At 42.0% G+C, this 134,511-nt stretch overlaps 12 protein-coding genes and 1 long non-coding RNA gene across 14 annotated transcripts; 4 read left to right on the plus strand and 9 right to left on the minus strand.

The window, feature by feature from the left end:
- Nucleotides 1–5,529: 5,529 nt before the first annotated feature.
- LOC311035998 (protein disulfide-isomerase-like) lies at nucleotides 5,530–8,427 on the minus strand (the record flags this gene model as incomplete). The annotated part of the gene is made up of 2 exons (XM_084044524.1): nucleotides 5,530–5,726; nucleotides 6,972–8,427. The coding sequence occupies 2 exons, from the start codon at nucleotides 8,425–8,427 to the stop codon at nucleotides 5,530–5,532; spliced, it is 1,653 nt and encodes a 550-aa protein (XP_083900650.1).
- A 2,269-nt stretch (nucleotides 8,428–10,696) lies between these two features.
- Nucleotides 10,697–13,594, minus strand: LOC311035999 (protein disulfide-isomerase-like; the record flags this gene model as incomplete). The annotated part of the gene is made up of 2 exons (XM_084044525.1): nucleotides 10,697–10,893; nucleotides 12,139–13,594. 2 exons carry the CDS (start codon nucleotides 13,592–13,594, stop codon nucleotides 10,697–10,699), a joined length of 1,653 nt encoding a protein of 550 aa, XP_083900651.1.
- Nucleotides 13,595–15,863: 2,269 nt separating this feature from the next.
- On the minus strand, nucleotides 15,864–18,761 carry LOC311036000 (protein disulfide-isomerase-like; the record flags this gene model as incomplete). The annotated part of the gene is made up of 2 exons (XM_084044526.1): nucleotides 15,864–16,060; nucleotides 17,306–18,761. 2 exons carry the CDS (start codon nucleotides 18,759–18,761, stop codon nucleotides 15,864–15,866), a joined length of 1,653 nt encoding a protein of 550 aa, XP_083900652.1.
- Nucleotides 18,762–21,030: 2,269 nt separating this feature from the next.
- Nucleotides 21,031–23,928, minus strand: LOC311036001 (protein disulfide-isomerase-like; the record flags this gene model as incomplete). Its single annotated transcript, XM_084044527.1, has 2 exons — nucleotides 21,031–21,227; nucleotides 22,473–23,928. 2 exons carry the CDS (start codon nucleotides 23,926–23,928, stop codon nucleotides 21,031–21,033), a joined length of 1,653 nt encoding a protein of 550 aa, XP_083900653.1.
- A 9,486-nt stretch (nucleotides 23,929–33,414) lies between these two features.
- LOC311035899 (succinate dehydrogenase assembly factor 2, mitochondrial-like) lies at nucleotides 33,415–33,909 on the minus strand (the record flags this gene model as incomplete). The annotated part of the gene is made up of 1 exon (XM_084044381.1): nucleotides 33,415–33,909. One exon carries the CDS (start codon nucleotides 33,907–33,909, stop codon nucleotides 33,415–33,417), a length of 495 nt encoding a protein of 164 aa, XP_083900507.1.
- Nucleotides 33,910–34,267: 358 nt separating this feature from the next.
- On the plus strand, nucleotides 34,268–35,230 carry LOC311035858 (ubiquitin-like domain-containing CTD phosphatase 1; the record flags this gene model as incomplete). The annotated part of the gene is made up of 1 exon (XM_084044322.1): nucleotides 34,268–35,230. The coding sequence occupies one exon, from the start codon at nucleotides 34,268–34,270 to the stop codon at nucleotides 35,228–35,230; it is 963 nt and encodes a 320-aa protein (XP_083900448.1).
- A 5,246-nt stretch (nucleotides 35,231–40,476) lies between these two features.
- LOC311036002 (uncharacterized protein) lies at nucleotides 40,477–66,760 on the minus strand. Its single transcript, XM_084044528.1, has 19 exons — nucleotides 66,661–66,760; nucleotides 64,045–65,341; nucleotides 62,117–62,255; nucleotides 61,647–61,902; nucleotides 59,476–59,783; nucleotides 59,189–59,236; nucleotides 57,781–57,913; nucleotides 56,946–57,053; nucleotides 55,974–56,122; nucleotides 55,340–55,532; nucleotides 54,847–55,023; nucleotides 52,854–52,935; nucleotides 46,966–47,066; nucleotides 46,257–46,364; nucleotides 45,503–45,661; nucleotides 44,860–44,967; nucleotides 43,593–43,741; nucleotides 42,839–43,037; nucleotides 40,477–42,590 (listed from the first exon to the last, which is right to left on the minus strand). The coding sequence occupies exons 1-19, from the start codon at nucleotides 66,700–66,702 to the stop codon at nucleotides 42,405–42,407; spliced, it is 3,942 nt and encodes a 1,313-aa protein (XP_083900654.1). The 5' UTR covers nucleotides 66,703–66,760; the 3' UTR covers nucleotides 40,477–42,404.
- LOC311036645 (C-C chemokine receptor type 7-like) lies at nucleotides 47,865–52,618 on the minus strand. Of its 2 annotated transcripts, XM_084045484.1 has the most exons (4): nucleotides 52,409–52,618; nucleotides 50,418–50,813; nucleotides 49,625–50,300; nucleotides 47,865–47,987 (listed from the first exon to the last, which is right to left on the minus strand). In XM_084045484.1, exons 1-4 carry the CDS (start codon nucleotides 52,448–52,450, stop codon nucleotides 47,980–47,982), a joined length of 1,122 nt encoding a protein of 373 aa, XP_083901610.1. In that variant the 5' UTR covers nucleotides 52,451–52,618; the 3' UTR covers nucleotides 47,865–47,979. The 2 variants fall into 2 exon arrangements, with proteins under 2 accessions (XP_083901610.1, XP_083901609.1); XM_084045483.1 differs by having other exon boundaries at nucleotides 49,625–50,813.
- A 3,031-nt stretch (nucleotides 66,761–69,791) lies between the features above and the next one.
- On the plus strand, nucleotides 69,792–79,637 carry LOC311035746 (b(0,+)-type amino acid transporter 1; the record flags this gene model as incomplete). Its single annotated transcript, XM_084044150.1, has 6 exons — nucleotides 69,792–70,490; nucleotides 75,195–75,328; nucleotides 76,344–76,473; nucleotides 77,483–77,607; nucleotides 77,759–77,846; nucleotides 79,407–79,637. The coding sequence occupies 6 exons, from the start codon at nucleotides 69,792–69,794 to the stop codon at nucleotides 79,635–79,637; spliced, it is 1,407 nt and encodes a 468-aa protein (XP_083900276.1).
- An 844-nt stretch (nucleotides 79,638–80,481) lies between these two features.
- Nucleotides 80,482–91,953, minus strand: utp25 (UTP25 small subunit processor component). Its single transcript, XM_084044909.1, has 12 exons — nucleotides 91,791–91,953; nucleotides 91,065–91,104; nucleotides 90,265–90,445; nucleotides 89,731–89,964; nucleotides 89,403–89,491; nucleotides 88,455–88,847; nucleotides 87,949–88,165; nucleotides 86,962–87,164; nucleotides 86,102–86,284; nucleotides 83,900–84,009; nucleotides 83,091–83,336; nucleotides 80,482–81,704 (listed from the first exon to the last, which is right to left on the minus strand). The coding sequence occupies exons 1-12, from the start codon at nucleotides 91,889–91,891 to the stop codon at nucleotides 81,449–81,451; spliced, it is 2,253 nt and encodes a 750-aa protein (XP_083901035.1). The 5' UTR covers nucleotides 91,892–91,953; the 3' UTR covers nucleotides 80,482–81,448.
- Nucleotides 91,954–97,834: 5,881 nt separating this feature from the next.
- Nucleotides 97,835–99,071, minus strand: LOC311036308 (fasciculation and elongation protein zeta-2-like). The gene has a single exon (XM_084044926.1). It carries the CDS (start codon nucleotides 99,060–99,062, stop codon nucleotides 97,881–97,883), a length of 1,182 nt encoding a protein of 393 aa, XP_083901052.1. The 5' UTR covers nucleotides 99,063–99,071; the 3' UTR covers nucleotides 97,835–97,880.
- Nucleotides 99,072–108,930: 9,859 nt separating this feature from the next.
- LOC311036381 (uncharacterized protein) lies at nucleotides 108,931–112,719 on the plus strand. Its single transcript, XM_084045025.1, has 8 exons — nucleotides 108,931–109,299; nucleotides 109,383–109,455; nucleotides 109,614–109,815; nucleotides 110,004–110,056; nucleotides 110,303–110,448; nucleotides 110,559–110,623; nucleotides 111,720–111,805; nucleotides 112,256–112,719. The coding sequence occupies exons 5-8, from the start codon at nucleotides 110,380–110,382 to the stop codon at nucleotides 112,378–112,380; spliced, it is 345 nt and encodes a 114-aa protein (XP_083901151.1). The 5' UTR covers nucleotides 108,931–109,299; nucleotides 109,383–109,455; nucleotides 109,614–109,815; nucleotides 110,004–110,056; nucleotides 110,303–110,379; the 3' UTR covers nucleotides 112,381–112,719.
- A 4,404-nt stretch (nucleotides 112,720–117,123) lies between these two features.
- On the plus strand, nucleotides 117,124–121,435 carry LOC311036376. Its single transcript, XR_014599841.1, has 4 exons — nucleotides 117,124–117,231; nucleotides 117,562–117,612; nucleotides 118,371–118,437; nucleotides 119,126–121,435. It is a non-coding gene; the product is annotated as an uncharacterized lncRNA (long non-coding RNA).
- Nucleotides 121,436–134,511: the final 13,076 nt, after the last annotated feature.

A 134,511-nucleotide genomic window follows, 5' to 3' on the forward strand; every position in this document is an offset into this window, starting at 1 on the left:
TAGAGAGAGAATGGATGTGTATTACGTTATTTGTCAGCCTTAAGTATAGGGGCGATATTCATAGTAAATACACAAAAAGCTGTCTGGCGGAGTTAAGGCACAGTGGCCCTCATTTATCAACGCGGTGTAGCCCGAATAATGAACGTACGGCGATATCACCGCACCTTTCGGCATTTATCAATATATCCTGACGTGGGCTTCATCCTACTTTACGCTGAGATCTCACGTCTGGTCGAGACCAATTGTTGACGTTGGCTGCGCCCGTTTATTCCATTCTAGACCTGCGGAGCAGACGGTCTGACAGGCATCTGGACACATATATCCACTCCAAAATGTATATCTACACTAATAAATAATCCCTGTGAAAATATAACATTTTATAAAGTAATTTAAACAAACTGCTTTAACAGTCATTCGGTTAGGCTTGCAGATCTGCATGGCTGCGTTGGCTATTTGAAAATAGCAGATCTACAAGCTCACAACAGGTCCCATCACTACGCGTTGTGAGCTTGTAGATCTGCTATTTTCAGCGCAGCAGCGATTCTGCGAGATAATTTTCGGGAGCCCCGAGTCCCCGACATTCTTTTCATGGACAGTGAGGTCCAGAGAGAGAGAGAGAGAGAGAGAGAGAGAGAGAGAGAGAGAGAGAGAGAGAGATAACCACGATAACGCAATGGTGATTATGAACCACGTACCCAAACCCGTTAAAGGCTGCTTTTCCCAAGCTGAACTATACTATTGTTCAATGAAAAGCATTGTAATCCGATTAGTGGCCATTTTTTCATAATGTATTCGAGTGCAATACACCTACCAACCGATAGGGTCACTCTGTTAAAAGCATATGGCCACCGATCAGATTAAAATGCTTTTTATTGAACAATACGGATGATACAGGTACTTTTGAGAGCCCATATATACATGTAACCTCCGTCGCCATGGGATAAGCACTTTATCTTTGAAATATGAACGTTTATGTAGATGTACGGGTCATAAATGGAGAAAGTGCAAACACTAGGTTGAAGTTCATCCATGACGGTCGTGACAGTCGACCGTCGTGTATCCGTGGCTATTACTCCCTCTAACATTTCCCATGTTTTTAGCAGTGGTGGAAAAAGTACTCAAATTCTTTACTTAAGTAAAAGTACCAATACTGCAATATAGAAATACTCTTGTTACAAGTAAAAGTCCAGAATTCAAAATTTACTTGAGTAAAAGTACAAAAGTATTGGCATCAAAATGCACTTAAAGTACCAAAAGTAAAAGTACTAAATATTTGAAAATAGCAGATCTTCAAGCTCACAACGGGTCGCGATGCGAGGCGTTGTGAGCTTGTAGACCGGCTAGGTATAAAATAGGGTTAAAGTGGTTAATGTATGTTTCATTATATCATAATTTATATCTGAAAAGTAACTAGTAACTAAAGTTTTCAAATACATGTAGTGGAGTAAAAGTACAATAGTTGCCTCTGAGATGTAGTGGAGTAGTAGTAAAAGTATTGGAAATTGGAAATACTCAAGTAAAGTACAGATACCTCAAAATTGTACTTATAAGTACAGTACTTGAGTAAATGTACTTAGTTACTTTCCACCACTGGTTTTTAGTGTATTGAAATAATGTCATGCATATTTGTCCAGTGCATAGCCTACTGCAGGCCTTGTTGACTAGATTTAGAATAGATTTTTAAGCTCTTGCTCCTGAAATGATCGATTATTTTTTAAGGGGAAACGCCATCATTTAACATGCAAGTCAATGGGTGAGAAGGACATTGCCAGGCACAAGTGTAGGTAATTAATGTATTTGTGCAAGATGACCCTGCTACTGTATATAAAATGTGTATATTACTCGTTCATCATGGTTCATGTTCAAATAGCTCAATCCAAAATATAATGCTGTAGGCCTAAGTGTTAGGCTGTATTTACGCACCTGCTTAATTGTAATTAATGCTTAAATATAGTTATGACCGGTATTTTTTATCAGATGTCTGATACATTTGATTCATTCCGGACATTGGGACCAGCAGGTTACAATCCTATATCGTAACCCCTGGTATTGACCACATTGCTTAGCAGAGTTCAGTGATGCAAATGCATGTCAAGTTGATCAACAGATTGTATTATTCTCCAATGCAATAACAGTACTGAAATGAAGGCTATAAGGGCAATAATGGGAGCCCTTTCTTTTTTAAAGTAACTTCAAAGTTACTTTTCACAGTAACGCATTACTTTTTGGTGTAAGTAACTAGTAAAGTAACTGAGTTACTTTTACATGACAAGTAACTAGTAATGGTAACTAGTCACTGGTTTTCAGTAACTAGCACACCACTAGCACAACACTACAACGGTGTCTAACCGAGAGTTATACTTCTCCAGTACAACGGTGTCTAACCGAGAGTTATACTTCTCCAGTACAACGGTGTCTAACCGAGTTATACTTCTCCAGTACAACGGTGTCTAACCGAGAGTTATACTTCTCCAGTACAACGGTGTCTAACTGAGAGTTATACTTCTCCAGTACAACGGTGTCTAACTGAGAGTCCATGCAGATCACAGTTGACAAATATTATATATTATCGGAGCTATTATTAATGTTATCGGTTTTATCGTGATGACGTCATAATTCCTGATATCGAACCGATAATTATCGGGCCGATACTTATCGTGCACTAATAATTTTATCGCAAATTATTGTCTCCGCCAGGCCGAAGGCATGGCGAGAGAGTATGTTTTACCCCCTGTCCGTCCGTGTGTCTGTGTGTGTGTGTGTCCGTGTGTCTGTGAACAGCTAATCTCTGGCACCGTTGGCTTGATCGCAGTGAAACTGTGCACACACACTCCCTGGATGCCAGAGCAGAACCTCTGCCCCAAATTTTTCACATGGGCCTTTTATAGCGCCACCAGGAGGCTGATTTGTGCAAAAGACATTTTTGGACAGTACTCCTACAGATTTTATCCAAACATCACGCAAATCGGTGCACAGTATCTCTATAGTCATGTGATCAACACAGATCTGCCTGATTTTCCATATTCCATCCTGATTGGCTAAGGTTGGCTTCCAAAGTTTGCAGGATTGGTCCATTTTGAACTAAATGCCTCAAATCATGAACGCAGCTTGTGATTTATGTGAAATTTAACACGCATGTTCCCACTAGGCCGAGGAAGAAATGCCATTTGAAAATGTTCAAATCAGCCTCATGGTGGCGCTATAAAAGGCAGATTTGTGTTTTTAACTATCTGCACCGATCTGCGTGAAACTTTGCACACATACTCCCTAGAGGCCAAGGAAAAATATCTGCCCTGCATTTTTCACATTAGCCTTTTATAGCGCCACCAGGAGGCCGACTTATGTAAAACTTTTTTTTTTTTAGATTAAGCCTTCACATTTTTTCCAAATTTCACGCAAATCGGTACACATGATCTCTATAGTCATGTGATCAAGATGCATCTGTTTGATATTTCATATTCCATCGTGATTGGCTAACATTGACATCTAAAGTTTGCAGGAGTGGCCCGCTTTGAACAAAATGCCGCAAATCATGAACACAGCGTCCAATTGTGGTGGAACTTTGCACGCACATTTGCACTACGTTGAAGAACAAACGCCACCCTTTTAACATTGCCCTATTATAGCGCCACCAGGAGGCAGATGTTTCTTTTTTATATTACTTTTAATTTTGTCCAAACATGCAAATCAGTACACATGATCTCTATAGTCAAGTGATCAAGATGGATCTGTCAAATTTTTTATATTCCATCCTGATTGGCGAATTCCGAAAATTGCTGGCCCACAATAACCTACCTGACCTGGCGGAGACCTGTGCTCCGAGGAGCACTTTTTCTGGTTTTTATATTTTTCTCTGTTGTTGGTGACAACTCTAGTACGACGCCACGACGGCACGACGGTGTCATGAATGCGTCCTTTCACAATATTGTGCGTCAGCGACGCAGGACGCAGGCCTATGAGCATCTCTGCTCAGTGCGGCTGCAGAGTTCATGTGCAACATCGCATGGCTGTGGCTTTACAGTTTTCCTTCGCCGTGTCTGTAGGTCACCCCCAGGGACCCCCAAGGGTCTCCAGGGACCCCTAAGGGGGGGGGACGACCGCGGACCTCCTTTTTTTTTTTTTTTTTTTTTTTTCATCCCATGCTTTTGTACCCCCAAAACTATTTTCTTTTTTTTGGGGGGGGGGGGGGGGGGTCCTGCGCTGTCCATCATGACATCTATGTCATTCTTTCTTGTTTTAGGAGCACTGAAAACACTTGGTGTTATTTAGGTATTATTGATTATGGCATTTAATGTATTTTATTTACTTAGTATTCCATTCACTGTGTAATATAAACCTGGATATTTTGGTGTCTTTTGGAATACAAAATGTATAAATACCTGTGACTGAGGATGATGACATTTTACAATTTCAGTTCCAGAGAAAAAACATTCTTTATGAAAAACATTTATTTATGAAATTAGAAACCAAAATGTTATACATTTAAAAACAGTGAAAATAGCAGATCTACAAGCTCGCAATTTATAGTGATGCAATGCATTGTAAGCTTGTTGCCTACATTGGCTATTTTCATAGTTTTTGAAAATATCCGCTTGTGGCGATCCATTGCACAGCTTGTGGCAATTTCAATCAGGCTGGCTTTTGCCATAAAGCAAGAGAAATGGAGATATGGCTGTTTCCCTGCAGGAAATAAACAGTAAGCAAACAAGCTTTTATTTTATAAAATTAAGTCATTTCTGCTTCTCTCATTCACTCGCTGTGAAGGGACCATCCATAGGCTAGGTAAGAGCGCCATTTGGAGGAATAAAAAAAAAAAGGAGAAAAAAAAAGACGCGTTTCCTCTTCGTTGACAGGGTGAGCCTTGGCAGAATTCGACGCGCTAACACGTCCATGGCAGTCAAAGACTACTTTAATTGAAATGCCCACGCTGTGGTGTATGTCCGGGGTTGGCCAGCACACGATCATTCCACTTGCCTCCAAACTTGCCACATACTATTGATCAGTGCTCTGGCTAATAACTAGGCTTCTTTCCCCACCTTCAATGTACTTACATATTGTACAGTTAATATAAAACTAAAAATATAATAAAAATATAGTTAGTTAATAAAAATATAAAATTTTTTATTCAGGCACATTTTTGCCACTTTCTTTGGCCGCTAGGACCCCACCCCACTGTGCATGTGTGACATAGGCGCACAGCATGAGTGACATGGGCGCACACTGTTACCAAGGTTTCCGATGCTTAGCGGAAAACCACCTAATTTGGAGCACAATGCCAGCGTGAAATTGCCTTAAGGGAGGATGGGCATGCGGAAAAACCACATCGTCAAATCAGTCAGCCATATATGGCCATAAACGGGATAAGAAATTGCCTTACGGGAGGATGGGCAGGCAGACTAACCACATCGTCAAATCAGTCACCCATATATGGCCATAAACGGGACAAGGACTGACGGATAGAAATCTCCATATACGGCCATATCAGTTGGATCACTGGTGCAACGTAGATGTGAGGGCCGCGAAGCAGCCTTAACCTCTAGCATCGGGCCCTGAACCTCTAGCATCGGGCCCTGCCACAAGTTTGAACAGTGCGTTGTCCACCATCACAAGGGCCATAGCCTCTGAGCTGAGCATCCGGCTGTCTGTGAGGTCTGTGTTGTCCGTCATTCCATCGGTGCTGCCGGTGTCATCTGTGGTCTTCTGCTGAGAGCGCCTCTGTGTTGGTACTGCAGGGCGGGCATCTGAATGGCCTGGATGTCCAAACTGGAATCCACCAGTTTTCCCATTCTGAGGAATATTTCCTCCATGGTGGTTACAGAAGCTCCATAGCTGGCGAGGCGATGCCCAACTTCTCCCTGTTCACCTCCAGCTCAGCAAACAGCAACTCAAACCTGTCGGTGCTCTCCTTAGACAATATGTACGAGAGTTCCGCCCCATGTTGCTGTCCAGCGTGGCGTTAGGGACGTGCATGTAAATGAAAAATCATGGAATATTCTCTGTGACCTCCGTCCTCACGGTGATCGACTGGTTACACGCACGTAGTATTGGGGGAAAACAATATCCGCTTGCGGCGATCCATTGCACAGCTTGTGGCAATTTCAATCAGGCTGGCTTTTGCCATAAAGCAAGAGAAATGGCTGTTTCCCCGCAGGAAATAAACAGTAAGCAAACAAGCTTTTATTTTATAAACTTAAGTAATTTCTGCTTCTCTCATTCACTCGCTGTGAAGGGACCATCCATAGGCTAGGTAAGAGCGCCATTTGGAGGAATAAAAAAAAAAAGGAGAAAAAAAAAGGACGCGTTTCCTCTTCGTTGACAGGGTGAGCCCTGGCAGAATTCGACGCGCTAACACGCCATGGCAGTCAAAGACTACTTTAATTGAAATGCCCACGCTGTGGTGTATGTCCGGGGTTGGCCAGAACACGATCACTCCACTTGCCTCTGGGGGTATAATACCTAGGCTTCTGACCCCAACTTCAATGTACTTACATATGGTACAGTTAATATAAAACTAAATTATTTTTATTTAGGCAGACATTTTTAGACACTTGTTTTTGGCCGCTAGGACCCCACCCTACTGCGCATGTGTGACATAGGCTGCGCATGTGTGAAACAGGATGTTGTATTGAGGACAGAGACCTAGGCTGCGGCGGATCAGAGCCATATCGTGACAGATGTCATAACCGTTGATCGCAAACCTGAAGTTGATGGAAAAATAGTGCAATCCGACCCAAAACAATGAGGATGCCTGAGAACAGCAAAGGCAGGGCCATTTCCAACACAGTCACCAGGATCCGACGTTTCCACAGCTTCCAGTTTCCAATATGCTCTAGGGTACCAGCCGCAGAGGGAGGTCTCCGTTCTCAGGGCCATACAATATTTCTATGCAATATTGTGATGCTCTGGATGCCATTCATTCATTCCAAAACACTCAACTGCGTGACGGTCACACTCACATAAAAACTGCTCACATTCATTGTTAGCGCAGAAATTCTCCTGATCGGAGAACATCTTCCCATCGTCGCAGACTATCTTCTTACCGTGATCACAGTACCATTTGTAGTGTCGGGCCCAAGGGTCAAACCAGCACTTCATGTTGTCTACAAAGTGCTTCCAGCAGCGATCATGATTTCTGCAGCATTCGTCGAGAGGACAAACTGGCCTTCCATGGCCCCCGTCTCCACAGAAATTTCCATAGTCGACATACCAAACCGCATTGAGGCACGTGCTACAACAGAAATTGATCATGTTACTGAACTGGCCTATGCTCCGTTCATCGCGTCGGGTCATGTTGACCACTTCAGGAGAGATTTTGTCCAAGTCTTCGGGGATGTAACTGCTCGTGAGGTGGGGCTTGAGTTTGCCCTCGGTGAAGAGTGTGCAGAATTGGATGATGTTGTCAGTGGTGATGGCCTCGTTCTCTGGTTTGTACTGGTTTGTCATCTCATCTTCCAGGGTAATGAGACGGATGGCAGGGCAATTCTCCACCTTCACACCAAAGATCTGCATGATGTTCTTGTTGTCATTCATGTTAGTGTCCATGAAGACAAACATGATCTTGTCCTTGAAGCCTTCTGCTGCCTTCTTGAATTGGTCAATGTTGTGCCTAAAGTCAGTAGCAGCCTTGGACATGAACATAAAGATATGGGACTTGAATTCTTCACCGAAGATCTTAGTGACAGTCTGGACTGAGAACTCAGTAACCAGAGGCAGCTGGTTGGCCTTATCAAAGGCTAGGAGATTGGCTTCGGTAAGCTCCCCACCAAAGATGTTACGACCGTCATCGAACTTCTTGAAGAGGACCACGGAGTCTTTGGACACCTCAAACTTTGAGTACACTGCATCATCAGAGGTCATCCCAAATGGAATATCATCTACGGCTTCTGATCCTTTAATGAAGGCTTTAGAGTCCTCTGATTCAGAATCTTTGAAGAAGCCAATGACAGCCACCTCGTTTGCGATCATAGACGCAGGCATAGGTACTGCCTGCGTGACATCGGCCAGGGTGGAAACAGCTGGGCCTGTGCGATTCTTAAGCCACTTGACAATGTCATAAGCCTGCCTGCCATCCATGTGTGACTCCTTTTCTCCTCCCTTGAAGAACACGATGGTCGGGTATTTCCGGACTTCATACTCCTGGGCCAGCTCCGTCTCTCCTGTGGCGTCTACTTTACCAAGGCGAATAGCTGAACCCTCTGCCTTCAGCAAGCGGGCCGCCTTGGCATACTCCGGGGCCAGTTCTTTGCAGTGGCCACACCATGGGGCATAGAATTCTACTAGAATGTTGGGGTGAACTTTCAATGCCGCATCAAAGTTACTTTTTCTCAGCACCAGGACATTGTCTTCCTCTGTGATCAGGGCTGACCCACTGCTGGTCACAAGCAGCGAGCTGGCCATAAGCAGTGCATAGAGGACAAACTTAGACATGGTTAACAAGCCTTTCTTAAAGATCATGGAAACGAGCGTCTCTGCTTGAACTGAAAACCGTTATAAAGGTTCTTTCTAGTGCTACAATTGAACTTGGCTTCACTAAATCAAGTCCACTTCAGTGTGGCGTCGCCACGTTTATTTATACCCCCAAACTCTGTGGTCGGTGCATCACAGCCGTGCTCTAATTGGACAGAGATGTTGACATAATGATTGCCATATATGGTATGAGATCAAGTACTCCTATTTACAGCGTAACTGTGTAAGATGAGAGGTCTACATTGATGTATGACATACATCAAGGGCTAATGTACAGACTTTCCCGTGCACACTGCTATTAGGCCAAAAATCTTTGTGTGATAGGCACTTTATTTTTATATTTTTACATTAACCACTTGAACCCTCACATCCCTATTCTGGGAGGAACATTAGCTGAATATAGCCGATCTACAAGCTGTGAGCTTGTAGATTGGCTACTTTCGGCTAATAGGTTTGGTGTACAGGGAAAAAAGAGAAGACCAAGTACCGAGCCAAAGGTCAAGTTTACAAAGTATTGAGGGTTTAAGTCGTTAAATGTATGAAAACACACATTTAACATGAATACAATATGTAGTCCCTGCTCCAACTTTCTCTCAGCCAAGGGGTCCTTGGAAAACATTGAAGACCCCTGCTGTACAGGCTATAGTCTCATCAGCTCTATTCTTACTGTATGATTTAGCAGTGTTTCCCAGATTGGGTAACTGTAATTTCAGTTCCATAGAGTGGATTATTAATTTATTATATTAATGCCTATCTGCAACATAATTGAAACGGCGGGATTGGCCGCAGTTAGTTTGTCTCTGTACCAGATGGCACTCCCGTCTCATTTTCATATGTCAAGTTAGACTGCTATGCTACTGAATCATCTCCGTGTATTATAAAAGCCTTTCATGACTTTTTGTAATGCCAATCTGCGAAAAACAAAAACAAAGAAAAGAAAGACAAAATGAATTCTCTGTAAAGTGATGTTTTTTTTAGGAGCACTGAAAACACTTGGTGTTATTTAGGTATTATTGATTATGGCATTTAATGTATTTTATTTACTTAGTATTCCATTCACTGTGTAATATAAACCTGGATATTTTGGTGTCTTTTGGAATACAAAATGTATAAATACCTGTGACTGAGGATGATGACATTTTACAATTTCAGTTCCAGAGAAAAAACATTCTTTATGAAAAACATTTATTTATGAAATTAGAAACCAAAATGTTATACATTTAAAAACAGTGAAAATAGCAGATCTACAAGCTCGCAATTTATAGTGATGCAATGCATTGTAAGCTTGTTGCCTACATTGGCTATTTTCATAGTTTTTGAAAATATCCGCTTGTGGCGATCCATTGCACAGCTTGTGGCAATTTCAATCAGGCTGGCTTTTGCCATAAAGCAAGAGAAATGGAGATATGGCTGTTTCCCTGCAGGAAATAAACAGTAAGCAAACAAGCTTTTATTTTATAAAATTAAGTCATTTCTGCTTCTCTCATTCACTCGCTGTGAAGGGACCATCCATAGGCTAGGTAAGAGCGCCATTTGGAGGAATAAAAAAAAAAAGGAGAAAAAAAAGGACGCGTTTCCTCTTCGTTGACAGGGTGAGCCTTGGCAGAATTCGACGCGCTAACACGTCCATGGCAGTCAAAGACTACTTTAATTGAAATGCCCACGCTGTGGTGTATGTCCGGGGTTGGCCAGCACACGATCATTCCACTTGCCTCCAAACTTGCCACATACTATTGATCAGTGCTCTGGCTAATAACTAGGCTTCTTTCCCCACCTTCAATGTACTTACATATTGTACAGTTAATATAAAACTAAATTATTTTTATTCAGGCACATTTTTGCCACTTTCTTTGGCCGCTAGGACCCCACCCCACTGTGCATGTGTGACATAGGCGCACAGCATGAGTGACATGGGCGCACACTGTTACCAAGGTTTCCGATGCTTAGCGGAAAACCACCTAATTTGGAGCACAATGCCAGCATGAAATTGCCTTAAGGGAGGATGGGCATGCGGAAAAACCACATCGTCAAATCAGTCAGCCATATATGGCCATAAACGGGATAAGAAATTGCCTTACGGGAGGATGGGCAGGCAGACTAACCACATCGTCAAATCAGTCACCCATATATGGCCATAAACGGGACAAGGACTGACGGATAGAAATCTCCATATACGGCCATATCAGTTGGATCACTGGTGCAACGTAGATGTGAGGGCCGCGAAGCAGCCTTAACCTCTAGCATCGGGCCCTGAACCTCTAGCATCGGGCCCTGCCACAAGTTTGAACAGTGCGTTGTCCACCATCACAAGGGCCATAGCCTCTGAGCTGAGCATCCGGCTGTCTGTGAGGTCTGTGTTGTCCGTCATTCCATCGGTGCTGCCGGTGTCATCTGTGGTCTTCTGCTGAGAGCGCCTCTGTGTTGGTACTGCAGGGCGGGCATCTGAATGGCCTGGATGTCCAAACTGGAATCCACCAGTTTTCCCATTCTGAGGAATATTTCCTCCATGGTGGTTACAGAAGCTCCATAGCTGGCGAGGCGATGCCCAACTTCTCCCTGTTCACCTCCAGCTCAGCAAACAGCAACTCAAACCTGTCGGTGCTCTCCTTAGACAATATGTACGAGAGTTCCGCCCCATGTTGCTGTCCAGCGTGGCGTTAGGGACGTGCATGTAAATGAAAAATCATGGAATATTCTCTGTGACCTCCGTCCTCACGGTGATCGACTGGTTACACGCACGTAGTATTGGGGGAAAACAATATCCGCTTGCGGCGATCCATTGCACAGCTTGTGGCAATTTCAATCAGGCTGGCTTTTGCCATAAAGCAAGAGAAATGGCTGTTTCCCCGCAGGAAATAAACAGTAAGCAAACAAGCTTTTATTTTATAAACTTAAGTAATTTCTGCTTCTCTCATTCACTCGCTGTGAAGGGACCATCCATAGGCTAGGTAAGAGCGCCATTTGGAGGAATAAAAAAAAAAAGGAGAAAAAAAAAGGACGCGTTTCCTCTTCGTTGACAGGGTGAGCCCTGGCAGAATTCGACGCGCTAACACGCCATGGCAGTCAAAGACTACTTTAATTGAAATGCCCACGCTGTGGTGTATGTCCGGGGTTGGCCAGAACACGATCACTCCACTTGCCTCTGGGGGTATAATACCTAGGCTTCTGACCCCAACTTCAATGTACTTACATATGGTACAGTTAATATAAAACTAAATTATTTTTATTTAGGCAGACATTTTTAGACACTTGTTTTTGGCCGCTAGGACCCCACCCTACTGCGCATGTGTGACATAGGCTGCGCATGTGTGAAACAGGATGTTGTATTGAGGACAGAGACCTAGGCTGCGGCGGATCAGAGCCATATCGTGACAGATGTCATAACCGTTGATCGCAAACCTGAAGTTGATGGAAAAATAGTGCAATCCGACCCAAAACAATGAGGATGCCTGAGAACAGCAAAGGCAGGGCCATTTCCAACACAGTCACCAGGATCCGACGTTTCCACAGCTTCCAGTTTCCAATATGCTCTAGGGTACCAGCCGCAGAGGGAGGTCTCCGTTCTCAGGGCCATACAATATTTCTATGCAATATTGTGATGCTCTGGATGCCATTCATTCATTCCAAAACACTCAACTGCGTGACGGTCACACTCACATAAAAACTGCTCACATTCATTGTTAGCGCAGAAATTCTCCTGATCGGAGAACATCTTCCCATCGTCGCAGACTATCTTCTTACCGTGATCACAGTACCATTTGTAGTGTCGGGCCCAAGGGTCAAACCAGCACTTCATGTTGTCTACAAAGTGCTTCCAGCAGCGATCATGATTTCTGCAGCATTCGTCGAGAGGACAAACTGGCCTTCCATGGCCCCCGTCTCCACAGAAATTTCCATAGTCGACATACCAAACCGCATTGAGGCACGTGCTACAACAGAAATTGATCATGTTACTGAACTGGCCTATGCTCCGTTCATCGCGTCGGGTCATGTTGACCACTTCAGGAGAGATTTTGTCCAAGTCTTCGGGGATGTAACTGCTCGTGAGGTGGGGCTTGAGTTTGCCCTCGGTGAAGAGTGTGCAGAATTGGATGATGTTGTCAGTGGTGATGGCCTCGTTCTCTGGTTTGTACTGGTTTGTCATCTCATCTTCCAGGGTAATGAGACGGATGGCAGGGCAATTCTCCACCTTCACACCAAAGATCTGCATGATGTTCTTGTTGTCATTCATGTTAGTGTCCATGAAGACAAACATGATCTTGTCCTTGAAGCCTTCTGCTGCCTTCTTGAATTGGTCAATGTTGTGCCTAAAGTCAGTAGCAGCCTTGGACATGAACATAAAGATATGGGACTTGAATTCTTCACCGAAGATCTTAGTGACAGTCTGGACTGAGAACTCAGTAACCAGAGGCAGCTGGTTGGCCTTATCAAAGGCTAGGAGATTGGCTTCGGTAAGCTCCCCACCAAAGATGTTACGACCGTCATCGAACTTCTTGAAGAGGACCACGGAGTCTTTGGACACCTCAAACTTTGAGTACACTGCATCATCAGAGGTCATCCCAAATGGAATATCATCTACGGCTTCTGATCCTTTAATGAAGGCTTTAGAGTCCTCTGATTCAGAATCTTTGAAGAAGCCAATGACTGCCACCTCGTTTGCGATCATAGACGCAGGCATAGGTACTGCCTGCGTGACATCGGCCAGGGTGGAAACAGCTGGGCCTGTGCGATTCTTAAGCCACTTGACAATGTCATAAGCCTGCCTGCCATCCATGTGTGACTCCTTTTCTCCTCCCTTGAAGAACACGATGGTCGGGTATTTCCGGACTTCATACTCCTGGGCCAGCTCCGTCTCTCCTGTGGCGTCTACTTTACCAAGGCGAATAGCTGAACCCTCTGCCTTCAGCAAGCGGGCCGCCTTGGCATACTCCGGGGCCAGTTCTTTGCAGTGGCCACACCATGGGGCATAGAATTCTACTAGAATGTTGGGGTGAACTTTCAATGCCGCATCAAAGTTACTTTTTCTCAGCACCAGGACATTGTCTTCCTCTGTGATCAGGGCTGACCCACTGCTGGTCACAAGCAGCGAGCTGGCCATAAGCAGTGCATAGAGGACAAACTTAGACATGGTTAACAAGCCTTTCTTAAAGATCATGGAAACGAGCGTCTCTGCTTGAACTGAAAACCGTTATAAAGGTTCTTTCTAGTGCTACAATTGAACTTGGCTTCACTAAATCAAGTCCACTTCAGTGTGGCGTCGCCACGTTTATTTATACCCCCAAACTCTGTGGTCGGTGCATCACAGCCGTGCTCTAATTGGACAGAGATGTTGACATAATGATTGCCATATATGGTATGAGATCAAGTACTCCTATTTACAGCGTAACTGTGTAAGATGAGAGGTCTACATTGATGTATGACATACATCAAGGGCTAATGTACAGACTTTCCCGTGCACACTGCTATTAGGCCAAAAATCTTTGTGTGATAGGCACTTTATTTTTATATTTTTACATTAACCACTTGAACCCTCACATCCCTATTCTGGGAGGAACATTAGCTGAATATAGCCGATCTACAAGCTGTGAGCTTGTAGATTGGCTACTTTCGGCTAATAGGTTTGGTGTACAGGGAAAAAAGAGAAGACCAAGTACCGAGCCAAAGGTCAAGTTTACAAAGTATTGAGGGTTTAAGTCGTTAAATGTATGAAAACACACATTTAACATGAATACAATATGTAGTCCCTGCTCCAACTTTCTCTCAGCCAAGGGGTCCTTGGAAAACATTGAAGACCCCTGCTGTACAGGCTATAGTCTCATCAGCTCTATTCTTACTGTATGATTTAGCAGTGTTTCCCAGATTGGGTAACTGTAATTTCAGTTCCATAGAGTGGATTATTAATTTATTATATTAATGCCTATCTGCAACATAATTGAAACGGCGGGATTGGCCGCAGTTAGTTTGTCTCTGTACCAGATGGCACTCCCGTCTCATTTTCATATGTCAAGTTAGACTGCTATGCTACTGAATCATCTCCGTGTATTATAAAAGCCTTTCATGACTTTTTGTAATGCCAATCTGCGAAAAACAAAAACAAAGAAAAGAAAGACAAAATGAATTCTCTGTAAAGTGATGTTTTTTTTAGGAGCACTGAAAACACTTGGTGTTATTTAGGTATTATTGATTATGGCATTTAATGTATTTTATTTACTTAGTATTCCATTCACTGTGTAATATAAACCTGGATATTTTGGTGTCTTTTGGAATACAAAATGTATAAATACCTGTGACTGAGGATGATGACATTTTACAATTTCAGTTCCAGAGAAAAAACATTCTTTATGAAAAACATTTATTTATGAAATTAGAAACCAAAATGTTATACATTTAAAAACAGTGAAAATAGCAGATCTACAAGCTCGCAATTTATAGTGATGCAATGCATTGTAAGCTTGTTGCCTACATTGGCTATTTTCATAGTTTTTGAAAATATCCGCTTGTGGCGATCCATTGCACAGCTTGTGGCAATTTCAATCAGGCTGGCTTTTGCCATAAAGCAAGAGAAATGGAGATATGGCTGTTTCCCTGCAGGAAATAAACAGTAAGCAAACAAGCTTTTATTTTATAAAATTAAGTCATTTCTGCTTCTCTCATTCACTCGCTGTGAAGGGACCATCCATAGGCTAGGTAAGAGCGCCATTTGGAGGAATAAAAAAAAAAAGGAGAAAAAAAAGGACGCGTTTCCTCTTCGTTGACAGGGTGAGCCTTGGCAGAATTCGACGCGCTAACACGTCCATGGCAGTCAAAGACTACTTTAATTGAAATGCCCACGCTGTGGTGTATGTCCGGGGTTGGCCAGCACACGATCATTCCACTTGCCTCCAAACTTGCCACATACTATTGATCAGTGCTCTGGCTAATAACTAGGCTTCTTTCCCCACCTTCAATGTACTTACATATTGTACAGTTAATATAAAACTAAATTATTTTTATTCAGGCACATTTTTGCCACTTTCTTTGGCCGCTAGGACCCCACCCCACTGTGCATGTGTGACATAGGCGCACAGCATGAGTGACATGGGCGCACACTGTTACCAAGGTTTCCGATGCTTAGCGGAAAACCACCTAATTTGGAGCACAATGCCAGCGTGAAATTGCCTTAAGGGAGGATGGGCATGCGGAAAAACCACATCGTCAAATCAGTCAGCCATATATGGCCATAAACGGGATAAGAAATTGCCTTACGGGAGGATGGGCAGGCAGACTAACCACATCGTCAAATCAGTCACCCATATATGGCCATAAACGGGACAAGGACTGACGGATAGAAATCTCCATATACGGCCATATCAGTTGGATCACTGGTGCAACGTAGATGTGAGGGCCGCGAAGCAGCCTTAACCTCTAGCATCGGGCCCTGAACCTCTAGCATCGGGCCCTGCCACAAGTTTGAACAGTGCGTTGTCCACCATCACAAGGGCCATAGCCTCTGAGCTGAGCATCCGGCTGTCTGTGAGGTCTGTGTTGTCCGTCATTCCATCGGTGCTGCCGGTGTCATCTGTGGTCTTCTGCTGAGAGCGCCTCTGTGTTGGTACTGCAGGGCGGGCATCTGAATGGCCTGGATGTCCAAACTGGAATCCACCAGTTTTCCCATTCTGAGGAATATTTCCTCCATGGTGGTTACAGAAGCTCCATAGCTGGCGAGGCGATGCCCAACTTCTCCCTGTTCACCTCCAGCTCAGCAAACAGCAACTCAAACCTGTCGGTGCTCTCCTTAGACAATATGTACGAGAGTTCCGCCCCATGTTGCTGTCCAGCGTGGCGTTAGGGACGTGCATGTAAATGAAAAATCATGGAATATTCTCTGTGACCTCCGTCCTCACGGTGATCGACTGGTTACACGCACGTAGTATTGGGGGAAAACAATATCCGCTTGCGGCGATCCATTGCACAGCTTGTGGCAATTTCAATCAGGCTGGCTTTTGCCATAAAGCAAGAGAAATGGCTGTTTCCCCGCAGGAAATAAACAGTAAGCAAACAAGCTTTTATTTTATAAACTTAAGTAATTTCTGCTTCTCTCATTCACTCGCTGTGAAGGGACCATCCATAGGCTAGGTAAGAGCGCCATTTGGAGGAATAAAAAAAAAAAGGAGAAAAAAAAAGGACGCGTTTCCTCTTCGTTGACAGGGTGAGCCCTGGCAGAATTCGACGCGCTAACACGCCATGGCAGTCAAAGACTACTTTAATTGAAATGCCCACGCTGTGGTGTATGTCCGGGGTTGGCCAGAACACGATCACTCCACTTGCCTCTGGGGGTATAATACCTAGGCTTCTGACCCCAACTTCAATGTACTTACATATGGTACAGTTAATATAAAACTAAATTATTTTTATTTAGGCAGACATTTTTAGACACTTGTTTTTGGCCGCTAGGACCCCACCCTACTGCGCATGTGTGACATAGGCTGCGCATGTGTGAAACAGGATGTTGTATTGAGGACAGAGACCTAGGCTGCGGCGGATCAGAGCCATATCGTGACAGATGTCATAACCGTTGATCGCAAACCTGAAGTTGATGGAAAAATAGTGCAATCCGACCCAAAACAATGAGGATGCCTGAGAACAGCAAAGGCAGGGCCATTTCCAACACAGTCATCAGGATCCGACGTTTCCACAGCTTCCAGTTTCCAATATGCTCTAGGGTACCAGCCGCAGAGGGAGGTCTCCGTTCTCAGGGCCATACAATATTTCTATGCAATATTGTGATGCTCTGGATGCCATTCATTCATTCCAAAACACTCAACTGCGTGACGGTCACACTCACATAAAAACTGCTCACATTCATTGTTAGCGCAGAAATTCTCCTGATCGGAGAACATCTTCCCATCGTCGCAGACTATCTTCTTACCGTGATCACAGTACCATTTGTAGTGTCGGGCCCAAGGGTCAAACCAGCACTTCATGTTGTCTACAAAGTGCTTCCAGCAGCGATCATGATTTCTGCAGCATTCGTCGAGAGGACAAACTGGCCTTCCATGGCCCCCGTCTCCACAGAAATTTCCATAGTCGACATACCAAACCGCATTGAGGCACGTGCTACAACAGAAATTGATCATGTTACTGAACTGGCCTATGCTCCGTTCATCGCGTCGGGTCATGTTGACCACTTCAGGAGAGATTTTGTCCAAGTCTTCGGGGATGTAACTGCTCGTGAGGTGGGGCTTGAGTTTGCCCTCGGTGAAGAGTGTGCAGAATTGGATGATGTTGTCAGTGGTGATGGCCTCGTTCTCTGGTTTGTACTGGTTTGTCATCTCATCTTCCAGGGTAATGAGACGGATGGCAGGGCAATTCTCCACCTTCACACCAAAGATCTGCATGATGTTCTTGTTGTCATTCATGTTAGTGTCCATGAAGACAAACATGATCTTGTCCTTGAAGCCTTCTGCTGCCTTCTTGAATTGGTCAATGTTGTGCCTAAAGTCAGTAGCAGCCTTGGACATGAACATAAAGATATGGGACTTGAATTCTTCACCGAAGATCTTAGTGACAGTCTGGACTGAGAACTCAGTAACCAGAGGCAGCTGGTTGGCCTTATCAAAGGCTAGGAGATTGGCTTCGGTAAGCTCCCCACCAAAGATGTTACGACCGTCATCGAACTTCTTGAAGAGGACCACGGAGTCTTTGGACACCTCAAACTTTGAGTACACTGCATCATCAGAGGTCATCCCAAATGGAATATCATCTACGGCTTCTGATCCTTTAATGAAGGCTTTAGAGTCCTCTGATTCAGAATCTTTGAAGAAGCCAATGACAGCCACCTCGTTTGCGATCATAGACGCAGGCATAGGTACTGCCTGCGTGACATCGGCCAGGGTGGAAACAGCTGGGCCTGTGCGATTCTTAAGCCACTTGACAATGTCATAAGCCTGCCTGCCATCCATGTGTGACTCCTTTTCTCCTCCCTTGAAGAACACGATGGTCGGGTATTTCCGGACTTCATACTCCTGGGCCAGCTCCGTCTCTCCTGTGGCGTCTACTTTACCAAGGCGAATAGCTGAACCCTCTGCCTTCAGCAAGCGGGCCGCCTTGGCATACTCCGGGGCCAGTTCTTTGCAGTGGCCACACCATGGGGCATAGAATTCTACTAGAATGTTGGGGTGAACTTTCAATGCCGCATCAAAGTTACTTTTTCTCAGCACCAGGACATTGTCTTCCTCTGTGATCAGGGCTGACCCACTGCTGGTCACAAGCAGCGAGCTGGCCATAAGCAGTGCATAGAGGACAAACTTAGACATGGTTAACAAGCCTTTCTTAAAGATCATGGAAACGAGCGTCTCTGCTTGAACTGAAAACCGTTATAAAGGTTCTTTCTAGTGCTACAATTGAACTTGGCTTCACTAAATCAAGTCCACTTCAGTGTGGCGTCGCCACGTTTATTTATACCCCCAAACTCTGTGGTCGGTGCATCACAGCCGTGCTCTAATTGGACAGAGATGTTGACATAATGATTGCCATATATGGTATGAGATCAAGTACTCCTATTTACAGCGTAACTGTGTAAGATGAGAGGTCTACATTGATGTATGACATACATCAAGGGCTAATGTACAGACTTTCCCGTGCACACTGCTATTAGGCCAAAAATCTTTGTGTGATAGGCACTTTATTTTTATATTTTTACATTAACCACTTGAACCCTCACATCCCTATTCTGGGAGGAACATTAGCTGAATATAGCCGATCTACAAGCTGTGAGCTTGTAGATTGGCTACTTTCGGCTAATAGGTTTGGTGTACAGGGAAAAAAGAGAAGACCAAGTACCGAGCCAAAGGTCAAGTTTACAAAGTATTGAGGGTTTAAGTCGTTAAATGTATGAAAACACACATTTAACATGAATACAATATGTAGTCCCTGCTCCAACTTTCTCTCAGCCAAGGGGTCCTTGGAAAACATTGAAGACCCCTGCTGTACAGGCTATAGTCTCATCAGCTCTATTCTTACTGTATGATTTAGCAGTGTTTCCCAGATTGGGTAACTGTAATTTCAGTTCCATAGAGTGGATTATTAATTTATTATATTAATGCCTATCTGCAACATAATTGAAACGGCGGGATTGGCCGCAGTTAGTTTGTCTCTGTACCAGATGGCACTCCCGTCTCATTTTCATATGTCAAGTTAGACTGCTATGCTACTGAATCATCTCCGTGTATTATAAAAGCCTTTCATGACTTTTTGTAATGCCAATCTGCGAAAAACAAAAACAAAGAAAAGAAAGACAAAATGAATTCTCTGTAAAGTGATGTTTTTTTTAGGAGCACTGAAAACACTTGGTGTTATTTAGGTATTATTGATTATGGCATTTAATGTATTTTATTTACTTAGTATTCCATTCACTGTGTAATATAAACCTGGATATTTTGGTGTCTTTTGGAATACAAAATGTATAAATACCTGTGACTGAGGATGATGACATTTTACAATTTCAGTTCCAGAGAAAAAACATTCTTTATGAAAAACATTTATTTATGAAATTAGAAACCAAAATGTTATACATTTAAAAACAGTGAAAATAGCAGATCTACAAGCTCGCAATTTATAGTGATGCAATGCATTGTAAGCTTGTTGCCTACATTGGCTATTTTCATAGTTTTTGAAAATATCCGCTTGTGGCGATCCATTGCACAGCTTGTGGCAATTTCAATCAGGCTGGCTTTTGCCATAAAGCAAGAGAAATGGAGATATGGCTGTTTCCCTGCAGGAAATAAACAGTAAGCAAACAAGCTTTTATTTTATAAAATTAAGTCATTTCTGCTTCTCTCATTCACTCGCTGTGAAGGGACCATCCATAGGCTAGGTAAGAGCGCCATTTGGAGGAATAAAAAAAAAAAGGAGAAAAAAAAGGACGCGTTTCCTCTTCGTTGACAGGGTGAGCCTTGGCAGAATTCGACGCGCTAACACGTCCATGGCAGTCAAAGACTACTTTAATTGAAATGCCCACGCTGTGGTGTATGTCCGGGGTTGGCCAGCACACGATCATTCCACTTGCCTCCAAACTTGCCACATACTATTGATCAGTGCTCTGGCTAATAACTAGGCTTCTTTCCCCACCTTCAATGTACTTACATATTGTACAGTTAATATAAAACTAAATTATTTTTATTCAGGCACATTTTTGCCACTTTCTTTGGCCGCTAGGACCCCACCCCACTGTGCATGTGTGACATAGGCGCACAGCATGAGTGACATGGGCGCACACTGTTACCAAGGTTTCCGATGCTTAGCGGAAAACCACCTAATTTGGAGCACAATGCCAGCGTGAAATTGCCTTAAGGGAGGATGGGCATGCGGAAAAACCACATCGTCAAATCAGTCAGCCATATATGGCCATAAACGGGATAAGAAATTGCCTTACGGGAGGATGGGCAGGCAGACTAACCACATCGTCAAATCAGTCACCCATATATGGCCATAAACGGGACAAGGACTGACGGATAGAAATCTCCATATACGGCCATATCAGTTGGATCACTGGTGCAACGTAGATGTGAGGGCCGCGAAGCAGCCTTAACCTCTAGCATCGGGCCCTGAACCTCTAGCATCGGGCCCTGCCACAAGTTTGAACAGTGCGTTGTCCACCATCACAAGGGCCATAGCCTCTGAGCTGAGCATCCGGCTGTCTGTGAGGTCTGTGTTGTCCGTCATTCCATCGGTGCTGCCGGTGTCATCTGTGGTCTTCTGCTGAGAGCGCCTCTGTGTTGGTACTGCAGGGCGGGCATCTGAATGGCCTGGATGTCCAAACTGGAATCCACCAGTTTTCCCATTCTGAGGAATATTTCCTCCATGGTGGTTACAGAAGCTCCATAGCTGGCGAGGCGATGCCCAACTTCTCCCTGTTCACCTCCAGCTCAGCAAACAGCAACTCAAACCTGTCGGTGCTCTCCTTAGACAATATGTACGAGAGTTCCGCCCCATGTTGCTGTCCAGCGTGGCGTTAGGGACGTGCATGTAAATGAAAAATCATGGAATATTCTCTGTGACCTCCGTCCTCACGGTGATCGACTGGTTACACGCACGTAGTATTGGGGGAAAACAATATCCGCTTGCGGCGATCCATTGCACAGCTTGTGGCAATTTCAATCAGGCTGGCTTTTGCCATAAAGCAAGAGAAATGGCTGTTTCCCCGCAGGAAATAAACAGTAAGCAAACAAGCTTTTATTTTATAAACTTAAGTAATTTCTGCTTCTCTCATTCACTCGCTGTGAAGGGACCATCCATAGGCTAGGTAAGAGCGCCATTTGGAGGAATAAAAAAAAAAAGGAGAAAAAAAAAGGACGCGTTTCCTCTTCGTTGACAGGGTGAGCCCTGGCAGAATTCGACGCGCTAACACGCCATGGCAGTCAAAGACTACTTTAATTGAAATGCCCACGCTGTGGTGTATGTCCGGGGTTGGCCAGAACACGATCACTCCACTTGCCTCTGGGGGTATAATACCTAGGCTTCTGACCCCAACTTCAATGTACTTACATATGGTACAGTTAATATAAAACTAAATTATTTTTATTTAGGCAGACATTTTTAGACACTTGTTTTTGGCCGCTAGGACCCCACCCTACTGCGCATGTGTGACATAGGCTGCGCATGTGTGAAACAGGATGTTGTATTGAGGACAGAGACCTAGGCTGCGGCGGATCAGAGCCATATCGTGACAGATGTCATAACCGTTGATCGCAAACCTGAAGTTGATGGAAAAATAGTGCAATCCGACCCAAAACAATGAGGATGCCTGAGAACAGCAAAGGCAGGGCCATTTCCAACACAGTCACCAGGATCCGACGTTTCCACAGCTTCCAGTTTCCAATATGCTCTAGGGTACCAGCCGCAGAGGGAGGTCTCCGTTCTCAGGGCCATACAATATTTCTATGCAATATTGTGATGCTCTGGATGCCATTCATTCATTCCAAAACACTCAACTGCGTGACGGTCACACTCACATAAAAACTGCTCACATTCATTGTTAGCGCAGAAATTCTCCTGATCGGAGAACATCTTCCCATCGTCGCAGACTATCTTCTTACCGTGATCACAGTACCATTTGTAGTGTCGGGCCCAAGGGTCAAACCAGCACTTCATGTTGTCTACAAAGTGCTTCCAGCAGCGATCATGATTTCTGCAGCATTCGTCGAGAGGACAAACTGGCCTTCCATGGCCCCCGTCTCCACAGAAATTTCCATAGTCGACATACCAAACCGCATTGAGGCACGTGCTACAACAGAAATTGATCATGTTACTGAACTGGCCTATGCTCCGTTCATCGCGTCGGGTCATGTTGACCACTTCAGGAGAGATTTTGTCCAAGTCTTCGGGGATGTAACTGCTCGTGAGGTGGGGCTTGAGTTTGCCCTCGGTGAAGAGTGTGCAGAATTGGATGATGTTGTCAGTGGTGATGGCCTCGTTCTCTGGTTTGTACTGGTTTGTCATCTCATCTTCCAGGGTAATGAGACGGATGGCAGGGCAATTCTCCACCTTCACACCAAAGATCTGCATGATGTTCTTGTTGTCATTCATGTTAGTGTCCATGAAGACAAACATGATCTTGTCCTTGAAGCCTTCTGCTGCCTTCTTGAATTGGTCAATGTTGTGCCTAAAGTCAGTAGCAGCCTTGGACATGAACATAAAGATATGGGACTTGAATTCTTCACCGAAGATCTTAGTGACAGTCTGGACTGAGAACTCAGTAACCAGAGGCAGCTGGTTGGCCTTATCAAAGGCTAGGAGATTGGCTTCGGTAAGCTCCCCACCAAAGATGTTACGACCGTCATCGAACTTCTTGAAGAGGACCACGGAGTCTTTGGACACCTCAAACTTTGAGTACACTGCATCATCAGAGGTCATCCCAAATGGAATATCATCTACGGCTTCTGATCCTTTAATGAAGGCTTTAGAGTCCTCTGATTCAGAATCTTTGAAGAAGCCAATGACTGCCACCTCGTTTGCGATCATAGACGCAGGCATAGGTACTGCCTGCGTGACATCGGCCAGGGTGGAAACAGCTGGGCCTGTGCGATTCTTAAGCCACTTGACAATGTCATAAGCCTGCCTGCCATCCATGTGTGACTCCTTTTCTCCTCCCTTGAAGAACACGATGGTCGGGTATTTCCGGACTTCATACTCCTGGGCCAGCTCCGTCTCTCCTGTGGCGTCTACTTTACCAAGGCGAATAGCTGAACCCTCTGCCTTCAGCAAGCGGGCCGCCTTGGCATACTCCGGGGCCAGTTCTTTGCAGTGGCCACACCATGGGGCATAGAATTCTACTAGAATGTTGGGGTGAACTTTCAATGCCGCATCAAAGTTACTTTTTCTCAGCACCAGGACATTGTCTTCCTCTGTGATCAGGGCTGACCCACTGCTGGTCACAAGCAGCGAGCTGGCCATAAGCAGTGCATAGAGGACAAACTTAGACATGGTTAACAAGCCTTTCTTAAAGATCATGGAAACGAGCGTCTCTGCTTGAACTGAAAACCGTTATAAAGGTTCTTTCTAGAGCTACAATTGAACTTGGCTTCACTAAATCAAGTCCACTTCAGTGTGGCGTCGCCACGTTTATTTATACCCCCAAACTCTGTGGTCGGTGCATCACAGCCGTGCTCTAATTGGACAGAGATGTTGACATAATGATTGCCATATATGGTATGAGATCAAGTACTCCTATTTACAGCGTAACTGTGTAAGATGAGAGGTCTACATTGATGTATGACATACATCAAGGGCTAATGTACAGACTTTCCCGTGCACACTGCTATTAGGCCAAAAATCTTTGTGTGATAGGCACTTTATTTTTATATTTTTACATTAACCACTTGAACCCTCACATCCCTATTCTGGGAGGAACATTAGCTGAATATAGCCGATCTACAAGCTGTGAGCTTGTAGATTGGCTACTTTCGGCTAATAGGTTTGGTGTACAGGGAAAAAAGAGAAGACCAAGTACCGAGCCAAAGGTCAAGTTTACAAAGTATTGAGGGTTTAAGTCGTTAAATGTATGAAAACACACATTTAACATGAATCCAATATGTAGTCCCTGCTCCACCTTTCTCTCAGCCAAGGGGTCCTTGGAAAACATTGAAGACCCCTGCTGTACAGGCTATAGTCTCATCAGCTCTACTCTTACTGTATGATTTAGCAGTGTTTCCCAGATTGGGTAACTGTAATTTCAGTGCCATAGAGTGGATTATTAATTTATTATATTAATGCCTATCTGCAACATAATTGAAACGGCGGGATTGGCCGCAGTTAGTTTGTCTCTGTACCAGATGGCACTCCTGTCTCATTTTCATATGTCAAGTTAGACTGCTATGCTACTGAATCATCTCCGTGTATTATAAAAGCCTTTCATGACTTTTTGTAATGCCAATCTGCGAAAAACAAAAACAAAGAAAAGAAAGACAAAATGAATTCTCTGTAAAGTGATGGTTTTTTTAGGAGCACTGAAAACACTTGGTGTTATTTAGGTATTATTGATTATGGCATTTAATGTATTTTATTTACTTAGTATTCCATTCACTGTGTAATATAAACCTGGATATGTTGGTGTCTTTTGGAATACAAAATGTATAAATACCTGTGACTGAGGATGATGACATTTTACAATTTCAGTTCCAGAGAAAAAACATTCTTTATGAAAAACATTTATTTATGAAATTAGAAACCAAAATGTTATACATTTAATAACAGTGAAAATAGCAGATCTACAAGCTTGCAATTTATGGTGATGCAATGCATTGTAAGCTTGTTGCCTACATTGGCTATTTTCATAGTTTTTGAAATGGGGCTTAAAGGACGACTTCACCCATTTTCATCTTCATATAATTGGTCCTCACTAATAGTCATGATAAAATGGTAAAACAAAAAAAATGTACTTGATCTGTGTCTCATAAGAGAGCTGTGGACACTTCAGAAACCCTACAGTGACATCATTTGGCAGATTTATTTTTTCAAGCAAGATTTCGAATGAATTTAGATTTGTATTAACGTGAGAACAATGCATGGCTTCCATTATAGCATGCTAACCTTCAGAAACAGAAATAGAAAGCCTGCAGTTTCTATTAGCTTGGATTCCCCATCGATGATGTCACTGGTAGGCGGTTTCTAAATTGTCCACAGCCCTCCGCTGAGACACAGATCGAGTAGACAAAAATTGTACCATATTAATAAGGATTAGTGAGAAATTATTTATTAAGAAGATAGGTTGAAAATGGGTGAATTCTTCCTTTAAGTGATGTAGCCTATTTTTGCCAGACCCAGAGGGTCAGCCTACATGAGGCTTTGTCTGTCCCTCTTTCGTCCCTCTTTTCTCCATATATGGCATAAATCTTTTCTCCATATATGGCATAAATGGGAAGACAGATACACAGACAGATAGTAATTCAACCACTAGGGGTCTGTTAGTACCAGGTCTCCTGGTTCTCCTGGTCCACCAAGCTAACATTGGTCAAGCTTCACATGACACGTGACAATATGTTGAAAGGGTGTGCTTTGATTGGCTAGCGAGACGCATGATGAAATAGAGGCCTATAAATAGGTGTGTCACTTCAAAAGATCATTTATATCTTTTGAAGTGAGGTAAGACAGGATTAATCCGGAACAGTAGGCCTACTGGCGGAGACCTGTGCTCCGAGGAGCACATTTTCTAGTATAGAAATGTGGCGTCTCAATTAAGTCTCCAGCTGAAACGTTTGGAAACCCCTGCCCTAGGATGTTCCCTGAAGTTTTCTTTTCCACTTTGAATCCTCGTTCTTGTTAAATTTCAGCACAGTCAGCCGAGTGAGTAGTAGTAGCAGATTCAAGTTGGGTCGGTGTTCCATACTGTAGCTTTGGAAAGACTGTGCTGTGTTACTGTGTCGGTTTCTTTAGCAAAGGACCAGTGATGCTCAACCCTTTTCATTTGGAGGACCCCCAGTTTGATGTGCATTAGGTATGTACCCCCATTATTACCTCTGGGACCCCAATCTACACTACAATCTTCAGTGCTTATTTTACTCAAGCTAATTTGACATCACTGCAGTTGCATGTACATCGTGGATATTGATGAGATTGCCCATATTTGGCCTAGAACTGAGGATGGATATAGGGCATAGCTGTGGCAGTGGCCATTTTTGGTGCCACAGATAGAAAACCCATTTAATTTTCCCATAGAGATTTACAAAAGTATTGATATAAATTATTAAATATTTAATTATATGATATACTATATCTAATAAATACATTTTTTGTGGCCACAGAATCAGAATCAGATGTGTTATGGTCATGATTCACCAGGAGGAGCCTGGATGGCTTGGTTCCAGGCTTAAAATAATGTATATAAATATTTTCGGAAATCTCTATGGGAAAAATGATTTTTTTATCTGTGACACCACAAAATGGCCGCCACTGCTATGCCCTATAAAGGGCCAAAGTAATGTCTTTACGCCAGTAAAGTAATTGTAATACTTGATTTTCAGGCCGAATATAGTTTAGTAGGTGGTCTCCAAATATGGGTGTTACTTTTGTGATACCCACCCATTATCCACCCACAAGGCAATTTTATTAATGGATGGATATGTGCAGATTTTCATAAGGAATCAGGATGGCTGTGATCCATGTTTGTTGATATCAGGTTGCTATCACTCAAAGAACTTATAGGGCAGTATGAGAACATGGGCCTCCATATTTGGGCAAGACTGACCCGAAACTCCATAATTGGTCATGGCTGACAATGGCTGAGTGTCAAGGCAAGCCAGCTTAAAACTGGAATGCACAGCAGTATCGACCACAGACCTCCATCTTCCGTCACCTTTCACTGCACACCAGAGTAACTGTTGAGCTTTTATGAACCTTCACTGAACGGTTGTGGCCTGGCTGGTTTGAAAGATAAACCTTGTAACCACTATTCTACTGGCACTCACACACAACACAAGTTCCTGGATTGTACAGGTCAGGCAGACATCATTGGCGGTTAAGTTCCTTGCCCCCTTCAACTGGCAGTTCCCAGTCAACTGGTTTGTATAAGGACAAATCTTCCGGCCTAAACAGAACTCCTACACTGACCTCATCACTGGCCATGTATAGCAGCAGCTTTGAGGAAGGAGGGAGGGAATTCTCTTCACAGGCCATGTATGGCGGTAGTTTTATCCATGGACTGCTTCCACTCCTAGGAGTGACGTCCCAGCCTACACTGTCCCCATCACAGGTCATGAATAGTACCGAAAGCTTTGGCGATAAACCGCCGGTCCTGGAAGGAGTAGTGAGGCCCCCCCAGTCTACAATACTGTCCTCATCACAGGAGGCCATCTATAGCGGCAGCATTGACAATGAACAGCCACCGCTTCTGGAAGAAGGAGACAGGTTCCAGTCTACATTGTTCTCTTCACAGGCCATGTACAGTGGCACCTTTGATGAACCGCTGTCGCTCCTAGAAGGACCGATGTCCCAGTATACACTATCCTCAACAGAGGACATCTATAGCGGCAGCTTTGACGCGAGGTCCCAGTCTTCCCAGACTCCTCAGGTCTTCTCCTGTTCTGAGTGTGCGTATGCCTTCACGTCTCAGCTCTTCCTCCAGAAACACATGAAGAGGAGCCACAACCTCTATTGCCCGGTAATTAACAAACACCAACCTGTCCACACTGAAGAGAAAAAACCTTTCTACTGTAAACAGTGTAACAAGACTTTCAGACTGTCAAGTCACCTGAAGAACCACCAGCGGCTTCACACTGGAGAAAAACCTTTCAAATGTAAACATTGTGACAAGAGTTTCACTGAGATAGGTGGACTGAGGAGACACCAGCGGGTCCACACTGGAGAGAAACCATTCCAGTGTAAGCGGTGTGACAAGGGTTTCAATGATTTAGGTAATATGAAGAGACATCAACTAATCCATACTGGAGAAAAACCTTTCCACTGTAAACAGTGTGGCAAGAGTTTCAACGGCTCATCTAACCTCAAGAAACACCAGCGCCTCCACACTGGTGAAAAACCTTTCCACTGTCAACAGTGTAACAAGGGTTTCAATGAATTGGCTCACATGAAGAGACATCAGCGTCTCCACACTGGAGACAAGTCTTCTTTGTAGTTCTGTATGTATACACTTTAGGTATTTAAGTAATCCCCTTTGCCTTTACTGTTTGCAGCACCTTTGTTGTGTTATGGCCAAAGAGATTTGGGGTCTTGTCTGTGAGTCCTGTCTGTGGGGATAAATCTTGCGAACCACTGGACCGATCAGCGCCAAATGTGTTCGACCCTGTCTGTTTGTTTGTCAGGGTTGGACCTGATAATCCAATTCTTGTGCACGTTGCCATGGAAGTACCATTTTTTTTTCACATGATGTATATCATGTACAGTAACATAATGTTCGATGTGAGATTGTGATGCGACGCAAGAGTGCGGAACTCCTGGATTGCTTACCCTCCCCATCCTCTCTATATTATACTATAATTTATGGAATCTCTGTGTATCTGTCACACAGAATTTGTCCTGGGTATAACTCGTACATCATTCGACTGTTCAGTCCCAAACTTGGCCTGTGTGTCTCACATGTGCAGAGGTGTGCAGAGCTAAGCGGTAATCCAGACGACCAACGGTTTCCGAAATAATCCAAAGAATCACGAATATCTGTATCTGTGTTTGGGAGATTGAATTCTTCGGCTTCTCTGATTGGCCAACCCAAACCATCAGCTTCGTGGACTGGCAAAGTAATAAGTCAAAGTAAGTGGCTGATTGGCTAGCCTGACCCATCTGTTAAACCGATGTCTTCGCCAAATTGGTCAATCGTCCCATATAAGGGATAGTGCTGGTATCCTCATACATGGGCACTGATGTCCATATGGACGCTAACGTGAAGCTGGTAATGGTGTCAATCCACTGTGTTGCCTATTCAGCATCAATATGATTGGTATCTCTGTATGTGGTTGAGAGTATGTTTGTGACCCGGATTTGGGGTTGGCTAAATATGGAGTCCTAGGTAGATATGTCATACTCATAGATGACTGATGCGACAGACTTGCCCAAATATGGAGCTCCACATATTGAGTGGAATGTGAGATTAGAGGCCAGTCTAAACACTGATGTACCAATTTTGGAGAGGGCATCTCCATATACAGTATGGTCAAGTCTTTCATTAGCATAAAGGGACACACGCTGTGTACTGCATGAAGTACTATATGACAGGGTCTCTGTTCATCTATCTATTTGTCTGTTTCTAACTGTCTGTCTCTCTGTCTCCAGAGCTGATCTTGCAAACTGCTGGACCGATCGGCACCACACTTTGTTTTATATTTGAAATATTTAACTTTGATTTTACTAGGGCAATGCCCGCGCATGCCCCTCTGGTTATGTAATACCTGTCGGTGTACTAAGTGCAGTACCCATTATCAGAGTACTTCGACGCAGGTACTATAACATAATATTGATCAGGAGATATATGGGGATCTCCATATATGGGCATAAAATGACACACACAGATACAGTACCCATGTTGTTGTTTTTTGCTATTTTAGTTGTCTAGTATGTCCAAATTGCATGAATGCATTTATTGATTTTAGTTGTATGTTTCCTCCAAACACATGACACTCTGTTTACACACATTTGCACTCAAAGGACCACAATAGAAATAAGCTCTCAAGCTTTTTTGTGTTTCATCCTTTTGACAGATATGTCAATGATGATGTAAATACATTTTAGTCAAAAATAAATAAATAAAAATCAATCAATCAAAAAAAAAAAAACATGCCCCTCCGGTTATGCAATAATATCCCGTTATACAATACCCATTTTCAGTATACCCATTGTTAGAGAACTTATATAGGGATGTCCCGATCCGATCACGTGATCGGGGATCGGGGCCGATCACGTCATTTTCAAAAGATCGGAATCGGCAAACAAAGATCGGGGATCGGGAATAAAAAATAAATAAAAAAATATTCATATTTTTAAAAAATATGTTATTAATAAAATATTTGTATTATTGTATTTAACGTTCTTAAAGTCATCATTAACAGCGTCATATGGAGAAGTGTTCTCCCTCGGTAAAACACCTCGTAATGAGAAGTCTCTCTCGTCTCTGTCTGTAAACGTGTTGTAGCTGCAGGCTGAGCTCTCCAGCCCTCCCCTCTCCACACACGCGCGCGTGCACACACACACACACACACACACACACACACACACACACACACACACACACACACGGTGGCCCCGTGGCGTTCATAGAGGGAGACGCACACAGGAGGAGTAGCGCTGGTCGTCAACGTTTTAAAACATCTTGGATAGACCACTGGAATAATAACTGATCATCTTACATCTCAAATAGTCTACTACTAACCTTTGTTGCTGTTGTCATCTCAAATTGACCAGCCAAACTAAAATCCACCATTTTAGAGAGTTGCTCCAACTTCCTTGGATTAGATAAGAGTGATCAGATGCGATGCGTTTTCAACACAAATGCGCATATTATTGCCAGTCAGCTGTGTAGCTGGTTAATGATGGCTCGTTGAGGCTGTATGCGCATTTGACCACATAGCAATCAACATCACTAATTAATGTCAGCTGTGTGTGTGTGTGTGTGTGTGTGTGTGTGTGTGTGTGTGTGTGTGTGTGTGTGTGTGTGTGTGTGTGTGTGTGTGTGTGTGTGTGTGTGTGTGTGTGTGTGTGTGTGTGTTTTATAATGTCCAACTGAATGTTTTCTGTAGTGTAGATCAGGGGTCTTCAACGTTTTCAGGCCAAGGACCCCCTAGCTGAGAGAGAGATGAAGCAGGGACCCCCTACTCTATATTGTATATAATTGTGTTTCAGATAAACCTTTGCTGCTCTTTTTTCCCACTACACACCTACTGTATAACTCTTTGCCAAAAATAGCCGATCTACAAGCTCACAATGCCTCGCAGCGCGAGGCGTTGTGAGCTTGTAGATCTGCTATTTTTGGCTAAAGTTCTCCTCAGAAAAGCGATGCTAGGGTTCAAGTGGTTAATGTAAAAACAAATAATCATATCACACAAAGATTTGGGGGACCCCCTGTAGTAACTCTGAGGACCCCCCCAGACCCCCTGTTGAAGACCCCTGGTGTAGATATCAAGTAATTCCCTGTAGAGCAGGGGTCTTCAACAGGGGGTCGGGGACCCCTAGGGGGTTCTCAGAGTTACTACAGGGGGGTCTCCAAATCTTTGCGTGATAGGACCTTTTTATTTTATTTACATTAACCACATGAACCCTAATATCCCTATATTCTGAGGGGAACTTTAGAAGAGGTAGAGGGGAAAAGAGCAGACCAAGTACAGAGCCTAGGCTCAACTTTACTAAGTACTGAGAGTTTGACATGTCTGATAAATACACTGATGACAGTGCTGTTAAACAAGTCTATAGAGCTATCTATAAAATCTATGAAAAGGTTTAATCTGCAACACAAATGTTATACAATATGTATTGGGGGTCCCTGCTTCATCTCTCCCTTAGCTAAGGGGTCCTTGACCTAAAAAACCTTGGGGACCCCTGCTGTAGTAATCAGAGTAGACCCTCTCCCTCACGCTAAACTCAAATGACTTCTAAGTTCCACTTCTCACCAAAATGACAACTTTATTTTCCATCCTGAATGACAAGTCTAATATTATTATTGTATTTTGGCTATGTGCGATTAACTGCAAGCCAATGTTCAGAGATTCAGTATTTGTCTTCATTTCTTTAATTAACATTTATTTTGTTGGCAATAATTCAACTGTCAGCCAGTGTTTTGAGACTTATTGTCTTTTATTGCTACAAAATAAATGATAAAAATAAATTCTACTTGCATAAATTACAATATATATTTTTTTAAATGAAAAGATCGGATCGGGAAAGATCGGGATCGGCAAATACTAAAAATCAAAAGATCGGGATCGGATCGGGAGCAAAAAAACGTGATCGGGACATCCTTAAGTGGTACCCATTGTCATAGAAACCAGTCTGATGTCAGTACTATCTCCTTAAATGGGCATAAAAGAAGGGCGCTCGGTGGTGTGGGTTCGAAATCCATCGTGGTCCTTCCGCTTTGACGAGTGTCTACACAAACACAATTGGCCTGTCTTCGGGGGAGGGAAGCCAGGTGGCTAGGGTGATAATTGTCACTGCACTAACTCCTACTAGGAGTTGGACTCCTCACTGCTAGGTGAGTCAGTAGTGACAAGACAGAAATTGGCATAACATCTGAAGAAGTTTTAATAAGAAAAAGGGCATTTAAGGGACAGACAGATTGACAGATTTGTAGATTTATAGATATATATTTCTGCATAACCACTGATCTGACCAACTTCCCATTGGAGTCGGCACTGTGCTCCTTCACATTAAGTCCCAGATCCATATTGGAGCCATGCTGTGGCTAGAGATCCACAAAATGCCCTATTTTTATTCATTTAGAATAATAATAATGGTATATAATTATATTAATAATGGAGGTCGGTAGCGGTCAGATCAGGCTAAAACCATGCCCAGATATGGAGTCATACATAATAGATGTATGTCATAGATGAAATATGGAGTTGCACCCATCCACTGCTTTGTGAGATTACCCCCAGACACAGGCTGTGTCTGAAATCACTCCCTACTATATTGTGCACTATATCCGGACCCCCAGTATATCAAGGACCCCAGTTTACTATGCATTAGGGCCCCATAACATTACCAGTCATTTAGCTGGGGGCTCCTGAACCCCACCTTGAGAACCACTGGACTATAATGTAGTGCAGTATAGTGATTACGCCATGCGATGTGGACTCATTATATGAGTCCACATATAATGAGTCCATATGATATATGATTATATGAGGCGATGGCCACTTGTTAAGCTCTACCAGTCCCATAATGCATTGCTCTGGTTCCGTTGAAAGGGAAAGAAACGGCGGTGCCTGTCGTAGAAGAACGAGAGCGTGGGAGAACTTGTGGGACAACCTGTCACTGGCTTTCCTTGTCCAGGTACTCTAGGTTGGGGGCATCCAATCTCTGTTCCTGGTTCCTGTTCTTTGTGAACTCCTTCAGCAGATCCATGACCTCTCCTTGGTAAACTTCAGGAGTGGTTTGGGCCTCTGTGGCCCAGTAGTAGATGTCCCAGTCATTGCTAGGCTCATTGATCAACCTATCATATTGCAGCAGCTGGGTCTCTGTCATTGTGTTCAAGTAGCGTTCTGCGAAAAGGCTGAGCAGAATGCAATTCTCCAACATGCCCCTCTTGCGACTCTCATAGAGCAAGCGTCGTCTCTTGATGTCAATGAGCTCTCCTTTCTTTTCCTCCCATGGGGGAAAAGGGACCTCGAACAGGTCAACCTGGTTGCCCCTGGGTGTCTCTCCACAATAACCATGAGCTGGCATCATCCTCTCAGTCATTGTTGGCCTCCATGGTGCCCGACATACCACTTTCACAAACCTTTTGGCTAAGAGAGACGACAGCATCTTAAATGTCTCTAGTATTTGTTGCCGCGCCGCATTTCTCCCCTTATTCGTATAAGATTGGTGACATCATTGCTGATGTCACTGCTTATGACACTGGACCAAACCAACCGAAGGGAATTTCATGTGGGGATATCTGTGTTCTTTGTTTAGTTTAGTTATTGGTCGACGAAATGTTCATCTACAGGAGAGATCTTTTAGTTTAATTCATCTTTTACTAGATTTTCCACAGTTTTTCTTGGTTGCTTGTGGGGGTGTGTGTGGTTGTCAACCCTGCTTGCGTGCACATAACTAACTGCAACCAGGGGTGTGTGCGTGTGTGAGTGGAGTGGTTGTGATTCACAGGCTTTTACCAGCAGCCATGTCTGTATCGATGATCATTAAGTGGTGTGGTCAGGAGTATTCCATCAGCTCTCTGTCAGAGGAGGACACCGTCATGGATCTCAAACAGTCCATTAAAACCATGACTGGAGTGCTGCCCGAGAGACAGAAGCTGCTGGGACTAAAGGTCCACGGGAAGCCAGTGGAGGATGAGGTGAAGCTGGGCTCCCTGAAGCTGAAGCCCAACACCAAGATCATGATGATGGGAACCAGAGAGGAGAGCCTTGAAGATGTTTTAGCCCCACCGCCGGAGGACACAGACACGGTGGTGGTGAATGATTTTGATATTGAGGAGGAGGTCATTGAAGTAGAGCAGAGAGAGGAGAACCTGGCTAAAGTCGCACGCAGAGTGAAGGACTACAAGGTGGATGAGATGAACCCACCCAGAGAGGGCAAGAGACTGCTGGTACTGGATATAGACTACACACTGTTCGATCACAAGTCATGCGCAGAGACGGGCCAGGAGCTGATGAGGCCGTTCCTCCATGAGTTTCTGACCTCTGCCTACGAGGACTATGACATAGTCATCTGGTCTGCCACAAGTACGAAGTACATTGATGTCAAAATGAAGGAGCTGGGAGTGACAGGCAACCCCAACTACAAGATCACGTTCATGCTGGACAGTGCGGCCATGATCACTGTACACACTCCAAAGAAAGGGGTAGTGGACGTGAAACCTCTGGGGGTGATCTGGGGTAAGTATGGCGAGTTCTACAGCAGGAAGAACACTATCATGTTTGACGATATCAGACGCAACTTCCTCATGAACCCACAGAACGGCCTGAAGATCCGTCCCTTTATGAAGGCTCATACGAACAGAGAGAAGGACAGGGAGTTGTTTAACCTGGCCCAATACCTCAAAGAGATAGCCAAACTGGACGACTTCACTGGTCTCAACCACAAACACTGGGAGAGGTTTTTGTCTAAGAAGCACCATCATTAAGGGAAGATTATTTGAATATTTTGATTAGGCTGTAACTGGGCTGTGTCGTTTAACAATTTGGAAAACAGAGTTGTCTTCTAGCCCCGGCGTAACGCACAGGCTTTAGGGGCTGCAGACCAGAGCAGGCGGGGGAGGGGGACCAAACACCTGCTCAAACAAAAAAAACATCTGTGCTGAAATGAATCAGCAGCACCCCTCACCTACTGATGAAGCTTTCAGACAAACAGCCTTCGACCGTCCGGCCTGGCGGAGATGCCAGAAAAGTTTGGCATCATCTTTTTTTTAACTAGATTTTTGTTTTGTTCGTTTTTGTCGCTGCACCCTTGGCAACATGCCTGGCTGTGACAAGTCTACATGATCTTTTTTACCCCCATATCTGTACAACAACTTCCTCCTTACTGACTGATTGGTGGCTATCGCTGAGATGGGGGCCGCTCCTCAGCGGGGGGAGGGGGAGGGAGTCTGTTTCTTTGGCCTGGGGCCCACTTGTGGGGCCTCTAGCCATCCCGTGTGGCAGGATGCTGCACTGGCCTCTATGGGGCTGTGTGAACTCCTCTGGAGCCACTGCTGCCTGGGCGAAGGACCGGCTGCTGAGAAGGCTCACTACTAGGGATGCACAGTACCAGTGCCTCCCCATCCTTCACTTTGCAGCATCTATCTAGGCAGGGAGACCAGCAGATTTCTTCTGACAGGCGCCAGGGTGTACTCTTACTCATAATTATTGACTTTATTAAACTAGATGTTTCTGGGCTTTCCTTGCTGCCTGGGGTGAGGGTACAGGCTGGCTTGTAGCAGTGCAGCCTGTGTGGGGTTACATGGCGCCTTTCCAACGTTAACGAACCCTATACCTATTCTAACCCTCACCCTAACCCTAACCGCACGCGGAAGCCACTAGTCGGAGTGGCGAGATGTCGGCATGGAAGGCGGTTACCCCTGTGTGGGAGGAATGTTTTCCATTGAGAGTCATTTTTTAGCAAACAGGTCCTTCCTTAGATCATTGACATTTTCGATGTCAGTTGTCTTGGCATACAGAACACAGGTGTATCTTTCCAGCAATGCAAAAGTGTTTGATTCCTGGCTAAGCAGCTGAAAAGGATCAGCTGTCATAGCAATGAAGGTGTTTGTCACTTCTGGAAATGATTTCCATGCAGCCCAGTCTGTCTTTTTGCCTTTTCCCTGGAACTGTGAAGTTGTATCACAGCCTGTGAATGAGTGGAATCCGGGTAGAGCCAAACTCATGTTCTTCCCCAGCTTTTTGGAAATAGTGTTGATGCATATTTCCTGGACTTTTCCCCACATACCAAAAGCAACCCAGATGCCTATATTTGGGTAGTCTTTGGTAAACAGACCAACAAGGATCACTTTGATATCCGTATCCACTGTTCGAATTACGACTGTTTGTGCACCCTTTTCTAGAGCATCTTTCAGATGGATGCACACTCTTGTGTCTGCTTCCTCATGGTCACACTCTGACATTGGTGCTAGAGGACCTGATGAAAGCACATGCCTACCTTTAGTTACATATACTTGCTTCCCTAGGTTCGAACGTGGTGGCATTAACCTTCTCAGCTAGCATTTCAAAGAGAGGTAGGGCGTGGGCATTAGCAGCACCATCAATAATCTTTGCATCAACAGACGATGGTACTGGTGGGTAAGTATCAGTAGCTATTAGACCCAACAAATCAGATTTCTGAGATGGCAAATTGAGTCTACCGTCTTTGGACAGGGCTGGAGGATAAATATTATTCTCATGAGAGAAGAACTCATCCAGGTTGCCATCTCTAAACTTACTTAAAGTTGACTGAAGAGGTTACAGTCACTTTTCAAAGCTGAAAGTTTTGCTTTCTCCTTGGATCTTGGCTTTTCTTTTGCATTCTTGAAAAGAGGAAGGTTATTCCTCTTAATACTCTGGTGAATGGGTGTTTTCCCATCAACAATGACTTCCTATCTGATACTGGGTTGTGCCCAACATCTCAATGGTACGCATGCAGTGTATGTTCATTTGCACAGTTGCGACTCGAGTGTCCAATACAAGCAACTCTTGACATGTATCCAGAAATGGATTGCCCATGATTGAGATTGTGTTGCACAAGTTTGAAACATAGAGGTTACATCTGAATGCATGTACTGTGATTCAAAATCAACAAGAAGTCTAGCCTGCTCTGGTCCTGCTACCATCATCCATCGCCGAAAGGCGGTGGGGTTTTCTAGACTGTTAGGCCAATGGCACCTCCTGTACCTTTTACCAACTCATTATTTTGTTCATGGGCTTGATCAATCGGCATGCATGAGAACCTATTTTTTGTTGGAATGGAATAATGTTGTTACATAAATTGTTGGCTGCAATGATTTAAAAAACAAATAAAGCAGTGGTCCACGCTACCTGTGAACACTGGCATGAGTAACAAAAACATGAACAGACCCTCCCCCACACAACCCCCTACTTCCCTTCCCCAAGGGTCAGTCTACATTAAGTCCAGTGTCTTATGTTACAACATCTATCTATATATACAATTTGAATCCTGCGCCATGTCGGTTGTCCGTATGCGACGCCAGTGTGACGGTGTGACGTAATCTGACATCACGATGACAACGCCAGTGTGACGTAATCTCACGACAGCATGACATCACATGACATCACATCCTACCTATAAATTCTAGGATGCCATCAGATCGCACCAGTTCGACGGCTTCCATAGTGATAAATAGTAATAATCTATACAAGGAACTCTCTCCACCACAAGAACTCTCTCCACCACAATGACGACAACTTCACCAAAGCCACAACGGCTGGAGATACAACGCCAGACATGGCGCACTGCAAAGTGAACGACGCGTCACGCTAGACGTTCGGGCCGCGTAGCGGCCCGAACTTCTAGTATATATACAATTTGAATCCTGCGCCATGTCGGTTGTCAGTATGTTTGTCAGTATGTTGTATGTACGTTGCATCACTCCGAATATGGACACAACGCCAGTGTGACGTAATCTCACGACAGCATGACATCACGCATGACATCACATCCTACCTATAAATTCTAGGATGCCGTCAGATCGCACCAGTTCGACGGCTTCCATAGTGGGTTTTGGTCATTGGAGAGGTGATGCACGTCACCTCTTTCTGAAGTGGGTACTTTCAAAGCCTGCCGTGGATTTAGGAGAGCACAAAACTCTCTCTCACACTGTGAGGTGCCTGTAAGGTGGCACTGCAAAGTGAACGACGCGTCACGCTAGACGTTCGGGCCGCATAGCGGCCCGAACTTCTAGTTTTTATACATTCCCAATATTACATCCAACTGTGGGCTTCTATCCCAACTGTAGAAATTAGTCAATTTTGGGGGCATTAAAACTAAGTTGTGCCCCACTAGAGGACTTGATCTCTGCATGGTCATATGATGTTTTCCCAATATATTATCTATAGATAATCATTCATAAAAGTTTGTAAATATTATTATTAACATTAACAATATATCACTCAGAAGGATTAATGTGCAATCTTTCAGAGTGCTGTTTAAGCCTATTTTGGGTGTTTAAAACATATTTAACACAATTTCATGGGAGGCTTTGGCCAAATCCTTTATAATTAGTCTATAACTATACTGTAAATGTAAAACCTACAATTAGCACATTAAGCCAAAATGTCAGAATTATATCACCACTTAGGAATCATGGGTCATTACTGGCGGCCATTTTGTATATTCCCTTTTTAAAAAGCATTTAATGGTCCGAATCTTTGGGCACCCCTTCTGAGATGGTGAGATACACGCTAAAGAATGTGAATGTATGAACCAAATTTGGTACTTGTATCCACCACGTAACGAGTTGGCCAGCTTAATTCCCCCTACTAATAAGTGCATGTTGAAAATCTAATCTCCATATATGTGTATTTAGTTTATTTTGTGTCTGACATCAGTGCATGTTGATCTCCATATATGTGCATTTGACGGGTGGACTTTGACTCCATACAGTATTATGTGCCGTGGGGCCTCCCACCCACTAGGCAATTTTATAGGATAAAAGGCGGTTAGAGTAACATACCATTACTGAATTATTTGGATGACTACTTTTACTTCTACTTGAGTCATTATCATTTTAAAGTAATACTTTGTTTACTTGAGGACAGTTCTTGGCTACTCTACCCACCTCTTCAAAACATGATAAACGGATAGTATAGATAATAATGAATACGTTTGAAAGAGTTCTTCCATTGCATTTAATTTATTAGACAATTTCATTTGCAGTTCCACAGTTACAATGAAACCATGTAGTGTGTATGGGGGTAATTTAGTGATTAATTATCATTAAATGTCATGAATATCAATGAAATTATATATCACCAGTTTACCTGTTTTTAATACAGATCAGTCTCATAAAATCTGAAGGATTTTGAATTCTTGGCTGAGGCAGGGTCATAGTAGCCTGGTAAACCCTCCCTCCGGAAATCTTATTTCCATTTGATTTCTGGAAGGAGTCTGGTCTGAAACGCCTTTCTGCAATAATCGCTGTGGGCTGGAGTTGGGCGGGAGTAATACCGTTGACTGACAACCCCTTCAACCAATGATCGTTTTCCCCTTCAGCCAATCAGCAGTTCATTTTGACGAGCTCCAGACTATGTGACGCAACGGGAATTTTGGGACGGCCATGCCGAAAATAGGTTGCCTTATTGGGATACATGCGTGTCACTCCCCGCCCCTGCCGGTTCTCTAAATTTATATTTTTAAATAGGCTCTGTCATGATTAATTGACCACATATATGAAGTTAAACAACTAAATTCTATCCAAACGATATGTTAATAGTAAATTCCGTGCCTCAAAAAAGAAGTTTGAGAGCGTTTTAAAACCGAAAGTAAGAAGTGAAGGCACTCGCACAAACAACAATGGCTGCCGTTCGTGTTTTGTCGGCGGCTCTCAGGCTGCACTCGGCTTCATTCGGGCTCACTCGAACTCGCCACCTGATTGGCCAACTGTCGCTGTCAATCACAGAACAATGAGCGACGACGCTGATAGGCTCGTCGGCTCGGCGAGCAGAGCGATTATTGGAGAAAGGCGTTTCAGACCAGACTCCTTCCAGAAATCAAATGGAAATGAGATTTCCGGAGGGAGGGTTTACCAGGCTAGGGTCATAGATCATCCAACAATATACAAAAGACAAACAAGATTTTATTTCTAATCAAGGAAGTTTATTAACTCAAAGGCATAAGCCATAGGAAATATTAATGTTCCAATACAGCCGTACAAGATGTAATTTCTGCTGTGGTCCCTGATTAGAACCTTTTGTGCTAAAAATGGTATACTAATTGTTGTGAGCTCCTAGACAGAAAGAGATAGAAAGAGGGGAAGGTAGGTGAGGGCTGAAAAGAAATAGAAACAGTAAAGATCCCTGTCAATAAGTTGATGAAAACAAGCCTAATACACATACAATCCTATTGCCGTTGCACATCAGATGATGGGAACAGACCTGTGATTGACAGGGGTCACTTCTCAAGTAGCTTTCTGGGGCTGTTGGCATTTGTCGCCTGCCTCACCGCCTGCCTGCCTGGCTTTCTTCACACTCCTTAAGTGCCAGCAACTCTTCACTGTTAACAACAGCCGTCTTTATGCTGGGTAGACCAACTTTTCTTCGACACTCCTCAAGTGCCAGCAAGTCTTCACTGTTAACAACAGCCGTCTTTTATTCTTCTTTAGAGTATATATTCTTCACGAAAGAGAATGTAGGTGATACTTTCTCTCTCGACTTTCCACTTTCCACTTTCAAACTTTCGACTTTCCACTTTCGACTTTCCACTTTCCACTGTCCACTTTCCACTTTCCACTTTCCACTGTCCACTTTCCACTGTTGTGTTGAAAGGCACAACTTTGATTCCTTTGCAGTAGTTGAACGCAATATTTAATGACTTGAAAATGTCAATGAATCTTGTAGCTCCCGTTCAAATTGAACAAAACAAAAATACACCTAACTGACACTAAGACAAGAAAAGGGGAGGATAACATAGATGAGACCAGACAAGACGAGACCTAGACTGGACTGGTATTGGTCACTAAGAGATGGTCTTTTATTCTCCATCCTAAATACCATGCGAAACTCAATCCTCTGCCTGTCATTGGCTCAAACACAGGAAGGTATGTTTAGAAAGAAAGGGGGGGAAGAAGAGAAATCTGAACCCACAACAACAACTAATTAACTCAACCTAAAGTTGATTCTCTTACAAGGATTTATTCATTATATTATCGATATTCTCCCATTGTAACTTAGTGTCACGCATCTGGTTCCTATTTAAAAATAATATTGGAAATATATTGGAAATATAATGAATAATGAATAATAACAATCAAATGATAATATAAATGTACCTTCATGCATAAGTGAAAATATGATAAACAGTTGTACTTAATCATACTTGAATGTTACAAATATAACAGCAAGCTTACACAGTAGGACACGTAATAACCACTTGTTTAATATGGATAATTAACTATGAACGTATGAAACAAACTCTGCCTCAATTCTTTGAGGAGTGCTTGAGGATCGATGATCTCAAGGTCATAGGTCGCAGGCCATTTGGTTGGAAGCAGAGCTCTCCCTGTGACAGCTAACTGTCACAGACTGCAAATTATGGCATTATTTCCAGTTAAATTTGTCCCAAGTTTGTGTCCTGATATCATGGTTCCATGTCAGCAACATTGTCAATCCTAGCCAGTGGGTCTAGGAAACTCTGTGTGTATGTCCGTGCACATCAGTATATCTGTGCGTGCATGTGTGTGTGCGTGCAGGGCACGTAGACTGCAGGATGTGTGTAAACAGAGCTGTTTGGGGCATTTGACCTCTGGGGTCAGCGGCTCCTTCTTCATGTGCTTGTAGAGTTGTGTTCATATGCATCAGCAAAAATGGAGATCCAGTTTGGATCGGTGAATGGTTTGATCATAGTGGAATATTCAATTGATAAACCCTCCCCCAAAGCTACTACAACCATATGACAGTTTGCTGTGAGTGGCCATTCCTTCATTATGAGTCCATTTGGTTGCATTTGTACATTCAGAGTTAAATCAACCACTTACAGTAAACCTCTGCATCCCTATTCTGGGGGAACATTTACCAAAAGTAGCCGATCTACAAGCTCACTTGTGAGCTTGTAGATCGGGTATTTGTGGCGAAGAGATTTGGTGTAGAGATAGATTACGGTGTAGAAATGAGTGAGCGCCATGCAACAGTTCGTCCCACATGAACAGTTTTGTTTGTCTTGGTGAGACACAGCCATCGTTGTGGTACTTCATAGCTAGTCCTCTCCTTGTCTGAGTCGTCAAAAGGAATATGCCAAGTGTTGTCTCCACTCTGTACTATGGTGTCATAACCAGGGATATTCTGAAACACACACACACACACACAGCAGGGAAGCAGACATTGTGGACGCAGTAAGTGTGATAATATAGTCTCTGTTCTTTCCTATTTACTGTATATACTCTACCTGAAATTGGACGTTCCTTCCCACTATGACCTATTCAGCAATTACCATATGTCCCCACAGCCATTTGAATGACAGTAAAGTGGCTCCATTTTTCGTTGTCTCCTACCTTCCGCTCCTCCCCTCCCCTCCTCTCCTCTCACCTCACCTGGAAACAGACCTTCCTGTTGGGTGTGATGCATCCGTCTACCACCAGCTGATGTCCTCTCTGCCATTTGAAGAACAGGTGTCTCGAGCTTCCGTCTGGTATGCACGCCTTGTGGGCCTTCATCAGGTCGCTGCTCAAGAACCGACAGTGGTTCCCAGAATGCAACGCGGCATACAGGAGGAAGGGGTCGTCCTCTGAACTGATAAAAGACAGTGATGGAGTGATGAGACGGGCAGGCGGATGGAGAGGCAAGTAGATGAATATACTGTATGCAGATTGAGGTTATTTTAAAGGGGTATTTCACTTTCAAACATGTTTGGGGTCATTTTAACGTCTACTCGGGATTTGGTGTCACCAGAACCAAGGACGTGTGTTTTCAATTAATCTAACATGGTTAAAATCGAGTTTGAAGTTACAATGACTTTGTATAGGAAGGGGGGGGGGGTGTCAAAATTCAGAGTAGACGTTAAAATGACCTAGAACATGTTTGAAAGTAAATTATCCCTTTAAGTACAGAGATACAGTAGGTGAGCAAGAAGATAGATATATCTACTGAATGGGTTAAAATTGTAATAAGGTTCACTGAGATACAACCACTGGTCCCCTCTTTTACAGAGGGGACCAGTGGTTGTATCTATCTCAAACATTGGCACCAGGAAAGGAGTATGTAGTGGCGTTTTTTTATTTAATGTTGCCGACTATGGAATCACCAATGATCATAATGTGTCTATTGTATATTCTCAGTGGGACTTACACGTTGTTGGTGAAGAAGCTGTGTGTCTTCTGCTGGATAAGGTTCATATCGTGTTGGTCCCAGGACATGGATGGCTCAAGCATGTGTTCCCTGCCCAGAACCAACACAACCTGACCCTGACGCTCCAACTCCGACACCACTGCTAACAGCTGGGGAACGGAGAGTGAGAGAGAGAGAGAGGTCACAGGTAGGGTAAAACAAATACATACAGTAAAATGTGATAAGAGCATGTCATTTTGAGAATGAAAACACGCAACGCCTATTTGAACAGGTCGTTCTTCTATTCATGAATGAATCTTGAAAGGTCAAAGGCATCGATTAGCTTTCTCTATCAGACCTGTGCTCACAGAGTGTATTCTTCTGTATTCACAGCACCAGCTGGTGGAAGTAACTTCTTATGTATATAGGCTACTGCATTTCAATTTACTGTAGGACAATTTAATAAAAGTGTTTATGTTTATGTATTGCCAAAGCAGACACAATAGACTCTGTGCATAACTGTAGTCCCAGGTTTCCAGATGGTGGCATATCTGTTTCATGTTCCAGTTAATATTTCCATTACTGTTTGTTTGGCTCAGCAGCATATTGGAACCGGAAACACACCTGACACCTACACAGTTCAAATTGGCTGCCGAGCCAATCAAATGTAGGTATGGGAAAATGAACCAGAACAGGAAACATGCGTGCCACCCTGTGGAGACTATTATTATGAAAAAGGATTATTTAATCTATTCGCCGCTCATCAGGTAGATGAATAGCTAGATATATTTATTAGACATAACTTTTTGTAACTAAAGGGCCACCTGGGTATGTGTCACAATGGTCAGGGCTCACATACTGAAATAAATGTAATGCTTACAGTATAAGACAAATGAATGGTCATTATTCTGCTTAAATGAAATGACTAGTCTAAAATTAAGGAAACACAGAAAACAGCTAAAACTTTGGGCATTTCAATCTCTAAGGCAAAAAAGTTGTTCACTTCATTATGCTTACAAATATGGCTGCAAAATGAATTGTTAATAGTTTAACTATTAGGGCAGCACCTCCGCGGCCCACTGGGAGGTGCTCTGAGGCCTATAACTGCTTTACCATGGGACTGTGAACCACTGCAATGCTATCCATACATCAAATCACTTTTTTTTGTAGATCAGTAACCAGCCTATCTCTAATATACAGTATGTGTGTATGTGGAACCTAATAGACGCCATCTATTAGCTTCCAATCACACTTCATGTATGTCTGTCTGTATGTCTGGCATTCTCACCGTCTCTGACTGCTTGCCTTTGGTTGTGATATTGGCCACATTCAGTCCATCTATGACCACGCTAAATGCGGGCTTCTGCTTCACAAAATCCTTGAACATATTAAACTCCTAGATAGAGAGACATACAGAGGGAGAAAGAGAGAGAAAATTATGGGAGGATGTGAAAACTATTAAAAGCAGCCTGACAAATTCTCAGATGTCAGAAGAAATCAGAACCCCTAATTAGAATGTGGAACAGTAGATTCAATTAATTAAATGAAAGTACCGCTTACGAATGGGAAGTCAATATGGTAGACACAGACTATTGGCTCACACAATTTTCAAATGTTACCGCTGAAACTCATCTCCCGCCTTCCACCCACCTTCAGTTTTGCTTTCGCTGTTGTGTAAATTAGTACTACTGGAAACCAAAATGTGTGTGTGTGTGTGTGTGTGTGTGTGTGTGTGTGTGTGTGTGTGTGTGTGTGTGTGTGTGTGTGTGTGTGTGTGTGTGTGTGTGTGTGTGTGTGTGTGTGTGTGTGTGCGCGTGTGTTTGTACCTCGGGTGTAGTCTTCTTGAAGACATCTTTTTCTTTCGTGTGTGTGTGTGTGTGTGTGTGTGTGTGTGTGTGTGTGTGTGTGTGTGTGTGCGCGTGTGTTTGTACCTCGGGTGTAGTCTTCTTGAAGACATCTTTTTCTTGGACGATGTTAGTCATTACTACGTCTTTCAGTCGTTGGTACTCCTCAGTAGTAAGTTGAATGGACTCTAGCACAGACCCACAACTTCTGCACACGCCACTAAATCCACACAGAATTAAAATGAACTACAAAATTGTGCTCCTCTGAGCACAGGTCTCTGCCAGACTGGGTTGTCTAGCCAGGACCCGCAAACTTTAGTCATAACCACTTGGAATGGGATCTAAGAAATCAAACTTGTACATCTTGATCACATGACCACAGAGATAATGTGTACCGATTTGTGTTAGTTTAGTGTGTGTGTGTGTGTGTGTGTGTGTGTAACCATGGTTAATATGTTTCATATACTAATACTGTGTATTGACAATATGTCTTAGGCCAGGCCCAAAGACACATTTTGCAAACAATATTTGCAAACAATATTTCAAAGTTGTTCACTTCATTATGCTTACAAATATGGCTGCAAAATGAATTGTTAATAGTTTAACTATTAGGGCAGCACCTCCGCGGCCCACTGGGAGGTGCTCTGAGGCCTATAACTGCTTTACCATGGGACTGTGAACCACTGCAATGCTATCCATACATCAAATCACTTTTTTTTGTAGATCAGTAACCAGCCTATCTCTAATATACAGTATGTGTGTATGTGGAACCTAATAGACGCCATCTATTAGCTTCCAATCACACTTCATGTATGTCTGTCTGTATGTCTGGCATTCTCACCGTCTCTGACTGCTTGCCTTTGGTTGTGATATTGGCCACATTCAGTCCATCTATGACCACGCTAAATGCGGGCTTCTGCTTCACAAAATCCTTGAACATATTAAACTCCTAGATAGAGAGACATACAGAGGGAGAAAGAGAGAGAAAATTATGGGAGGATGTGAAAACTATTAAAAGCAGCCTGACAAATTCTCAGATGTCAGAAGAAATCAGAACCCCTAATTAGAATGTGGAACAGTAGATTCAATTAATTAAATGAAAGTACCGCTTACGAATGGGAAGTCAATATGGTAGACACAGACTATTGGCTCACACAATTTTCAAATGTTACCGCTGAAACTCATCTCCCGCCTTCCACCCACCTTCAGTTTTGCTTTCGCTGTTGTGTAAATTAGTACTACTGGAAACCAAAATGTGTGTGTGTGTGTGTGTGTGTGTGTGTGTGTGTGTGTGTGTGTGTGTGTGTGTGTGTGTGTGTGTGTGTGTGTGTGTGTGTGTGTGTGTGTGTGTGTGTGTGTGTGTGTGTGTGTGTGTGTGTGTGTGTGTGTGTGTGTGTGTGTGTGTGTGTGTGTGCGCGCGTGTGTTTGTACCTCGGGTGTAGTCTTCTTGAAGACATCTTTTTCTTTCGTGTGTGTGTGTGTGTGTGTGTGTGTGTGTGTGTGTGTGTGTGTGTGTGTGTGTGTGTGTGTGTGTGCGCGTGTGTTTGTACCTCGGGTGTAGTCTTCTTGAAGACATCTTTTTCTTGGACGATGTTAGTCATTACTACGTCTTTCAGTCGTTGGTACTCCTCAGTAGTAAGTTGAATGGACTCTAGCACAGACCCACAACTTCTGCACACGCCACTAAATCCACACAGAATTAAAATGAACTACAAAATTGTGCTCCTCTGAGCACAGGTCTCTGCCAGACTGGGTTGTCTAGCCAGGACCCGCAAACTTTAGTCATAACCACTTGGAATGGGATCTAAGAAATCAAACTTGTACATCTTGATCACATGACCACAGAGATAATGTGTACCGATTTGTGTTAGTTTAGGACAAAATCTGTAGGAGTAGTAGCAAATGGCAGAAAATGTAATCTGGCACAAATGGCCGGGCCTATATGTTGCTTCATGATCCAAGGAATCCAGGGGAAAAGATATTGATTGTACGACCTATGGATCAAGAGTTATAGGCCAAAACATGAAGTGGGCACACAAGAGTGTGTGTGTGTGTGTGTGTGTAACCATGGTTAATATGTTTCATATACTAATACTGTGTATTGACAATATGTCTTAGGCCAGGCCCAAAGACACATTTTGCAAACAATATTTGCAAACAATATTTCAAAGTTGTTCACTTCATTATGCTTACAAATATGGCTGCAAAATGAATTGTTAATAGTTTAACTATTAGGGCAGCACCTCCGCGGCCCACTGGGAGGTGCTCTGAGGCCTATAACTGCTTTACCATGGGACTGTGAACCACTGCAATGCTATCCATACATCAAATCACTTTTTTTTGTAGATCAGTAACCAGCCTATCTCTAATATACAGTATGTGTGTATGTGGAACCTAATAGACGCCATCTATTAGCTTCCAATCACACTTCATGTATGTCTGTCTGTATGTCTGGCATTCTCACCGTCTCTGACTGCTTGCCTTTGGTTGTGATATTGGCCACATTCAGTCCATCTATGACCACGCTAAATGCGGGCTTCTGCTTCACAAAATCCTTGAACATATTAAACTCCTAGATAGAGAGACATACAGAGGGAGAAAGAGAGAGAAAATTATGGGAGGATGTGAAAACTATTAAAAGCAGCCTGACAAATTCTCAGATGTCAGAAGAAATCAGAACCCCTAATTAGAATGTGGAACAGTAGATTCAATTAATTAAATGAAAGTACCGCTTACGAATGGGAAGTCAATATGGTAGACACAGACTATTGGCTCACACAATTTTCAAATGTTACCGCTGAAACTCATCTCCCGCCTTCCACCCACCTTCAGTTTTGCTTTCGCTGTTGTGTAAATTAGTACTACTGGAAACCAAAATGTGTGTGTGTGTGTGTGTGTGTGTGTGTGTGTGTGTGTGTGTGTGTGTGTGTGTGTGTGTGTGTGTGTGTGTGTGTGTGTGTGTGTGTGTGTGTGTGTGTGTGTGTGTGTGTGTGTGTGTGTGTGTGTGTGTGTGTGTGTGTGTGTGTGTGTGTGTGTGGACAAAATCCCCCCGGGGGGACAACTCGGGGGGACGGCGGGGGGACAACTCAGATTTTTCATATTCTGTTCCAATTTACTATAACTGCCTTCTAAAGTTTGCAGGACCTGGGTAGGCAACCTGACCTGGCGGAGACTATTTGTAGTTTTTTCATTTCATTTATTTATGTACAATTGTAATATCCCGTAGTTTTGTGCATCAGAGTGGGTTGGGGCCCCCTCATCACTGCCATTATAAGATTTGAGACTAAAGTCCTGAAACGATGTAAAATACAGCAGTTTCAGTATTAAATATACGTAGATGCAAAGTGACATTGTGGGGGTTCAACACAGACTGTTAGAAATTGAAATCAATATCTTCAAAACTAAATAAAATATTAACAAGCTGTACAGAATGTCAGTTTTGATTGGTATTTAATGATTAATAGAAGATTAATTAAGACTTAATTAAGACGTAGAGCTTTCGTCCTACTCCTCCCGCCCAACACTCCCTGCTGACAGGTGCCGTGCCGTCCCAGCCAGTGGGAGTATGTGCAGTGACTATTATCACCCTCGCCACCCAGCTTGCCTCCCCCCAGCTTGCCTCCCCCCAACCGGGGGAAGGGAAGCTTCGTTTAGACGCTCGACAAAGCCAGATGCACCACGTGGATTCTAACCCACAACTCTGCGGTGGTGGGCAGGCACTTTACCACTGCGCCACCCGAGTGCCCTAAAGTTAAACATTTGTACCTTTAATTTTGGCTCCCCCATCAGGCTGATTGTTGTTTAACAGGTAATGCACATAACTTCCAATCATGATTCATGTCTCTGTCATTTACCCTCTCATGGAAATTTGCTAAACTGGCAGAAGGAGAAACATCTATACGTACAGTAGCCGCAAAGTGGAGGTTCGGGTATTTAACCACGTGAAACCTAGAGTCCCTATTCTGGGCAGGTCACAATAGGCGAACTTTCGGGAAAATAAGCGAACATTCAACGAAAATAGCAGATCTATAATAATCTTTCAATAATCGTACTTGAGGCAAAAGTTTGAAATAATCGTGATATTGATTTGAAGTCACGTCGCCAGTCCCCTGTTTGTGTAAGACAGTTCTGAATAGTTGGTGCTGTTAATAGTTTTAGGGAGAGAAAGTAGTGGTGATCTCAGTGTGGCCACTGAGCTCTGTTTCCTACCATAGATGTCCAACTGCTCCTGGTTCATGCAAACCCCGGCTTCTGCTGAGTTCCGTCTCGCACCACAGGTGTCCTTGAACTGCATCTGGTTCATGCAGACCCAGGATTCTTCTGGGTTCTGTCTCGTACTACAGGTGTCCTTGTACAGTGTGGCTTCTTCTGCGGTCTGTCTCGTACCACAGCAGCCCCAGGCCCTCAGTAACTTCAGTAGATCCTTACGGAATGTCTCTCTAATGAAGATATACACGACAGGGTTCAGGCAGCACCTCAAGAAGGCCTGGGTAACATCAGTGGCACAAAAAAGGTTACTTTCCTGTTTGTAGTCCACGATTCCACCAATGTCCAGTGTGGCCAAAAGTAGAACCACATTGTAGGGCACCTGGCTGAGAAGAAAAACTGCCACCTCAACAAATGCTAACTTTTTCCCGAGTTTAAATACAGGAATGTTGAACCTGTATTTGTGTGCTGCTTTTGAAATGGTAAAGTAATAGAAGCCCATGAACAGGAGCGGTATGGCAAAACCTAAGACTAACTGGCTCATCTGTATGCTATATGCTGCATGAAGTGGTTCAGAGCTGCCAGTGTAGGGCGAGCAAGTCTGGTTGTTGATGGTGGTGTACATTATCTCTGGTGCAGAGAAGACAAGTGCCATGATCCAGATGACAACAGGTAACACCTGGCAGCCCGGGGACTTGAATAAATTGATTTTGAAACTGATTTTGACAAATTTAAACAGGATAGATTTATACATGCTGATGAAGGACATCCACAGTATGCTGCTGTAGAAGCTTACCTTGTAAATGGTGTACATGGCTTTGCATACCGCCTGGCCAAATACCCAGTCTGATACAGAGTTGGCTGCCCAAAAGGGGAGACACATGGAAAAGAAAAGGTCTGCCAAGGACATGTTGAGTCCATACACCGCATATATCCTCCTCTTTTCGTTGTGGAATATACGAGAATATAAACAATACAGGATAGCAAGTATGTTCCCTGTGAGTCCCAGGGAGCAGATTATGTAACAGAAGGTGGGGATGAACCAGGATCGAAATTTGCAGTTAGAGGCTTTCACACATTCTGTGGTGTTCATGTCAGAATCCATAGAGTAATCACAATAGTCCTGAGTGGTTGCATTCTCCTGAGTGGTGGAATTCTCCTCAGTGGTGGTATTCTCTTGAGATGAGCAGGTCTGGAGAATCAATGCAGATGTTTGACAAATTAGATATTGATTACTTTGCGGTTGAAAGCGATTTGCTTTTACAATAGACAACAATATTTGGATCATTGACTACATAATGATAATACTTCCAAGTGTTGAAAGTATGTCTGTCGTCTTCCTCATAATTTGTTATCCTCCTTTAGATTTTTGAGCCACGGACATGGAGCACGGACCTGCCCCTGACCTGCACGTACGTCTTACTTTAGCCAAGTCACATTCTCAAAAAGAACAGATCCAAAATCTAACAATGCATTGTTATTTTTTCGCATGTGACAACCAACCTCCTACTGTGGTGCTTGAATGGGATCCCTACGCAGCTTGACTGACAGTCATAGACAAACGATGCAAAGAGAGCGCTTATCTCTGTCAAAAACTGTGTTCATTGTAACGCAGTAATGCATTGTTACTTGGATCAGTTATATGTAATAATATTACTGTTTTGGCAATTGTAATACCTTCCTATACTACTCGTTTACTTGGAAAAGATACAGTTTAATATTACAGTAATATATTACTTTGTAACGCGTTACTGCCCAACACTGCTGGGGGGGTCACAGCTATGTTAGGGACACAAACAGACTGAACAAGCTGGTGAAGAAGGCTGGCTCCGTCTTCTGTGCTAAAATGGTCGGTGTGGAGGAGGTGTCGGAGGTGAGGACACTGAGGAAACTGGAAGCAATCATTGCAAACCCCTTCACTTCCTCAATGAGGAGATAGTGGGGCGAATGAGCAAGAGAGGCTATGATATGTATAATAGACTTGGTCTGTCCTTTCTGCCAATAGTAATGAGGTTATACAATGAGTCACTGTCTCTCTGCTCGGTCAATAGACTAATAACAATAGTCTAATAACAATAGACTAATAACTCTAGAGTAACACCATTCCGAGGACAATACCGTACGGATACTGACTCTGACGTTCTGCACGGATATTGTTATACCTGACTATTGATACACCTGATACTGTGTATCGGGTGTACAGTGTCGTTCATTACTGATAGTGGAGGTTTTGTTGTTATTGTTGCTTTTTAATCATTTAGAGTAGATGGTTGTTTTTACCCTTTTTTCACCACAATTTAGTTGTTATGCCAATTCATTCCTCCCCACACACATGTCCTTTTCTTTGTCACAGCTGTTGTACCCTACTGGCTCACCTGCTAGTGTTGAGCCCCCACCGGGAGGATGCAGTGTCTCTGTCCCACTCCTCCCGCCCAACACTCCCTGACAGGTGACAGGTGCCGCCCCAGCCTGTAGGAGTACGTGCCGTGACAAATATCACCATCCCCGCCTGGCTTCCCTTCCCTGAACACGGGCCAATTGTGTTCATATAGATGCTCGACAAAGCCGGATGCACCACGGTGGATTTGAATCCCGCAGTGGTGGGTGGGAAAGTACTTTAAATTATCACTGTTCCACCCAAACACCTGTGTTTTTTATTTTCAATTATTATTTTATTTTTTTACTCCTAGCTATTGTCTCTACTACTCTTAGCTACAGTATTATGTACAGAATCTACAGATTAGCACGTAATCATAGGCATGATGAGAGCGTGTGGGCGGGTGTTACCTTAGCATTCAAGGTCCATATCAGCAGCACCAACAGACACATTTGGAACTCTGAAAGTCAAACATTTAGAGACTGTATGATAATGTCTGATATTCATAATCATAACTGGTAAGAATCAGCAGGCAAGTGATTTTCTGTCTAATCCTGCAATGTAATCCTCCGGTTGTTATAGGACACATTTGGGCTAATTGGAATAAAACATCTAATGTACACTCCAGTCCCTTCATATACCAAGAATTATGTGAAAGCTATGTATTAGATTGCACTTACACACAACAACAACACCCTAGCAATGGAAACTTTGGTAAGTTACTTGCCATTAACAGAGGTCGTCTGGACTGAGTAATTGTGTCTCCCGACCAGAACAGAGGTAGTTGACAGACTTCTGCAGTCACTTCTGCACAGTAGATGAAGTTAGTTTTACTGTGTCAGTGGTTGAAAAAAAGCAGACAGTCCTCACATCTTCTTTTCTCCTCAGCTCTATCATGCAACAGGAAGCCATGCAACAGGAAACCGTAGCTTCTACCCTTTAAAGGTCACACCAAAAAAATAAATCAGTGTGGTGTGGGTGATGGCTGATTTAGGCAGTCACACCTGGCCTGAGTCCAAACTTCAAAATACTACTAAACACCTACAAGGCACTGAACAATCTGGCTCCCCTTACCTCTTCGATCTCCTCAAACGTCATGTCCCCTCCCGCTCCCTCGGGTCTGGTTATGCAAAACTCCTTGAGGTCCCCAAGACCAAGTACCGTATCTGGGGCGATACCGTACCTTGCTGCCCCAACCCTGTGGAATGCACTCCCCAAAACTCTCAGAGATGCCCCCACCCTCCAAACCTTTCCCCAGCTAACTCCACCCCCTCCCCTTTTTTTTCTTCATTCCACTGTTTCTATTGTTTTTATTCCTTAGTCTTAGCATTTTCTTAGTGTTTTTTTCCCCCCTAATAACGTTGTTTTTCTGTGTTGTTTTCTCATGCCCCCCACGTAAAGTGTCTTTGGGTAAAAGCGCTATATAAATGTGAGATATTATAAACTAATTGGGTGTGACTACACGTGCCTGCAGTCACACCCAGCTCAGAGCCCAAGTAGTTTGTACTCAGGCCAGGTGTGACTGCCTAAACCAGCCAACATGCACTGATGTATATACATACAGTATACATATGTGCATTTGATGGGTGGACTTTGCCTCCATACAGTATGGGCCCTATCTTGCACGCCGCCTTACCCCTTATGCCTAAACTTTTCTTTTACTATTTTTAAAAACATTTTCAAATAGGTCAACTAGCCTATCTACATCGATACGTCAAGCTTGTAGATTGGCTATTTGAACTATTTGAAAATGTTTTTAAAGAAGAAGTTTAGGGATAATGGGTATGGCACTGACGAAAATAGGGCCCAGTATGTGCATTTGACGTGGGGCCTCCAAGGTCACTAATCCACCCACCCACTAGGCAATTTTAATATAGGATAAAAGGTGGTAGTGTAACATACCCTTACTGAATTATTTGAATGACTACTTTTACTTCTACTTGAGTCATTATCATTTTAAAGTCATAATTTGTTTACTTGAGGAGTTCTTGGCTACTCTACCCACCTCTGCAAAACACAGATGATAAACGGACGATATAGATCAGGGGTTTTCAACTGATTGTGAACCAGGGACCACCACCCTGACTAAGAATCAACCTGGGGACCACTGTTGTGTTGGGTGGGAATATGAGCTAAGATTAGTGCTTTGCTAACACTTGCTATGCATCCCATTTCTATACATCCCACTGTTTCTCAACCAATGGTCCACGGACTACGAGTGGTCCATGGCATAATTAGGTTGAGAACCACTGATCTATTCCTATCCCACGGTTACCCTTATTCTGTTCTCTTACTTTATCCAACCTTCCATAAAACTCATGTTAACTGATTTACTGATTTGTATCTTATGTATGAGTAAGCAGACACATGTGATTATATGGGCACATTTCTTAATAATAATTACTCAATCGGACAATCTGGTACACTTCCCCTTCTTGAGATTCTAATTCCCTTTTCTGTGGAATTTCTTGGCCTCCGCCTTCCCAGTAACTGACAGCATTGACACGTCATCATAGGTCACCATGTCATTAATGCACTGTTCCGTGGAATAAAAATGAAAATCTTTCACTTTCCTTTACTAAATGCATGGTGGTCAGGGACCACATGCAATACCTTCACGGACCACCTGTTGAAAACCCCTGATATAGGTACGGTAATAATACATTTGAAAGAATTCTTCCATTGCATTTAATTTATTAGACAATTTAATTTGCACTTCACACTTACAATTAAATCATATGACAGTTTGCTGTGAGTGGATTGCTTCATTATGGGTCCATTTGGTTGCATTAGTGGAGTTAAATCAACCACTTGAACCTCTGCATCCCTATTCTAGGGGAACATTTACCAAACGTGGCGAAGAGATATGAACAGTTCGTCCCACATGAACGGTTTTGTTTGTCTTGGTGAGACACAGCCATCGTTGTGGTACTTCATAGCTAGTCCTCTCCTCGTCTGAGTCGTCAAAAGGAATATGCCAAGTGTTGTCTCCACTCTGTACTATGGTGTCATAACCAGGGATACTCTGAAACACACACACACACACACACACACACACACACACACACACACACACACACACACACACACAGCAGGGTAGCAGAAATTGTGGACGCACTGTAAGTGATAATATTATTATATATATAATGTCTCTGTTCTCTCCTATCTATACTCTGCCTGAAATTTGACTTTCCTTCCCACTATGACCTATTAACCAATTACCATATGTCCCCATGCACAGCCATTTGAATGACAGTAAACTGGCTCCATTTTTCGTTGTCTCCTACCTTTCGCTCCTCCCCTCCCCTCCCCCTTTTCCCCCTCCTCTCCTCTCCTCTCACCTGGAAACAGACACTCCTGTTGGGGCATCCGTCCATCACCAGCTGATGTCCTCTCTGCCATTTGAAGAACAGGTGTCTGGAGCCTCCGTCTGGTATGCACGCCTTGTGGGCCTTCATCAGGTCGCTGCTCAAGAACCGACAGTGGTTCCCAGAATGAAACGCGGCATACAGGAGGAAGGGGTCATCCTCTGAACTGGTAAAAGACGGATGATGGAGTGATGAGACAGACAGGCGGATAGAGAGGCAAGTAGGTGAATGGATGCAGATTGAGGTTATGTTAAGTACAGACTGGCTAGAGATAGGTAGGTGAGCAAGAAGATAGATATAAATGAATGGGGGCTTATAGGGTTAAAATTAGGATACGTTCAGAGTACTGTAGGTTAAAAGTTGAAATGGCTGTTAAAATCACTCTTCAGTGTTTTTGACTGGTCACTGATGATAACGCTGAATTGACATTGATAACGTTTCAGGAGTGAGGATGTTTCCTAAAAACAGAGGGGACCAGTGGTCGTATCCATCTAAAACATTGCAACCGGGAAAGGAGTATGTAGTGGCCGTTTTTTATTTAATGTTGCTGACTATGGAATCACCAATGATCATAATGTGTCTATTGTATATTCTCAGAGGGACTTACACGTTGTCAGTGAAGAAGCAGTGTGCCTTCTGCTGGATAAGGTTCATATCGTGTTGGTCCCAGGACCTGGATGGCTCAAGCATGTGTTCCCTGCCCAGAACCAACACAACCCGACCCTGACGCTCCAACTCCGACACCACTGCTAACAGCTGGGACACCGAGAGAGAGAGGTCACAGGTAAGGTAAAGCAAATGCATACTGTAGATAAAGTCAAATGTTATGAGTACATTTTTAGGCCTGAAGCAGAAAGGTTTAACAGGAAATGCCATTTCATGTCCAAGCAAGTGACACTGACACAACATGGTTGTGCACTTAAATGAATTTGATTTAAATAAATCTTGCCTCTTTGAACAGGTTGTTCTATTCATAAATGAATCTTGAAACGTCAAAGGCATTGATTAGCTCTCTTTGTCAGACCTCACAGAGCTGGTGCTGTATTCGCACCAGCTGGTGGAAGGAGCAGACACTATAGACTGTGCATAACGTTTTATTCTTGGTTTGATTAGCTCGGCAGCATATTGGAATTGGAAACACATACTGTATCACACCTTCACATGTGTTTCTAGTTCTAGGCTGCCGAGCCAATCAAATGAAGGTATGGGAAAATGAACCAGAACAGTTAACAGGTGTGGCACTGTATGGAAACATGGGACTACAGTTAAACACGTAGCCCATTATTATGCAGGGAAAAAGATTATAATTAAGATCTAATGCAATAAAAGAAGGTCATTTGTCCCACCAGTTGAGAATGGCTGGACTTTACCATGGAACCGCGACCATGACTGAAGTCCTTTAGAACCACTGCAATGCTATCCATACGTCAAATCACTTTTTTTGTAGATCAGTACGCGGCCTATCTCTAATCTACAGTACAGTGCGTAGGTGCCTATGTGGCACCTAATAGATGACATCTATTAGCTTCCAATCGCACTTCATGTACTGTATGTCTGTCTGTATGTCTGGCATTCTCACCGTCTCTGATTGCTTGCCTTTGGTTGTGATATTGGCCACATTCAGTCCATCTATGACCACGCTAAATGCCGGCTTCTGCTTCACAAATTTCTTGAACCTGTTAAACTCCTAGATAGAGAGACATACAGAGGGAGAGATAGAGAGAATGAAAACTGTGATGTGAAAACTATTTATAAAACTGACAAATTCTCAGAATCAATGAATTAAATAAAAGTACCTCTTACAAATGGGTCAATCAAATATGGTAGACACAGACTATTGGCTCACAATTTTCAAATGTTCCCGCTGAAACTGATCTCCCGACTTCCCCCCCCATCTTCAGTTTTGCTTTCGCTGTCGTGTAAATAAGTACTACTGGAAACCTAATTAGTCAAAGTCTATCTAGCTCGATGCTTAGCAGAAATGAAAATTCTAAAACAGTTTTTATATGTACTTTAATATACGTATATTTTAATGTATGGAAATAACAGATGACAGCTTCCTGTCACAACCTTTACGAGGGGTTGTGGAAGAGTTGTCTGGCTTTCAGTAATATTTGTTCTCAACTATTTATATTCCACACACGAAGGTCATGGCAATTTCCACCTAAATAGATTTTCCACCATTTTCCGTTTTCTTCAAAACACGCTTTTTAATACTACAGCATTAGGCTACTGCAGATTTAGTCCAAAAACTGTGTGTGTGTGTGTGTGTGTGTGTGTGTGTGTGTGTGTGTGTGTGTGTGTGTGTGTGTGTGTGTGTGTGTGTGTGTGTGTGTGTGTGTGTGTGTGTGTGTGTGTGTGTGTGTGTGTGTGTGTGTGTGTGTGTGTGTGTGTGTGTGTGTACACCTCAGTACCTCAGGTGTAGTCTTCTTGAAGACATCTGTTCCTTGGACGATGTTAGTCATTACTACGTCTTTCAGTCGTTGGTACTCCTCAGTAGTAAGTTGAATGGACTCTAGCACAGACCCACAACTTCTGCACTCACCACTAAATCCACACAGAATGAAAATGAACAAGAAAAGTGTGCTCCTCTGAGCACAGGTCTCTGCCAGGCCGGGTTGCCTAGCCCGCAAACTTTAGTCATAGCCACTTGGAATGGGATCTAAGAAATCAAACTCATACATCTTCATCACATGACCCCAGAGATAATGTGTACCGATTTGTGTTTTGGACAAAATCTGTAGGAGTAGTAGCAGAAAATCCGCTACTATGGTCAGACGGAGGAGCCAGGCCTGGAGACAACCCACAGTGCCTAGAGCCTCCGAGTATCGTCAACACCAGTTGTAACATCTCACCTAACCTGGCCTGGCATTGGCCGGACTGATCTGCATTCACTCACATAGGTACTGCCACGTGTGAGTGGATCCGCGTTGTCAGTCTTGTTAGTGCCAGGCTAACCCTAATCCCTAATTAGCACTGTCTCTAACCCCCAAGAGACAGTGGGGGCAGTAGCATGCCACTTGGACACAGGCCGGGGTCTGATCAGCCTCGGTCGGGTCGCCTGGAGGAGGGTGTCTGTTGCCAGAGCCGAAACACTCAGTGACTCCAGGTAACAACACTGATGATGTGTCCAAGTTTGTGCATCAGTTGATGTTTTATTAACCGCAATTGGCAGAAAATATAATCTGGCACAAATGGCCGGGCCTATATGTTGCGTCATGATCCAAGGTGAAAAAAAAAACGTGAAGGGGGCTGTTGTAGCGCCACCAGGAGGAGATTTTAATGGGAATGTGTGTGCCAAGTTTCCCAGCAATCGGGCGGTGCATTCATGATGTGTGGCATTTTGTGCAAAACGGCCATCCCCACAAACTTTGGAAGCCAATCATAGCCAATTGGAAAGGATTATGAGAAATGCAATCTGGGAACCCATCGCCAAATAAATGTGACATATCCGTCTTGATCACATGACTACAGAGATAATGTATACAGATTTGCGTGAGGTTTGGACAAAATCTGTAGGAGTAGTAACGAAAAATGTGTGAGGCAAAAATCTGTCTCATGGTGGCACTATAACTGGTTCGATTAAAAATCGGCAGATATTCTTCCTTGGCATACTGGGAGTGTGCGTCCAAAGTTTCCCACCAATGGGTCCAGCGGTGCATGTAGCACAAAGCATGTGTGTGTGCCCATAATTGGAATATGTTTCATAATACTGTGTAATAACAATATGTCTTAGGACCCAATGAAATATTTTGCAAACAATAATTCCTTGGGATAATACACACAAACAGTGCAGTGAAAGAGTGAACATAATGTTTTTACTTGGTGGTGATGGTGGGCCATCTTCCTTTCCATTTATGCCCAGGAAGACTGGAGAGAGAAAATGAGAGAGACAGCAGGTAAAGAATAGTGAGAGATGGGGAGGGAGGGTTTATGAGAAATCATGCAAAGTTCATTCAAGCATTAGAACAGTGATGTGTGCAAGACAGAGAATTACACCCTTACATTTGGTTCCATTTATACACTCTGAGTTAAATGAACACTGTAGTTGAGTGAATCGTATGAGTTCTGCTTGGGCATTAACCTATAGGCTTACTCAGCAGTCGTACCTTTCAAACCAGGTTTTGATGGTGCTGACTAGTCTCTGCTGTGGATACACCTGGTTGTTTCTCATGTTGTGTAGAATGCCCAGAAGCCTCTCCTGCTGTTCAGACTGAGAAACACTCCCTGGTCCCTCACTCCCGTCCTGTTCCGCCTCCCTCAGTCCTCCCCTGAACAGCACATCCCAGGTGTCCTGGTGTGGACTGAATCCCTTGTTGATAAGCTCATCGTAAAGTGCCCAGGCCGTGGCTGAATCACCGTGCATAACGGCTCCGGTGATGACTTCGCTGTAGTTGCAAGGCGAGGGGAGGGAGACCTGTTGGGGTGTTGACATTGAAACTGGGAGCTGATAGTGCACATGTTTTGGGTTTCTCCCAAGTGTGCATTTTGCTTCCCCAATCGGATTCAACCAAAGGCTTCCTGGTGAGGGATGCAAAATGATTGCCAAAAAACTGGTTGCAAACGGAGCTCGCACATCAAATGGTATCAAAGTAGACAGAGGGAAGGTAGTGCCCAGGATTACATAGACAATTTGCACTGGGTGTAAAAAATAGGGTTACAAAATCGTGTGATAAAAATGTAGGGGGAAAAAATGGTATCAAAGTAGGTCTCTAAGGTATGTGTATTTCAAATCCATGCAAAGGTATCGTTTTATACCATACAGTGACCCGGCTGACCCCCAATATACGTACATTATCATAAATATATAATATACTATACTGTATATTTTTTAGTTTGTGCAGCATTCGCCTCTTTCACCAGTAGGTGGTGCTGCTATGTTAGCCTATACTGTATGTTATTTCGGCCAGCTAGTTAGGAAGGGGACCCTTTGAGCAGTCAAATGAGAGAATTACCATGTAAGTTTGTTTTATTTATAATGCTGTACAGCTCGTATATGATGTTGCACAGCCTGTAGAGTGTTTTGCTTACACCTGTTGTCAGTTGTTAATTTAGTCTTACAAGATGCGGTTAAGACTGATCGCAATAGCGATTGTCCAATGCTATCTTAACAACCGTTGCTAACCACCATTATGTTAGACAACGCTCCTATACATATATGGCAGTCAATGGAATCTACCACACACATAGACATCAACTAGCAACACTAGGACGGCACATGGGAACGATGCAAGCCGTTCCATTTATGCTGGCTATGCGAAGCTCTGCCAATCAGTTACGCCGACAGGTCTGGTCAGCCAATAAGGGGCTTAGCGGCACAAATGTGACGTGACGCCAATCCGTGAAGCCGATATACCGCTCGTTAAAATGTTTATTTATGTTTGTGTATTAATTAACTGATACTATTTGTCTTACCGTGCGGTACACAAACACTCCTGTCCGGTGATAATGTACTTAACGACATGTAGTTGATTGATATTAGATGCTAGATCCCTCTTTTTTGGGACTGATACAAATGTGCCTGTATTTGGTTTGTTTAAATAGTAATGACATGGACATTTTCCCACTGCATACTGCAGTTTTTTTTTTTACGAGATTAGGAAGAGATTTTGTAGTTCTGACTCCAGAAATCATTGATTATTTTATGTGGAAAACCCTTGATATTCCAATGCAAGTCAATGACAGAGTTGTCCATTTCAAGGCAATTTGTCTAACATCGATGGGCGGAGGCCGGAGGGCGGACCTCAGCGACTGATCTATTGGTTTGTTTGTTTGTGTATGCTATATGCTAAACAAAGTCTAAATACAGTGCTACAGTAATATTATGCAGTATTAGTGGTATAATGCTTCATGTTGTTTTACTTTTCTGTGTTTATAGAAACCATTTTGACTGTTCAAACTTGTACGGTAATAAAGTGCAGACCCTGCACCTTTGTAACTCTTTCACTCAAGTCCACAATAGATGGAGCCCAGCTCCAGTTGTATTTATGATATTTTGTGTATATCGGCCAGGGCTACTGTATATCAAAGTACAGTTCAAACATCACGATGATAATTATCAACCTCACTGGTGACACATGGAGGGATGTGTGTGTGTGTGTGTGTGTGTGTGTGTGTGTGTGTGTGTGTGTGTGTGTGTGTGTGTGTGTGTGTGTGTGTGGACAAGAAAGAGAGTGAGGAGTAAGAGACTGACAGGTTCAGAACTGTGATGAAATGGATACTGTCAGAAAGAGAAATTATTGAGATAAAGTTATAATAATAAGATGAACAGTCAGTCAACCTTGTTAATATTCTGCAGGATGTTGAGGGCCTCCCTCCACCTCTCTGTCTTGCTGAAGGACTTGATGAACAGGGAGGAGGCAGCTGTTTCCAGCGACGGAAAACGTGCGCACATCATCTCGTACACGTCTGACACCTCAGCGTCATGGCCGCCCTTCACGCAGGCCACCAGGTAGCTCAGCAACAACTCGTAGGACAGAGTATCTGTCTCGTTGACAACAAACGTCAGCAGGGACCTAAAAGTTAAACAGGGAGGTCTGGAGAATTATCTGCAAAATGTTTTTCTGTAGTTTAGGGGCATTTGTTTGGATGCTCACAAAAGGAGATGAAAACACTTATTAACACACACACACACACACACACACACACACACACACACACACACACACACACACACACACACACACACACACACACACACACACACACACACACACACACACACACACACACACATTCATCTCTGCTTACTTGGCAATATCTATGTCTGCCCTGTATTTGAACAGTGATGACATCATCTGAACATCAAAGCCCTGAGGATTAGATGATGCCTCTTTCATCTCCTTCCAATCAGCATCAACTAGAGGGCAGACAGGAAGCATCTCCGGCCCTGGCAAATAAAAGACAATTAGAGAATTTTCAATTTCGAAAGGTTGCCCCTCCATCCGATTTGAGGGATGTTTATGTTCATATTCCATCCTGATTAACAAATTCCGAACATTGCTGGCCAACAATAACCTACCTCACCTGGTGGAGACCTGTGCTACGAGGAGCACTTTTTCTAGTTTTGTGTAGTTTTGTTCATCAGAGTCGGTTGGGGCCCCGTCATCACTGCCATTATAAAGTCCTCAAACAACGTAAAAGTGAGCTGTCTCAGTATTAAACAAGATGATGCAAAGCGGCATTTTGAGGGTTCAAGCCAATACGGACTGTTAGAAATTGAAGGCTTAGTCAATAGCTTAAAACTAAATAAAATATCAACAAGCTGTAGTGTACAGTATGTCAGTTTTGATAAGTTTGGTCCAATATTGATTAATAGAAGATTTGGTATCAATCAGACTTACAGTACCGAAAATGGCAGAAAATCTAGTCAGATGGAATTTAGTAGTTAATGAGGCAAACTTCTAGTCAGAGGGAGGATAGATGATGTCTGTAGAACATTTTATGTAAATCTGACTCGACGTAGGCATTCAAAGTTAAACTTTTTTACCTTTAATTATGGCGCCCCAACAGGCAGATTTCTGTCATATTAGTTGTGCAAGCAATGCACATAACTTCCAATCATGTATCTGCCATTTACCCTCTCATGAAATGTGCAAAACTGTGGCAGAAGGAGAAAGAACTAAAATACAAAGTGTAGGTTCGGGCATTTAACCACATGAAACCTATTGGACAACCTAGGCATGTCATAATATGCAAGCTTTCGGGAACGTTGTGAACATTCAACGAAAATAGCAGATCTACTAGCACACAACGCTTCGCATTGAACCACACTGTGAGCTTGTATATCGGGATTATTATATAAATCTACATGAATCGATTAGTCCGATTCACCACTTAACCCTGTATTATATTTCGATGTACAATGGTGGCATATACAAAAAGTAGTGAAACTAGCCGATCTATAAGCTCACAACACGTCCCATCACAATTCGTTGTAAGCTTGTAGATCTATTATCGGTCAATAGTCGTAATTGAGGCAAAAGTTTTAAATAATCATGATATTGATTTGAAGGCACAGAATCTTTGTGTCTCCTACCGGAAATACACCCGGGCATCAAATTATTGCGACAAAAAACAAAATATATCCATGTATTCAAGGCTTCATAGGGTGTGCAATTGATAACTCAGATTTTTGGTGTTTGCAAAAAGACTGCTTTCAATAAGCTTGTAAAAGTTGACCCTCCTTCGGTCTAGGGTGGTCATAGCTGAATGGGTAGAGAGTCCCCCTGGGAAACTTAAAGGAGGAGTTCACCCAAAAAATGATTATTTTCTGTCAATTGCACACCCCATGAAGCCTTGAATACATGGATATATTTTGTTTTTTGTCGCAATAATTTGATGCCCGGGTGTATTTCCGGTAGGAGACACAAAGATTCTACTTTGTGTCTCCTACCGGATACATTAGCCGGTTTACAGTGATTACTGTCATTAAGCTACTGAATTGGAAGATGTATCATACCAAAATATAAACTAGAGACATGTAGGAATACAAAAATACAAAAACTTTACGGCCACCTCAGGTGGTACCAATTTGTGAAAATATCAGTGTTGGCCCCTGGACTACATCACCAAGCCCCTGTTTGTGTAATACAGTTCTGAATAGTTGGTGCTGTTAATAGTTTTAGTGTGAGAAAATAGTGGTGAGCTCAGTGTGGCCACTGAGCTCTGTTTCCTACCATAGATGTCCAACTGCTCCTGGTTCATGCAGACCCTGGCCTCTGCTGCGTTCTGTCTCGTACCACAGGAGTCCTTGTCCTCCATCAGATCCGCCAGGTTCATTAAGTCCAATGTAGTAGGTCGAGGGGACATACCACAGCAACCCCAGGCCCTCAGTAACTTCAGCAGATCCTTACGGAATGTCTGTCTATGGAAGATATACACGACAGGGTTCAGGCAGCACCTCAAGAAGGCCACACACTGGGTAACATCAGTGGCACAAAATAGGTTACTTTCCTGTTTGTAGTCCACGATTCCACCAATGTCCAGTGTGGCCAAAAGTAGAACCACATTGTAGGGCACCTGGATGAGAAGAAAAACTGCCACCTCAACAAAAGCTAACTTTTTCCAGCGTTTACATACGTTGTTGAACCTGTATTTGTGTGCTGCTTTTGAAATGGTAAAGTAATAGAAGCCCATGAACAGGAGCGGTATGGCGAAACCCAAGACTAACTGGCTCATCTGTATGCTGTATGCTGCATGAAGTGGTTCAGAGCTGCCAGTGTAAGGCGAGCAAGTCTGGTTGTTGATGGTGGTGTACATTATCTCTGGTGCAGAGAAGACGAGCGCCATGATCCAGATGACAACAGTTGACGACACCTTGCAGCACAGGGACATGAAGGATCGACGGTGGAAAAATGGTTTTGTGATACCGACACATCTCTGCATGCTGATGAAGGACATCCACAGCATGCTGCTATAGAAGCTTACTTTGTAAATGATTTGTATGGCTTTGCATACCTCCTGGCCAAATACCCAGTCCATGTGTCTCCCCCATAGGGGGAGACACATAGAAAAGAAAAGGTCTGCCAAGGACAGGTTGAGTATATACACCACTTCTGAACGCTCCAAGTGTATATGTATATTATATATACAATACATGATAGCAAGTATGTTCCCTGTGAGTCCCAGGAAGCCGATTATGTAGCAGAAGGTGGGGATGAACCAGGATCGAAATTTGCAATTGGAGGCTTTCACACATTGCGTGGTGTTCATGTCACAATCCATAATGGAATCAGAGTAATCACAATAGTCCCGAAGGGTGGTATTCTTCTTCTCAGTGGTATTTTCCTTAGTGTTGTCATTCTCCGCATTCTCCTGAGTGGTGGCATTCTCCTGAGTGGTGGTATTCACCTTTGTGAAGGCATTCTCCTCAGTGGTGGCATTCTCCTCAGTGGTGGCATTCTCCTCAGTGGTGGCATTCTCCTGAGTGGTGGCTTTCTCCTCAGTGGTGGTATTCTCTTGAGATGAGCAGGTCTGGAGAATCAAAGCAAATTTTTCAATAAATTAGCTAGCAAATTGCTTTATTCAATGGACAACAATATTTGTATCTTTGACTTAGAGAAACTCAAAATAATGACCGTTTCTAAATGTTGAAGTTGAAGTATTCTCAGAATTTGCTATCCTCCTTTATCTTTCTGAGCGTGCTGATACCTATATTATTTTATCGTATGCGACAACCAACCTCGTACTATGCTTGAATGGGATCTCTACGCAGCTGGACTGACAGTCATAGACAAACGATGCAAATACAGATTCAACTTCCTCTGGCGGAAGTACAATAGACTTTGTCTGTCGTGCCAGTAGCCATGAGATTATACAATGAGGCACACAATCTCTCTGCTCGGTCAATAGACTAATAACTCTGGAGTAACACCATTCCGAGGACAATACCGTACGGATGCTGACTCTGACGTTCTGCACGGATATAGTATTGTACTATACTGTGTGTATCAGGTGTATAGCGTTGTTCATTGCTGATAGTGTAGTTTTTTTTGCCGGTGAGATTGACCTGCAATTTAAAATACAACATCAGAAATTAATTCTACACACATGAAAACCCTAAAAAATTGGTATTACATATCATTCTAGGACAAGCGGGTCAAAAGTAAAATTCTTTTAAGCCAATAATTTGATGACCGGCGGAAAGATGCTAATGTCTCCGGTAGAAGACTCAAAGTTGACACTTTCCGGAGCCGCCACCGGTCATCAAATTATTGGCTTAGGAATGCGACAAAACCTAAAAGATCCCCATGAATTCAAGTCTCCATGGAGTGTATAATGGATAGAAAAGAAGTCATTTTGGGGGTGAACTATCCCTTTAGGAAACAACTATTTAGGTTTTTGAAATTTCAAATGGACTATAGCCAGTTATTTGTACTCCTTTTCCTCCCCAATTTAGTCATTATGCCAGATTCCTCCCCACACCAATTTCTGTGTGTTATCAGTGCTGTTGTATCCTACTGGCTCACTCGCTAGTGATGAGCCCCCACCGGAAGGATGCAGCGCCTCTGTTCCACTCCCCCACATTTCCTGCTGACAGGTGCTGCTCAGCCCGTAGGGCATGTGCAGTGACAAATATCACCCTCCCCGCCCGGCTTCCCTCCCCCAAACATGGGCCAGTTGTGTTTGTATAGACGCTTGACAAATATATATATCGCAGTGGATTTGAATCCCTAGACTTTGCGGTGGTGGGCAGGTTCTTTGCCACCCATGCGCCGGCTGATAGTATGTTTTATGTTGTTTCTTCTTTTTTTGTAATCATATGCAAGAGAGAGAGTGTGGGTGGTTGTTACCTTAACATTCAAGGTCCATATCAGCAGCACCAACAGACACATTTGAAACTCTGAAAGTCAAACATTTAGAGGTGTAGACTGTATGATAATGTCTGATATACATATTCATCATAACAAGAATCAGCAGGGAAGTGTTTTTTAATCCTATAATCTAATCCTGTAATGTAGTCCTCAGGTTGGGTTATCATAGGACACATTTGGGCTAAATGGAATAAAACTTGAAAAGATCTAATGTGCACTCCAGTCCCTTCATATACCAAGAATTACTGTAGATGTAGAAGCTCCCAAAGGTATGTATTAGATTGCACATACACACAACAACAACACCCTAGCAATGGAAACTTTGGTAAATTACTTGCCATTAACAGAGGTCATCTGGACTGAGTAATTTTGTCTCCCGACCAGAACAGAGGTAGTTGAGAGACTTCTGCAGTCACTTATGCACAGTAGATGAAGCTGAAGACAGATTTACTGTCTGTGGTTGAAAAAGCTGACAGTTCTCACATCGCCTTTTCTCTTCAGCTCTATCATGTGACAGGAAGCCATAGTTTCATCTCTATCATATAACAGGAAACTGTAGCTTCAGTATTCACTCATCACTATTGTACGCGCTTGGACCGTGCGCCCTCCTGCATTTACCCATCACCAACAACATAAAACATAATGTACATACTGTAAAGCACATACATTCGGATGTATGTATTGTGTATATTATCGGTCCCAGAGAAGGTGTAACATTGTACTATATATGTGTGTGTGTGTGTGTGTGTGTGTGTGTGTGTGTGTGTGTGTGTGTGTGTGTGTGTGTGTGTGTGTGTGTGTGTGTGTGTGTGTGTGTGTGTGTGTGTGTGTGTGTGTGTGTGTGTGTGTGTGCGCTTAGATCTTTTTCTTTGCCTCCGCCCTGTTTCTACACATACACTCACCCATCCATCAGCTGTAACACTGATCACACTGACACACACCTTGTAGCTTTTATTATGTTTTGCGTAATTTATGGAAAAAAAACATTTGCCACAACTAATGAGCTGGGTTGTGATACAAGTCATGAGAAATGTATTTATAAAACACCTAGAAACAATTCTCATTGACCAAAGTACTATATGAATACAGAAATCATCTATGGAACACGTTATGCCATGTCTCTCTATTTGGTACTGTGTGTGTGTGTGTGTGTGTGTGTGTGTGTGTGTGTGTGTGTGTGTGTGTGTGTGTGTGTGTGTGTGTGTGTGTGTGTGTGTGTGTGTGTGTGTACGTACGTGGACACACACGTACGTACACACACACACACACTTATTTAAATTTTCTTATGTTTATTTTTATGTTTATTCTTTGTCTTTTAACAGTGTCTGAAATAAACAAATCAATCAATCAAAAACTATAAAATTCACATTCTGAGAAATAAGGTCAGGGTTGAACAACATGGAAATAAGACAGTAGGGTCTTACCTAAAAGTGAATATAGGGAATTATTCTACGAATTCTACAATTTGTATTCCGGGAGGGGTCAATGTTCTCCTGTGCAATCGGAATCATATACACCCGCTTATAGCCAACCCCTGCTTCAGCGAGCGCATCCCAGGTCAATTCATAGTTCCATTTCTCTCAGTCTATCTCGTAGCTGCACAAAGTAATCAAGCCCAGCCTCCCTTCACTCTGATGTAGCGGTATGAGCCATATGGATTCAAGTTCTCATTTGGATTCCAGAAGCCAGCATGTCTTCTATGGAATCATGTCGTGCACCAAAAATAGCCTATCTACACAAGCCACAACACGTCGCAGTGCGATGCATTGTGGGCTTGTAGATAGGCTATTTTTGGTTATTAGTTATTTTAAGATGAAAGAGTATTTGAATTTGTCAAACTAACAAATAATGCATCTTCCATAAAACTCTAATGGTCTCTGATATTTCCTAAAAGCAAAGGTTAAAGCCAAAGCCTCAATCTGTGATTTGTTCAATTGGCGGGCTGTTTGTAGAACAGCAGGAACTATATAGGTTTAGAATGATAATATGTTTAGGTCCTAAACATAATTCTACATAATATTGTACTAATTGTTTAGGAAACAGAGTGCTCATGTGGAGAGGCTCCTTTCATGCTATTTCATAAATCACAGATTAGGTTTTGGCCTGACAAAAAAATTCAGTCATGAGATTTTACTGTGTTTCATGAGCCTGAGCCTGAGGTAATGTTACCGGGAAAATGCCTAGAATTTTAGTTGACACAGAATGTACCATACAGCTGTCATACTTGTGGACGTGTTGCTCCACAGTTTGTCTGAAGTTTGACCAATAGAAGTGGGCCCGAAGTCATCATAGGCCGGGTCTTCAGGACTCCAAGAGCTCATCAATTTTTTTTAGCTTTTTGATTATATATATATATGTATATATGTGTGTGTGTGTGTGTGTGTGTGTGTGTGTGTGTGTGTGTGTGTGTGTGTGTGTGTGTGTGTGTGTGTGTGTGTGTGTGTGTGTGTGTGTGTGTGTGTGTGTGTGTGTGTGTGTGTGTGTGTGTGTATGTATATACTGTGTGTATATGTATGTATATATATGTGTATATATCTATATCAGGAGGGTCAGGTGCATCATGAGTGAGCAGGGGTGTGTGTGTGTGTGTGTGTGTGTGTGTGTGTGTGTGTGTGTGTGTGTGTGTGTGTGTGTGTGTGTGTGTGTGTGTGTGTGTGTGAGAGAGATAGCTTCCAGATTTAACTGATTTGACGAATGTGACCAATACCTGCAGAAATTGTTATTTTATTTTATACGTACACGTAGTCTATATAATTCTTTATTTCCATTATTTATTTATATATTTATAGTACCCCAAAGTACCCCTAGGGGTACCATATACCCTCATTTGAGAAACAGACTAGTCTAGCAAGTGTCGCTGTCGCTTGAGCAGGTTTTATTACCTACTTAATGAAGTCCTTTATAATTTATATAACAGTTGGGTAGCCTTATGACACTTTTAGGGCCTTTTTTGTGTCACTGGCGGCGTTGTTGTAGTCAAGATTCACCACATGTATAATTATTAACTTTTTTTTTTTTTTTACGGCGTGACTTTTGGACAGCAGATTTCTTGCACATTCTTGGCCAGGAGCTTTAAGGCGTGTAACAGGCGATATATTCTAACTGTGACAATGGAACTCAAGACGGACAAGCTTCAGCTGAAACGCGAGGTGGGGGTGGTGGGAGCCGTGTCCCTCATCGCGGGGACGATGATCGGATCGGGCATTTTCATGTCCCCGCAGTCCGTGCTGCTGAACATCGGCAGCCCCGGCGCCAGCCTGGTGATCTGGGCATGCTGCGGCCTGCTGGCCATCCTGGGCTCGCTCTGTTACGCGGAGCTGGGCACCGTCATCCGGGAGTCGGGAGGAGAGTACATCTACATCCTCAGAACGTCGGGTCCGGTCCTCGCCTTCATGCTGATCTTCAGCTCCGTGGTGTTCGTGCGACCCGCGAGCGTCGCCGGCATCGCGCTGAGTTTCGCCCAGTACACGGTGGCCCCCTTCTATCTGGGCTGCAGCCCTCCGGTGCAGGTGGTGAAGTGCGTGGCCGCAACCGCGATCATCGTACTGGCCACGGTCAACTGCTTGAACGTGCGCTTCGCCATGTCCGTCCAAGTGTTCTTCATGCTGGCCAAGGTCCTGGCTCTGGTGGTGATCGTGATAGGAGGCGTGGTGATGCTTGTCAGGGGACACACTGACAACTTTGAAGACTCCTTCGCCGACACAAACTTGGGCATCAGTCCAATTGGCATCGCTTTCTACCAGGGACTGTGGTCCTATGATGGATGGAACAATCTGAATTATGTGACAGAGGAGCTGAAACGGCCGGAGGTAAATGGAAAGATAGGAGGTGATCCCCAGCCAACCTCTAGCCTTTTTTTAACCTGCTATTTTTTTTTTACTTAAGTAAAAGTAGCAATTCTGCAATGTAGAAACACAATTTACTTGAGTAAAAGTACAAAAGTATATGGCATCAAAATATACTTAAAGTACCAAAAGTAAAAGTACTCAACATTAAGCAGATGTCCCATTTCACAAGTTTGCAAGTTTGAAAATAGCAGATCTACAAGCTCACAACGCCTCGAGCTTGTAGATCTGCTATTTTCAAAAAGCCAAAGTTTAAATAGGGTTGAAGAGGTTAATGTATGTTTTGTAATAATAATTCAAATCTACAAAGTAGGCTAACAAGTAGGCCTAACTAAAGTTTTCAAATATTTGTAGTGGAGTAAAAGTACAATATTTGCCTCTGAGATGCAGTGGAGTAGGCTAGAAGCAAAAGTATTGAAAACTGGAAATACTCCAGTAAAGTAAAAATACCTCAAAATTGTACTTAAGTAGAGTACTTGAGTACATGTACTTAGTTACTTTCCACCACTGAATAAATCCATAAACCATCACGTAAGAACACTCTGTGACGCAGTATAAACCAGGAGGGTCAGGTGCATCATGAGTGAGAAGGGTGTGTGTGTGTGTGTGTGTGTGTGTGTGTGTGTGTGTGTGTGTGTGTGTGTGTGTGTGTGTGTGTGTGTGTGTGTGTGTGTGTGTGTGTGTGTGTGTGTGTGTGTGTGTGTGTGGCACAGGTTTTGACCTTTTTAGGTCTTCATCAGGCAAATATCAAATAAGTATTTGTGTTTAACCCATCCTAAGTATCAGGAGCAGTGGGCAGCTACGGGGGGGGGGGGGGGGGGGGGGGGGGGGGTCAGCACTCACGGGGCAGTTAGGGGTTAAATGTCTTTCTCAGGGCCAGGAAGGGGACCTTCTGTTTCCCAGGCAGCATCTACCACTCAGCTATGGCTACTCAGCTATGGCCGCTCCAAATGACTAATGACTTGTTGAGACAGCAAATATTAAGCCACTTAAAACCCCCAAATAATTAGGAGTGTAAGATGACAACAGACAAACATAATGCTTATAGCCTATTACTAGGATAAGATAAGCATTGGTGTATTTCTTGTAGATGTTGGTGTTCTTCACCTAGGCCAAACTTCACTTGATTCATCATTTACTGAAGACTAATTGGAGCTTTGAAATGTGTAAATTAGACTGTCATAGTTGGATGCATTAACTAGTGTGTTGTTAATGCGCAAACAAGGTATAGTAGTCAATCACATTTCACTGGACTTTGGGTAATAAAATTGCACATTCAACACGTTCAAGGGTCGGTTGGACAGCTGCCCAAGACTAACCCCTGTTTATAGTAATAGGCTGAAATTATATGGTCCAGCTCCTGGAGCATTTTTTTTCTTCCTTGTTTTGCACCGTGAAGGAATCTAGACTAAAGTTGACATTTCTCTTCACTGAGACTGAAGTGATCTGAAGTATTTAACAACTGCCGCATGTCCTGGACACTTGTAGCCAAGTGTCAATATTGCAATAATTAACAGGCTTACGGTAATAGATATTCCTTTTCACCGGACAGACTGGATCACAGGCGTGTAGCAATAGAAGACTTTTGAGTATACGGCACCCAACAGTTGCAGAATGGACCATGGCACACCGAAACTCAACCTTAAGAGAGAAGTGGGGATTATTGGAGCTGTGTCATTCATTGCCGGCACCATGATGGGATCAGGAATCTTCATATCCCCCCAGACTGTGCTGTCGACTATTGGCAGCCCCGGGGCCAGCCTTGTGATCTGGGCCTGCTGTGGACTGATAGCCATAGGGGGTGCCCTCTGCTACGTTGAGCTAGGCACCGTCATCCCCGAATCCGGAGGGGATTACATCTACTTACTGCGCACTTCAGGGAAAGTGGTCGCCTTCATGTTTGTGTTAAGCTTCATCATTGTCATGAGGCCCGCCAGTGCCACGGGAATAGCACTGAGCTTTGCCGAATATGTCGTGGCACCTTTTTATGGCGGCTGCCCTCCCTCAGAGCTGGTGGTGAAGTGTGTGGCTGCAGGAGCCATCATGTTGCTGACCATCATTAACTGTCTGAACGTCCGTATGGCCATGTTCATCCAAGTGTTTTGCATGGGGATCAAGTTGCTGTCACTGGCAGTGATTATACTGGGAGGCATAGTGATGCTTTTCAAAGGCCACACAGAGAACTTTGAGGATTCCTTTGAGGGAACGAATGTTGGTGTCAGTACTATTGGGATCGCCTTTTACCAGGGCCTGTGGTCCTATGATGGATGGAACACTCTGTTTTATGTAACAGAAGAGCTGAAAAATCCAGAGGTAGGACATTCAGCATTTGCTAATCATATGCTGTCGACATACTGGATGCAGTCACAATAACTCATATGATATCTTAGCGGTTAATGAACAGCGTGAGACATTAGAATTCTCACTGAATACTTACAACTACTAGTCCTTGTTAGTTCTGAACTCCACTGTATAATAACTTGCAAGGTGTCCAAACAACGGAGTAAAATAATGGAATACAAAACAATTGCTACTATCAAATGACGGAATGACACTGTCATACTATAAGCAGTATATGAGATAGGGGTAATTTAATGTATCAATCTTTAACTAACAATACATAAAAACAATTGTTTAAAGTTAATATTAACTCACACCTAGTGACATATTTACACATTATCTTTGCTTAATCTTTTGCCAATGGCATATCTGATCTGCCAGCCACACTTCTTCAAACAAGCCTGATTTCTTCGAGTGATTCGATAGCTCTTGCGAACGTTCGGTGCCACGGCAACGCGATTGCTTTCTGGCCACCATGGCTGACAAACAACCTGAGCGTCTGAGAATGAAGCGGTCATTGGGGTTACCTGGTGGTATCTCTCTGGTTGCAGGAACCATGATAGGATCTGGTATATTCATGTCTCCACAGTTTGTACTGTCGAACGTAGGAAGCCCGGGAGCCAGCTTAGTGATCTGGGCTCTCTCTGGCCTTGTAGCTATGTTTGCGGCGCTCTCTTACGCCGAGATCGGGACAATCATCTCCGAGTCTGGTGGGGATTTCATCTACATATTGCGGATCTATGGCCCGTGTCCTGCTTTCTTTGCGGCATTCACCTTCCTGCTGGTTGTGAGGCCGGCAGGCATCGCAGCGATATCTCTAAGCTTTGCAGAATATGTCATGGCACCCTTTTACCCGGGCTGCCAACCCCCTGTAATGATAGTGAAGTGCGCCGCAGTCGGAGCAATACTGGTTGTGTCCACGGTCAATGTTTTGAATGTGCGCGTTGCCATCAGAATTCAAGTGGTGTTCTTGGTGGCCAAAGTGTGTGGCTTGATCGTAATTGTGGTCGGAGGGATTGTCAGCCTCGCGCAGAGTACGGATATCATAGCACAAAATTTGAGCGTTGAAAATGCTTTTGACGGCACTCAGTTGGGTGTAAGCACATTAGGGATGGCTTTCTATCAGGGACTCTGGTCCTATGCTGGCTGGTACAACTTGAACTATGTGGTGGAAGAGTTGAAGAGACCAGAGGTAAGACTATAAAGACAAAAATAACCAGTGCTGTAAAGTAACTAAGTACATGTACTCAAGTACTGTACTTAAGTACAGTTTTGAGTACTTGAGTATTTACAATTTTCAATACTTTTATTTCTACTCAACTACATCTCAGAGGCAAACATTGTACTTTTTACTCCACTACAATTATTTGGAAACTTTAGTTACTTTGTAGATTTTGATTATTTTATATAAAAAAAACATACATTAACCACTTTAGCTCTATATATATTTCGGCCATTTGAAAATAGCAGATCTACAAGCTCACAACGTGTCGCTTTGTGGCTCATTGTGGGCTTGTAGATCTGCTATTTTCAAAAGATTTTTGATACATTTTAAAACTTGTGAAAACATTCTGCATAATGACTACTTTTACTTTTGGAAATTAAAGTATATTTTGATGCCCATACTTTTATACGTTTACACAAGTACATTTTGAATAGCGGACTTTTACTTGTAACAGAGTACTTCTACATTGCTGTATTGAGTCCTAGACCACGAAAAAAAAAGAGGAAAATCTTTAAATCAATTTGTAAAACTGATTTCATCTATTTGGCACAGATACATGCAGATGTTAATAAGTGAGGAGTATAAATCTTGCACACAGTACCTTCCAAGCACCTTACGCACCAGGACCAAATGTCAAAATATCTTGATACTGCTGCTATTCTTTGATTCTCTAATTATTCTTTTTTTGTGTGTGTTGTTTCCTTGTTGTTCTATTATATGTTTATTATTAATGTCATTACTGCTACAGTACAATGTCTAGGGAAATTCAGAACAAAACAATCTTACTCGTATGTACCTGTGCGTACACAAGATGCAACAATAAAAAAAACGTTGAACTTTGAACCTTGAACTTAGATTTTTATTAATGGTTCAATATGAGAACATTTAACTTATGAGCAAACTAAATAAAGATAAACACAAAAAAACGTTTTGATAGACAACAAACATTTAACTAATCACACAATGAACAAACAAACAAGTAAATAATAGTGATTTATTTCATGTTATCCATCTAAAAGGAGTGTGTTGCGTATATACTGAGCATAGTAAACTAACTACAGTTACATTTTTATGAATTTATTTAAATTTTTTGCATCAATCAGGTGAACCTTCCCAGAGCGGTTCTAATAGCTGTTCCCATGGTGACAGTGTTATATCTCCTGGTGAATGTGAGCTATCTGACTGTGCTGACGCCCAGGGAGCTGATGTCCTCCAGTGCAGTAGCAGTTACCTGGGGGTAAGACACAACTCCCTTTTCTGTTGCTTACCTGGGGGTAAGACACAACTCCCTTTTCTGTTGCTTACCTGGGGGTAAGACAACTCCCTTTTCTGTTGCTTACCTGGGGGTAAGACACAACTCCCTTTTCTGTTGCTTACCTGGGGGTAAGACAACTCCCTTTTCTGTTGCTTACCTGGGGGTAAGACACAACTCCCTTTTCTGTTGCTTACCTGGGGGTAAGACAACTCCCTTTTCTGTTGGTTACCTGGGGGTAAGACACAACTCCCTTTTCTGTTGCTTACCTGGGGGTAAGACAACTCCCTTTTCTGTTGGTTACCTGGGGGTAAGACAACTCCCTTTTCTGTTGGTTACCTGGGGGTAAGACAACTCCCTTTTCTGTTGGTTACCTCAGGTTAGTCCCACAACTTTCAAATGCTTCCATCATACATTCTGTCTGTCTGGCTACGCGAGACTACCTTGGAGTAAGACAACTCCTTTTTTTTATTGGGGTTTGCAGCTGATAGATCCAACTTAATCCATTCAATCCGGGGACCCATCTGTGTCATTTTAAGATTTCTTTGGACGTTCAAAAATAGCAGATCTACAAGCTCGTACCGCGGCACCGAGCGCAGCGCCACGACCTTGTAGATCTGCTATTTTTTGAGAAATCGTGTACATTTGTGCAAATCTTTGAATATATATATTCTTAAAGCAAACATTTGTAACTCAGTTACTCAGTTATTTGTAACTCGCGGCACCGAGTGCCGCACTATGAGCTTGTAGATCTGCTATTTTTTAATGGCCAAAGACATCTAAAATGACAGAGACGCGCGTCCCCGGATTGAATGTGTTAACCGCTTCAACCCTTTATACTTTGTAAACTGTAGTTGTCTCTGTACATGGACCACTTCTACACCAAATGTCTTTGCTTAAAAATAGCAGATCTACAAGCTCACATTTTTTGACTAATGTTCCCCCCGGATTATGGATGCTGGGGTTCAATTTGATTTCCAATTTGTTTTCTTTTTAACAGGAATAAAGTTCTAGGGAGCTGGGGTTGGATCATGTCAGTGGCTGCAGCGTTATCCGCGTTTGGTTCTCTGAATGGGACATTCTTCAGTGGTGGTCGTGTCTGCTTCGTCGCAGCGAGGGAAGGACACATGGTCAGACTTAACACATTCCTTCTCTGCTTCTGGCTTCATTTTACCACTGGGGTAGCAGCTTGTGTTTTTAAGGCATAGAAGGCTATTTAACTTTGCCCTGTGTTTACATAACGTAACAATATATACATTTTATTTACAGATCATTTCCCAGCAGTCATCAGCCACTGGAGTAGTGTGGTGGTGTTTACCTGTAGAAACACATTGCCCCCTCGCTGTATTTTGCTAAAAAATGTCCCTGTCCACCAAAACAAACCTAACCCTAACCCTAACATACAAATAAAAATATTATATATTATATTTGTTATGTTAACAGTAGGGCAAAGTTACCATGCCTTTAAACTAATTACGCTGATTGTTAATTAAAATGTAAAAGTGAATCATTATGCATTAGAACGTATGTTCACCTAAATTTAATCTCAATACCCTTTATACTAATGAGAATAAGTCCCATCTTTCAGTGCAGTATATCCCCAAATGACCATGAACTATACGTACATTAAAACAGTTATCAATTTTAGCCCTGCTTGGGGCTCTAAGGATGTCAGTGTCGGTCGGTCAGTGCATACTGTATGTCTGTCCAACACTTTGGTGCCAAACAACCAAACATCTTAAAATCTACTTGTTGAATTTCCATGGAATAGTTGGTGCGTCTTCATGCCCCATGGTGGTGCTACAGTATGTGAAAGCCCAGGCCTTTCACGTAGCACCACCACTAGGCAAGATGTCCACTGTGTGACCCCATGGCCTTTCTTCTAGCGTCCACTTGCACACAAGATATCTCCCAATCTAAGGAGCGTATTGCCATGATACTTGTCCATCCAACATTAGTGCTAGTGAGGATTTTAGACTTTAACCAGGAATGTCAGTATCATGGTTTGCATCATGGTCATTATCATGGTCAGTATCATGTGGGAACATGATGTTATTTTAAAATGTGCATAAATTAACTGCAGCTACTACTTAAATCATTGTTATAGTTCACTAACTTTACTTTTGCCTTTCCTCAAAGCCAGGTATACTGGCCATGGCCCATGTCCATAGACTGACTCCTTCTCCAGCACTCATCTTTACCACAACTGTTTCCCTTCTAGTATTGATCCCTGGGGACTTCCAGAGTATTGTCAACTTCTTTAGGTAAGGATAAGAAATGATTATTTAGGCTTTTGATTATTTTACAAAATGTTGTACATATTTATGTATTTTACTCTGTTGTAGTAATATACAAAGATTTTATCTTACAGTATGTTTGTATTTGTCTAACAGCCATTTGTATTGATATTTTCAGTTTCACCGCCTGGTTTTTCTATGCGATCACGTTGTCTGGACTCCTTTATCTCAAGATCAAGAAACCAGAGCTCCCCAGACCATACAGGGTTAGTCCAACAAATGGTGTGAATAGTTAATTAGACAGAAATGCAAACAGCACGGGTACAGTCATACATTTGGGCTAAAGGGATAAAACAAAAACGTCCTGGAGACTTGTTTGCATTGTGGTCCTATGTATTCAATTAATCAACATTGCATAAAAAATAACACCAAAATACAATATCATCAACACATATAAAACACTATATGTACAGGGTAGAAAGGGTTTGTAGGCAGTGAATGCCATCACATTTCTATGGGAGAAGTGAGGTTTACCTCCCCCTTTGGCCTCCTGAAAGATGGATTTTCAGGCCTGTTTTGAAGGAAGGCAACTCTCCTACCGGATCAATTCCGTCAGGAGAAGGCGTGCTCAACTCAAGGGGAATCTGGAGTAATAGTCTCTTATATTTGAACTGGGTCCAGATTCTTGAAGACTCTCTTCAGTATTTTCTTATGTTCTTTAATAGGTTCACAGCAGCACGTCGGCCTTCCTCAGCGTTTCTTGAAACGCTGAGGAAGGCAGACGTGCCGAAACTTGCCCGTCTCTCTAGATAGACTGCTGCTGCTGTGAACCTATTAAAAAAAGAATATAAGAAACTACTGAAGAGTGCTGTTATTCCTTTCCCTGTTTTGAAGGAAGCCAGTGACTTTTTTATGGGATGGTGTCAGGGCATTCCACACTTTGGTGGCAGTGCAGTAGAAAGAGAATTTTACCCATGTTTGTTCTATAGGTGGGTGGTCGTTGTCGTTGTCGCTCCCTCTAGTATTGTGGCTGTGGCTGTCTGTCGCTCACTTTTTTTAGGTAGTTAGTCAGATATGAGGGTATTGAGGGCAGAGCCCCTTTGACTATCTAAAAACCAAACCCATTTGTAATTGCTTAACCCTGTCTTCTACCCTGAGCCATCCTAGACTAGAACAAATATGCTGGAAATAGGTGGGTCATGTGCCCCAGGCCGAGAATTAGTTCGAATCAGTTTGTTTTGAGAGGTCTGAAGCTTAGTCTTTAGTGACATTGATATGTTGGAGAACTAACAGCAAGCATAGTCAAAGGGCTCCTGCTAGAGTCCTGAGAGCACTTTTGTTGACAAAAGAGGAAATTCTGCCCAAAAATCTTGTTCTTTGATTTACTTTTTTAATCACCTTTGATGCCATACTTTCACCTGTCAGTTTGTTGTCAAGAATACAGCCCAAATAGGTAACCATCATTTACAACTGTGTAGAAAATAAAACACTTGTGGGTCATTGATATTAAACTAAATTAACTTTTAATTATAATGTATGTGTTTAATGCGTGTACTCACATAAGGGCATTTAAATTGTCTGTTCTGCAACATCTACAATGCCTTCCAATCCTTCCAGCTGATTAATTGGATACGTCACCCAAAGCATAATATGATCATGCCAGGGAGCAAGCAAACACAATGAGCTCTGGACAAAGCCCAGGTTGCTCTCTCCTAAATTACTAAATCATTTGTGTAGTCGATTGTTCATTTATTATGGAGAGGAAGTAAGGAAATAGTCCAGATTGATATAGCCTGTGTGTTATGTTTTTCCTTTTCTCTTCGCAGGTGCCAATCATACTCCCTATACTGGTCATCATTGCAGCAGTTTTTCTTGTGCTGGCGCCCGTCATAGACGACCCCCAAATTGAATACCTGTATGTGACTTTATTCATTTTTAGTGGAGTACTGGTCTATGTGCCTTTTATCCATTACAAACTGTGCCCTGGAGTGTTGGAGAAGCTCACTGTATTCCTGCAGCTTTTATTAGAGGTTTCCCCAGCAGACAAAAACCTTTGATTTTAGCAGGTATTTACCGATTGCCTCCGTTTCACTGAAACAATTGTTAGATTTCTCAATGCTGAATCAGCATGGTTCATATAAGTAAAACTAGTAGGACCCCATAACACGCCAGTGTGACTTTTGTATTTAAAGTGTCATGTCACTGTTGTTTATTACATTTTTTTTTTACTATTTTTGTTCCATTTGGTCAAATAAAGAATCTAATACTACACCTCATTATTTCTTAGTACTGACAGAAACCTGAATCATGGTTAACAGCTGAAATGCCAGACAGTCCATAAAAGACAACAAAACAATAGAAAAGCTTGAACAACGAATACCAATTTGAAAAACTATTTAAATGGCACAAAAAAAACACAACATGGCCCATTAAAGTTTCGACTGGCTGCACAAACAAGAAATATAGCTAATTGTGATGGCTACAGTGCAGAGCTAAATCTCTCCACTTAATTTTGGTAGCCGTTTTCCTCCCTGCGATGACCATGCTTGTGTTTCATAAATACATTTTAGTTTTCTTAACTTCTAGACTAATGTGCATTATTTGGCAAGCAGGATAATGCACTGAGTCAACTTCAAGAACAGGGGGTGGGGTAAAGCCCCCTCTATTGTGCAGTTATTTTCTCACAACTGACTTGCTCAGAATGCATTATCCCTTACATCGTTCTATTGTCGTTTTTTGAGTATTTGTCCCTTGGACTCTCTCTTTGGGAATCTGCACAAAATACTTACATAGCATATTACTGGGTTCATAATCAAAGGCATTTCTGGTTCAGCCGTGATTTATTGTATAACGCACACTTACCTTAAACTTTTTTTTCTTCATTTTCTTTTCTCCCCCCTTTTTTCTTTTTTCTTTTGTAAGTCTGCTTGGTTGTCTGTTTTGTCCATGCACTTCTATGTTATAAAATCCCTCCCCCAAAGAAATTCAAGAAAGACACTGGTTTCAGTGGACAAAACAGTTCATGTATTACAAAACAGATCACATTGGCAGTTATTTACAAAGATACCCAATTCCTCCATTACTTGATACTTCCACACAACAAAACCCCACATTTTTATGAAATTGCAAGAAAAGAGGTTCCTTCTCCTGCAGACACAATGGTGTCATTGTACACCTGCACTATAACGTACTTAATGCATTAAACTGCATTTTCTTTTAACACTTTCTGGATGTCAAACCTTTGTTATTCTGCTTCATGACTGTCAGGACCGGTATAGATACCATTGCATTAACTCAATGACAAACCTAATCATCCCTTACACCCTATATTGTTGTACATCATCAAATAGCAAAAATGGCTGATCTATAAGCTTTTCCAGACCTGCCATTTTCGCTGAATGTTCATTAGACATGCCCAAATAGTGACGCTAGGGTTCAAGTGGTTAAGATCATGTGTATTAGTAATTGTTGATGTTAAGTCCATTGGAATCCCTGACCCTTACACAATCCCTTTCTCAAAGTGGGGTCCGAGGACCCCCAGGGGTCTTTGAGGGGGTTCCAGAGGGGGTCCCCAGCTAAATGATTGATAGCTGGGAACCAAATGGACCCTTACATTTGTACACCCTCTGAGTTATGGGGGTCCATAGGCCTAATGTGTATCAAACTGGGGGTCCGTGAAATTAAAAAGTTTGGGAATCACTGCGTTACACCAGTGGCTATCAGTATACAAATGGACCCGTTTCGGTCCATTTGTATACTGCCAAGAGTTAAGGGGCAGTCCTTGAAATGTCTAAGTTTGAGAACCACTGCCCTACACCATGGCATGGCCTCTGTTCAACTGGTCCCATTATGAAGCCATTGTGGAAGGTCAGGAGGCTTTGTCCTCCCCGCCGGTAATGAACAGGTGCACCGTCTTGCTGGAATGCAGCATCTGCCCGGCCCGCTGGGCCCCGGTGATGGCGGCCAGCTTGTGGACGTCGTAGCGGGAGTAGAGGGCCGTGCAGGTCCAGCTGGCCTCCCCTCCCTGGCTGCCCGCCGCCAGCATGTTGCACGCCTCGCTGTAGAAGTGGGGGTAGGTGGGCAGTCCGTAAAAGACCAGGTTCTGGATCCCCCTGATGGTGTATCTGAGAGAGGTAGAAATCCGTTGTGATGATGATGGCATCAAAACCAGTTCTTTAAGGTTTAACTGCAGTTGTTATGGCCTCGGCTCGCGTAGATGAATTTTACAATAAATGTAGTTGGACTGCGTATCATTGCTGTCGGGCAGAAACCTCTTATCTCCATATTTATTTATTTTTTTGTAAATTAATGCCCTTCTTGATCATACTACAGCATCACACAAAAGTAGCAGCTCGAAACATTCTGAGCATTTTTTAATTTGAATCCTTAAAAGTAACAGTTTTGGACATACAGTATGAGGTTTCCCCCCGACAGATGACATTTTAGAAGAGCTCATTCATTTCCTCTATGATTACTGTTTATTTTTTATTGCAGATCTACAAGCTCATAACGTGTCGTGATGCAGCGCGTTGTGAGCTTGTACATTGGCTATTTCTTTTATTCTTTGGAATGTTTTTGACAAACTCAGAGCTAAAGGGGCATGAAACCCTAGGCTGATTTTGTAGTTTTGTTTTCCGTTTCAGGTTTAAAATCTATACACGGTAAAAGCATGGCAGGCTGCATGAGGCTGACCTTATAGTACACCGTGACGTAAGCAACGCAGCTGCAGCCATGGGTGTATTAGATTTAGGTGTGCCAGTGTGCAAGCATTGACAATACCGTAGACTACCGTCTATGCTAGCACATTGGCCCACAGTGTTAGTTTTGACAGTACATTTTTATTAATTTTAGTAATAGTCTTTTGAATGACATGTAATTTAGTTTTAGTCATCTGAAAAGTTTTAGTCTAGTTTTAGTCGACTAAATCTCCAGCTTATTTTGTCAACGAAAATGTAGTTTGGCGGGCCTTGATGGCGTCGTAATGCCTGATTTTACACTTGGTTGCATGCTGAAAATAGCTGATCTACAAGCTCACAACACGCGTTGTGATCTTGTAGATCTGCTATTGTCAGAGCGCAACACCCGAGCGCAACCAAACATAAAATGAATCGTCTTTTAGTTGTACTGGATCTCTTCTCCACTATTTGTTAACGAAATAGTCAATATATTTAGTCTTAGTTTTAGTCATCATAGCTTAGTTTTTATTTAGTTTGTCAGTAAAAAAAGGTAGTCAAAAAGGTAGTTTTAGTCAACAAAATTAACACTGTTGGCACATCCATTATACTACTACATGTTATAAGTTGCTGCTGCGTTGCTTACTAGACAATCATGTTCTTACCATTCTGCAGTTTCTAACCTGTACAGGAAAACCAATTGGGTTTCATGTCCTGTGGTCAAAACAACAATATACCTAGAAAATATTAGTATGTTTTTTTCATTGAAGATCCAAATGCAAATAAGACTGAATAACACACCACAAACAACCAAAGTGAAATGGTTGAAGAACTGACCTCTTATAGAAGTGGAATCGTTCGGTGAAGAGTAAGAACTGCTTCTCTCCCTTCTGGAAGAAATGCCTGGCTCTGGACACCTCGGCTTTACTGGAGTACTCGCAGATGCTGGTGAAGTTCATGTCCAATTTCTTCATGTAGTTGCGCAGCCGAACGTAGTCAAAGTAGGAGGGGATGTAGATGAGGGTGTGGCACATGACCGAATCCCTGTACTGGGGCAGAACTTTGTCCACAAAAAACTGGAACCTTCAAGGGAGAGGGGGGTAACCACAGACATACAATCAATTTAAAGAAACGGTTCACTCAAAAATCAAGTCATTTTATAATGATCGATTAACAAGCACCTGGACAGCATGCATCAGAATTATTGCACCAATGTCTTGTTTACAAAATTCATTGTATTGTTCCATAGATGTATTGCCGTAAGCAATTTTGTTTTCCTTTTCGTCCTGCATATGTGCACAGTTTTACAAATCACTTTTTAAACTAGGATTTTACACCCCCTTAGCTGTTCTAAAGCTTCTTGCTTTAGTAGATACAGTCATGATAGAATCTTGAAAGTATTATTCCATTAAACTCTTAATAAGTTAATAAGGAGCAATCCTTTATCAGGGTCTAATAAGCTATTCCATTGAGTTGGAAGTGTAAATAGTCAGTTCCATAGAAAAACTAAATCATGACATGACATTTATTCAATGTATTTGATTCTATGTATATGTTAGTAGAAGACAAGACAATGCTCCAGCAAGCTGAAACTTTAGGCTGATGGCAACTAGAAAGAAACCAGATCAGAGGCATTAGGCTGTTACCTGGCATCATGGTCCATGAAGCTGTCGGAGGAGAACATCTGGAACACATGAGGCAGCTGCACCAGAACCTGGCAGATGGAACCAGTACTGGGAACATTCTTAGTGACAATCTAGGAAAGAAGCACATGAAATATTGGCCCCAGCAGAAACATTATCAAGCTGTTTTAGATCATGTATTTTCGTCAATTTACTATAGGACTCCACATTTTCTCTCTCTACATTATATACAGTACATATGTGTACTGTGTATTGATGAATTTATTTATTTTTTATCTGTTATCCACACTGTTTAGGACGCTTGAACCAGAAGAATTTCACTGCCTATAATACTGCTACCAGCTATATATATTGTTGAAGGCCCTGAGACATTGAAAGCATCAAATGTACCCATTGTTTCTAACAGTGGTAGCCACAACTGGAGGCGTCAAAACATGCATATTAGTGACCAGATAAGAGTAGAAGAGAGTGAACTGGAATGACAGAGCACAGTGCGTGTGTCCTTGCATATGTTTTTGTACGTACCCCTTACTACTCAGGTCGGTGCGATGTGGTTAAAAGACTGCAATATACTATAAGTACAGTATATTATGCAATGACACGCAGACAAGACGAGTGATACAAGTGGACTGTTTATTTTCGGACTGATGTGCCGGTGTGTAGAAAGATGGCCGGCTGCAGGACGCAATGAGGGACATTAAAGACGGCAGGTACAGGGGGAAAATGCGAATCAACAATAAAGTACATAACAGCCAAAAATAGATGATTTGACAGTTCCAATGTGAATACTTGATTTATGATCACGCCTTGATCATAAATCCCTTGAACCAGTTTCTTTTTCAAATATCGTCTCTGTCCGGTGGAAACCTCATCATGTCCAAAACTGTTACTTTTCAGGATTCAAATAAAAAAAATAGCAAAAGTAGCAGATCTACAAGCTACTTTTGTGTGACGCTGTGGCAGTTCACCCTGCCACTGATGATGCATACAACCTAATGGTTATTTTTCCCATAACCTAACAGGAATGCTATCATACCTTAAAGCTTAAAGGTTGAATTATTCTTTATTATTTAAGTTCAGAGAATGATATTTGTTTGATTTTATTGACATATTGTTTGATGGTTGATTGTTTGATTGTACCGACTCCAGAGTAGGGAGCATGCTCAGTTCACCCATACTGAACCATACCAACTGTGGGTTGGTGTAAAGTGTGAAATTGGGTACACTAATTATTATTACTATTATTATTCTGTGGGTAATTCTTTGAGTAATATTTGACACTTTAAAATGGGTATATAAATTGTAATGTCTCTGGACATTTGGGAATTAGCTGGTTTAATTGACGATTCAATTCAGGATTGGTACGGTCCAATCAATGGGAGGGGCCTAGCCTATATAAGAAGGGGGACCTGCCACTGCTTTGCAATCAAGGAAGGACTGTGCACCCAAGGCCAATCTGTCCAGTGCTGTACATAGAGTTTAGCTGTGCTTCATTTGTTTTCCTGATCTGTGAAAAAGGTGAATAAAACCCACTTCTTCTCTGCAACACCAAGGCTTCTGTCTGGCCATTTTTCAGTATTTTTTCTGAAGTAGTTTTGCTATTTTACTATTGGTTCCAAACTGTGCCTTTTGGCAAACACTACCCTCACACCAGCTTCGAATGCTATCAATGCATTGAATGGGACATTATCACATTTTATCAGACCATTGAATGGGCAAGTAGGCGACATACTGACCTACCCGCGATTTATCAGACCATTCATCTGGTGTAATCAGGAGATACTGACCTACCCCGAGGCAGAGCACTCCCCACAACATGATTTACGATTCTGTGCCTATCAGTATATAACTCGGACGGCACTGAGTAGGCTCAAGCGAACGTTCGCTTGAGACTGCGCGCCTCTAAACCGAAACTTTAATTTATATAAGTCCTCCGTCGGTAGGTCAGTATGTTCTGATAAATCGTGGGAAGGTCAGTATGTCGCCTACTTTTCCCATTCAATGGTCTGATAAAACGTGATACTCTCATTCAATGCATTGATAGCCGCCGAATGAGGTGCACCATCACTAGGTCAGAGTGTGACAGACGCTGTAGTATGATCAAGTAGGGCATTAATACAAAGTAAAACACACACTTATGGAGATTTGGAGGTTTCTGACCGAAAGCGACGATATTCTAATACAGACTGTGGGGGTAGTACCTACCTGTCCATGGTAGTTAGCACAGTGTTTGGACAGCAGGTTGTTGATCTGTGGGTCCTGGATGGAGCTGAACACCATGGTCTGTCTGTAGTGTCTGGCCCAGTTGTTCAGGTTCCACATCCTCACCCTGGAGAAGTCCACCCCATGGGAGGCTTGTGGCTGCAGGTTCATGTGATTCATCACATGCTGTGTGTGGGCAAAAAATTACAAAAAATAATAAAATAATAGTGGAAATCTACAAGCTCAAAACAAGTCGCAATTTTTAGCTTGTAATCTGCTATTTCCACATATTCTTTTTTGTGTTTGAAAATGTATGAATATTTTTCAACATGGAAATGATGACTTATTAGGCGATTATGTAATAATTGTAACGGACAACCCCAGCAGTGGCTCAGGAGTCTCGCAGCTCAATCCTGGCTGATCTTGGCATAGTGTACTGAATGGGTCAATGTGAGAACGTACATTTTATAGCAATTTCGAAAAGTGCAGATGACGATAAAAGTACCATAGCTGCTGACCAGAATGTGAACAAAAATCACTACATTCCATTCATATTAGCAGGTCAGTTGTTTCCCCTGCAATGTCGTTTACTCTAAAAGGGCATTATTTGTTGCTAAGTAAGTCTTAGGTGCATATGTGGGTATATTGTGCCTTATTCTTATCAATGCAATGCACTTAAATTGATTTCATTCACTTTCATTGCGAAGGCACAGGACCTTGCAAAGACATTCACATTAATTGTGGTTTAGACATTTCTACAGTTACACCAAATGAGCAGCAGAGGGCACCCATCCTCACTGCCAATCATTAGTGAAGGATTGGCATCCTAACTGTATACTAAAGACATGTGCCATGTTTCTCACCAACACATGCTCCCAGTTCTGCATGAGGAAGACGTCTGCCTGGTCTACTACCAGCAGCTCTATGGAGGACAGGAAGTCAACGTCTCTCTTGCTCTCTCCCTCTGCCCCCAGCACGGTGCGCAGGCCCAGTGGCGATGCGATGATGATGTCTGACGCGTAGAATGGGGCAAAGAGACGGATGCCTCTCTTCAAGATGGACAAGCCTGGTGGAGACACAAGACAGTAAGAGGGCTTCACATGGTAGATGAAGAGTGGAATACTTAAGTAAAACATCTTGCAAATATAGGCTGCAGAAGTCTTGTTATACAATACACAGTGGCATGACCTATTAGAATCATGATCCATTATACAAGATCACAGTTCTAAAGGCCACTGTGCACTGCACTGATGTAGAGCGTCTGCTTTAAATCTGCTCCAATGTTAATTAACAAGAGTACTTGGGATGTTTTTTTTTCTGTGACCCACTCCACTCATGTTTTTCACATCACTGCACAGTAGAAATACAGTGTAGATGGTTATATTAGTATCGTACAACCCAAGAATAAAAATAAAAAACTGTCTTCACTTGATCAATAAAGAAAGAACATCATTTAAACAAACCCGTCATAGAGATTGTAATCAGGTGTGCAAAAGATCTGGCTTAATAGCACCATACAACTGGCTGCTCAACTTCTGTATGAATGTTTTTAAGGGTAAGTAAGGGTAACTCAGACATGGAAAAAGTCAACCCAAAGCCATGTTGGTAACTACAGTATCTTGCTTGTTTGAGCTGATGAAGGCCCTCGCCAGTAGCTTAAACATCTGAATCTAGATGTTTCTAGATGTGATCATCACAATATTGAAATATTGACATAGAGTGAACCCGTCCTCCACGCAACAGAAACACGCTTTGACTAGCAAAAGAAACGGGGCGGCAACAGTCATTCAGAAAGTCATTCAGTGTGTACTTGTCGTAACAGAAACGTGTATTAGTTCAGTATATTGTACCTATTTTGAAGTGATCATCCACATTGCCAGAGAAGATGGCATGGTAGTCATCTGGCCTGTGCAGGTTGGACGGCTTGTCCTCTTCGTCATCTCCAAACTGATCCTTGAACTTCTTTTTGTTGCTGATGTCCATCTTCTTGCCCAGTGTCTCCAATAAGCTGATCAACGTCTGGACCACTCGCAGTGCTCCATCGCGGAACGGAACCAGAATCAGCACCTGTCACAGCCACACAGCATAGGAATGGTTGAGTCTGGCTGAATCTAAATCTACAGTTAAGTTCATCACAGCTGAATATTTCAAACAAAGCCATCTAGTAATGCATCGAAATAATTTATAATCAAATAGCCGATCTACAAGCTCACAACGTGACATGTGGTGAGCTTGTAGATCGGCTATTTTTGCAATTGTTAAAACATTTTGACAATTTGTTTGACACTCTTCGCCTATAATGACATACCCAGAATCGGAACACCTTCATTTAGTCAACATTGGGTGAGATGTATACCTTGGGTCGGGTCAGCCCTTGGTCCCTGGGCTCGTCCTGTGGTGCGGCCCCGGGTTTGGCCTGCCACTTTTTTAGCTGGGCGTTGTGAGCCAGGACACGGGAGTTTGCCTTCAGCACGTGGTTGAGAGCATGCAGGCAGTAGGCACTGCGAGCCTGAGGGCCCTGGGCGAGGGGCGAGCATTCTGAGAAGTAGAGATCTTTATAGGAGCCCATGAGAGCCAGCAGCTCCAGCTGGAGGGGGCTGATGTCCTCTGCCGCCGACGCCTCGTTCAGAGACTTCCAGCGGCCATCCAGGACCTTGTGGAACGCAGGGGGGCCGGCGTCCTTCCGCTGGCCAATGGATCCAAACTTCTCCAGGGGACTGGAGCACAGTAGAGTGCCCAGTTTTGGCCACTGTGCGTGTGCAATGGGAAGGAAGACAGGTTTAAAGCTGCAATCTGGAACTTCACTGATTGAATAAAATGTTAAGTGTCAGGTTGACACGTAGCCCTGCCTGAAGCTCATAAGTACAATATATTCCCCCTGGCCAAGGGAGCGTTGCCTCTTAGCGGAGAAGTAGATGTTTGGTTTCCCACGTGGGAGGCCCGGGTTTGAAATCCCGGGTGTTAAAATGACCTCTTTCCACCGGGAGAGGACATAAAACGTACGGATTGTAGCTTTAAACAAATTGTGGTACACAAAATGTGTTTAATCTGACAATAATACCAGAAAATGGCAGATACAAGATTACATTTTCAACAATACATAGTTCTTTATGTGTATTTTTATTGATGTCTTTGCATTAAAAACTAAACTAAAAAATACAATGAGCTTTTTAATGGTTTTGTGAGTCCAATAGACAATTCCTAACATTACAGATCCATGATGAAAACAGCCTTTTTTTCAGGAGGCGTTACAGGAATACTAGTTTATAAATAGTATATTTTTACTATGCAGTGTGTACCTTACCTTGACCTGAGCCTTGGCTTTAGTGCCAGAGGTAATCTTCATCACATCGTCTTCACTAAGTTCTGTGTCCACATGCAGCTGCCAAGTGTCTACACACACAGGAGAACATTTCCGTTGAACAACGTGCATCAAGGCAAACGGTCATAATATATTGCTGTTGTCGGGCAGAAACTCCATCTTCATCTCGCTGTTTTGTCATAAATTAACGCCCTACTTGGTGATACTACTTTTGCTATTTTTGAATTTGAATCGTGAAGAGGTTTCCACCCGACAGACGATATTCTATTCTAATAAATTGCATTAAAAGTGTCAGAAGCTGAACTTTTACCTTTACTGAGGTCTGGCTCAGCAGGGCTTTGGTCTTCCTCTTGATCTCCCTCACCAGTGACGTTGGTCTCCAGACAGAACTGAGCCTCATTCTCCTTGTCGATGAACTCCTCCTCGTCTCCTCCTGCCACCTCCTCCCCCACTCCCTCCTCCTCCTCCTTCACCCCCCCTCCGGCTTCTTCGGTCACGTCTTCGTCGTCAAGTCCTTCCTCATCTTCATCTCCATCCCGCTCTCCTAGCGGCGAGCAGTGATTTCAACAGGAGCGTTAATATTATTATGTTATGTATTATACCATACATTATACGTATGTCTACAATTTTCAATTTAGGCATTTAGCAGACGCTCTTTATCCAGAGCGACATACAGTAAGCAAGGTAAACACATACATCAAATACAGTACATTGAAACTATAGATACTATACAATAGGATGCCAGGTAAACAAATGAACCTCGCACCTGTCTAAAAAATAGCATGCCATCTACATGTCTGAAAGAATGATCTGCGTTTCCACGATGTGCCGGAAAATAACCTGCCTTCATCAATTAGTTCTTCGCCTTCCTCTTCGTCGTCTGTGCTCTCCTCCTCCTCCTCACTGTGCTCATGGTTGGTGGGGTCGCTGAGAGTTGAAAGCAGCTTCTGATAGGCTGTCTTCTGATCTGGTTCGTCCTCCTCGTCCCCCTCTCTGTCGCTGTCAGAGCGGTCAGGGCTAGCTGGCTACAGCAGAGGAAGACGGCACGTTTCAGCTTTTACTTTGTACACACCCTTTGCTGAGAAGTAGAGTATGTTATGAAGTACTTGACCAAAAGAAAAAAGTGCCAGGCATATGATGTTAAATGTAGTTATAAAATGCTATATATTTCAAGTTAAAAGGGGTACAAAATGGGTTATAACGTGATGGACTAATGCCGAGGGCTTTACCATTATTGGCTTTACATTTCCAATAAAAAAAGGTCTGCCACTGAGCTAATGTACACTGTACATACAAGGAATGTGCCTTGACACATGGTGTAGTGACTGACCAGACCACCCCATATAACACCCTACCTTAAACCACTTAAGCCCTATATACTTAATTGGAGACGCATATGATGGAAATTGGATTTACAAAATCACCAAGTGTCACAGTTTGTGACGCCCACAGTGACCTTCCCATTGAATATGTGGTTAATGCAGCACTACATATACAGCACACAGAACCACCGAGGCAACCAGCAGGTTGGGACAGCAACTGTTTAAGAGAAAATTTACATTTTCATCTTGGTTGTCCAACTACGAACCCCAAGCCTCTATCTCAGACTTCAGGCGTTCAGTAGAGGTTGGTCAGTATACTCACCAGGTCTATTATTTGAGTTCTTTCAGGCCTTTCTTTCACACTGTGAAAACATAAAAATAGCAATCAGAATGCAGTTACATTGTTGGCAACATGTACTCTCTTGGTCTACTCTTGGTCAATGCATCCTTCATTTAACCCACACTCTGATCAAACCCCTGCCCTGGTTCGCGCTGTTCCAAGGCTACTTGACTGGCTAGCCTTTGATCAAGACTATCATAGATTTCCTTTGTTGATCCTGACATTTGTGTATGCTGCAGCACCAATGTCACTCAAGTACTCAAGTACTGTACTGAAGTGTTTTTACTTTCTTCAGTCTTTACAATTTCAATACTTTTACTTCTACTCCACTACATCTCAGAGGGAAATAGTGTACTTTTACTCCACTGCAATTATATGAAAACTTATAACAGTAACAGTTACTAGTTACTTTGTAGATTTTGATTATTATTACAAAACATTACCCACTTAGGCCCTATACATATTTTGGCCATTTGATGCCAATACTTTTACTCAAGTAAATTTAGAATTGCAGACTTCTTATACTAGTTGTAACAGAGTATTTCTACATTGTATTGATACTTTTACTCAAGTAAAACATGCGAGTACTTTTTCCACCACTGACTATGACAGTCTTGATCCAAGGCTAACATGACTGGATAGCTCAACTGATGCTACCAATAACAACAGTGTATATATAGTCAAAGGTCCATGAGCAGTAATACTTACACATCATGGAACGGATGCTCTTCTCCGAATTCTTTCAGATGCTTCTTCTGCTTCTTGGACAGACTTGTGAAAAGTGATTTCTTCTGCTTTCTCTTCCCCATGTTTATAGCTTTAATATAACATTAAACAACAACAGCTAGAACATGTATATCTGCTGCTCAGCCCGGTGCTCAACACGTGTGTTTATGTGTCTGTCAGTGTTGCCATATTTTGTGAGAGAAATAAGCAATAGGGTCCAGGAAAACAAGCCCAAAAGAAGCCACTTGTCTTTAAGTCACATGCAGTGTTAATTTTGTTGACTAAGACTAAAAGACTATAATGTATTTATTTATATTACTAATATTTATTTATTTGTATTTAGTTGACTAAGACTAGACTAAGACTAAACAATTTCAGATGACTAAAATAGGACTAAAACTAAATTATGTGGTATTCAAAAGACTAAGACTAAGTCAGAATTTGCTGTCAAAATTAACACTGGCCACATGAGCACTTTATCGGCTATTTCAAAATAGCCGATCTACAAGCTCACAGCGACGGGTTGTGGGCTTGTAGATCTGCTATTTTCAAAAACTCTTGCAATAAAAATGTGTGTTGAAACATTCTAATAACACATTAATGCTCCCCTGGGCACAAATAAAAAATATTTGAGAACCACTGGTTTAAAGAATAATTCAAACATTTTTAAAGCAAGCCTAAATAAGCAAGTACACTTTACAAAACGAGCCCAAAAAAACGCAACCCACAACTACCAATATTTACAAGCGACAGAAAAAGTATCCCAAAGTCGCTTATAATAAGCCGTCATGGCAACGCTGGCAGTAATATGGTGTATTGGTGTGTTATTGCCATCTTCAGTGCAGGGGTGGAACTGCAGCATTGGTTCCATTTGTGCAGTGGTGGAAAAGTCACTTCATTAATATTATGTGAGTTAATCGATGCGATCGATTCGCTGTTATCATTCAATAATGATACATCGTGTAATTACGTATTCACCATTAAGTTTAGTGCGCAGCATAGCACTTACGGTGTGTTTTCATCGCTGTAAAGTAGACTTTATTTCACTGCTCTTTCCTGTTTCTTATTGGAGCATGGCGAACAAATGCGTCATCAGTTTGAACAGCTTGTTCCAGGAAGTAATGGAGGTTGAATCATATCAAAGTTAAATGTGTAGTTTATCGGTGCGTTAAGAGTGAAGCCACACGTTACACACGTCATTACAGAGGGGTTTTATTCGGTCTTTTGTTTGGTTTGTATTTATATTTTGTGTCCAAACAAACTATGACGCAGTTTGGTATGTTCTAGAATCAATTCGCTCTCTCGAGTGGCGGTGCGGCATCGCTTCTCGGCCTTTTGGCTAAGATCAAGTGTAGTATCTGTTCTTATCAGTTTAATATCTGATACGTCCCCTACCCGGGGACCATATATTAAATTGATTTTTGGAACTGGGAGATGGAATAGGGGCTTGCTCCGTCCACTCCACGCATCGACCTGGTATTGCAGTACCTCCAGGAACGGTGCACCCCCCTTTATGTGTGAAAACAATTTAAAGATTACTCTAGGTGCGTTCGGATTATGAAGAGCCCACTCACATATCAGTATCATGTTCAACCCAGATTTGGCACAAACAAGGGAATTAACTCTTAAATTCAGTTCAGTTCAGTTTCGGTTTATTTCCAGCTTTTTGGACAATACATAAGGAAATGCTTTAGTGCAGTAAGACACAGTACAGGCAGTTTACAAGTGTCCTTGATGCTGGAAAAGGGGAAGGGAGAAGCATAGTGCTTATCAAGCCCTACCCCTGGCTCAGTTTACCAAAAAAAATAGACAATCATTATGATGATAGTAGTAGATACTATAATAGTTAACATAATAAAAAAGAAAAGAGTCAATGTTTTGACACTCCTAGATAGGAAATGTAAACATTTCAGTGTTTAACACTCATCAGAATCATCATCAATAGAAAATAGAATAGATCAAGTAGAGAGGTCTGTTTTTTGTTTTGTTTTGTTTTTTAACATCGGTAATGGTAAATAGTAGAGAAAATAAATAAATAATAATAATATATGTTTTGACACGAGATACATGGTATCTTCCACACAAGACCTTTCTCTCATGTGGGAGTCAGGACGGCAGAGAGCTCTGCGTCACTGTGGAGCGGGTGGCAAAGGTAAGTTATAATAATTGTGTATGATAGTACAGAGTATGGTAAATGAAATATGGTCTAGTTATTATCAGTAGATTGGGTTTCTTCCTGTAAGTATCTGTCAAAGTAGCTATTTTTCAGTTTCCTTTTGAATTGAATGATGTTTAGGCTTTTTTTTAGTGTCATCAGCTAGCCCACTCCACAGTGACATTCCACAGGATGAAACAGACATGGACTTGAGGGTAGTGCGTGCAAGTGGTTGTTGAAAGTCTGATGGGTTTCTGAGGTCATGGTGACTACTATCTTTCTCTGGAAATCTGTTTTGTATGTTGATTGGAAGTGATTTATTTTTTGCTCTGTACATGACTTGTGCTGTTTTGAATTTGACTAGATCGGGAAACTTTAGAATATGTGAATTGTGGAAAAGAATATTTGTATGGTCACGGTACCCAGTGTTATTTATGACTCTTACGGCTCTTTTTTGTGTATGGAAAGTGAGTGAATTGCTGTTTTGTAGGTATTTCCCCATACTTCTACACCAGGGGTTCTCAACCTTTTCAGGCCGCGACCCCCAAAATAATGATATTATTTCCCGCGACCCCCCCGCGCGTGCACGCAAAAAAAAAAAAAAAACGGTTCTGGGCGGATTGGGCTTGTTTTTTCCCGTTTTTTGGTTACTTTATTTCGTTTTTTTTTTGCAAAAACTGGATAAATTGAGTAAATTAACTGATAAAACATGAATTAATAACATAAAATAATATTAAAAAAAAAAAAAAAAAAAAATGTTTTTTTTTTTTTTTTTTTTACATTCACCCCAAAAAATCTGGCGACCCCCCCCCAAATTATTTGGCGACCCCCCTGGGGGTCGCGACCCCCAGGTTGAGAACCACTGTTCTACACAGTAGGATAAGTATGGTAGTATCATAGTGCAGTACAAGATATGAAGTGATTTGGTATTGAGGATGTGTTTTGCCTTATTAATAACAGCTATGCTCTTTGCAATCTTGACTCCCACATGCCTTATGTGTGGTCTCCAACAGATTTTGTCATCCAGGACAACACCTAGGAATTTATTTTCGTATACACGCTCAATTTCAATGTCATTTATCCTAAGATTTAGTTCTGTTGTAATGGTGCGGTTGCCAAAGACCATGAACTTTGTTTTTGTTAAATTTAGAGAAAGTTTGTTATTGTCAAACCACTGTTTATATTTACTTAGTTCAGTTGACATGGATTGCACAAGCCGTTGGATGTTTTCCCCAGTACAAAAGATGTTTGTGTCATCGGCAAAAAGTACACATTTGGTAACATTTGATACTGTACACAGGTCATTAATTTACAAAATAAATAATTTGGGGCCCAAAATTGAACCCTGAGGTACCCCACAAGTGATGTTGAGATGATTTGATTTGAACTCTCCTAACTGAACATACTGTTGTCGACCATCAATATAGCTCTGCAGCCATTTAGATGCAACTCCTCTAATGCCATACCTCTCTAACTTAGAGATTAAAATGTTATGATTTAAGGTATCAAAGGCTTTTTTGAGGTCAATAAATACTCCAATTGTGAACTGTTTGTTATGTATATAGTCTGTTATATCTTCCATTAGATCAATTAGAGCCAAAGAAGGTGATCGGTTTGCTCGGAAGCCATACTGATTTTCGGACAACAGTTTGTGTTTAGCAATATAATCATCCAATCTGACCAGAAATATCTTTTCTAATATGTTTGAGAGTTGTGGAAGCAGGGAGATTGGTCTGTAGTTTGTAAATTGCTGTTTATTGCCGGATTTGAATATTGGAATGACTTTTGCTACTTTCATTGAACTCGGAAAGGTGCCAGTATTTAAAGATAGATTGCATATGTACGTGAATGGTTTGATAATGCTATGAATAATTATTTTAATCAGTGACATGCTAATGTCATTACAGTCGGTTGATTGCTTATTTTTTAATTTGGCCACAATTTCAATTACTTCCTGCTCTTCCACTTCTCTCAGGTACATTGAAGATGGGTTGCTAAAGCCTAGGTCTTGATGGTGTCCAGTGTTAACAGGTTGTATTTCATTTGCAAGAGTTGGTCCAATGTTTGTGAAGAAGTCATTGAAGCCGTTTACGATATCTGGCATATTATCTATTTTTTGTCCCTGGTCGATAAAGTGCTTTGGTAAGCCTGTGTGAGCTGTGCCTTTCCTTATGATTCCATTTAATATATTCCATAATCCTTTTGTATTATTTTTATTATTTTCTAGGATGTTATTATAATAAATCTTCTTACTTGCTCTCATAATATTAATTAACTTGTTTTTATATAATTTATATCTATTTTCGGTATCTGTGGTCCTGTTTTTTATGAATTGTTTATATAAATGATTCTTTTTTTTTACAAGCGTTTTTTAGTCCCTGTGTCAACCAGGGTTTTGTTGATTCAGAGCTTTTATCTTTATATTTTTTGATAGGGCAATTTTTATTATATAGACGAGTAAGTATGTCCAGGAATATATTGTATGCATTATTCACTTTTGTATCTTTTAATACACTACTCCAGTTTTGCATAGCAAGATCCCTATTAAGGGCTTCAATAGAGTATTCCGTAGTTTGGTGTTTGTATTTGAATGTGGTTTTAGTCTCTTTCGCCACATGTTTCCATTCATACAGTGCAAACACAGGCAGGTGATCTGAAATATCATTCAATAGTAAGCCTCTCTCAATGTTGCCTTCAATATTATTTGTAAAAATGTTGTCGATTAAGGTAGCTGTAGTTCTTGTTATTCTGCTGGGTTTAGATATTAACGGGAAAAGATTCATACTATACATACTGTTCACAAAATCAACTGTAGTTTTAAGTTTGTGGGGATTCAAAAGGTCCAAGTTATAATCTCCACAAATAAAATTATTTTTCTGGTGGATTTTACTGAATAGGCTTTCCATGCAGTTAATAAAGGATTCCACGTTAGTTCCCGGGGATCTGTAGATGCAACTTACAATTATGTTTTTCTCTTTCTCCATGATGACCTCAATGGTTATGCATTCAATTACTTAATCGAGAGCAAATGACATATGTTCAACTACCCTGTAAGTCAGAGATTCCTCAATGTACAAAGCTACACCACCCGCAGACTGTTTTTTTCTATTTATATAATTAAATTCGTAGCCTTTCAAATTATAGTTAAGTCCTTTGTCAGGGTTTAACCATGTCTCTGAGACTGCTATTATACTGAAAGGTTTTGAGAAATGACTGAGGTATTCCTTTATACTGCCAAAGTTTGCATGCAAACTTCTACTATTGAAATGAATGAGTGACAAACATTGTTTGGCCCCCATATTTAAGCTAAGTTGTGTATCATTGTAGTACTGGCATTTATTACTCACATTGTTATATATGTTGTTATCCGGATCAATATGCTGTTCATAATCAAAAGGATTGTACTCTGTGAATTGGAATGTTTCAAAACTCACATTGTCATTAATGTGGAGACTTTCGTCCCTTCCTACAAATGGCTCCTCAGATCCAACCATCATTTCGTACTGTGGTACTGTACATTATGAACCTGCATATGCATATGTTATAATATTCAAATAGATCATGGTAGTGATATTTGTGGCTATAATTAGGTATGGTAATAATAATGCATATATATAAATTAAAGGTTACAAGAGATGGACATGCAATTTGATAGTAATGGTAAGGTTTGGTTATGATAATGCATACTATGTAATAAGTATTTGATTGATCATCGCGTAATATAGTATATATGGTAATAATATGTATGGGAATATAGTAAAACATATGTGATACTATGATAACAATACATTGATAGTATAAAGAGGTATAATATTGTGTTTGGTTGTAAAGTATGAGATGCTTAGGAATGATGTTAGACGGTCTCATCATTCCTGAAGTCTCTCTCATCATGTGGGAATCAGCATCATCACTCACTTTCACCTGGGGCAGACCACTTTGAGAATGTAGTCTGTTAAGAGGCTGGGAACCTTGTCACTGTCCTCCAGCATCGCCTGTAGAATCTGGGTGAGAACCTGGAGGTCTTGTATGGATGGAGCTCCTGCTTTCTTCTCGTAGGGGATGACCGTCGTCAGATATGATCCCAGCGTGTGCGTGTCTCTTTCCGTGCGCTCCGCCCCGCTCTTCATCTTCTTCTGCCTCTTCTGCAGCTCCCTGAGCTCCTTCTGTCTGTTCTGCACGGCGATGAGGACGGAGATGAAGGCCTCCTTCACCTCCTTCTCAAAGTCCAGCTCGTCCCGCAGGGCCAGCTGTCCTATCGGCTCCTCAGAGAACCTCCTGATGGCCGAGTCCACCTCCTCCAAGTGCTCGTTGAGCTCCGCCAAGCTCATGGCCCTCAGCCTGTCCTCATAGCAGTGTGTGTTGTTGGAGGTGAGCAGGTCCAATGTGAACACAGAGAGGTCCGACTGGGACCGGTTCTGATCTGCATCCTGCTCCACCGAGTCCTGCATCAACTCCTCTATCTCCTCAATGACCTGCTCTGCGGTGAAGAGGGGCTCGTCGTTCAGACAGGAGACGATGATGGAGTGCATGTCCAGCTGCTCTCTGAGCTCCTCATCGTCTGACAGATCCACCAGCTCCTCACATAGTACTCTCGGTTGCAGTGGCGGGTTGCACATGGCGGCGAGGTGGAGGGCACGCGCCCGCGACCGCTTCCAGTCCACCGGCATCACACGGCCAAAGTTGTCGGTCAGATCCCTCCAGAGTTGGTCTCGTTTCAACAGCGTTTCCTCTGTGATGAGACAGACAGGAGCGGTGCTGATGATGAGCTCATCATCCTCATCATTAGTGAAGCACACGTCCAGGTCGGTCATCATCATCAGCTCCTCCATACTGAGACAAGTGTCCGTTGTTCTCCTCTCCTCCTCCTCCTCCTCCTCCTCGAACCCCGGACGGCTCAAGTCCAGCACGTCCATTAGGTCCACCACAACTTCCACTCCGTGTTGTTGTTGTTGTTGTTGTTGTTGTTGTTGTTCGGAGCCGAAGTAGTCTGACTCTTGTTCCATAATGATATTATCATCATCCCGGTGGTGGTCATCACACTCACAGTAACGGTCACAACGGTCGGTAGTAGAAGGACCGTGCCGTTTGAATCGGCTCATATTGTTCCACTCGTCCTCTTGGAAAGAAGGCGCTAGGGGAGACGCCATGGTGGCTGCCTGGACGGTGGACGGTGGAGCCACCGTACCGTGGCCGTGCAGTGAGCTACCCGGAGCGGATATATGTTGTATAGCATACAACATTTTTGTTGTATGCTATACAACAAAAATGTGGAATGCCCTACCCAAAGGAGTGAAGGAGTGTAAAACCCTACTCACTTTCAAAACTGCCCTAAAGAATCACCTTCAGGAGGCTGCAATTCGTAACATATACATACGAGTAACATAATTGTATGATGTTCTGCATAGTAGTGTATATTTGTATGTCTTAAATGTCATCATGATTTGGTTGCACGGGGATCTCATTTTAAATAAGCCAAGTGCTTTTAGAGGACCTTTTATTGTGATTTGTACTTCCATGTACTTTTACCATGTCTTTCTAAATAAAGTATTCAATCAATCAATCAGTTTGCATTGACCAGTGCGCTGAGTGCTGTATATCCGAACGCACCCTATGTGTATATTCTTAGTATGTTTGTTACATTAATCTGAGCCTAAATATAATCCAATAACTAGTGGTCCAGTTATTGTAGTGGAGCACTAAAAGTACAATATTCGTCTTGTAGTGGAGTGTAAGCAGTGGCGTCAGCAGGGATGTGCTGGGCCCCTAATTCAGCCTGAGAATCTCAGATAGAGAGGGCCATAAGGATTTTCTTTGCCTCCGGTCCCGCAGTGAGGTCCCAAATACTAACTGATGAGCAGTATATTTTTATTTATAATAAAAATAAATAATTGTATTATTTATAATAAAAATATACAATGAAAAATGTACAATAATGATAAAATACTGGAGATAATGTGGGCCGATGCTACTCAAGGATAGGCCATTTCAGATGAGAGACAAGCCAGTGGGTCAATTACATGAGTTATATTTACTTTGTGGGCCCCCCAGATCCAAAAGTGGAGAAGTTAATTATTATTTTTTCTGCCTGGAATGGAGCGGCCGTTCGGGAATTGTCCCAAATCTCCCAGTGGGCAGCACGTCCCTGGGGCGTCAGTTCAGTAAAAGCTAAGGTATGGCAAGGTTAGGGTTGCCAACTCCCAGAGATATAAGGGACACGTATCCTGGCCGAAAAAAAAGTTTGGGGGTCAAACCCCCCCCAAAAAACGAAATGCATAGAAAACTATACATTATATCTATAACATAATACAAACACAATGGTCTTACACCTGCATTAGTCTACTATTCATGATTTCTTTTTTTTGCCAAGGTATGGCACCTGCCATACCTTGCCATACCCAATTGAGGCCCCTATGTAAAGTACAGATACTCAAACACAAAATGACACAGTAATATTATACCAGCTTGCAGCAAGCTTTTTTTGGCCCCAATCCGATCAATGGGTAAAATGTACTAAAGTAGCTTACATCAATCAAGTAAAACTTAATTGCTGTAAATGTCTGTATGGTTTTTGATTGATTGATTGATTGATTTTGATTGATTGAATACTTTATTAGAAGTTTGCAGAAAAAAGCACATGAAAGTATAGATCAATACATGGTCAGCTAATTATAATTGAAAAACCTAAGAAAGCTATTGGCTTGTTTCCATTGGGGCCCTTTGTACTCAGTTCATTTTGACATTAAATGACAGACAGATATACACTACTATGCAGAACATCATATAAACAGTTTAAAAAATAAGAAAAACAAAATAATATGTACAGTAAACAATTTGAGGGGGGGGGGGTAGGTTATAACTTTTACAGGGGCCGCTTCTGAATTGCAGCCACCTGGAAGGTACTCTTTTAGGGCAGTTTTGAAGGAGAGTAGGGTTGTAGGGGTTGGGTTGTACACTCCTTCACGACTTTTGGTAGGGTATTCCACATTTTGGTGGCATTTAGCAGGAGAACGAATCCAACCCCTTGTTTGTGTCAAATCTGGATTGGACTTGATCAGTGGAGCTACCTTTGGTGTTGTGATTGTGGACTTCATTTAAGATGTTTGAAGTACTTTAACAGGTACATGGGTATCTTAAAGTTGTGGTATATTTTGTAGACCAGGCCCCTTGCAAGTTGCTGTACTCTGTCCTCAACCCTGAGCCATCCGACCATAGCAAAGTGAGCAGGGGCTAGATGAGTTGTAGGTGTATGGCCAAGAAGTAGCCTTACCAGTTTGGGGATGTCTGGAGCCTTGTTTTTAAGGCCTTAGTGGAGTTGTGGTATCATGAGGTGCATGCATGGTCGAAGTAACCTTGGATGAGGGCCCCTGTTAGAGTCCTAAAAGTATTCTTACTGACTAGAGAGGAAATCCTATACAAAAAACGTGTTCTTTGGTTGACTTTTTTTTATTACTCTTGTTGCCATTTTATCACTGTAAAGGTTTGCCTCTAAAATGGATTTTTCCTTTTTTCATGTGATAACATTATCACCCACTTTGATTGTGAAGCTGTCAGCCTTATCGAGGTTAAAACTAGACTCAAAGACAATGGATTCAGTTTTTCCCAGGTGTAATGATAGTTTGTTATCAGCGAGCCAGATGCGGATCGTATCGAGTTCAGAGCTGAAAGCTTTTTCAACCTGTCCCTGTCCAAGACCAGCAGAGCAGAGTCATCCGCGAACAGGAACAGGTTGCAGTCACAAGCTGATGTCAGTTTGTCTCCATCACACCACAAATAAATGTATAAATGGGGGGGAAAAGTACCATTACATCACCCCACCATTATAAAAATAAGACCTATTTGATCCCACAGGGGAAATTCCGTTTTCTGCTTCACCCAACTGATTGTTACTCTCGGAGGAACAGCTAGGGTGTCTCACTCATGGACATGTTGACATATTGCTGGGGTTGGGAATTTAACATGGGACCTTTTCAAGGTTTATTTAAAGATTCTTCAAAGTGTAGATCTACTATTGTTGGATTTGAACCCAGGACCTTTGGAACATGTAGAGAGCATCTTAAATCAGTGAGCTATTGTGCTTGCTGACTATCAAAAGTCAAATGGATTATTCACATGCTTGTTTCCATTGTGCTCCATAAACATTCAAACATCTTGACAACAGCACAATAAACTATAAAAGGAAAAAAAAACATTTAATTGCATATTATACTATTTTGTTTGTTGTTAATTAAAGCAGAAGTAAAAATGTGGCGGCACAGGCAGCATGGTAGGTTACTGTGTTAGCACACTGCCTAATTAGTTAGTTATTTTACTGACACAAATGTATAACACATTGGGTCCAAACAATAATTGAAAACCCATTAATAAAAAACTAAAAATAAAATAAAAAAAGGTACAATACATTCAAATATACAATACACAACACAAAATCCCTTTACTCATACACCAGGAGTTTTCTGTTGCTCCAAAAGTGACAGGCAGGCATGTAGCATAAACACTGTTCCTCTGTTAGTGCCCACAAAGAGTCTAGAAGTGGCATGTTGACATTATAGGCATCTCTTGTCGGGGGGATGCGGAAAACTCCCCCTTCCAGTCAATAGCTTGCCATAGCATTTTTGCATCACCACACTCTGCCACCGGGGTGGATGTGCTTCCTGGTTCCTGAGCAGGTTGTGTGCCAGGGGTCTAGGGCTGACTAGTCTGCTCTGGACAGCACAGTTATACAAAGATTCAGCAAACCACAGCCATATCATCCGAATTCTGGCCAAAGGTGATAATAGGTGTTTCCAGTGTTCCAACAACGTACAGTTAAGAGCAAACTGTTCTACGTCAATATTTGTAACGGGCACTGGTTTCATACAATGGGGCTTGTCAAGGTGAGTCTTAATAGAATTCGTACACAAATCCTGAGCACGCTGTAACAAAATCACATTAATCATTTATTCAGGGAACACAAGTTCTATATACACAGGGGCATGGTCAGATGGCATTTCAATATTTTGGTTCACTTCAAAACCTTTGACACACTTAACATGACAGGGAAATTGAAAGCAAGACTGAAGTCTCAGTGTGTAGAGTTCGGATCCTGTCTAAAGGGACGTTCACAACAAGCACGATAACAATAACTATAACTAATAACCATATGTAATCGTACTCACTGATGAACGATAACATTGATTGATTGAATATTGTATTAGTACCTAGAAATGTAAAAACAGCGTGAGTACAGTCAAACACTTTATCTAAAAGGATAATAAAAAAAAGTCCTTGAGGTCGTTTGTTTCCATTGGGGTCCTAGGTATTCAATTCATCAACATATAAAATAACACCAAACATTCAAAATCATCACAAATACAAAACACTATGTACAGAGTAGGACACACACACACACACACACACACACACACACACACACACACACACACACACATGTAATGGATCTAAATTTTCTGTGACCAGTTGAAAAGGTAAAAAAAAATCGCTGGCAGTGAGTGATTTATTTATGTATTTACTCTGGCAGTGAAAGAGTTAAAGAGGTAGGAAGGGTTTTAACCAATATGATGCTTTAAAGAACCATCAGAGAATTCACACTGGAGAGAAGCCATTTTGGGCTATCGTAAATTACTCGAAATTTGGGCCACTACGCGGCCCAAACCTCTAGAGTTCGACACCTATGTGCCACTGCCGATGTGACAGATATGGCCATATATGGACATCTGTGTGTCTGTCAGTCCTTGTCCCTTTTATGGCCATATATGGAGATATCTGTATTTGTCAGTATTTGTCCCTTTTTAGATCCCTGATGTCATGAGTATATAGTCAAAGTATTAACCTATGGTATTAACAGACTTTGGGTTATATGCTGTACAGCAACAGGCCTTTTTTGGCCCCAACGACCCCTTCCAATATATTCAATACCATATTCATTAAAGGGGTGGTGCCATAGTTTTGCACTTTTTCTGTTTTTCATGTGTCTGTGAGGTTGATAGAACTTCATTAAGCCCCCTGGTGGTGTTTTTATGGTGTTTTATGTCTTCTCTGACTATTTTGGGTTTCTACCTGGAGGCTGAAACCTTGAGGGTCAAACGTGCCAATAGAAAAACAGCGCTTTAGTGACATAGTAAAAACATACCCTCCCCCTCATTATCATAACACAACAGGTGTGGGCATGAGGAGGCGGAGGGACTAGGACAGGTGGGTGGTGCTAAGGTGGTGGAGGAGGTGCTAAGGCAGGGGTGTCAAACTCATTTTGGTGTCCGGGCAAGATTGGTCAAATGGTGACTTGAGGTGGGCAGGAACCAGTTGCGGACGCACATGCGCGCTCACACGCATTCAGTTATACAGCGTTGTTTTTCAATTTGTTGTCTTGTCTCAGAAAACAAACAATGCAATTTGTAACAATAATAATAATAATAACTAGAAAAAGTGCTCCTCGGAGCGTCACAAGTGTCACGTGAGGCTCGACCAATGTTTGCTTGGCTGACGGAAAGTGATAACAAACTCTCCTGGCGGAGACAATAATTATTGTCTCCGCCAGGGGACTATGTTTTCACTTTCCGTCCCCCCCCCTTTGCCAAGCTAACATTGGTCAAGCCTCACGTGACACGTGACAATACGTTGAAAGAGTGTGCTCTGATTGGCTAGTGAGACGTACATGACGTATAGCGGCCTATAAATAGATGTGTCACTTTGAAAGAGTCTGTGTCTCTTTCAAAGTGAGGTAAGACAGGAATAATCACGAAATGGCTGAGAAATGGCGGAGCAATACATTATGTAGACACACTGGTGTCATCACAATACATAATATAAATAGCTTAGACAGGATTAATCAATATTTGCTGGCGGAGACTTATGCTCCGAGGAGCACATTTTCTAGTTATTATTATTATTATTATTATTATAAACCATTTTAAGTAGAATAATTCAATTTGAAGTTAAACAATACCTGGTAATGTGTGTGGGTGGTTAAATAATTACATTTATAGAACAGTGCTGTAAAGTAACTAATTACATTTACACAAGTACTGTACCTAAGTAAAGATTTGAAGTAGTTTTACTTTACTAGAGTATTTCCAATTTCCAGAACTTTCTACTCCACTACATCTCAGGCACTGCTATAACTACAGTATATCACTTTTGTTTTTAGCGGCGCTAGCCGCTCTATACCTTTAGGTATAGAGCGGATATTATTAGCGGCGCTAGCCGCAATTAGCCCTCTATGCCTGGCTTTTGCGTCAACGTTCTGATTGGTCAGGTGCGCCAACGTTCTGATTGGTCAGGTGCGTCAACGTTCTGATTGGTCAGGTGCGTCAACGTTCTGATTGGTCAGGTGCGCCAAAGTTGTGATTGGTCACTATTCATGACATCACTATGATGTCATGAATATAGAATTCGATGTCTATATAAACGATGACAATGACTTCATCTTATTATTCATTTGGCTAAAGTCTCCGTCTAGGTAAGTTATTTAAAGTTAATATGACGAATAGAAAGAGAAAGATACAAGAACAGATGAAGGGTGAATGTATAGAAAGTCTGAGTTCGGGACCCAGTCATCCGTTATGACAGAATGGTTTGATAGAGACGATCGAGAATCCAAGAGTCCGTTAAGGTTCTGATTGGTCAGGCCCGTCAAGGTTCTGATTGGTCAGGCCCGTCAAGGTTCTGATTGGTCAGGCCCGTCAAGGTTGTGATTTGTCAGGCAAGGGGACTATTCATGACATCACTATGATGTCAAGGTTTATTTTTTATTTCCTCATGTTTTTTTTTGTATATATTTTTATTTGGCTAAAGTCTCCTTCTAGGTAAGTTATTTAAAGTTAGATCCTCAATTTAACTTTATCTGTCGTCGACGCTCTGATTGGTCAGACCCGTCAACAAAGTGATTGGTCAAGCTTCACATGACACATGGCTATAAACACATTATAAACACATATCGATGACATAATGTATTCAAAGGCGCCGCTACCTTCACACAGGGTGTGATTTTTAATTATTAAGATTAGCTACTTTAATTATTTACATTTACAAAAATAGCAGATCTACAAGCTCATAGTGCCGCACTCAGTGCCGCACTATGAGCTTGTATAACTGCTATTTTTGAATAGCCAAATAAATCTTAAAATTACACAGGTGCTTTCCCAGATTGAATGTTAAACACGCTCTGAGTTCAATTAATACTGAGGATTTCACTGGGCAAGCTCCTGAGAAATAAAAGAAGCAGCTTTGATACATTTATACGTTTTTAACACATATATGTTTAATGATTTACATGGTGTAGCCAGCATGAAATTTTATCTAAATCACTTGCTGCTCCCAGACACCTGACATCTCTTTGCTTTAACAAACTTGCCAATGTCAGGGAGCAGTTATTTTCATAACACTGCACTACGTTTGTGTGTGTGTGTGTGTGTGTGTGTGTGTGTGTGTGTGTGTGTGTGTGTGTGTGTGTGTGCGTGCATGTATTCCCACTGCAGATCATACAGTTTCCCATACAATATTCAAGAACCACGCAGTTAATGAGGATATTCTTACATTTGCAGTTAAAGCTAGATTACAGGTCCTCCCAACCAGACTCAATCTCTCTCTGTGGTACCCCAATACATTTTCTCCTCATTGCCTGCACCATCACAACACCCCAACCATAGAGTCACTGTCACATATTCTGAATGGCTGCCATGTATACAAAGGAATGTATATTTCCAGACATGACAGGATTGTTGACTTACTGGTTAAGGACATGCTTCTATACATCCCACCTTCTTCTGTTGAAGTTTATACTCACACAAGGGTTTCATCTGACATGTTCATACTATGCAATAACGAAACTGAGATCTTTTCAAATGTGACAGCTAATACACCAGATGTTGTTGTAGTTGACGAAGAAAGCAGAGAAGTCACCATCTTAGAAGTAGGCTGTACGTTTGACTATAGTCTGGAGGAGACATTCTTTGCCAAGGTTTTAAAATACCAACCTCTCAGAAATTAGATTGAACAACTTGGGTACAGGTGCAAACTACTTGTGTTTATATTTGGAAGCCTTGGCAACGTCCACAGACAAGTTGTAAGGGGTTTGCAGATGGCAGGAATTCCAAAGCCAAAAGCTAAAGCATTAGCAAAATTCTGCTCGATATCTGTGATAATAGGCAGCCGCCACATATGGAGGAGACGCTGCTTCCTGTATCCATAGACAGATCAGACATGTCAATGAGATTCTGAGCTTGTATGTGCATCTACCACTATTTGTGTTCAAGAATTTCTCTTGTAAAATGTGAACATAAATAAATATATTAAATGTGTGTGTGTGTGTGTGTGTGTGTGTGTGTGTGTGTGTGTGTGTGTGTGTGTGTGTGTGTGTGTGTGTGTGTGTGTGTGTGTGTGTGTGTGTGTGTGTGTGTGTGTGTGTGTGTGTGTGTGAGAGGGCGGAGGACAGAGCTGTAATTTAAGGCTGCATTAGGACCTTTTATACTATTGCCATATTGTCAACACGGCCTGTAAAACCCTCCTTCTCCACACCTCCCTCTCAGCTCCCCTCTGTCATTCTCCCTTCAGTTCCCTTCTTCATCTGTTCTAATTCCAGGGACCGGCCGGGTCTTGCCTGGATTTGGAGAGTACTTGGTTTCAAAGGGTAATTGACACCTTACCTTACCTCACCTTAAGTTATTGGAACCTTTGGAGGTGGTTAACAGCCAGGCAGATGGACCATATGCTGTGAGGACCCTATTGGGGTGGGTCATCTATGGTCCCTTGATAGGAGACAACAATGTCAGGGATGAGACTGGCTGCACTGCTGCGGCTGTCAATCATATCATATATCCAGAAAAACAATCAGGACTTCAGTGAAAGAACAAGCAAGGAAATGGAAGCCAAGTCAGGGTAGGATGAAAGATGGACTACTGCGTGAAACGGATCTGTTCCGCAAGGTGGCTTGCCTCCCACAAGAAACGTTGGTGGTTATGTCCTCATACCCTTTCGCCATGGTCTGGAACAGCAATATTAAAGGTTACATTTTCTTTTTCCTTCAGCTAGTTCCCATCACGGCTGCACCTTCCTCGATCATCACCTGCTTGTCTCTCTCAGCACACCCTAAATTTGCTATTTGTCTTGCGTTTCAGCATCCTTCTCCCTCCGCCGCAGATAAACCATCTCTACCTCACCTCTCGCTTTATCCACCTCTCTTGCTTTATCGTCTAACCTTCTAACCTGGGCTTATACTCAAATGTAGTCATTTCTGTTCTCATCCCTCCATGTTGCTTCTAATGAGAATCGTAGCATTTTCAATCCGGCCGCCTCTAGTTCTTTGCCCTCTACTAACATGACCACTTGCCCGGTGATTTATTGACTATGGTTCACATAATTTATTTTCTGATATTGCACTAACATGTTTGTGCTGTCTTTTTCAGGTCATATATGCCAGGGATGTGTGGTTGGAGGATGGAAAGGAGACAGAGGGTACAATTCCTAATAATTGGATCGACAGGGGTAAGGGAACCATTAGATGGCCAAATGCCAAACAAACACAACTTACAAGATGAGAAAGGACCCCCAGGAGGACTGGCTGACGTCCCAGTTAGTCAAGATAAAGATGACTTCAGGCAGGTTTTGTTTTTGGATCATTTACTCAATAATTCAAGTACAAATAGTTGAATCAATGTTTACAGTTGAATTGTATAACTTCTAGTTAAAGCTTGTGAATGTGACAACTACAACCTGACCAGCCAAGCAGAGGAGGAAGAGGAGGATGTGGATGTGGTGATAAGAGGGAAGAGGAAACCTGTTAAAAGACAAGATGATGACTGATGTTGAGTTCATATGTTTCTCAAGTAACTTCTAAATATGAAATGTGTTAACAGAAACTGGGCCTCACATTGTAGACCATTCGTGTTTTATATGACGTTTTGTACTTTAACAGAATCTGATGATGATCCGGGGGAGGCGAGCATTATGGGTAACTTTCTTCTATAATCAATTTATAAGTCCAATGTCAAAAATGACAATCAAATGCTTTAATAAGGCTGTCTATTTTAGATATGGATATGTTTATTTTTACTTTATATTGCAGCCGTATAGGTGCCCTCCTTTCCTATCGCACCAAGGAAGTTGCAGTCCAGCCAGGACAACAATGTGTTACTCAATGCTTGTTGAGTATTGATGTCAATTTATGAAATATGATAATGATGTATTGGGTACACACAACATGAAATCAGTTACAAGCTGATTGTTATGTTTCAGACTCTGAAAATCAAGCCCTGGATGGCCTGGTGGATGTCGTGGTGGACACCATGTCTGTCGAGTTGGAGCATGCTGAGGGGTCTTGGCACAGGGAAATGTCTACACACAGTGAGTATGCATCACATTTAAGCAGTCACCTTTTGTTTACAAATCAATATTTGGTATCTAAGAACATTCTTTGTCTTTTCCAGGTTCCCGACATGCAAGTGTAGCACCTCGGAGCAGAGAAAGAAATCATTACCATACCTAATTCACAAGCAATGAGTAAGTAGTTACAGGCTCAATGTGTTGAACTACGTGTATTAGAGGAGATGTGTGATTGTCAACATCTAAGACCAACCAGTAGGGGTAGTCTTTTTCAGTGTGACATGGTATTGTAGTAGTATTATGTCCAAGTATTAAGTCTTTACTGATGGCTCCAGCCATCAGGCACAGTGATGGCTCCAGACACAGTGTCAGATACCGGCACAGCATCAGGTCCAGGACCAGCCACGACTCCAGGTACAGCAACAGCTCGGAGGCACTCTGTCAGGTCCAGACATGATGACAGGTCCCACCGCAGTGATGGGTCGAGGGACGCGGTCAGGTCCAGACATGACAGATCCAGGGACACGGTCAGGCATGGTGAGTTGTCCAAAGCCCCCAAGTAATCAAAACCTTTACAATTCAACAAGTAGTATTGTGCACCCCTAATTGTTACAATATGACATATTTATTATTTCTCATCTAATGTATAGTCATCTGTCTTGGAAAGTTTTAATGCAAAAATATCACTTTGTAATTTCTAAAATGTACTTTTGTTCTTATTACAGGTGCTATGCAGTGACTGAGAGGCCAACATGGGCATTCCCATTGCCAACACAAGGTAAGTTCTGAGCTATTTCCATGAAGACAGGACACTGGCCAAGAAAACTGGGGGACACTTCATTTGCAACCCTTCTCTCTTCTGCCCTTTCTCTCCTTTCTTCCTGTACTGTTCTCTCTGTCTCCTCTCCCATCGGGACACAAAAACAGCTCTTCAATTATAGCAGTGTTTTGTATCATTGTAGGGTGGTGTCTATAATGTCAGATAACATTTCTCTGTGTTAATGTACACTTACTTATTTTTCAGTATACCAGAAGAAAGTCCTGACCATATCAATATTCATTAAAGAACCTGCCTCTTCAGCGGCCAGTCATGTTGACAGAATGGAGAACATGGAGGACTTCCAGAGAGAGGAGCAACTCCTCAGTGATGTCCAAGCTTTTAATACCCTGGTAGGCTTTTCAAGAGTCTGGAAGTAATGAACAGCACAAGATGCACTCGCACACTTTTTATGTTCCTCTGGGATATGTCAGTGAAAGTTTTCATGGACTTATTCCAACAGGTGCTGCAACTTTCCCGTAATGGAGGGAAGGACGTGAAGGACTGTGTCCACAAAGTTCTTGACAGGTATGTTTCAACATACACTATGAATTAACCCCTGTGTGATGTTTGGGTGCGCTGTGGTTTTCAATGTCTGAACACTTATTTGGTTAATTCTTCTAGATGAGGGCCTGACTGCATGTTTCCATTAATTTGCCTTTTTAGCGGTGCCAACCGCTCTACGTTTGACTCTGTCTGCGTGTCCGTCCGCGTGTCCGTCCGTCCGTTTGTGTGAGCACGGGATGAGCACGGCAAAGAAGCAAGCAGCTATTACTTCAGTTTGCAGCATGCCACCAAGTCCAAATTTGGTATGTGGACTTAGACCACCAATAGGGACGAGCATGAATTGATGACGTTATCAAAGAGGGGTCCAGGGACCCCCAGCGCCCGTATGAGCACGGGATGAGCACGGGATTTTAAACAGCTATAACTCCAGTTTGCAGCATGCCACCAAGTCCACATTTGCTATGTGGACTTGGACCACCAATAGGCACGAGCATGAATTGATGAAGTTATCAAAGAGGGGTCCAGGGACCCCCAGCGCCCGTATGAGCACGGGATGAGCACGGGATTTTAAACAGCTATAACTCCAGTTTGCAGCATGCCACCATGTCCACATTTGGTATGTGGACTTAGACCACCAATAGGGACCAGCATGAATTGCTGAAGCCCCGCCCCCTCTGTCCTCCCATTGGCTGGCCTTCAAACAGCCATAAGTCAAGTTCGCAGCATGCTATGGAGTACAAATTTTGTACATGGACTAAAGCCAGCAATAGGGACTAACTGTCATTACTTAAGCCCCGCCCCCTCTGTCTGCCCATTGGCTGGGCTTTAAACAGCCATCATTCCAGTTTGCAGCATGCTACCAAGTACAAATTTGGTAAGTGGACTCAGACCACCAATAGGGACGAACTGAAATGAGTTAAGGCCCGCCCCAAAGGCACCGCTTCCTTCACACAGGGTGTGATTTTTTTTTTTAGCTTAACACCTGAGCCCTCTGTTATGTCATGTCAATGACATAATAGTTGAACATTAAGTGAAAATTAGTAGTATAAAGGGTTTATACCATGTTTTACAATAAATCCTAATCCTACTACATTAAATGTAATTTGTTTTTCTTCAGGCTCTTCAGTAACAGTCTGATGGCACAGTTGAACATGAAGGGGAAGGGGGAAAAACAGAAGACTGCGACTTTTAGCACAATACAAGGTAAGCCCATATTTCATGTTGACCAAGGACAAATCTAAATGTAATTGGGTTTATTGTCACTTCCACAATACACACTAGGCATACAGGGGAGCAAAATACCATTCTCCACAACTCATGGTGCACATTAAAAAGAGGCAAACATTAAAAAGTAAAGAGCAGACAACATTGGTAAAACGTGCTGATGCATTCAAAGTGCAATATAGATACAGTACTATTCAAAGTGCTATCCATCTTTCAAGATGTTGGTTTTGGGGGCAATATATGGCGAGCATGGGTTCAGGGTTCTGATGGTTTGGGGCAGCTGTTGGATGACCTGCTGGTGCTTCCCCCTGAGCTCTTGAACCTCGTACCAGATGGCAGGAGTTCAATCGAGCTGTGTATTATGTCAGATAGGGACTAGGACAGCATGTTGCCGTTGCACATTTTTTATTGTCTTTTTATACTATGCAGATGCAGTCATGAAATTCGACCCAGAAGCCACAGAGGACCTCATAAGGCAGCATGCCGCAGACCACCTCAAGCATGCTCCAGCGAGAAGGGGAGGCGGAGGACACACAGCAGGCACTCAGGACTGATTTAACTTGAACTTTCACTGTCCATTGTGGGGGATCTTAGTGTCACAGTATTGTACAGTATTGTGTAATTTGAACTTGTGTTCTGTTCAATGAAGTAGCTCTGGTTGGACCTTACCCTGGCTATTCAGTACAGCACTTGTTTAATATTTTTCAGTTGTTGTGGAACCGGCCCAAGCAAAAAGGGTGTCCCTGCAAAGTAGGCTGTGCTATTATGTTTTATTATTATTTTATTTTCATTCGACTAGTGACGTGGACTTGGACTTGACTTGGACTTAGCCCCCCTCGGACATACCTGTGGACTACACCAGGTACAAATTACTTCTTTGTTGCTCTCCCTCATGGAGCTACTTGGGGATTATACCAGGGTCAGTCCACCCTAGGTGGACACGCGCTGACCTTTTGCACCTTAATCCCATGTATAACGCACTGACTTTTTTGTCTTTTTTTTTTTATTGTGCTCTTTTTCTCTAAGCACCTTAACGTCCATAAGTATATCATGCACAGTATACATATATTGCTGCTATGCTCAGGCACCTTAGTTTTTATTATCTCAGGTACTTTGTAAATATGTAGATAACTTGTTTGGCCTTCTGTTGTTCTCTTGTTTGATCTCCTTCCCACTTGCCCCCCACCCCTCTTCTTCTTCCCCCCCTCTTCTTTCTATGGAAATTAATGTTGCGATGGGAAGGATGTACAAAAACGAATTTCACCCACTTTTGTACCTTGTAAACCTGTGATGTGACAATAAACCTGATTCTGATTCTGACGTGTAAAAAAAAAAAGAAGTTAACTGTTCTGTTAACTTCTGTTCTGTAAAAAAAGGGCAGACTTATACTAAGAGTCAAGTGTACAAAATGTAAGTTGTAAAAAAAAAAGTCAGACTATACTGATATTACCAGTTTTACCCAGCTAATGTCTGCCCTCAAAGGATCAGTTATAAATGTCTTGCTCATACCACTGTGATCAAGTCTTGAACCTGCAACCTTCGGCTCACCAGGCTGTGACTCTAACCATTCGCCTACTGCAAAAAGGAATGAAGACCATTCATAGCAAGGCAGCTGATGGCTCAGTGTGTAGACACACTGCCTACATATCCAGAGGCCGTGGGTTCAAGCCCCACTCACTCTTTGCCCTGAACCTTTCCTTTACAGAAGAGGTTCAGGGTAAGGAGTGAGTGAGGCTTGAACCCACACACCCAGAAACCCTTAAAATCAACACAGAAAGCATTGAATTTCAGGGCTACTGATGGTGCAGTGGACTAAGTCAGGGTCACAAGTACTAGCGTGGCTAGGACTAGTTGGCGCGGTCCTTGTGTCGGTCAGATAGGTTACTCACTCAAGAGAGGGTGCAGGGAGTGGGCGCGGGGGCTTCTTCCCCCCGTGGTTTCCAGACAATAAAGCGGAGGGGTTATAGAACAAATATAAACGGGCAGCTGAAATATTACAGAAAGATTGAGGGAGGGGCGGAGCTAGAGAGGAAGGGGTGGAGCCAGAGAGGAAGGGGTGGAGCTAGAGAGAGGAAGGGGCGGAGCTAGAGAGGAAGGGGTGGAGCTAGAGGGGAAGGGGCGGTGCTAGAGAGACTATAATATAGACACTGACACTATATATAATATAGACACTATATTATAGTGACACTAACACTATAATATAGAGACACTATAATATAGTGACACTAACACTATAATATTGACACACTAACACTATAATCTATAATATAGACACTATTAGTAAGTATATCAGTTAGTTATATATTAGTATTAGTAAGTATATTAGTTATGCGATAGTAGTTAGTTATATATTAGTAAGTATATTAGTTAGTTATATATTAGTATGTTAGTTAGTTATATATTAGTATTAGTAAGTATGTTAGTTAGTTATATATTAGTATTAGTAAGTATATAGAAAAACAAGTTAAAACCGTTTCGGTGAAATACATTTTACTAAGCTGTTGGCTGAGAGTTACAGGTTTCCTGGTGGTTTTAACTTGTTTTAGTAAGTATGTTAGTTAGTTATATATTAGTATATAGAAAAACAAGTTAAAACCGTTTCGGTGAAATACATTTTACTAAGCTGTTGGCTGAGAGTTACAGGTTTCCTGGTGGTTTTAACTTGTTTTTCTAGAAGTTAGTCTGCAAAGGAAAGCATCACAGTAAACCGTTTCGGTGAAATACATTTTACTAAGCTGTTGGCTGAGAGTTACAGGTTTCCTGGTGGTTTTAACTTGTTTTTCTAGAAGTTAGTCTGCAAAGGAAAGCATCACAGTAAAGACACCAGTGGGATTTGAACTCATGGCCTCTGGATCATGTATACCGTGTCTCAACCCATTGAGCTAACAGATGGCTGACAAGTACAGCCTTCCTGGTAGTTTTCAGTTGATCTTCTGGAAGCCAGTCTGCAAAGGAAAGAATCATAGGAAAGACATCAATGGGATTTGAACTCATGGCCTCTGGATCATGTATACCGTGTCTCAACCCATTGAGCTAACAGATGGCTGACAAGTACAGCCTTCCTGGTAGTTTTCAGTTGATCTTCTGGAAGCCAGTCTGCAAAGGAAAGAATCATAGGAAAGACATCAATGGGATTTGAACTCATGGCCTCTGGATCATGTATACTGCGTCTCAACCCATTGAGCTAACAGTTGGATGACAAATATAGCCTTCCTGGTAGTTTTCAGTTGATCTTCTGGAAGCCAGTCTGCAAAGGAAAGAATCATAGGAAAGACATCAATGGGATTTGAACTCATGGCCTCTGGATCATGAATACTGCGTCTCAACCCATTGAGCTAACAGATGGCTGACAAGTACAGCCTTCCTGGTAGTTTTCAGTTGATCTTCTGGAAGCCAGTCTGCAAAGGAAAGAATCATAGGAAAGACATCAATGGGATTTGAACTCATGGCCTCTGGATCATGTATACAGCGTCTCAACCCATTGAGCTAACAGTTGGATGACAAATATAGCCTTCCTGGTGCTTTGACTTGAACAACAAACAAGACAAATAACTTTTAAAAAAATGTGTTACAGCATAAATATAAATCTTTTTCATGGGGGGCCCTGACACTACATCTTTTCACATTGGGGTCCACTGCCCAAATACATGTCAATTTGGGGGGTTGACAACAAAAGGTTTCAGAACCACAGATTCCAAGGAAACAGCTGTAGGTGAATGGATAGAGTCACTGACTAGTGAGCCGCAGGTAACAGGTTCAAGCCTCAGCTACAGCAGCAAGTCAGGATGTCAAATCAAATAGGTATTATTAGGAGTGAAATGGTTGTGTTTCTTCACCCCAACTGCACATGACAGCAGTTTTATATCAGTTTACATGTACGTTATTTTCAGTGATGAAGACAAACCGCACAGACGTTCACTGTACTTTAGTACATTTTGTATACTTATGACTCTGAGTAGAGTATAGCCTGACTTAAACAAACAAATAACAACTTAGTATAGTCAGATTATTTTTTACACAACTTCCATTTTGTAATCAAACTACCGAAACGAAAGTGTGGAGGCCAAAATCGTCCCCCAAAAAACCTGTTAGGAGTACGTTTCAGGCAATTTAGAGTTGATTGGTAATTTTCGTTTCGGTAAAAAATATTTTACCGAAACGAAAGTTAAATCCGAAAAAATCACTAAGTGTGGAGGCCAAAATCGTCCTCCCAAAAACCTGTTAGGAGTACGTTTCAGGCAATTTAGAGTTCAGGATGTGCAGGGTCAGCTGTGCACATCCCAGTAAGCAAGGTAAATATCAGGAGAAGACTAACAGATCCCAGTAAGCAAGGTAAATATCAGGAGAAGACTAACAGACCATGTGTCTGTATATACAACAGAGTTGGTGGCGATAATCATAGCCTTACAATGGATAGAAGAAAAAGCAATAAACAACACAGTCATAGCGTCAGATAGCTTCTCAGCATTAGAGAGCGTAAGATCAGGGAGATCTGCATGCCGAATGGACCTTATAAATGAAATATATATGATTTTGTTTAGAGCAGAAAAGAAAGGAATAACAACACAATTCCTGTGGGTCCCAGCTCATGCTGGTGTGGAGGGGAATGAGCATGCAGACAGCCTGGCCAAACAAACACTAAGATTTAGACAGATAGACATGAAGGTACCATTAAGTAAGAGTGAAGTTAAACCAATGATCAGGGCCTATACACAGTCAGTGTGGCAGGAATACTGGGATGAGGGGGAGGTTGGAAGACACATGTACAACATCCAAAAGCAGGTCGGTACTGAGAGGGCGGTGGGCTGGAAGAGGAAGGAGGAGAGTATCATCACACGGTTGAGAATAGGACATACAGGGCTGAATGATTCACTACATAGAATAGGGAAGCACCCGACAGGGAAATGTACAGAGTGTGACGAACAAGAAACAGTAGAACATGTACTTCTCCAATGTGGGAAGTACAACAGTGAGAGGAATCAATTATATCAGGAGTTGGAAAAGGGGAAACATCATGATTTAACACTGTCAGGTCTCTTAGGGAAAGCAGCAGGGAAAGTATACGATAACATCATTAGATACACAAGAGAAACCCAGTTAGTCAATAGAATATAGAGTTTTGTTTTTATTTTTTTGGTTTACTGTACATGTCCAGTTCACAATCCAGTCCAGCTGGTGGCGGTAATGCTCCTTAAATGGTTGCCAACTGCCAAAAAACACGAAAGAAGAAGAAGAAGAAGATTGGGTTTGGAGGTCGTTTTGCTTGTTTCTTTCACGAGACTTGGCAACATTGGTTTTGCTTAGCGGTCTCACAAGACGTGGCAACCCCTGGACAACTGAACAGAAGAGACTATAAAGAACAGAATTGCAAAAAACATTCATTCTGAACTCAGTACACTGCATAGGTGAGTGATAAAGGATACATTATTTGAAGGAGATGTTTATTTGTGTTGACATAAAGTTAGTTGGTCATGTACTAGTTAGCATTAGCCAACTAGCTACCAGCTAGCTTCTGCCCAAACACAAAGTACTGGTGTTCAATGATTTTTACTGGTGGACCGTAACGAAGTACAATCACTTGAGTTTAAATATTTTTTTTTAAATACTTTAACAATAAAATGATCTTTTATATGTGTAATGTTTAATCTGGAGTTAAAACTTTACATAACCTTGTGAAATGTTTGATTAATGTATTCTTTTTTTCTTTTTTTTTTTTTTTGAACGACCTGTACCAGCAAAACCCACAAAGAACAATAATAATGGTGCTATCAGATCAAACACCACAGGTAATTATTCATTGATTGTTTCGTGAGTTTTAACTGTAACTGGCCTTAAAAACAATATATCTAGCTATTCCTCACCACTAGTAAGACATCATTATTCACCTTTCCTTGAGTTGGGCCATGTGTTGAATATATTGTTTAAATCAATCAGTAGCCTATTTACATTTATTTACAGCTCTCTTCTAGGTGTTGTCTAGAAGTGGCAAACTGCTGACTTTTGTCACATTGTATCTATTTATCTATCTATCTATCTATCTGGCTATTCCACGACAATGACTGCAACTCCTTGCAATTATTTGTGGAGCAGTTACTCTGCTCTTTTCCTTATGATAGTAGGCCTAAGGTCTAGATAATCTGGATGGTAAAGTGCTGAGAATATAGCATCTCCTATCTGTCATATTATTAATAGATGTTAGGATGTGGGTCTATGTCAAAAGCTGTGGAAGGAGGCTAAGGTTATTCCTATAAGTATTTTTACCTGTTTTGAGAAAAATCATGGAAAAGTTGGTGCATTCACAAATTCAAGCTTATTTTGTTTTGAACAAGCTTGCAACATATTCTCAACATGCCTATAGAGCTGGTCACTCTACTTTTACTGCTTTGATACAGCTGACTGATGACTGGCTTAAAGCTATAGATAACTCCATGCTGGTGGGAGCTGTGCTGTTAGATTTGTTTGTTATTTTGTCCTTTTTATTTTGGGAGTATTGTCATATTCGTTAATTACAATAATATACATCTGGCCTAATTATCTTCCCCAGGTGAATCACTGCCCAGTGCCCATAGCTAAGACAGTTTTGACAGCCCCTCTACACACCTCAACACCAGGTACATTTAAATGCTATGTTAATTGATTTAAGCCCAAAAATTACAGCAAGTATCGGTGTTAATGTCCAAACAAAACCTTAAGAGTTTTCTAATTCCTTTATTTATTTTTCTGTGGTAGATCTTGACAAAACTCCGGTCAGCCGTAAAAGACTGTCAGTGAAAAGATGGTCGGGGCTCCCGAAAATTCTCTCGCAGAAGCACTGCTGCGCTGAAAATAGCAGATCTACACGCTCACAACGCGTCGCAATGCGACCTGTTGTGAGCTTGTAGATCTGCTATTTTCAATTATTAAGTAGGATTGGGTCAGTTAATTTCACACAAATATATATAGTACATTCACCCCCTGATAATGGCATGTAGAAAGTCTACTCCTCGAATATAATATAGCTCACCTTTTCAGCTGTTCTGTCTGAATAATAAACTTGCAGATACAGAATAAAATATTCCAAGAATAACTGTCTGTAGAAGACGAAAGAAGCTCTTAAACCAAAAATCTGCAAGCTTGTATATCAGGTATTTTCACAGAACGTTCACCCAGTTTTCGCAGAATGTGAGCCTATTTACGCCAAATGTTTGCACCTTTTTCACAGAAAAGGGCAGTGAGCCCATTATGACAGGCCCAGAATAGGGACGCTAGGGTTCATTTGGTTAATATCCGGTCATGACATCGAACCCCTTTTCCACTCAGGTTTTACCCCAGTCCTGTGATCAAGATGGACTCTTACCCAGAGGCCCTGCATGTGCCCTCGAACAGCAGTGGAGGAGCACCCTCGGGTGTCAGGGGCCGCAAGGAGGCGAGGGGTCATACGAGTTCCCTGACCACCAACCAGCGGCGGTCCCTGAGCACCTCCCTCGACCGGGCCATCCGAGCAGCTAGAGACATGAAGCATACCTCACGACGCATGGCTCGCTCTCTAGCTAGTGGACTGCACTACCAGGAGCTACTGTCCCAGTCCTGCATCTACTAGTCCCATGTTACCATCTCAAACGATATACAAGTTTCTGACGCTGTTGGTCAGAAACCTCTCTATATTCTAACTTTTTGTGCTTTTTCATAAATCAATGCCCTACTTGATCATACTACAGCGTCACACAAAAGTATCAAAAGTTTGCGTCGCGTTTCGAGCTTTTTTTTTGTGCTATTTTTGGAAAGTAACAGTTTTGGACATATGAGGTTTCCACCCGACAGAGACGATATATATTGAATGTTTCAAAATAAACAGCCAAATATAAACATCCTACAGATGGAAGCTTGCACGACACAGAATTTCACCTACTTTTTTTACACTTGCAAACCTGTGATGTGACATTTTAGCTGAAGTTGAGTTGAAGAAAAATATATTGTGGGAGAATATATATTGTCAGTAGCTAAAATATATTTTTGAAAATGGATTTCTAATGACCAAATTATATTTTTTACTACACTTTACACTTGAGTTCCTAAAACAAGCCACTAGAGAAAGTTTTTCAGTTCCAGAACTAAGAGTTGCCATGTCCAGCGTTTAGGATGAAAAAGAATTGGGGGCTGAGCACTGGAGATGGGGACCATAATAATAATGTGCCCATTTTCTAAACATTGTTCATGTAAGGAAAACATCCAATCCGCTTCAGTAATTGCTTGTCTGAATAATTGTAATTCTGTGTCTAGAAACCTAGCGCTGCACCAGTCACTCATGTGAAAGATGTTTACTTGCATCTCTTTCAAAGAACGGTTTACTGTACGGCCAAATGAAAAGGTCATCAGAATTTCAAGCCGGAGATGGAGCCACCATGCAAGGGAAAGGTGTTTCGCACAGAAAATAGAAGATGTACAAGCTCACAATGCGTCACAGATCTGTGAAGCGTTGTGAGCTTGTAGATTGGCTATTTTAACCATGTGACGCCATTGTACGATATAAATCAGGCGTGAAATTGCTTTTAACCTCAGGATGTGCTTGCTTTATTTGGAGGGCGTATTGAACAAACAATATCCCACTGTAGACTCTTACACAATTTTATATTTATGTTTGTCTGTATTGCAGTTGTTACAATAATGAATTACTCTGTCATCATTTATTTGTGGATCCTTGCAGTGAAGTAGAATCATCTGTATGGGTTCATTTGTTTTTATCTCAGGATTATTATTCTACATCCGTAGCAGATGTTATATTCACCTGTGTATACTGCTGCACGTTGCAGTGGTAGAACTGAAGTCAGTTCTTCATACTAGCCTTCTGCACGCATCAACCGTTTTAAATTGATAATGCATCATTTCTGTCATACAGTGCTTGTCTTAAGGGTCAGGCAACAAAGTATGATTTAAGCCTTAGCTTTTTATCAGTGTTTTGTTGAACAGTTTGGATTTAACAGTTGATTTTTCAAACCAACGATGAAAGAATAGATAATCGCTGCTATGCTGTGCTGGAAATGATGCGATGCTGACAGGCCTCAGAATGATTTTGTTCTTTAAATTATTGGTAACGTAGTTGTAAATGTTTTTTTTTTGTTAATTAAATGTGAGTTTACTCAGTGTTAGTTATTGTACAACACTATTATTTTTAACACTACAGGTATAATTGGCTGAACATCACTCCTTTGTTGTCCCAGTTGAACTGGGCCACGCCATTTAGACTTACTATGATTCGAAATGTTCACTCCGTATAAATTACATTTTGACAAAATCATAACCTGAATTACAAGATGATTTAACATAAATTGTTATACATGAATACAGCAAAAGCTAATAAATCAAGCATGTCATCGGAACCTGAACTAATATTAGATTAATTTAATCTAGGATGTAATGTTTATTTTCCTATAATTTGCTTTTTGATTTATTGTTGATCATTGCATGTAAGAGTGTGTTGTGTTTTGTATTTCCAAAATTTATATTTTGGGCTTTTTCCTAACCAGATTATTTTCTACCTTTGTACAATGGTTGATTTTCTTACACTTGTGTTCATGAATATTTTGTAGTTTTAGTTTCTATTGTTCCTTGAGAGCCAAATAAAAAAAAATGTATTTATCTCTGCCAGATAAAGCCTGGATTATGTTTTCTGAGTACTTTTTTGGCACCAGGTTTACAATTCCTGACATAGACACAGAGAGAGAGAGGCGATTTCCTAATTAAGGGGTCTTTTAAGTGGAATTCATAATTAATAATGTGCCTGCCCCATAGATAAGGATGATGATGATGATAACAATGATGGAATATACTTAAACCGATTTCATCTTGGTTGAGTGTCTTGCTCAAGGACATCTCGACACATTGTCAGGGCTGGGATTCCAACCTTTACCCATTCAGCTTTCAGCCAATATGATGATTCTTAAACATTTTCATGTCAAGTCCCCAAATTAATATGTATTTGGCAGAGGACCCCCAAAATCACAAATTGAGCAAATGTCACACTATACTAGGCTACATCATTAAAAATATGCCAAGTCTACGGTGGATTTTTATGACATTAGCTCATTAAACATTGATAAACTACATGAACACACTGATGTAAATACATTTGATTACATAAGGCCTGTTCGCCGTTACCCGCAGCGGTAAGGGGTGTGTTTTTGGGACGAGCGTTCCGCAAAAAAAGATAAGCAAACTCAGAAACAGGCTAATGACTAGCCTCAGTTAACAGGCTGAACCCGCTGAGGCTGCGTAATGCTATCTACAAAGATGGTCAATTTATCAAGATACGCACGGTCTCCTACGTCACGCAGAAACGGGAGGTAAACTGGAGTTGCGTATCTTGATTTATTAACCATCTTTGTAGATAGCATTACGCAGCCTCAGCGGGTTCAGCCTGTTAACTGAGGCTAGTCATTAGCCTGTTTCTGAGTTTGCTTATCTTTTTTTGCGGAACGCTCGTCCCCAAAAAAACACCCCTACAGTTTTGGCCATAATGAGGTTTCCGCCCGACAGACAATATATTTATATTTATATTGTACATGCAAAATTGCTGCTATATGAAAACGTATTGTTACTGCACTGTTTCTTATTTTTATTTTCATTTGTAATAAAATGTCACTGACATCACAAGGTATTCTTCATTTTACGTATGGTCCCAGTATATTATTAATTCATATCAGTCACTGTATTCCAGTGGGACATGGCAGCCTACTGTAAGTCTTAAACAAATATATATAAAACAACCCTAACAGTGGGATAAAATCAATAGAGAGTAAGCACATGCGTCACTTTTCCACCGGGAGATCTGAAATACATTTTACACCCATATCCTCAGACAGATGTAGTGTCTGCTGATGGACACTAGATGGCGTCCAAACAGCAGTTTTTAGTCTTTTTAGTCAGTCTGTCCAAAAAGAGGGTTAAACACTCAATCAAACATACCCCAAACACACATACACGAAACTTCTTTTTAAAAGCTGTTTATTTAAGATGTGACGGATGTCAACACAACAATCTGAAGGGAACAACAAACGCTTCAGTTAAAATAAGGTGACCGTTATTTAAAATGATTAAGCAACAAAAACAGAACAATTGATGGAGTAATAACCCAATAATTAAACATGACTAAATACAATAATTGGTCATCAACCAACTGTAATCACAAAGAGACACAAGACACAATTAAGGGAACATCTTTATGTATCAGCTAACAGTATGGAAACTGTATAAGGCTATAAATATGATTTGTAATCAAACTGAACAATTTATTCAGTTAAATACAAAAATGTACCCGTCTGGTATTCACACTGTCACAAAATAATATATTTAGAGATTAAGCATCATTAGAATAATCTCATTGCGTTTATATACAAATGATAAATTATCAATACAAATAATCAGTTTTCTTCCCCTACATATTCATAATCACACAGGGAAATATGTTTGTCACAGTCAAGTCCTGACAGTAGTACTGTATATCTGTGCTGTCGGGCAGAAACCAGCTGTGTCCAAAATATTAAGTAATTGGTTCGACTCAAGACCCAATAGAGTCTTGAGTCGAACCAATTACTCCTGCGAACGCATTAGATCCAAGTAGACATCAAATTTCTCTTTTGGGCCTTTGAGTCTTGGGACTTAAGGCCCAAAAGAGAAATTTGATGTCTACTTGGATCTAATGCGTTCGACTCAAGACTCTTTTGGGTCTTGAGTCTTGGGACTCAAGACTCAAATCCTGGAAATCAAATCCTGGAAATGGCAAATCAGCATGTGTCTGTCTCCCTGGGGTCTAGTGCTGTAATAGGGATAGACTCCTGTGTTCTTGGCTGTTGCTGACAATAAGCCCACTTGTAAAGTGCATGAGCCAAATGGCTTTAATTAATTTGGTGGAATGACCCATCACGTTCATGTAACCACTTAAACCCTCGATATACACAGTGAAACGGATCTGAGTTGCAACTGTACAGCAACTGTACTACACCAAATCTCTTTGTCAGAAATAGCTGATCTCCAAGCTCACAACGCGTCACATTTTGACGCGTCATGAGCTTGGACATCAGCTATTTCTGGTGAACGTTCCCCCCAGAACAGTGAAATTTGGGGTTGAAGCGATGAGTGGTCCGGCACTACGCTGTGCTCCTGGGCGATGGCCGCCAGCTCTTTCAGGAACTCGGCGTACAGGATGACAGCAAACACTCTGCTCCAGGCCTGGGGGGGATGGGCGGGCAGGTGGGCAAGATGGAGCCATCCGCCGTTCTAGAACGACATGACGGTATGCCAGACTCCGCTGTGAAGTCATCACCTGGAGACGAGAGAGAGAGAGAGAGAGAGAGAGAGAGAGAGAGAGAGAGAGAGAGAGAGAGAGAGAGAGAGAGAGAGAGAGAGAATGGGGGAGTTATTAAAAGTTGAAATGCTAAATTATAACTTTCTTCAATATAGTTAAAGGTAGGGTAAGTGATTTGCTTAGGTTAAAATAAGTGTTAAATAGCTCTATATTCTGATAGTACTCATTGCTATGAGTGTTTCTTCAGTAAAAGGAGTCTGCTTGTCTCTCCACCTCTTTATTAAACAGAAAATGCATTTTTGTTTCAGTTTCAGTTTCATTTCCAATTTTATCCAACCAGGACAGAGAACTCAATCAGGATACAGATTAAACAAGTGAAATTGGAAGTGATGACACTAAGAAATGAGCAGACAAAATTGGAACTGGAACACTATACAAATTAAGCTTAAAAATGGGTACTTTCTCCTGATTGGCTGAGATTTTGACACCTACCGAAAAATATATTTTCTGTTTATTAAAGAGCTGGAGAGACAGGGAGACTCCTGTTACTGAAAAAAGACTCTATAGCAATGATTACTATCAGAATATAGTATTTTAACCTTTTAACAAAATACTTTTTGTTTTAACCCAAAAATATCACTTACCCTACCTTTAAATATACGACAAAATGAATGATAACAATAATTAAAATAAATAATATACTATGGTCAAAATAGGCCATATTTAATAATTTTATCTTAAAAATTATGTTTTTTAAAAAGTAGTGATTATAGCCGATCTACAAGCTCACAACGTGTCGCATTGCGATGCGTTGTGAGCTTATAGATCAGCTAGTTCCACTACTTTTGAAAACGTTTGAAAATATAGGAACATTTTGCAACATGGAAACAATGACGCCGATTATATCATTATTGTGACAGGCCTATCAATCAATCACAGATGAAAAAGAGAAAGCAGTGGATCACTCTGCTTTCATTTCTAAATGATTCTAACATGAAGGACCCATCCAGTCCAAAGGAACATTTTAAACAGTTAGCTTCACAAACCACATGTCACATGCCATAACCACCTGACAATAATAACAAGTTGGGCTGTGGCTGGTCAACTAACACATAATAGCCTGGAGGAGAAGAGATTGTGTGAGACATTTCAACATGTTTCTGAGTGAGTATGGACGCTATCTGAGAACTGTAATGACATGGACATGTAGTTGTTACGGGGCCAGAGCTCTGCTCTGGACACGTATTGTTATTCGCATTATTCTGTCACTTCTTCTTCTTCTTCTTCTTCTGCCACTTTTCGCAGTTCTGGCTGAACCGTGCAGTCGGTTTTTACGAAACTCGGCCATATGGTAGATGGTCATGAAAAACGATCAAAAAATAATTCTCACAATCTTTCGTCCAAAGGTGGCGCTATAGCACTCAATTGAAAATGCCAACTTTGACCAGGTACAACTAATGCCCTGTTTGACCTACAGCCATGAAACTTGGATACACATATGCGTCTCCTCATGCTGAACAACTTTCACACTCTGACTTTTGACCTCTGACCTTTAGATCTCCCACCATTTTGAATTATATGAAAAACAGTCATTGGCTCCTAACTTCTGCATTTTTTCACTTATGGAAAATCCGTTGGAAATTTTTGTAGAAAGTGGTCCAAAGTTCAAGTGTGAAACGTTTCGTGCAGATTGCTCAAAAATCCCAGGAGGAGATAGATTTTAACTATTACAGTTTTATGAAAATTATTCATCTGTGCCTAAAACATACATGCAGACTCACATTTCTTTGAAACTTTGCAGAAATGTAGAGGGTCATTCCAAATATCACTGAAACCAATCTTACTCCAATTGGCCAAAAGGGGGCGCTATAGCAATTTTTTGAAAAGGCAGACTTTAAACAGGCATAAGTCATGCCTCGTTTGGCCGAAAGTCGTGAAACTTGCTTACACATGTGCCTTGACTCATGAGGAACACACGTATCGATTTGACCATTAAGCTCCGCCCTTAGATTTTCCGCAATTTTGAGCAGTTTGAAAAATACTTGTTTTTGCCAGTTCTGGCTTAACCGTGCATACGCTTTTTACGAAACGCGGCCATATGGTAGATGCTCATGAAAAACTACCAAGAAATAATTCTCACACTCATTCGTCAAAGGGTGGCGCTATAGCACTCAATTGAAAGTGCCAACTTTGAACAGGTACAACTCATGCCCTGTTTGACCTACAACCATGAAACTTCGATACACACATGCGTCTCTTCATGCCCGACAACTTTCGTGGTCTGACTTTTGACCTCTGACCTTTAGATCGCCCACCATTTTGAATTATATGAAAAACAGTCATTGGCTCCTAACTTCTGCATTTTTTCACTTATGGAAAATCCGTTGGAAATTTTTGTAGGCAGAGGTCCAAAGTTCATGTGTAAAATGTTTCGTGCAGATTGCTCAAAACTCCCAGGAGGAGATAGATTTTAACTATTACAGTTTTATGAAAATGATTCATCTGTGCCTAAAACATTCATGCAGACTCACATTTCTTTGAAACTTGGCAGAAATGTACAGGGTCATTCCAAATATCACTGAAACCAATCTCACTCCAATTGGCCAAAAGGGGGCGCTATAGCAATTTTTTGAAAAGGCAGACTTTAAACAGGCATAAGTCATGCCTCGTTTGGCCGAAAGTCGTGAAACTTGCTTACACATGTGCCTTGACTCATGAGGAACACACGTATCGATTTGACCATTAAGCTCCGCCCTTAGATTGTCCGCAATTTTGAGCAGTTTGAAAAACACTTAAACCCAGGATTTTTCAGCTATTTGTGTGAAACTGTATCATCTGTCTGATCTCCTTTTTCACAGTTACTTGTCTGTTGGGCCAATGGCGTCTCCCTTAAATGAATGCCTCACAATCTCAAGGTCGCCAGTTCAAGCCTCACTTGATGCAGACTTAATTTAAGTTGAATTGCAAACAACATGACTGTATCAATGAATACATGTGCAAATGGTAAAAATAACCTGAAATGCTTATTTGAGAGTACGTTTTTTCAACGTATGACATACTTCATTCTGAAAATAGCTGATCTACAATCTCACAACTTTTAAAGGTTTGTGAGCTTGTAGATCGGCTACTTTCACTAGTTTTGGTTCTGAGGAGATGTACAATTTCTTCATTGGTAAATGGTTTGTGAACGAGTGATCTTAGTGTTAGTGAAACAGGGGCTTGGTTCATGAAAGAAGGCAAGAGTTTATGATCTTCAACAGACAATATCAGCCCGGACAAAGCTATAGCACTATAGGTAGTGTTGCAGCCTATTAGTCTGAAGGTTGAGAGTTCGAATCCTGTTAATGGCAGTAGGTTGAGATGTCCAATCAAACCATTATGTTTCCATCTCTCTCTCTCATCAATCTATTGTTTCCATGTCACTCTCTCTCTCTTCAATCTATTCCGTTTCCATGTCTCTCTCTCTCTCTATTCACTGGCCCCGTATTATCGCTGCTTGCAGCTATATTGATAATTGTTTTTCGCTCCCTCTCAATTGAAGGCTAATCTTAGTTCCGGCTTAACCGTGCTGTCGCTTTTTACGAAACTCGGCCATATGGTAGATGGTCATGAAAAACGATCAAGAAATAATTCTCACAATCTTTCGTCCAAAGGTGGCGGTATAGCACTCAATTGAAAATGGCAACTTTGAACAGGTACAACTCATGCCCTGTTTGACCTACAGCCATGAAACTTGGATACACATATGCGTCTCCTCATGCTGAACAACTTTCACGCTCTGACTTTTGACCTCTGACCTTTAGATCTCCCACCATTTTGAATTATATGAAAAACAGTCATTGGCTCCTAACTTCTGCATTTTTTCACTTATGGAAAATCCGTTGGAAATTTTTGTAGGCAGTGGTCCAAAGTTCAAGTGTTAAACGTTTCGTGCAGATTGCTCAAAAATCCCAGGAGGAGATAGATTTTAACTATTTCAGTTTTATGAAAATTATTCATCTGTGCCTAAAACATACATGCAGACTCACATTTCTTTGAAACTTTGCAGAAATGTACAGGGTCATTCCAAATATCACTGAAACCAATCTTACTCCAATTGGCCAAAAGGGGGCGCTATAGCAATTTTTTGAAAAGGCAGACTTTAAACAGGCATAAGTCATGCCTCGTTTGGCCGAAAGTCGTGAAACTTGCTTACACATGTGCCTTGACTCATGAGGAACACACGTATCGATTTGACCATTCAGCTCCGCCCTTAGATTTTCCGCAATTTTGAGCAGTTTGAAAAATACTTGTTTTTGCCAGTTCTGGCTTAACCGTGCATACGCTTTTTACGAAACTCGGCCATATGGTAGATGCTCATGAAAAACTACCAAGAAATAATTCTCACACTCATTCGTCGAAGGGTGGCGCTATAGCACTCAATTGAAAGTGCCAACTTTGAACAGGTACAACTCATGCCCTGTTTGACCTACAACCATGAAACTTCGATACACACATGCGTCTCTTCATGCCCGACAACTTTTGTGGTCTGACTTTTGACCTCTGACCTTTAGATCGCCCACCATTTTGAATTCTATGTAAAACAGTCATTGGCTCCTAACTTCTGCATTTTTTCACTTATGGAAAATCCGTTGGAAATTTTTGTAGGCAGAGGTCCAAAGTTCAAGTGGTAAACGTTTCGTGCAGATTGCTCAAAAATCCCAGGAGGAGATAGATTTTAACTATTACAGTTTTATTAAAATTATTCATCTGTGCCTAAAACATACATGCAGACTCACATTTCTTTGAAACGTTGCAGAAATGTACAGGGTCATTCCAAATATCACTGAAACCATCTCACTCCAATTGGCCAAAAGGGGGCGCTATAGCAATTTTTTGAAAAGGCAGACTTTAAACAGGCATAAGTCATGCCTCGTTTGGACGAAAGTCGTGAAACTTGCTTACACATGTGCCTTGACTCATGAGGAACACACGTATCGATTTGACCATTAAGCTCCGCCCTTAGATTTTCCGCAATTTTGAGCAGTTTGAAAAATACTTGTTTTTGCCAGTTCTGGCTTAACCGTGCATACGCTTTTTACGAAACTCGGCCATATGGTAGATGCTCATGAAAAACTACCAAGAAATTATTCTCACACTCATTCGTCAAAGGGTGGCGCTATAGCACTCAATTGAAAGTGCCAACTTTGAACAGGTACAACTCATGCCCTGTTTGACCTACAACCATGAAACTTCGATACACACATGCGTCTCTTCATGCCCGACAACTTTTGTGGTCTGACTTTTGACCTCTGACCTTTAGATCGCCCACCATTTTGAATTATATGTAAAACAGTCATTGGCTCCTAACTTCTGCATTTTTTCACTTATGGAAAATCCGTTGGAAATTTTTGTAGGCAGTGGTCCAAAGTTCAAGTGTTAAACGTTTCGTGCAGATTGCTCAAAAATCCCAGGAGGAGATAGATTTTAACTATTACAGTTTTATGAAAATTATTCATCTGTGCCTAAAACATACATGCAGACTCACATTTCTTTGAAACTTTGCAGAAATGTACAGGGTCATTCCAAATATAACTGAAACCAATCTCACTCCAATTGGCCAAAAGGGGGCGCTATAGCAATTTTTTGAAAAGGCAGACTTTAAAAAGGCATAAGTCATGCCTCGTTTGGCCGAAAGTCGTGAAACTTGCTTACACATGTGCCTTGACTCATGAGGAACACACGTATCGATTTGACCATTAAGCTCCGCCCTTAGATTGTCCGCAATTTTGAGCAGTTTGAAAAACACTTAAACCCAGGATTTTTCAGCTATTTGCGTGAAACTGTATCATCTGTGTGATCTCCTTTTTCACAGTTACTTATCTGTTGGGCCAATGGCGTGTCCCTTAAATGAATGCCTCACAATCTCAAGGTCGCCAGTTCAAGCCTCACTTGATGCAGACTTAATTTAAGTTGAATTGCAAACAACATGACTGTATCAATGAATACATGTGCAAATGGTAAAGATAATCTGAAATAGCTTATTTGAGAGTACGTTTTTTCAACGTATGACATACTTTATCTGAAAATAGCTGATCTACAATCTCACAACTTTTCATGGTTTGTGAGCTTGTAGATCGGCTACTTTCACTAGTTTTGGTTCTGAGGAGATGTACAATTTCTTCATTGGTAAATGGTTTGTGAACGAGTGATCTTAGTGTTAGTGAAACAGGGGCTTGGTTCATGAAAGAAGGCAAGAGTTTATGATCTTCAACAGACAATATCAGCCTGGACAAAGCTATAGCACTATAGGTAGTGTTGCAGCCTATTAGTCTGAAGGTTGAGAGTTCGAATCCTGTTAATGACAGTAGGTTGAGATGTCCAAACAAACCATTATGTTTCCATCTCTCTCTCTCATCAATCTATTGTTTCCATGTCACTCTCTCTCTCTTCAATCTATTCCGTTTCCATGTCTCTCTCTCTCTCTCTATTCACTGGCCCCGTATTATCGCTGCTTGCAGCTATATTTTTTTTGTTTTTTTTTGTCGTTTCTGAGGTCTGACCTGGACGTCGTGTACAATGTAGGCATATTTTGAATGATCAATTTCTATTCAATGGAGCAATTATTTTAGATTTCTTGTTCACCTTTGGAGTTACAGCATGGCAAGGTAACTAACTACACAACCCAAACCTCTACCAAAGTGGTCTTGTCCTTTAACAACCAAAATCCAAAAGGCTGGAGTGCTCCCAGTGAGCTTCATGTTGAGAGAGAGGACAAGAGTGAAGTCCATCCACCTTTTTTATACAGGACAATCCAGGTGGGCCAGATCTCCACTGATGACACACTCCGCCCTCCAATCATTCTGAAACACATGACACATGGTTAGTAACCATGACAACCACACCAGTTACCCTGACAAACCCCAGGGTTGTCACAAGAATTAAATATAAAAATAGATAGCTGTGCTGTGAACAATTTAGGCTGACAAGAACAAAATATTTTTTATAACGACAGGACTGTATGGCATTTTGTTTATGGACCATTCTACCGAATTGGTTGAAATTGCAGTCCCACAATGAAAAAACAATTTTAAAAAACAATTAAGTAGTCAGACCTTACATGTGTACTAATTAACAGGTTTTTGGGGGGACGATTTTGGCCTCCACACTTACTGATTTTTTCGGATTTAACTTTCGTTTCGGTAGTGCCAAACTTTCGTTTCGGTAGTGAACCAATGGTGAAAAAAGAAAATTTACTAAGTCCAGAGCTCGATGAATGTTAGGGACCAAAAAAAGTGTCACTACAAAGTACTACAAATGAACTCTAAATTGCCTGAAACGTACTCCTAACAGGTTTTTGGGGGGACGATTTTGGCCTCCACACTTAGTGATTTTTTCGGATTTAACTTTCGTTTCGGTAGTGCCAAACCTTCGTTTCAGTAGTGACCCAATGGTGAAAAAAGAACATTTACTAAGTCCAGAGCTCGATGAATGTTAGGGACCAAAAAAAGTGTCACTACAAAGTACTACCAATCAACTCTAAATTGCCTGAAACGTACTCCTAACAGGTTTTTGGGGGGACGATTTTGGCCTCCACACTTACTGATTTTTTTCGGATTTAACTTTCGTTTCGGTAGTGACCCAATGGTGAAAAAAGAAAATTTACGATTTTGGCCTCCACACTTAGTGATTTTTTCGGATTTAACTTTCGTTTCGGTAGTGCCAAACTTTCGTTTCGGTAGTGACCCAATGGTGAAAAAAGAAAATTTACGATTTTGGCCTCCACGCTTAGTGATTTTTTCGGATTTAACTTTCGTTTCGGTAGTGCCAAACTTTCGTTTCGGTAGTGACCCAATGGTTGCCTGAAACGTACTCCTAACAGGTTTTTGGGGGGACGATTTTGGCCTCCACACTTAGTGATTTTTTCGGATTTAACTTTCGTTTCGGTAGTGACACAATGGTGAAAAAAATAAATTTACTAAGTCCAGAGCTCGATGAATGTTAGGGACCAAAAAAAGTCACTACAAAGTACTACCAATCAACTCTAAATTGCCTGAAACGTACTCCTAACAGGTTTTTGGGGGGACGATTTTGGCCTCCACACTTAGTGATTCCAGGATTTGAGTCTTGAGTCCCAAGAGTCAAGACCCAAAAGAGTCTTGAGTCGAACGAATTACTCCCGCGGAGACATCAAATTTCTCTTTTGGGCCTTAAGTCCAAAGACTCAAGGCCCAAAAGAGAAATTTGATGTCTCCGCGGGAGTAATTTGTTCGACTCAAGACCCAAAAGAAGGTGAACTGACTGTAATGATTCAAAATGTCATATATAGAATAGAAACCCCATTCAAACTTTAAAATGTTCATCCTAATATGGACATGTTTGCCTGAAAAGGGATCTTTGAAATGTTTCATTGTTTTAGAATAGTACTCCTTTAAAAGTTCAGAGATTTATAATGGAGGTCGATGGAAGATTTTTGGACCTCAAAAAGATACTTTCACCTAGAAACTCCATTCACAGTTCAAAAATTCCACCTTACTGTGGGCATGCATCCTTGAGATGTTTTACTTTGAAATGATTTGTAGTTTTTGAAATATTTAACTTTAAGCGCCCAATGCATTGTCAATGGCAATGGACATTTAAAGGGGGAAAAGTACAAACTTTGGCTTTTACCTTTATCTAACCTTTCAATGAACAACATGCAAGTGAACAGAATTAGGATGAATTACAGTGGTGCAGTGATTGAGATACAGGGCTTATAACTAGAAGGTTGCTGGTTCAAATCCAATAAGGACATGTTTTGAACTTTTACCTGACTCCTGCACCTTTATCTAATCTTTTAGTGAAGAATACGCAAGTGAAGTCAGTAAGAATCACTGTGTTACATTTATGTACGGGCTCTCAAAAGTACCCGTATCATCCGTATTGTTAAATAAAAAGCATTTTAATCTGATCAGTGGTAATCTTGATCCATGACTGTAACAGGAGTACATCATGTACCGCAGGGTAAGACTACAGTAGCAGTTAATAAATACACACACAAATGAATGAATATACTTTAAAGTGCGGAAAAACAGGCAGCGCTGTGATTCTGAATTTTGTTACGATTACGGTGATTAGTATAATTGACACCACCTGGGCGGGTGAGTGTGTAACTTTCCGTTAAGCTGTGTATGTGTTCAACAACACAGCCATGCAGCCTTGCAGTTTAAGCGTAGATTTCAGCTTAGGAAAAGAACCCTCCAACGGTTTTGGGTATGTGGAATCTATTACTGGTTCATAGTCACCATTGCGTTATCGTGGTATTCCTATTCTTGCTATTATGTTGCAAATGATTGTGTGTGTGCGGGCGAAATAACATTGACAGCTTATGGCAGGTGACGAAAGCTTGCCAGACCTATGCCAGGCTAACAACGGTTGCTAAGCTGGCATTGGACAATCGCTTTTGGGGTGGGGTTTAGCGAAGGGTCCATTGATGCAACTATACATGGCCAAATCAACACTTTAAACCACATTCATGTTCTCTCAGTGGTTCTCAAAGTTGGGTCCAGGGACCCTCAGGGTTCCCAAATGGACCCTTACAGCCTACAGGTCTGTAACTCTGAGAGAGTACAAGTGGCACCAAATGGACCCGTGTTCCACTTGTACACTCTGAGTTAAGGCTAACCTTGAATAAACTAACAAATTAATTTATAGTCAATGACGCTGTTCTGGTATTTTATCCCTAATAAACATTTTATTACCATCCAGTAAACGTGATACCTCCTGGTTTGTCTTTGAAGGTCACCGAGAGGTCAGATAACTTATTATGGTTAACACTTGGTTTTGGTCAATAGAGAATGCACACTTCAATAGAAAATACAACGTAAATGACCCTTTAATAACCTTTTTGGAACACTACATAACACTTGACTTTGATCTAACAGAAAATGTAATGAAACAGTAATGCGCAACCAAACACCCTGCAAAATAATAAATAAGTGCAGACCAGTCGAGTGCTCCAGTATTTTATTTCGGTAGTCTCTCCTGAAGTATCCAGGTATTATTCTCTCTGAGTCTGAGTCAAGTTGTCCCTGTTGAGCACCGACAAGCCCTTCTACCTTCATCTGGCTGAAGCACAGTGGAATTCTCTTTGCACAACCAAACATGTATGTACGGCCAACAAACAGCTTGACAGCAGCAAGACATATATTTAGTTAATTGAAACTGTAGATGTGATTTGATCATACAAGGCTATTTATTTGAGCCATCAGTTGCAGGAGGCTGCAGATACAAACACTCCATTTAATCTCTCTGCAACATTGTAGTATACAAGGGCACAATGGAAAGAAGAGAAATAAGGCCCTGTTCAGACTGGCTGCCCAAATCCATTCCAACTCCGATTGGTGGCCTATCCAGATTAGATTGGAGTCGCATTGTTTATATGCAG

Source organism: Gymnoscopelus microlampas (assembly GCF_963454915.1).
Source record: "Gymnoscopelus microlampas genome assembly, chromosome: 20".
NCBI lineage: Eukaryota > Metazoa > Chordata > Actinopteri > Myctophiformes > Myctophidae > Gymnoscopelus > Gymnoscopelus microlampas.

Excerpts from the sequence above, each read along its gene's own strand:
- LOC311036645 (XM_084045483.1), bottom strand. The coding sequence starts at position 52,450 with ATGTGTCTGTTGGTGCTGCTGATATGGACCTTGAATGCTAAG. Across the intron at positions 50,814-52,408 it reads TATGGACCTTGAATGCTAAG|ACCTGCTCATCTCAAGAGAA; the intron begins GTAACACCCGCC and ends TTGATTCTCCAG.
- utp25 (XM_084044909.1), bottom strand. The coding sequence starts at position 91,891 with ATGGGGAAGAGAAAGCAGAAGAAATCACTTTTCACAAGTCTGTCCAAG. Across the intron at positions 89,492-89,730 it reads TGAGCCAGACCTCAGTAAAG|ACACTTGGCAGCTGCATGTG; the intron begins GTAAAAGTTCAG and ends CTGTGTGTGTAG. Across the intron at positions 81,705-83,090 it reads CGATTCCACTTCTATAAGAG|ATACACCATCAGGGGGATCC; the intron begins GTCAGTTCTTCA and ends TACCTCTCTCAG.
- LOC311036381 (XM_084045025.1), top strand. The coding sequence starts at position 110,380 with ATGGAGAACATGGAGGACTTCCAGAGAGAGGAGCAACTCCTCAGTGAT. Across the intron at positions 110,449-110,558 it reads TCCAAGCTTTTAATACCCTG|GTGCTGCAACTTTCCCGTAA; the intron begins GTAGGCTTTTCA and ends TTATTCCAACAG. Across the intron at positions 110,624-111,719 it reads GTCCACAAAGTTCTTGACAG|GCTCTTCAGTAACAGTCTGA; the intron begins GTATGTTTCAAC and ends GTTTTTCTTCAG.
- LOC311036308 (XM_084044926.1), bottom strand. The coding sequence starts at position 99,062 with ATGAGCCGATTCAAACGGCACGGTCCTTCTACTACCGACCGTTGTGAC.
- LOC311036002 (XM_084044528.1), bottom strand. The coding sequence starts at position 66,702 with ATGTGTCTGTTGGTGCTGCTGATATGGACCTTGAATGTTAAG. Across the intron at positions 47,067-52,853 it reads AAGATGTGAGGACTGTCTGC|AGTCCATTCAACTTACTACT; the intron begins TTTTTTTCAACC and ends GGTCTGTGCTAG. Across the intron at positions 44,968-45,502 it reads TCAAGAAGACTACACCCGAG|GAGTTTAATATGTTCAAGGA; the intron begins GTACAAACACAC and ends CTCTCTATCTAG.